The sequence below is a fragment of the Scyliorhinus torazame genome, chromosome 8 (assembly GCF_047496885.1).
Source record: "Scyliorhinus torazame isolate Kashiwa2021f chromosome 8, sScyTor2.1, whole genome shotgun sequence".
NCBI classification, from domain to species: domain Eukaryota; kingdom Metazoa; phylum Chordata; class Chondrichthyes; order Carcharhiniformes; family Scyliorhinidae; genus Scyliorhinus; species Scyliorhinus torazame.
In genome coordinates, this window is record NC_092714.1 from 246758716 (window position 1) to 246902894 (window position 144179).

The 144179-nt window shown below is 46.1% G+C and overlaps 1 protein-coding gene across 2 annotated transcripts; it reads left to right on the forward strand.

The window, feature by feature from the left end:
• Positions 1 to 16160: 16160 nt before the first annotated feature.
• LOC140428504 (dolichyl-diphosphooligosaccharide--protein glycosyltransferase subunit 2-like) lies at positions 16161 to 91656 on the forward strand. Of its 2 annotated transcripts, XM_072515057.1 has the most exons (18): positions 16161 to 16261; positions 24535 to 24722; positions 26427 to 26522; positions 27253 to 27428; positions 30742 to 30817; positions 33658 to 33792; positions 37463 to 37639; positions 40218 to 40336; positions 44668 to 44773; positions 61033 to 61124; positions 61217 to 61331; positions 63454 to 63648; positions 65419 to 65505; positions 68897 to 68992; positions 74917 to 74992; positions 80314 to 80443; positions 87392 to 87469; positions 91341 to 91656. In XM_072515057.1, exons 1-17 carry the CDS (start codon positions 16219 to 16221, stop codon positions 87441 to 87443), a joined length of 1959 nt encoding a protein of 652 aa, XP_072371158.1. In that variant the 5' UTR covers positions 16161 to 16218; the 3' UTR covers positions 87444 to 87469; positions 91341 to 91656. The 2 variants fall into 2 exon arrangements, with proteins under 2 accessions (XP_072371158.1, XP_072371159.1); XM_072515058.1 differs by lacking the exon at positions 87392 to 87469.
• Positions 91657 to 144179: the final 52523 nt, after the last annotated feature.

Here is a 144179-nt window from a genome sequence, read left to right on the forward strand (position 1 = left end):
TTATCAATTTTTAGACCTCTTATTTCTCTAGCATTTCTCCTTTGTGATGGCTACCATATTCAACTCTGCCCCCTGACTCTCCGGAATTGTTGGGATATTACTCATGTCTTCTACTGTGAAGACTGACGCAAAGTACTTAATCAGTTCCTCAGCTATTTCCTTGTCTCCCATCACAAAATTACCAGCGTCATTTTGGAGCGGCCCAATGTCAACTTTTGCCTCCCGTTTGTTTTTAATGTATTTAAAGAAACTTTTACTATCATTCCTAATGTTACTGGCTAGCCTACCTTCAAATTTGATCCTCTCTTTCCTTATTTCTCTCTTTGTTATCCTCTGTTTGTTTTTGTAGTCTTCCCAATCTTCTGACTTCCCACTACTCTTTGCCACATTATAGGCTTTCTCTTTTGCTTTGATGCATTCCCTAACTTTTTTGTCAGCCATGGCTGCCTAATCCCCCCTCTGATAACCTTTCTTTTCTTTGGGATGAACCTCTGTACTGTGTCCTCAATTACTCCCAGAAACTCCTGTCATTGCTGTTCTACTGTCTTTCCCACGAGGCTCTGCTCCCAGTTGATTTTCGTCAGTTCCTCCCTCATGCCCCTGTAGTTACCTTTATTTAACTGTAACACCTTTACATCTGATTCTACCTTCTTTCTTTCAAATTGGAGATTGATTTCGACCATATTATGATCACTGCCTCCTAAGTGCTCCCTTACTTTAAGATCTTTAATCAAGTCTGGCTCATTACATAACACTAAGTCCAGAATGGCCTGTTCCCTCGTGGGCTCCATCACAAGCTGTTCCAAAAAGCCCTCCTGTAAACATTCAATGAATTCCCTTTCCTTGGGTCCACTGGCAGCATTATTTACCCAGTCCACCTGCATATTGAAGTCCCCCATGATCACTGTGACCTTGCCTTTCTGACATGCACTTTCTATTTTGTGGTGCATTTTGTGCCCCCGGTCCTGACCACTGTTAGGAGGCCTGTACATAACTCCCATTATGGTTTTTTTGCCTTTGTGGTTCCTCAACTCTACCCACACAGACTCCACATCATCTGACCCTATGTCGTTTAGTGCTATTGATTTAATTCCTGGACAAGATAGTTCACCTATTACTCCTACTACCACTTCACCACTCGTCACTGGACTTTCCAACCTTACCTTATATAATGGAACGCTACTCCTCTCACCCTGAATTCCACACATCACCACCTTTTCTGGCAACATTCTTCCCAAACTACATAATTCCTCATCTCTTACCATTAAAGATTGACTAGCCCCTTTATCTCTTAAAATTGTAACTTCTTTACCTTCTCCTCCTGATACACATGAGTAAACTTTACCCACACAAGTAAATTCTTTAAAGACATCTGGCACCTCCTTAACAATTAGTTCTTGAACAGGCTGTACAAGCGTTTTCACCTCATTTGCTTCCCTTGGGCTTTCCTTTACCACTCTAACAAACCCCACTGTCTTATCCTGTTTTACCACATCAGCCTTCCCAGTGCTTTTCTTCAACTACCAACACTGTGACTTTACATGGCCTAGTTTATTACAGTGAAAACAGCTGAAACTTTTCATTTCTTTTCCACCCTCCTGGATTTCTTTTTTAATCTGAGGTGCACTCTCTTTATTGTCTCCCATCAGATCACCTTTACCTTTGCCACTTGAGTATTTCTCATGTCCCCAGTTTCTATCCCTCTGAATTCCTGAATGGCTGAAACTGATGTCGGAAACCAATCTTTGATTTATGAACTAATTCATAATCATCTGCCATTTCCACTGCTAATCTTGCAGTTTTAACCCTCTGTTCTTCCACATGAGTTCTCATTACATCAGGAATTGAATTTTTAAACTCCTCCAAAAGTATAATTTCTCTGAGAGCTTCATACATTTGGTCTATTTTCAAAGCCCTTATCCACCTATCAAAATTACTCTGTTTGAGCCTTTCAAACTCCATGTATGTTTGACCAAAGTCTTTCCTTAAATGTCTAAACCTTTGTCTGTAAGCTTCAGGCACTAGCTCATATGCACTTAAGATGGATATCTTCACCTCCTCATACGTTCCAGATACCTCCTCCAGTAGTGATACAAACACTTCACTAGCTCTACCTACCAGCTTTGTTTGAATCAGTAACACCCACATGTCCTGTGGCCATTTCATTTGTTTAGCTACCTTCTCAAATGAAATGAAAAAGGTTTCCACTTCTTTCTCATCAAACCTTGGCAATGCTTGGACATATTTAAATAGAACCCCACCAAGTCTTCGACTATGACGCTCTTTCTCACTATCCTCATCATTATCATCCAACTGTACGTTTCCCTTTATGTCTGACAATTGTCACCGATTGTCATGTTTCATGCCCATTTTCTGAAGTTCAAACTCCCTCTCTTTATCTTTTTTCCTGATCTGTATTTCCCTTTCTTTTTCTTTTTGTTCTGCTAGAGCTATTCTTTCTTTTCTCCTTTCTTCTCTCTCCTTTTCTTTTTCCTCTCTCTCTCTCTCTCTTTCTTTTTCCTCTCTCTCGCTTTCTCTTTCCTCTCTCTCACTCTCATATGCCAGCCGCTTTAATTCTTTCTCATGTTCCATTTGTTTAATTTGCAACTGAATTTTTGCCATTTCCAATGAGTCAAACTCTATCTCAGGCAACTTTAAATGCTTAACCACCGCCATAATTACCTCATCTTTTCGCATTTTTTCAGGTAATGTTAACTGCAATGTTCTTGCCAAATCCACAGTCTGCTTTTTGTTTCTGTCCGTAAGGTACTACGTGTAACATTCTCCACCCCCAAAAACTTCTGAGCCTCTGAAAGAGCCCATTGTTCACAACACTCTCCCCACTTAAACTAAAATACCACACCGGAAAAGCAACAATCCTTCACTGTCTTTAAGTTTACAAAAGCCAATCCAATAGATAGACTTTTATCCCCCTCGAGCCCCCAATTGTTATGGGCGAGGCGTTTTCAGAACCTCAAAATGTATCATGGAGTTCAACCAACCTCTCCCTTTAATGGATTTTTGCTTTTCCTAGCACACGGCTTGTTCCCTAGGTGTGGGATTACAATTATGGACACGTAGGTTTTTAAACACAAAACATTGTTTATTCCATGAACTCAACTTAACATCTTAAATAAACACTGGATCTCTTAACACCCCTTACTTCAAAGATAACTCAGAAAATATTGCAACAGTAAATAACTCCTTAAAATGTTCCTTCAAACTTCCAAGAGACTTAACACCTTTAAACAGTATCACATCAAGTTAAAGGATATATATATTTTCAGTAGAATGGCAGAGATATATTAGCTTGGTTGCCTTCAGCTCCAGCAAAACAGCCAGGCACTTTTAAACTGCTCTCAGCAAAAACAGCCAGGCACTTTTCAAACTGAAACTAAAAACCTGCAAAATGGCTGAACTGAGCTGAGCTCCACCCACTCTATGACATCACTGTTTTCTTAAAGGTACATTGCTTAAACATCCAGTTCTTAAAGGCACTCTCGCATGACAGTCACTGATTGTGAGATCTGGGCTATTGAAACCAATGGCTCCAGTGCAGTAATAGAAGTCAGGCCTTGTACTGAATTCAATTTAAACACAGATTTTTATTTGCCAGATTTCTAACAACGGGCCTGACCCAGTATTGTCCGTGGCCTCCGCGTTGCTCCTCCTCCGCCGGGAGGAATTACCGACAGCATGTTTCACTTGTGGTTTTAAAAATCAGGAAACAGGCACCGATCCGATGAGGGAAAGGCTTGGCCACTGGCAGGGTTGGCTGGGGGGGTGCGTTAGCCAGGCCCGGGGGGGCAGCAGGGCTTGACGGGGGGTGGCCAGTGGCTGGGTCGTGAAGTCGGGGTGACCCCCAATGGCACTGGGGCGACCAGACACGGACTGCCGCAGCCTGCAAGGCAGATGTCTTGCTGTGCACCCCACTGACCACCCTCTGTGGCCAGTGGTTGTGCAGATTGACACCGGCGTATGGGTGCACCCACCAACTCTCTCTCCCCACCCACCCCCAACCGGCCGCCACCCAAAGGCGGGGCAGCACGTTTCCCACCCAAGGGCAACAGTAACTCCTACAGTAGAGGGCCGGACGTCAACCATGGAGCGGACCACTGGCATTGGTAGTGCCAGCCAACGGTACTAGGGATGGGTGCCAGGGCCAGAGGCCCCCATGGTGCCAGCCACCGATGGGAGAATGGGTGTGGAGGGCAGAGTGCCAGGGAGAACGTCCAGGTGTGGGGAATGGGGACATGCAGTGCAGACCAGAACCACCATGTAGCCTGTTGGACCTGGTTGGCATGGGGATATGCACCATTCTAACATGTCTGCCTTTTACCCCCGACAGACAATGGACTACAGAATTCAACCAGCAATGGTGGCCTTCATCCTAGTCGCCACAGCCCTGGGGGATGCACTGAGGCTGTACAAGCTGGAGCTGCATGGGGAGGACCCTGCAGCAGCAGAGCTTTCCCCAGATGAACAGGAGGCAGCCAGTTAGGATGGAGAGCCAGCTATTCAATAGGCCGAGGAGGCGGTGGGAAGGAAGCGCCACATCAGGCCTCGTGTGTACTGGCACCGCCTGTCATTCGAGGAGCTCCCGGACTGGGCATGCTGTCCAAGATTCCGGCTGAGCTGGGGGACAGTGCAACATATCTGCCAGATCCCTGGAACCATGGGGGTATGGGGGAGGGAACGTCTCACGGTGGCCGTTGAGGTGACATTTTCACCTATGCCACGGGGTCCTTCCAGGTGCTGAGTGGGGTCCTGTCTGGAATCTCACAGACCTCGGTGCACAGGTGCATCCGTGCCGTCACGGAGGCTCTGTATACCCAGTCGGCACAATGCATCAGATTCAACGTGGACCAAGCCCACTAGGATGCCCGGGCAGCAGGGTTCGTCACCATCGGCGAAATGCCCCCAGTCCAGGGGGTGATCAATGGGTTGCATTTCACCTTTCGAGCACCGGCCCATATAGGGCTGGTCTTCACAAATCGAAAGGGGTTCCACTCGATGAACATGCAATTGGTGTGTGACCATGAGATGCACATCATGCATGCCTGCGCGTGATACCCTGGAAGCATCACAACGCCTGCACATTGTACACTCGACAGTTCCTGACCTCTTTGAGGCACACCCCCGGCTGAAGGTTTGGCTCTTGGGCGAGACGGGTTATTTGCTGCGGTCGTCGCTAATGGCGCCTATCCTGGGGCCAAAGACTGACGCGGAGACCCGCTACAATAATGCCCATGCAGCTACCTGGGGCATGATCGAGCAGTGCTTCGGCATCCTGAAGATGCTGCCATCTTGTTGGCTGGGATGAGTGTGTGTAGGGAGTGGAGTGCTAATATGTGGCTGCAGCTTGTCAGCATCTTGAGTGTCAATCCCGACTACGGCGTATCCAACACCATTTTTCATTGGAATCGATCGTGTTCCACGTGGCGCCAGTGCTAGCCCATTAACGGTTGTTGAATTGCTCTGGAGGTGGCGCCAATTTTGGTGTTGTGGAAGTCCACCAATTCTGTCTTGATGTCAACACTGAGGGCAGGATTCACCGTTCCCCGACGCTGATATTGTGATCGGCAATCGGGCAGAGAATCTCTTCCGACGCCAAAATCGGGGGCGGCGCCAGTTTTCTATCCTCCGATCCTGAGAAATGGCATCATCGCATCACGCGCCACACTCCGTTGGAATGTAGTTGACACGTCACCTGGAGGCCCTCCCCTGATGCTCCGCCCCAGATGGACCGAGTTCCCGACTGCACGGGGGTCCCTGTGGTCTCAGTGGTCGGCAACCCGGCGAGGCGGCGGCGGACTGTATCCACCTGCTGGCCCGGGGTGGGGGGGGGGGTTTCCACGAGCATGGGGGGGACTGGTGGGGGGGTGGCCAGGGGGTAGCCAGGGGTGGCCAGGGTGGCACTATTTGGCAGGGCCGGATCCGCGCACAGACGACGCTATGTTTTACGCCGCGACCGCTGTAGGTCGTCGCCATGCGCATGCGCAGCCACAGACCTGGCCATTCCCCAGCCGTTTATATTGTGGGAGCCAGGGGTTTTACTCGGCACTGCTGCTAGCCCCTCACCGGTCGCAGGATCGGTGAGGGTTCGGCGCCAATTTTGTCGTCGTAAAACACCACAGTTCCCATGCCAGCGTTGACAAGTACACTCCAAAACGGTGAATCCAGCCCTTGGTCTCTGAAGTCGAGAATCCCCCCCATAGAGCTTGGTGGGAACACACCTGTGTGTAGTGTACAATTTTGGCCCCTTTATCTGGGGAAACACATACTTACTTTAGAGGTAACAAAAAAAGCTTTACTGAGACTGTTTCCTGGGATGAGGGCTTTACTACAAGGAGAGTTTGAACAGGATGGGCCTGTGTCTCTGGAATCCAGAAGAACGATAGGTGATTTAATTGAGATATAAAATTCTTAGTGGTTTTGACCAGATAAGTGCCGAGGGGGAGTTTTCCTTGATTGGAGTGTCTAGAACTAGTCTCTGGAAAGGGGTTTATAGAACATAGAACATAGAACAATACAGCGCAGTACAGGCCCTTCGGCCCACGATGTTGCACCGAAACAAAAGCCATCTAACCTACACTATGCCATTATCATCCATATGTTTGTCCAATAAACTTTTAAATGCCCTCAATGTTGGCGAGTTCACTACTGTAGCAGGTAGGGCATTCCACGGCCTCACTACTCTTTGCGTAAAAAACCTACCTCTGACCTCTGTCCTATATCTATTACCCCTCAGTTTAAAGTTATGTCCCCTCGTGCCAGCCATTTCCATCCGCGGGAGAAGGCTCTCACTGTCCACCCTATCCAACCCCCTGATCATTTTGTATGCCTCTATTAAGTCTCCTCTCAACCTTCTTCTCTCCAACGAAAACAACCTCAAGTCCATCAGCCTTTCCTCATAAGATTTTCCCTCCATACCAGGCAACATCCTGATAAATCTCCTCTGCACCCGCTCCAAAGCCTCCACGTCCTTCCTATAATGCGGTGACCAGAAGTGTACGCAATACTCCAAATGCGGCCATACCAGAGTTCTGTACAGCTGCAACATGACCTCCTGACTCCGGAACTCAATCCCTCTACCAATAAAGGCCAATACTCCATAGGCCTTCTTCACAACCCTATCAACCTGGGTGGCAACTTTCAGGGATCTATGTACATGGACACCTAGATCCCTCTGCTCATCCACACTTTCAAGAACTTTACCATTAGCCAAATATTCCGCATTTCTGTTATTCCTTCCAAAGTGAATCACCTCACACTTCTCTTCATTAAACTCCATTTGCCACCTCTCAGCCCAGCTCTGCAGCTTATCTATATCCCTCTGTAACCTGCTACATCCTTCCACACTATCGACAACACCACCGACTTTAGTATCGTCTGCAAATTTACTCACCCACCCTTCTGCGCCTTCCTCTAGGTCATTGATAAAAATGACAAACAGCAACGGCCCCAGAACAGATCCTTGTGGTACTCCACTTGTGACTGAACTCCATTCTGAACATTTCCCATCAACCACCACCCTCTGTCTTCTTTCAGCTAGCCAATTTCTGATCCACATCTCTAAATCACCCTCAATCCCCAGCCTCCGTATTTTCTGCAATAGCCTACCTTGGGGAACCTTATCAAACGCTTTGCTGAAATCCATATACACCACATCAACTGCTCTACCCTCATCTACCTGTTCAGTCACCTTCTCAAAGAACTCAATAAGATTTGTGAGGCATGACCTACCCTTCACAAAGCCATGCTGACTATCCCTTATCATATTATTCCTATCTAGATGATTATAAATCTTGTCTCTTATAATCCCCTCCAAGACTTTACCCACTACAGACGTGAGGCTCACCGGTCTATAGTTGCCGGGGTTGTCTCTGCTCCCCTTTTTGAACAAAGGGACCACATTTGCTATCCTCCAGTCCTCTGGCACTATTCCTGTAGTCAATGATGACATAAAAATCAAAGCCAAAGGTCCAGCAATCTCTTCCCTGGCCTCCCAGAGAATCCTAGGATAAATCCCATCAGGTCCCGGGGACCTATCTATTTTCAGCCTGTCCAGAATTGCCAACACCTCTTCCCTACGTACCTCAATGCCATCTATTCTATTAGCCTGGGGCTCAGCATTCTCCTCCACAACATTATCTTTTTCCTGAGTGAATACTGAAGAAAAATATTCATTTAGTATCTCGCCTATCTCTTCAGACTCCACACACATTTTCCCATCCCTGTCCTTGACTGGTCCTACTCTTTCCCTAGTCATTCGCTTATTCCTGACATACCTATAGAAAGCTTTTGGGTTTTCCTTGATCCTTCCTGCCAAATACGTCTCATGTCCCCTCCTTGCTCGTCTTAGCTCTCTCTTTAGATCTTTCCTCGCTACCTTGTAACTATCCATCGCCCCAACTGAAACTTCACACCTCATCTTCACATAGGCCTCCTTCTTCCTCTTAACAAGAGATTCCACTTCCTTGGTAAACCACGGTTCCCTCGCTTGACGCCTTCCTCCCTGCCTGACTGGTACATACTTATCAAGAACACGCAGTAGCTGATCCTTGAACAAGCCCCACTTATCCAGTGTGCCCAACACTTGCAGCCTACTTCTCCACCTTATCCCCCCCAAGTCACGTCTAATGGCATCATAATTGCCCTTCCCCCAGCTATAACTCTTGCCCTGCGGTGTATACTTATCCCTTTCCATCATTAACGTAAACGTCACCGAATTGTGGTCACTGTCCCCAAAGTGCTCTCCTACCTCCAAATCCAACACCTGGCCTGGTTCATTACCCAAAACCAAATCCAACGTGGCGTCGCCTCTTGTTGGCCTATCAACATATTGTTTCAGGAAACCCTCCTGCACACACTGTACAAAAAACGACCCATCTATTGTACTCAAACTATATCTTTTCCAGTCAATATTTGGAAAGTTAAAGTCTCCCATAATAACTACCCTGTTACTTTCGCTCTTATCCAGAATCATCTTCGCCATCCTTTCCTCTACATCCCTAGAACTATTAGGAGGCCTATAAAAAGCTCCCAACAGGGTGACCTCTCCTTTCCTGTTTCTAACTTCAGCCCATACTACCTCGGAAGAAGAGTCCCCATCTAGCATCCTCTCCACCACCGTAATACTGCTCTTGACTAGCAGCGCCACACCTCCCCCTCTTTTTCCTCCTTCTCGGAGCTTACTAAAACACCTAAACCCCGGAACCTGCAACATCCATTCCTGTCCCTGCTCTATCCATGTCTCCGAAATGGCCACAACATCGAAGTCCCAGGTACCAACCCATGCTGCCAGTTCCCCTACCTTGTTTCGTATACTCCTGGCATTGAAGCAGACACACTTCAAACCACCTACCTGAACACTGGCCCCCTCCTGCGATGTCAAATCTGTGCTCCTGACCTCTATACTCTCATTCTCCCTTACCCTAAAACTACAATCCAGGTTCCCATGCCCCTGCTGCATTAGTTTAAACCCCCCCCAAAGAGCACTAACAAATCTCCCCCCCAGGATATTTGTGCCCCTCAGGTTCAGATGTAGACCATCCTGTCTGTAGAGGTCCCACCTTCTCCAGAAAGAGCCCCAGTTATCCAGAAATCTGAATCCCTCCCGCCTGCACCATCCCTGTAGCCACGTGTTTAAATGCTCTCTCTCCCTATTCCTCATCTCACTATCACGTGGCACGGGCAACAACCCAGAGATAACAACTCTGTTTGTTCTAGTTCTGAGCTTCCATCCTAGCTCCCTGAAAGCCTGCCTGACATCCTTGTCCCCTTTCCTACCTATGTCGTTAGTGCCAATGTGGACCACGACTTGGGGCTGCTCCCCCTCCCCCCTAAGGACCCGGAAAACACGATCCGAGACATCACGTACTCTTGCACCTGGGAGGCAACATACCAAACGTGAGTCTCTCACGCTCCCACAAAATCTCCTATCTGTGCCCCTGACTATAGAGTCCCCAATTACTAATGCTCTGCTCCTCTCCCCCCTTCCCTTCTGAGCAACAGGGACAGACTCCGTGCCAGAGGGCCGTACCCCATGGCTTACCCCTGGTAAGTCCCCCCCCCCACAAGTATCCAAAGCGGGATACTTGTTTCTCAGGGGAACGACCGCAGGGGATCCCTGCACTGACTGCTTTTTCCCAGTCCTTCTTACAGTTACCCACCTATCTCCAATCTTTGGTGTAACTAATTCCCTGAAGCTGCTATCTATGACCCCCTCTGCCTCCCGAATGATCCGAAGTTCTTCCAACTCCAGCTCCAGTTCCCTAACTCGGTCTTGGAGGAGCTGGAGATGGCAGCACTTCCTGCAGGTAAAATCAGCAGGGACACTAACTGCATCCCTCACCTCAAACATCCTGCAGGAGGAACATTGCACTCTCTTCCCTGCCATCCCTCTAACTTTCTACCAAGATCTGGCTAACAACTAAATTAAATTTTTTATATAAAAAAAAAATCAATAATAATAAAATATGGTACTTACCTCACACCAAAGGGTTTTATTGTTAGTTTAGAGGAGGAGGGCGGGTGGGAGACACTACACGTGTAGTGTCTCGGGTTTCCTCTCCACCAGAATTTATTGGTGAGGGTCTTCCCAGAAGTCCGCGGGTCGACTAAAGGACAGCCTTACCTCCCAGCAGCCACTTCCGCACAGCTCCCGCTGAAACTGACTAACCAGCCAGCTCCACTCCCGCCGAAATCGACTGGCCTGCCCCTGCAAAGACAAGTGTTTTTAAAGGACAGACTTACCTCCCAGCAGCCACTTCCGCACTGCTCCCGCTGAAACTGACTCACCAGCTGTTCTCCCGCCGAAATCGACTGATTTGTCATGTGTCAGGACATGTATCTTTAAATCAAGCAGCAGAGAGACTAAGGAATTCAAAACATAGTCCGCTGTGTTATCTTTGAGCAACAGAACTCAGACTTTGTGGTACCTGAAAGATGGAGTGGGACTCGATTCGATTGGTTGGCTGGTGGCAATGAATTGGCTAAAAGGCCGTATTCTGCCTGGTAACAGGTGGTGATTGGGTCCTTCTCGAGTGGGATGATTTTCAGAGACCCAAGAAACCCAGTTTGAACCCTGAGCGCTCAGGGGAAGGATCTCCTCTCTCCCTCTCGTGTTTTCTTCAGAAAGGCTGCTCTATTTCTGAAACTGCAGAAACCTGAATGAATCTACAGTGGAAACCATTGCAGACTGGAAAGCAGAATTCTCAACCTGAAGGCTTGGTTTGAAGAACAGTCTGCTTGCAACAACCATCTGAAATAAAGGCTCTTTTTTTCCTTTTTACTTGTTATTATTCACTCCTCTCATCCCCTCTTTTATGTGGTGTGTGTAAACGGTGAGGGGGGGGGGCATGTTAAAGTGGGGGATTAGGAATTAGTTGATAGCTAACCAGTTGCATTTGCTGCATATTTCATTATAGTTCTTGTTACAAATAAAAAGTAATTGTGTTTAAATTTACAAACCTGGTGACTGTAATTATTGGGCACCAACGACCAAAGACTTCAGGTATTTTTCTAAGAATTAAAGAATTATCGTTTTTGTCATAACCCATATGGAACTTACGAAGTGGCAATGATTAAAGTCCCCGTGAGCCTCGCTGAAGACAAGCCCCCCCCCCCCCCGTTAAAGGGGGCGGGGAACCGTAAACCATGTATAGCTACACTTCTGTATGAAGTCGGCCAATAAATACGGTTTTGCGTTTGGACTGCTACCCGATGCCCCGCTTTGAGGACATTTGCACTAAATTAGCAGCTGGACTTTCATTTACTAAAGTTGATATGAATCACGTATATTTGCAACTTGAATTGGACTAGGCATCCCGCCGTTATGTCATGATCAACAAAGTACGAGTATGCCAGGTTGCCTTTCGGTGTGTCATCGGCCTGTACTATATTCCAGCGGGTTATGGAGAACATTCCGTGTAGGTTACCGTGTGTAGCGGTAATGTAAAAGATGTGGTCACCGGAGCAACTGAACAGGAGCTGTAAATTGACACCGGTGTAAAACTAATTTTTGGCCCTCGAGTCTGCCATTGTGCCATACAGTGGGTTCGGGAAAATTCCGCCCAGTTACTTCTTGACAAAAAGATACAATGATGCATATTTCAAAATATGTCGTGGGTAATGAGAAAAAGAAAGCTCTTCCAATCAGCAGCCCACCCCCAAAAAAAAATCTGCCAAACCCTTTTTTTGTGAAGACAAAGCTCCTTTAAACTCGGCCTACTCTATAACTTGGCACAGGAGGATAAACTGTAACAGATGCTGCAGTTATACAAAGTGCACCAGATTCCTACTTTTCACCACCACCAGAGTTCTGAGTTACTAAGTAACTGGAGAAACACTTCGCTGGTGACTACATTTTCAGTGCGAGATGCAGGGTGAAAATAAGCTGTTTTTTCATCTTACATTGTTTAAAAACGATGCTCCAAAATAACAGCAGCAAGTTTCTGCTGTGACCTCCAAACATCAATATGCATGTCGGTCACTATTTTATTGTTGCTGTGAATTTAAAGCACGAGGTTGTCATGGAAACTGTGACATTGCATTTTTTTTTGTATTCCTTTACGGGATGTGAGTGTCGCTAGCTAGGCCAGCATTTATTGTCAGAAGGGGTGTTGTGGCATGCTGCCAATGTTATTAAAATGATGCAAGAGCGTTCTCTTTTAAGAGTAATATTCCCCAGAGAAATGCTGGTGGAAATTCATAATTCTGTAATACTTTCCATGTAGCTAATGTCTGCTTATGAAACCGAACTAAAATAATCTAGATTTAAACTTGCTGCGAAAAACGTATTTGTGGCTTCAGGTCAAGCAAGACGTCTGAGATATATGGAACTAAATAGACTGGTTTCCCAAATGGTTTTTGAACCCTACTCACCTTGAAATCAAAATGTGCCATTCGTTTGTAGCATTCTTTGCAAAATGTAACAGAACTCCACATAATCTGATAGGTGACATGGTAAACTAAACCAAATTAACATTTGAGTAGCTGAGCCGTACAACCTACAAAGATTCCAGGTTCAGTCCCTGTTTGGGTTGAGATGGCCTTTAAGAGTCCATCCACAGTCCAAAGATGTGCAGGTTAAGCGGATTAACCATGATAAATTGCTCTTTAGTGTCCAAAAAATAAGGTGAAGTTATGGGGATAGCGTGGAGGAGTGGGTTTTGGTAGGATGCTCTTTTGGAGGGTCGGTGCAGACTCGATGGGCCAAATGGCCTCCTTCTGCACTGTAATGATTCTATGTATCTTGGCCTAGCTGTAGGCCCGTCCTTCCCCATCTCCTCCCATTTCTGTATGCATAAATGAGAATTTCTGTGCCATTTTTCTTTCTATATGCACATCTGGTATTGTGTATGTCCTTCACACATTGCAATTCTCACTCTCATTTTCTATCAATCATTTGAATTTGCTTTGCTCTTATTTTACCTTGGTTGACAGTAGATGTCATAGAATTTACAGTGCAGAAGGAGGCCATTTGGCTCATCGAGTCTGCACCGGCTCTTGGAAAGAGCACCCTACCCAAGGTCAACACCTCCACCCTCTCCCCATAACCCAGTAACCCCACCTAACACTAAGAGCAATTTTGGACACTAAGGGCAATTTATCATGGCCATTCCACCTAACCTGCACATCTTTGGACTGTGGGAGGAAACCGGAGCACCCGGAGGAAACCCACGAACACACGGGGAGGATGTGCAGACTCCGCACAGACAGTGACCCAAGCCGGAATCGAACCTGGGACCCTGGAGCTGTGAAGCAATTGTGCTATCCACTATGCTACCGTGCTGCCCGTAGTTTCTTTCTTTTGGGGGTGCTTGGTAAAGGGTGTAGGGCTGCACTGTTGAATCAGCCAACACAAAGGGACAGAGCATGTGCAAAGCCCCACACATCACAAAACAACAACTTGTGTTTTTCTATTTTTAAGTTGGCAACAAATTTATTTTGAATGACAATGGATGAACTTTTATGAACTTTAAGCAATAAACACATGGTGCCTTTAACATAACCAATCATCCCAAGGCACTTGTTTTGTTCCCTGCAGCACTGTTGCATAGTGGTTAGCGCAATTGCTTCACAGCTCCAGGGTCCCAGGTTCGATTCCCGGCTGGGTCACTGTCTGTGCGGAGTCTGCACGTTCTCCCCGTGTCTGCGTGCGTTTCCTCCGGGTGCTCCGGTTTCCTCCCACAGTCCAAAGATGTGCAGGTTAGGTGGATTGGCCATGCTAAATTGCCCTTAGTGTCCAAAAATTGCCCTTATTGTTGGTTGAGTGGGGTTATGGGGATAGGGTGGTGTGGGCTTGGGTAGGGTGCTCTTTCCAAGAGCTGATGCAGACTTGATGGGCCGAATGGCCTCCTTCTGCACTGTAAATTCTATGATTTTATGATTCTATGATATTTTACATTAAAGGCACTATATGTATGTATAAGTTATTTTGTTGTTATAAGACCATAAGACATAGGAGCAGAATGAGGCCACTTGGTCCATCGCGTCTGCTCCACCATTCAATCATTGCAGATATTTTCTCATCCCCATTCTCCTGCCTTCTCCCCCATAACCCCTGATCCCCTTATTAATCAAGAACCTATCTATCTCTGTTTTAAAGACACTCAGTGAATTGTCCTCCACAGCCTACTGCGGCAAAGAGTTCCACAGATTCACCACCCTCTGACTGAAGAAATTCCTCCTCATCTCTGTTTTAAAGGATCGTCCCTTTAGTCTGAGATGGTGTCCTCTGGTTCTCGGTGTTGTTGATCTTTTGCACTGGTTCAGAATTCAGTTTGCTCAAACTAGAACCTGTCTGAAAAAATGGCCACATTCCCAAGTTGAAATTGCATGTTTCCACTGCCGATTGTACTGAAAGCTTTTCCATGTACAGGTGTCTCCCTCTCACTTTTTTTCCCAGAGCTTAGATCGTTGGAACTAAGCTTTGGCTGCTGATGCCTTCCATGCCTCTGTGGATGGACATCCACATTCTAACTGTACACCCTGCCTAAGAACTTCGTGCAGTTTTCCTTTGCCCCTTACTCAAATGTTCACCATGATTTCAGCGTACCTGTGAAACTATCGCAGTGCCTTCCGATTGCCAAGGGGTCAGTTAAGCATGTCAGTTAAGAAATAAGAGGAAATCAAGGATCACAGGATACACAATTGCAACTGGTTGGGAGCAGACGTCGTCAAAATGTTAAACCCACCGTTGTGGCCAACTTTGGCTGGGAGCTGGGCGCGAAACGAGTGGCAACTTGAAACATGTTGCATGAAGTGCAAGTTGTGGGTTGCACATGGCCTAGTGGTTAGCACTGCTGCCTTATGGCACCGTAGACCCGGGTTCGATCCCAGACCCGAGTCACTGTCTGTGTGGAGTTTGCATCTGCGTGGGTTTCACCTCCACATCCCAAAGATGTGGCCACACTAAATTTTATTTATTTATTAAATCGCTTATTGTCACAAGTAGGCTTCATGAAGTTACTGTGAAAAGCCCCTAGTCGCCACATTCCGGCGCCTCATAATTGAAAAAACTGAAAAATCAAAGTTCAAGTTTTTGCAATTGCAATAGAAAAATGTTGCATCTGTTAGAAAGTAAACTCTGGAGAGTTATTTCAAAGGTTCCCAGACTGAACCATAAAGAGATGGGAGTACACAAATAATTTGGTTGGATTGTACAAATGCTTCAGGGAACCCGCAAAGTGACCATGTGTGGTATGTACCACGTGGCTGCGCTGGGTGGGGACGGGCTACTACCTGTCAGGTGCTCCCCACTCCCGCGCTAAATGATTGACAGCTGGCGGCAGCCAATGGGATTCAAACACATCTACCTCGCCTCCCGCCCACCATCACAACCCCCTCGAACATATTTTAAAAGTTGTCTCCGACCACCAGCAGACGCCTGACATCGGGACTTTATTGGAATTCCACACATTTAAAAATATGAATTAAATTCATCTGGCATCTACCAACGGTGCGGAGAGGAGCGGAAAGGGGGGGGGGCGAATAATTCAGCACCGTCGGCTCATCATTAATATATTTTTGTCACACAGGTTTGAGTGGATTGATCAAAATAGATCTGTTGATAATCAGCTCAGATTGTTACTGCTGAAAGGATTGGGATGTTTAATTTCATGTCCTGTCCTGTTCCCCCTCTCCCCGCGCAGGGAGTGACATGGTTGGGTCCGCCAACCCGGAAGTGGATGTTGACCTCCCAGCGGCTGGATGACCTCTGCCCCCCGAGAGCCGGTGACAATGGGAGCTGCAGGTAAACGGGGGGCGAGTGTGAGAGGGGCCGGGGTGGAGAGGGAGAGCGGCGGTGAGGTACAGGCCACCGGCACCCTCCCGCCCAGCTGCTGGAGAGGGGTTGAGCGCTCGCTGCGGACGTGGCTGTAATCCTCCTCCGCCCCCCCCCCCCCCCCCCCAGTCACTGCTCTGCCTGTCCCGGGCTGAGGGAGAGAGTCCCGGGCTGGGGGGGGAATGGGGGAGGGAGAGAGTCCCGGGCTGGGGGGGGGGGGAATGGGGGAGGGAGAGAGTCCCGGGCTGGGGGGGGGGGAATGGGGGAGGGAGAGAGTCCCGGGCTGGGGGGGGGGGGGGAATGGGGGAGGGAGAGAGTCCCGGGCTGGGGGGGGGGGGAATGGGGGAGGGAGAGAGTCCCGGGCTGGGGGGGGGGGGGGGGGAATGGGGGAGGGAGAGAGTCCCGGGCTGGGGGGGGGAATGGGGGAGGGAGAGAGTCCCGGGCTGGGGGGGGGGGGGGGGAATGGGGGAGGGAGAGAGTCCCGGGCTGGGGGGGGGGGGGGGGGGGAATGGGGGAGGGAGAGAGTCCCGGGCTGGGGGGGGGGGGGAATGGGGGAGGGAGAGAGTCCCGGGCTGGGGGGGGGGGAATGGGGGAGGGAGAGAGTCCCGGGCTGGGGGAGGGAGAGAGTCCCGGGCTGGGGGGGGGGAATGGGGGAGGGAGAGAGTCCCGGGCTGGGGGGGGGGGGGGGGGGGGGGAATGGGGGAGGGAGAGAGTCCCGGGCTGGGGGGGGGGGGGAATGGGGGAGGGAGAGAGTCCCGGGCTGGGGGGGGGGGGGGGGGGGGGAATGGGGGAGGGAGAGAGTCCCGGGCTGGGGGGGGGGGGGGGGGAATGGGGGAGGGAGAGAGTCCCGGGCTGGGGGGGGGGGGGGGGGGGGGGAATGGGGGGGGGGGGGGGGGGGGGGAATGGGGGAGGGAGAGAGTCCCGGGCTGGGGGGGGGGGGGGGGGGGGGGAATGGGGGAGGGAGAGAGTCCCGGGCTGGGGGGGGGGGGGGAATGGGGGAGGGAGAGAGTCCCGGGCTGGGGGGGGGGGAATGGGGGAGGGAGAGAGTCCCGGGCTGGGGGAGGGAGAGAGTCCCGGGCTGGGGGGGGGGAATGGGGGAGGGAGAGAGTCCCGGGCTGGGGGGGGGGGGAATGGGGGAGGGAGAGAGTCCCGGGCTGGGGGGGGGGGGGAATGGGGGAGGGAGAGAGTCCCGGGCTGGGGGGGGGGGAATGGGGGAGGGAGAGAGTCCCGGGCTGGGGGAGGGAGAGAGTCCCGGGCTGGGGGGGGGGAATGGGGGAGGGAGAGAGTCCCGGGCTGGGGGGGGGGGAATGGGGGAGGGAGAGAGTCCCGGGCTGGGGGGGGGGAATGGGGGAGGGAGAGAGTCCCGGGCTGGGGGGGGGGGAATGGGGGAGGGAGAGAGTCCCGGGCTGGGGGGGGGGAATGGGGGAGGGAGAGAGTCCCGGGCTGGGGGGGGGGAATGGGGGAGGGAGAGAGTCCCGGGCTGGGGGGGGGGAATGGGGGAGGGAGAGAGTCCCGGGCTGGGGGGGGGGAATGGGGGAGGGAGAGAGTCCCGGGCTGGGGGGGGGGGGAATGGGGGAGGGAGAGAGTCCCGGGCTGGGGGGGGGGGAATGGGGGAGGGAGAGAGTCCCGGGCTGGGGGAGGGAGAGAGTCCCGGGCTGGGGGGGGGGAATGGGGGAGGGAGAGAGTCCCGGGCTGGGGGGGGGGGAATGGGGGAGGGAGAGAGTCCCGGGCTGGGGGAGGGAGAGAGTCCTGGGCTGGGGGGGAGGGCGGGAGAGACGGTGTGGAGAGGAGCGGAAAGGGGGGGAGGGGGGCGAATAATTCAGCACTGTCGGCTCATCATTAATATATTTTTTTCACACAGGTTTGAGTGGATTGGTCAAAATAGATCTGTTGATAATCAGCTCAGATTGTTACTGCTGAAAGTCCTGGGCTGGGGGGAATGGGGGAGGGTGAGAGTGCCGGGCTGGGGGGAATGGGGGAGGGAGAGAGTCCTGGGCTGGGGGGAATGGGGGAGGGCGGGAGAGGGTCCTGGGCTGGGGGGAATGGGGGAGGATGGGAGAGAGTCCTGGGCTGGGGGGAATGGGGGAGGGCGGGAGAGAGTCCCGGGCTGGGGGGAGGGCGGGAGAGAGTCCTGGGCTGGGGGGAATGGGGGAGGGCGGGAGAGAGTCCCGGGCTGGGGGGAATGGGGGAGGGTGGGAGAGAGTCCCGGGCTGGGGGGGAATGGGGGAGGGAGAGAGTCCCGGGCTGGGGGCAATGGGGGAGGGCGGGAGAGAGTCCCGGGCTGGGGGGAGGGCGGGAGAGAGTCCCGGGCTGGGGGGAGGGTGGGAGAGAGTCCTGGGCTGGGGGGAGGGCGGGAGAGAGTCCCGGGCTGGGGGGAATGGGGGAGGGTGGGAGAGAGTCCCGGGCTGGGGGGGAATGGGGGAGGGAGAGAGTCCCGGGCTGGGGGCAATGGGGGAGGGCGGGAGAGAGTCCCGGGCTGGGGGGAGGGCGGGAGAGAGCCCCGGGCTGGGGGGAATGGGGGAGGGCGGGAGAGAGTCCTGGTCTGGGGGGAATGGGGGAGGGCGGGAGAGAGTCTCGGGCTTGGGGGAATGGGGGAGGGCGGGAGAGAGTCTCGGGCTTGGGGAGGGCGGGAGAGTCCCGGGATGGGGGAGGGCGGGAGAGAGTCCTGTAACGGGGGGGGGGTGCATTCAGTACAATCGTTGCTGATAGCCTCAACGCCACTATCCTGCCTCCCCACTACACTTTGAGTCCCTTGTTAGACGAAAATCTATCTGCCTCTGCCGTAAACCTTTTCAATGACCCTGCCACTACCACTCCCTGGGAAGCAAATTCCACAGACTCATGGCCCTCTTGAGAGAAAAAATGTCTCATCTCTGTGTTAATTGGGAGACCACTTATTCTTTTAAACTGTCCCCTTCTGGTCTCTCCACAAGGGGGGCATCGTTTCAGAATCTACTCTGTCAGACTCTCTCAGGCCCTTCTATGTTTCAATAAGATTGCCACTCATTCTTCTTAATTTCAGTGGATACAGGCCCAACCCATCCAAACTTTCCTCATAAGAGAATCTCCTTATCCCAGGAATCAGTCAAGTGAACCTTCTCTGCACTGATTCCAATTAAATTATGCCTTTCTAAATAAGTAGACCAAAACTCTACACAGTATTCCAGATGTGGTCTCACCAATGGCCTATACAACTACTGTAAAACTTACTACTTTTATATTCCGTTGTCATTGCAATAAATAACATTTAATTTGCCTTTCTAATTACTTGCTGTACCTGTACACTAATTGTGCAAACTCCACATGGACAGTGACCCAGAGCCGGGATCGAACCTGGCACCTCGGTGCCGTGAGGCTGCAGTGCTAACCCACTGTGCCACCGTGCTGCCACGGCTGAATATATACTTGCGCAATTTGCTCATGACACAAGATGGGAGGAAAGTAAGCTGTGAAGCAGACATAATGGTTCTGCAAAGGGACTAAGTTAGATTAAGTGAGTGGGAAAAACATTTTTAGATGGAGAATAATGTAGGAAAATGTGAACTTGTCCACTTTGGTAGGACGTATACAGAATCAGTATTGAAATGAACAGAAGATTGCAAGATTCTGATATACAGAGGAATCTGGGTGTCCTGGTACATGAATCACAAAACATTCTCCCCGTGTTTGCGTGGGTTTCACCCCACAACGCTTGTGATTCCAGTGTCCCGGATGGCTTCATCTGCAGAAAGTGCACCCAACTGGAGCTCCTCACAGACCGCCTGGTTCGGTTGGAGCAGCAATTGGATGCATTTAGGAGCATGTAGGTGGCGGAAAGCGTCATCGATCGCAGTTATGTAAATGTGGTCACACCCAAGGTGCAGGCAGAGAAATGGGTGACCACCAGAAAGGGCAGGCAGTCAGTGCAGGAATCCCCTGTGGTTGTCCCCCTCTCTAACAGGTATACCCCTTTGGATACTGTCGGGGGGGGGATAGCCTGTCAGGGGAAAACAGCAGCAGCCAGAGCAGTGGCACCACGGCTGGCTCTGATGTTCAGAAGGGAGGGTCAAAGCGCAGAAGAGCAATGGTAATAGGGGACTCTATAGTCAGGGGCACAGATAGGCGCTTCTGTGGACGTGAAAGAGACTCCAGGATGGTATGTTGCCTCCCTGGTGCCAGGGTCCAGGATGTCTCCGAACGGGTAGAGGGCATCCTGAAGGGGGAGGGCAAACAGGCAGAGGTCGTTGTACATATTGGTACTAACGACATAGTCAGGAAGGGGCATGAGGTCCTGCAGCAGGAGTTCAGGGAGCTAGGCAGAAAGTTAAAAGACAGGACATCTAGGGTTGTAATCTCGGGATTACTCCCTGTGCCACGTGCCAGTGAGGCTAGAAATAGGAAGATAGAGCAGCTAAACACGTGGCTAAACAGCTGGTGTAGGAGGGAGGGTTTCCGTTATCTGGACCACTGGCAGCTCTTCCGGGGCAGGTGTGACCTATATAAGAAGGACGGGTTGCATCTAAACCGGAGAGGCATAAATATCCTGGCCGCGAGGTTTGCTAGTGTCACACGGGAGGGTTTAAACTAGTATGGCAGGGGGGTGGGCACGGGAGCAATAGGTCAGAAGGTGAGAGCATTGAGGGAGAACTAGGGAATAGGCACAGTGGGGCTCTGAGGCAGAGCAGACAGGGAGAATTTGCTGAACACAGCGGGTCTGGTGGCCTGAAGTGCATATGTTTTAATGCAAGAAGTATTACGGGTAAGGCAGATGAACTTAGAGCTTGGATTAGTACTTGGAACTATGATGTTGTTGCCATTACAGAGACCTGGTTGAGGGAAGGGCAGGATTGGCAGCTAAACGTTCCAGGATTTAGATGTTTCAGGCGGGATAGAGGAGGATGTAAAAGGGGAGGCGGAGTTGCGCTACTGGTTCGGGAGAATATCACAGCTGTACTGCGGGAGGACACCTCAGAGGGCAGTGAGGCTATATGGGTAGAGATCAGGAATAAGAAGGGTGCAGTCACAATGTTGGGGGTTTACTACAGGCCTCCCAACAGCCAGCGGGAGATAGAGGAGCAGATAGGTAGACAGATTTTGGAAAAGAGTAAAAACAACAGGGTTGTGGTGATGGGAGACTTCAACTTCCCCAATATTGACTGGGACTCACTTAGTGCCAGGGGCTTAGACGGGGCGGAGTTTGTAAGGAGCATCCAGGAGGGCTTCTTAAAACAATATGTAGACAGTCCAACTAGGGAAGGGGCGGTACTGGACCTGGTATTGGGGAATGAGCCCGGCCAGGTGGTAGAAGTTTCAGTAGGGGAGCATTTCGGTAACAGTGACCACAATTCAGTAAGTTTTAAAGTACTGGTGGACAAGGATAAGAGTGGCCCTAGGATGAATGTGCTAAATTGGGGGAAGGCTAATTATAACAATATTAGGCGGGAACTGAAGAACATAGATTGGGGGCGGATGTTTGAGGGCAAATCAACACCTGACATGTGGGAGGCTTTCAAGTGTCAGTTGAAAGGAATTCAGGCCTGGCATGTTCCTGTGAGGAAGAAGGATAAATACGGAAATTTTCGGGAACCTTGGATAACGAGAGATATTGTAGGCCTCGTCAAAAAGAAAAAGGAGGCATTTGTCAGGGCTAAAAGGCTGGGAACAGACGAAGCCTGCGTGGAATATAAGGAAAGTAGGAAGGAACTTAAGCAAGGAGTCAGGAGGGCTAGAAGGGGTCACGAAAAGCCATTGGCAAATAGGGTTAAGGAAAATCCCAAGGCTTTTTACACGTACATAAAAAGCAAGAGGGTAGCCAGGGAAAGGGTTGGCCCACTGAAGGATAGGCAATGGAATCTATGTGTGGAGCCAGAGAAAATGGGCGAGGTACTAAATGAATACTTTGCATCAGTATTCACCAAAGAGAAGAAATTGGTAGATGTTGAGTCTGGAGAAGGGTGTGTAGATAGCCTGGGTCACATTGAGATCCAAAAAGACGAGGTGTTGGGTGTCTTAAAAAATATTAAGGTAGATAAGTCCCCAGGGCCTGATGGGATCGACCCCAGAATACTGAAGGAGGCTGGAGAGGAAATTGCTGAGGCCTTGACAGAAATCTTTGGATCCTCACTGTCTTCAGGGGATGTCCCGGAGGACTGGAGAATAGCCAATGTTGTTCCTCTGTTTAAGAAGGGTAGCAAGGATAATCCAGGGAACTACAGGCCGGTGAGCCTTACTTCAGTGGTAGGGAAATTACTGGAGAGAATTCTTCGAGACAGGATCTACACCCATTTGGAAGCAAATGGACGTATTAGTGAGAGGCAGCATGGTTTTGTGAAGGGGAGGTCGTGTCTCACTAACTTGATAGAGTTTTTCAAGGAGGTCACTAAGATGATTGATGCAGGTAGGGCAGTGGATGGTGTCTATATGGACTTCAGTAAGGCCTTTGACAAGGTCCCTCATGGTAGACTAGTACAAAAGGTGAAGTCACACGGGATCAGGGGTGAGCTGGCAAGGTGGATACAGAACTGGCTAAGTCATAGAAGGCAGAGAGTAGCAATGGAAGGATGCTTTTCTAATTGGTGGGCTGTGACCCGTGGTGTTCCACAGGGATCAGTGCTGGGACCTTTGCTCTTTGTAGTATATATAAATGATTTGGAGGAAAATGTAACTGGTCTGATTAGTAAGTTTGCAGACGACACAAAGGTTGGTGGAATTGCGGATAGCGATGAGGACTGTCAGCGGATACAGCAGGATTTAGATTGTTTGGAGACTTGGGCGGAGAGATGGCAGATGGAGTTTAATCCGGACAAATGTGAGGTAATGCATTTTGGAAGGTCTAATGCAGGTAGGGAATATACAGTGAATGGTAGAACCCTCAAGAGTATTGAAAGTCAAAGAGATCTAGGAGTACAGGTCCACAGGTCATTGAAAGGGGCAACACAGGTGGAGAAGGTAGTCAAGAAGGCATACGGCATGCTTGCCTTCATTGGCCGGGGCATTGAGTATAAGAATTGGCAAGTCATGTTGCAGCTGTATAGAACCTTAGTTAGGCCATACTTGGAGTATAGTGTTCAATTCTGGTCGCCACACTACCAGAAGGATGTGGAGGCTTTACAGAGGGTGCAGAAGAGATTTACCAGAATGTTGCCTGGTATGGAGGGCATTAGCTATGAGGAGCGGTTGAATAAACTCGGTTTGTTCTCACTGGAACGAAGGAGGTTGAGGGGAGACCTGATAGAGGTCTACAAAATTATGAGGGGCATAGACAGAGTGGATAGTCAGAGGCTTTTCCCCAGAGTAGAGGGGTCAATTACTAGGGGGCATAGGTTTAAGGTGAGAGGGCAAGGTTTAGAGTAGATGTACGAGGCAAGTTTTTTACGCAGAGGGTAGTGGGTGCCTGGAACTTGCTACCGGAGGAGGTGGTGGAAGCAGGGACGATAGTGACATTTAAGGGGCATCTTGACAAATACATGAATAGGATGGGAATAGAGGGATACGGACCCAGGAAGTGTAGAAGATTGTAGTTTAGTCGGGCAGCATGGTTGGCACGGGCTTGGAGGGCCGAAGGGCCTGTTCCTGTGCTGTACATTTCTTTGTTTGTTCTTTGTTAACCCAAAGATGTGCAGGCTAGGTGAATTGGCCACTCTAAATTGCCCCTTAATTGAAAAAAATGAATTGGGTACTCTAAAAAAAAAAAAATTTTTTTTTTTAAAGTATATATTCAGCCCCTTCACCCAGATCATTGCCTAGATTGTAAATGGTTGAGGCTCCAGCACTGATCCACTCTCCACCTGTTACATCTCGCCAACCTGGAAATTGCCCATTTATGCATCGTGCCTACTTAGTTAGCCAATCCTTTAACCCTGCCAACATGTTTGTGGTGTGGGAAATCTCAAATTTAGCTTCTGAAGAATTGGCACTTCCATTTCCAAATCTCTCTTTCTGTTCAGTTTCACTATCTTTTATTTTGTTCCTATTGTCGATCGGGAAGTGATCAGAAGTGGAAGACCTTCAGTGTCATTATGGGGAGTGATGGAGTGATACATGTTTGTCTTCAATTTGTGGTACTTTACTGCTATTGAGGTGTTCACATCAGTCAATTCTGCAGACGCTTGTGATTCAAGCAAGCCCTTGCAATGTGCTGTCCTTATTGAACTCATAAACCCCAGAGTTAATATGCCTCAATTTAATGAACATTATACAAAAAAGACTTTGTGTAATCTCTCTTTATCTTTTACTTAATCTGTATTTCTCTCTTTGCGTTTCAGGTACAGGGACTCTGTTCACCTTGGCCTTGCTGGCCGTTACTCAGGCCATCACCCTTAAGCACTATTTGTCAAATTCTGATATTGAAAGATTAACACAAACTTTAAAGCAGCCTTATTCTAATTTGGAGAATGCCTATTACACCATAGTAGGCTTGCAAAAGCTTGGGAGTCAAGTACCAGATGAGCAGGTGAGCAGTTGTAAAAAGAGAATGTATAACTTAACTAGATTTCACTAATATAAGAGGTCATATTGATATAAAACCTTTAACATAATGAAATAAAACGCATTGTGTCAAGTGACCAAAGGCTTGATCAAAAAGGTATATTTTCGGGAGCGCCTGAAAGAAAGAAAGTGAGGTAGAGAGGTATACGGTGGGGATTCCAGAGCCTGTGTCAAAGCAAATGGAAACGCGGTCACCAATGGTGGAATAATTAAAATCAAGAGGCAAGAATTGGATGTAAAAATATCTCCGAGCATTGTGGGGCCGGAGGAGATTACTGCGGTATGGAGGGGCAAGGCCATGGACTAATTTTAAAATCAAGACTTTGCTTGACGGGAGGAGCCAATGTAGGTCCGCAAGCACAGGAGCGAGTCACGTCTAGAAATAACAAAGACATGAATGAGGTTTTCAGCAGCAATTGAGCAATGACGAGCAAAGTCGGGCAATGTTGCAGCAGAGATAGAAATAGGTGGTCTTAATGATGGTGTGAATGCAAGGTCAGAAGCTCCTCAGATTGTCTTCCTTATCGACTTAGTTTCATCATCAGGAGACACTGGGTCAGATGTGCAGTTGGATAGGTATTCTGGATTTAGTCAGAACTCCGCCATTGTCCACTAATTTTAGGTGTTCCTATTCTGCACCATTGCTGCTCCTGAAGTCAAAGGCCAGGAAATAGATTGTCTACCATCTTGTATTCAAAGAAATTGAGACGACAAAAAATGTCTTTATTCTGGGGCCATGTGTGTCACTGGCAAGGTCAGCATTTATTGACTACCACAAGGTGACCTTGAGAAGTTGGTGGTAAGCCCTTTTGGACCATTATAGTCCATGTGGTGAAGATACTCCAGAGATGTTCAGTGGAGAGCTTTCATGTTTTTACCAAGTGACCCTGAAGGAACAACAATATATATACAAGTCGGAGTGGAATGTATGTTGGAGGTAATGTTTTTTTCCACGTACCTGTTGTCCTACCTGTTCTAGGCACAGGCAGTCGCAGGTTTGTCGTCAAGGTGCATAACCAACATGAGTTACACAATAGTGTATTTGGTACATTATTTAGTACATTACCTGAAATTGTATCGACATTTTCCTGTACAATAGGCAGTTAGTTATTTCAGAACTTTCAGTAATGTGATGGGCGATTTGTCCAAAAGTTGGAAAATGAAATATCTCTGATTCTTTTGAAATAACCTTCGCGCCAAAGACCTTGCTTGCTTACATATTTCCCCCACCCCCTAAAATGTGGCTAGTACAGAAATGATGACAGCTTTCTGGGAAAAATAAGGGAGACTCCAAAGGTAAAGAGAGCTTTGAAAGTTTGCAGTTCAATGTTTAAGGGAAAACGGATCAGCCTGAAGAAAATGACATTTTTCTTTGGGCTGAGTTTTGCAGCTCTAGCCTCTTTTACATGTATTGACAATGCTGTTTTAACTGGTTGGTCTATTTTAATTTGTTTTCTTAACAATGTAAGGATTAGTGTTGAGAGAATGATATCTGATTCACAGAATCACACCGCAAAATTTTAGAACCATGTTGCCTGGATTTCGTTTCCATTGTTTTCTTTAAAAACATATAAGCAATTAATACTATTCTTTGTTGATTCTTAAATAGAAAGAACTATACCAGTAGTTTAAAAAGTTACTTCTGAATCTGTTTGTAATTTCCAATCAGACCGCGTGTAACTTTTTGAAATCGCAAGTGGACTCCAGAAATGTCGATTCCCTTTTTTACGCTGCTGAAGCAAGTCAAGCCCTCTCTAATTGTGAGGTAAGTTATGCAGAAAATAACTTTTAAGAAGAAATGGTTGACTTTGCTGTGTAAAGCATATGGAAAATAATTTCTGTGTGATATAGTCAGCTTTCCACTGACTCATTCACCCTATAAGTTGCAGGCCCTCAGTAGTAATTCCTATATTGAAATGAGTCTTAAGATTTTGCTAATGGACCCATGTGAAAGCACAGAAGTAGTAATAGCGGAAAACTGGTGCTCTAAACTGTACTTCCATTGTATTGTTATTCAGGGGCATGTTGGAAGCACTAATACCGATTTGACCAGCCGCATGATCATACCAGCAAGGGATAATAGTTTAGAGTTGGAGATTTCATGGCGCTTACGCTGCCAGCTTTAATTGAGAAGCCTCCATATTGTTTCCATAGCTTTGGAAAGTTAGAACAGCAGGGTTCACAGTCCAGAGAAGGCTATTTTCATGTGTGAGGCTGGAAAAACAAAATGACTGTATTAGTAGTAGTCTTCATGAGTGGGACAGCACTCCAGTTGAACAATATTATTTTTATGTCGGAGTACATCTATGGACTAATATTGCAGTCCCTTTATTCCATAGATGTATGCCTCTATCCCACTGAGACATGCAGAAATGTTGGCATCCTCAGCGTCACGACAAGGAAGAGAATATGACATTGAATGAATGACTGACTGCGTGACAAGTAGCAAGGTCAATGAGCAGACACTTATTTTTTTCTTCCAAATACATTTGCAGATTGCAGTCAGCAATGAAACTCGAGATCTCTTGTTGGCAGCAGTGAGCGATGATACCTCGATCACCCGGATTTACCATGCAGTCGGAGCTTTGAGCAATTTTGGCCTTCCTATGGTATCTCGGGATGTTCTTGGAGCCCTTGCTGCTCACATCTCTAAAGATGATGGCTCCTTGGGGTATGTCATTCCTTATATTCCTGTTCTTAGTGAACACTAGAAATTTAATAAGATCTGTTTGTATAGAACCAATATATAAATCAGGATCTTTACAAGTCAGTCGTAGATATACGTGTGAATACTCATGTAACCACAGTGTAAGTTTTCAACTACTTTGCAAAGAAACTATGAAGTTTTTTTTAACAAAAATTCTTTCAGCAATTACATAACCATCCTTTGCAGAAACAGGCCTTGCTCAGTGTGGCAATAAAGAATGTGAAATGTAGGAATTAAAAGTGTAGACGGGCAGAACTAAATAACATCTGGCCCTGATCACTGGCTATCTAATTCCTGAAACACCGCTATTTCAGCTGTATTTGTACTTTTATTTCTTATCACTGGTTTGTCCTGCTTGAATTTTGTGTGCCTGGAAGTTTAAAAGGAGCTGTTCATAGACTGACCCCCACTACTGGCCACAGTGGCAGATGGAATTTAACTCTGAAAAGTGTGAGGTGATGCACTTTGGAAGGAGTAACGTGACAAGGGAGTACTCAATGAATGTCAGGACACTAGGAAGCTTAGAGGAACAGAGGGAGCTTGGAATGCTTGTCCACAGATCCCTGAAGGCGGCAGGACTGGTTAATTGTACAGTTAAGGCATACGGGGCACTTGCCTTTATCAGTCGTGATGTAATGTTCGCATTACATTCACCCCCACCATCTGGTCTGGGCTTGCCAAATCCTACCAACTGTTCTGGCTTGAGACAATTCACATCTCTTTAACCTGTGACTCCCTCTCTCCATCTGGACCTGTAAAGACTTAATTACCTGCAAAGACTCGCATTCAAAGTGCCGTCTTGCATGTTCTTGGAGCCCTTGCTGCTCACATCTCTAAAGATGATGGCCCCTTGGGGTATGTCATTCCTTATATTCTGGAACCTACCTCTTCATTCACCTGAGGAAGGAGCAGTGCTCCGAAAGCTAGTGATTCGATACAAACCTGTTGGACTTTAACCTGGTGTTTTAAGATTTACTGTTTATCAGTCGTGGCATAGACTATAAGAGCAGGGGGGTTATGTTGGAGCTGTACAAGACTTTCGTTAGGCCACAGTGTTCGTTTGGAGTACAGTGTTCAGTTTTAGTCGCCGCACTATAGGAAGGGTGAGATTGCACTAGAGAAGGTGCAGAGGAGATTCACCAGGATGTTTCCTGGGATGGAGCATTTTAGCTATGAAGAGAGGCTGGGTAAGCTCGGGTTGTTTTCTTTGGAGCAGAGAAGGCTGAGAGGGGACCTGATTGAGGTGTATAAGATTATGAGGGGTATGGACATGGTGGATAGAAAGCACCTGTTCCCCTTAGTTGAAGGTCAATAAGAGGGGGCATAATTGTAAGGTGAAAGGCAGGAGGTTTAGAGGGGATTTGAAGAAACAATTTTTCACCCAGAGGGGGTTTGGAATCTGGAGTTCACTGCCTGGGAGAGGAGATGGGGCAGGAAACCGCAATCTATTAAATGTACTTGGATGAGCACTTGAAATGTCACAATACTCAAGGCTATAGGCCAAGTGTTGAAAAGTGGGATTACATAGAACATAGTGCAGTACAGCACAGTACATGCCCTTCAGCCAACGATGTTGTGCCGACTATTTATCCTAATCTGAGATCAACCTAACCTACACCCCTTCAATTTACTGCTGTCCATGTGCTGTGTAAGAGTCGCTAAAATGTCCCTAATGACTCTGATGCCACCTCTGCTGGCAGTGCATTCCAAACACCGACCACTCTCTGTGTAAAGAACCTACCTCTGACATCTCACCTATACCTTCCTCCAATCACCTTAAAATTATGTCCCTTCGTGACAGCCATTTCCACCCTGGGGAAAAGTCTCTGGCTATCCACTCTATCCATGCCTCTCATCACCTTGTGCACCTCTGCCTTCTTCGCTCCAGTGAGAAAAGCCCTAGCTCCCTCAACCTTTCTTCATAAGACATGCCCTCCAGTCCAGGCAGCATCCTGGTAAATCTCCTCTGTACCCTCTGCAAAGCATCCACATCCTTCCTATAATGAGGCAACCAGAACTGGACACAATATTCCAAGTGTGGTCTAAGTAGAGTTTAATAAAGCTGCAGCAAAACCTCGCGGCTCTTAAACTCAATCCCTCTGTTAATGAAAGCCAACACACCATACACCTTCTTAACAACCCTATCAACCTGGGTGGCAACTTTGAGGGATCTATGTATGCGGACCCCAAGATCCCTCTGTTCCTCCACACTTCCAAGAATCCTGCCTTTAACCCTGTATTCAGCATTCAAATTCGACCTTTCAAAATGAATCACTTCACATTTATCAAGGTTATCTGCCACTTCTCAGCCCAGCTCTGCATCCTGTCAATGTCCTGCTTAAAGACACCCATTTCTTTTTCCTTTGACTTACATTTTCATCCCTCTCCTCCCTTCTGTGTTTATCTGTCATGTACGTAGAGTGTGGGGGCAAGTTAAAGTGGGTGATTAGGAATTAGATAGCTATATTTGCGGCATATTTCATATTTTATTATAGTTCTTACAAATAAAATAATTGTTTAAATGATCAGACCTGGTGATTGTAATTATTGGGGAGCCAAGGGCCAAAGACTTTGGGTATTTTTCTAACAAATTATTGGTTAATTCAGCTGTGTTGAGGTTCCGGGTCAAGTGGGGTTGGAATTGGCCACACACTAGCCCAGGGTGTTGTGACATTAGCTCCTACGGTTTTATACCAAGTAATCCATGAAGAGAAAGTTTAGGACACTAATCTTGTCTGTAAACTACAGATGTCATTCGGGCGGAAGGAAGGAAGTTGTGCTTTACTCAGCTTTGAAACGAAGAGTACGCACAGAGACTAAATTCAGAAAATAAGAAAGTATTTGAGTCTTCTGACGTGTTTGGAGGAGGTTATCTAAGCATGATAGGAAAAGTAATTTTGACCAAATAGATAATACAAAAAGTGCAAGAGGTAATTATTTTGAAATCTCAAACTGAGTGTCTCAATAAAATGATCCCAGGTGTGGAGAAATAGTGTAAGATTACAGATCTATTACATTAATGTTTTCTTTTATCAGGACATTGCGGTGTGCGATTGCAAGGTCTAAGAGTACAGGGTCATTAAGTAGAGCTTCTTCTGACCACCTCCACAATGTACAATAAGGGAATGAGATTGCAAATTCGTAAAGGGAAATTTGCCACGGCAAAAATTGAATAAAAATCATTAAATCTGTACTGTAACTTAAATTAGCACATCATGTACAGGAGAACGGACCTCTTAAAATTAGACGTCACTAAATGAGGTGTTCTTGTTTACAGAATTATCCATGCATTGTTTGCAACTTCCTACCTATCTCAGCAGGCTGATCTAAGAAGTATCGTGGAGGAGATTGAGGTAAAAACTTTGTTTCGGAGTCGTGTATGGGATTGGGTAGGGGAAAAAAAACTATTGAAGTGAATAAGATAGAAAAGTTAATTTCTAAATTGTTAATGTATAGGTACAACTGTCACACTTGACACCAGTGTTAAGGAGATCGCATTTCGGCTTTTGAAAAATTCTTCCGTTTTTTTAGAATAAAGTAGTCACGCCTGAAGTATAGATGGGATAGACAGTTAAACTACAGATGAAAACAATAGAACAAAGATTGCTATAATAAATATACATATTTACATCACATATACATCACATTATGATAAATATTGTTTGTATGTACATGTGTGTGAATTTCAGACCAGCTGGATGAAGGTAATCCAGAACTTTGCGTTTTTGCAACTTGTGGTGCTAAGCTTTGCATTTGTTTCAAAAATAATTTTAAGTATTTCACAAATAGTTGTGTGAACCCGTCCGCTTTTGTTAACTACCTTATGTTTAATATTGCAATTATTCCGACCTTGCTTTTCCCTTTTTAATACAATTAAATTTGAAAATTTGATCAATGCTATTGGTGTACATATCGTCTAAGGCTGACTTTACAGCATACTGTCAATTATTATACCTTTGAGACATCCATAGAGTCATTTTCCCTGTCCAGTAATCATCTCCCAGGTGTTTCCAAGTCGGTTTACAATTGCAATTTGCTTGTGAGCTTAGTTTTCTTAAATATGTGTATTAACACAAGGCACATGTCAGGACTCTGGTGGAATAGTCTGCACTTGCCTGAGTACAGCTACAGCAACATGCAAGATGCTCCACACCATCCAGGACAAAGCAGCTCGCTTGATTGACACCTCATCCATCACATTCAACACCCAGTCCCCCCTCCACCGATGCGCAGTAGCAGCAGTGTGCATGATCTTCAAGATGCACTGCAGCAACTAACCAAGGCTCCTTCAACAGCACCTTCCAAGAATGTGACCTCTACCACCTAGAAGAGAGGGGCAGCACGTGCATGGGAACCACCACCACCTGCAAATACACCTCCAAACTCCACACCATCCTGACTTGAAACTCAAGTCACTTTTCCTTCATTGTCCTGGGTCAAAATCCTGGATTTCCCTCCCTAACAACACTGGGAGTACATACACTACATGGACTGCAGCAGTTCATGAAGGCAGCTCACCTTGGATATAAAATACGAAAACTCAATAAACAAATTTCCAAAAAAAAAAAGAAGGCAGCTTACCACCACCTTATCAAGTGGAATTGGGGACAGACAATAAATGCTGGCCTAGTCAGCATTTCCTGGGAAAGAATAAAAACAAACATATCCCGATAACTAGCTAAAATTAATAGTTGTCTGCGAAACTAGCCTTTAACTAGTTATGTACAGTGTCTTCATTGGATCGCCATTGTTTTCCAAAGATGGCAAAACAATGTTGCACTAGACTTTGGTAAGCATATTTGGTAAACAGTTACAAAACTAGTGACGAGTACATTTCACAGCAGTTATTCAAACTAGCTGGTTGGTTACCGTTAAAAGTTAACGAAACAATTCTGAAATTAATTTTCTTGTTGCTGATCCGTCTATGGAAGTTATCTGACCTAACTAGCTTGCTGTGCATGAGTTCCAGGCAGACTGATTTGGGTTGGAAAAGCAGCTTTGAAAAGAGTATCAGAAACTTGAGAACTTGAATGACATAGAGGCAGCTGCTAATGAATTACAAATTGCATAGCGTGTTTATAAGTTTTTAGAAAACTAAAAAGTAATTGAAATAAAATATAGCAAGAACATTCTTTCATGACGCACGACAACGCAGAATCGCCGAGCAGAAACTTAGAGCAAAGCTCCGCAGACATGAGTACAGCCTCAACCAGGACCTTGGATTCATGTCGCATTACATTCACCCCCACCATCTGGCCTGGGCTTGGGAAATCCTACCAACTGTCCTGGCTTGAGACAATTCGCACTTCTGTAACCTATGATTATCCGTCACTCCAGTTGCTCTGTCTGGACCTGTAGACTTAATTATCTGCAAAGACTCGCATTCAAAGTATCGTATTGCATCTTTGACTTTGTCTATATAAACGTTTCTGGAAACCACCTCTTCATTCACCTGAGGAAGGAGCAGTGCTCTGAAAGCTAGTGATTCGAAACAAACCCGTTGAACTTTAACCTGGTGTTGTAAGACTTCTTACTGTGCTCACCCCAGTCCAACGCCGGCATCTCCACATCATTCTTTCATGAGTCAGACTTATTTTTGATCATTAAATACCGGGATAGAACTAAAGCCAATACAATGCTAATTTTTAACACTGATACTTTTTTTGCTACAGTTAACCGTAGTAATTTTTTATAGGGTATTTCAATGATGGAGAGATATTGAATCTGTTGCATAGTTTCTCATTATGTTCTCTATACTTCTGCATACCTCCTCTTGTGAAATCAATACATGCTTGGTTAGGACAATCAGTGCTGTTCTTTGACTAAAAGGTGAAAGTCTTCCCAACTTTGGAGGAACTAGTGTTAAATCTGGTACTAATAGCAACCTCACCATCGCTAGTGAGAGCTTTTTCAAAGGCAGACATCGTGAAAACAGGGTGCGACTGTGAGGCTCCATAACCTTTTCTGAAGAAATACAGCTTTTCTTCAAGTTTAATGGTCTGTATTTGTCACTACAAATAGTTGATCTCCAACTGAAACTTTAACTTAACTTTCTTGAATTTAGACTTCATACAGATATATCAGACAAAAGCTGCTATTGGATGTAGACAGTAACATAAAACAGGTTCAAGTTTAAAAGCAATTTTCTTTAAGGAATTCTTATCAATAACTTAATACATGCATTTTGTTTTAGGATCTGGTTGCACGTCTTGATGACCTGGGAGGTATTTATCTTCAGTTTGAAGAAGGATTAGAAACAACAGCTTTATTTGTGAGTGCTGCTTATAAGCTGTCTGACCATGCTGGAATGGAGCCAGCAATCAAAGAGGTAAGCACAGGGAAGCTAAAGAAACCAGGCATATTATAGAACTGATGCTGAGTTCCCTTGAAAAATACCCTGCTTAGACTTTTTCTTGTTATGATATTTTCAAACATCCTCGGGTACATTTTGTGACGGTGCTGTATGTTTTGTTGTGCGTGCTAGCAGGAGGAATGCATTTACACATCAAGGCTTTTAGACCATTTTATTTTGTGTATTTTCCACACAGGATCTGTATGTGTGGGGAAAAATGAATCCTTGCTTTTTAATATATTCTCTCACAGCTATGCTCTGTTTCTTACCACCTCTCAGCAAATCAATGTCCATGTCCCTATAGGGCAGCATGGTAGCATAGTGGTTAGCACTATGGCTTCACAGCACCAGGGTCCCAGGTTCGATTCCTGGCTTGGGTCACTGTATAGGGCAGCACGGGAGCATAGTGGTTAGCACTATGGCTTCCACAGAGCCAGGCTCCCAAGTTCGATTCTCGGCTTGGGTTACTGTCTGCGCGGAGTCTGCACGTTCTCCCTGTGTCTCCGTGGGTTTCCTCCGGATGCTCCGGTTTCCTCCCACAAGTTCCAAAAGACGTGCTATTAAGTAATTTGGACATTCTGAATTCTCCCTCTGTGTACCCTAGCAGGAGCTGAAATGTGGCGACTAGGGGCTTTTCACAGTTACTTCATTGCAGTGTTTTTATCCTACTTGTGACAATAAGTATAATATTTTATTGTGAACGTATCATGTGACAGTTGGGGTCCTAGCGCAGATCCCTGCGGTTCCCCACTCGTCCTAGCCTGCCAATTGGAAAAAGCCCCATTTATTCCAACTTTTTGCTTCCTGTCTGCTACCCAGCTTTCTATCCATCTCAAGACACTATCCGTAATCCCATGCACTTTAACTTTACATAGTAATCTATGTGAGACCTTGTCAAAAGCCTTCTCAAAGTCTAAATAAACCACATCCACTGGTTCTCCCTGGGCAACTCTACTGGTTACATCTTCAAAGAATTCCAGTAGAATTGGCAAGCAAGATTTCCTTTTTGTAAATCCATGCTGACTTTGTCTGATTATACCACTGCTCTCCAAATGCTGTGCTATGAAATCCTTGATAATGGACTCTGGCAACTTCCCTAATAAAAAATCAGGGAGGAGGACTGTGATATACTTGAACAAATTGCCATTTAGAGGGAGGAGGTTTTAGTGGGCTTAAAAGTGGATAAATCACCAGGCTCAGATGAGATGCATCCCAGGCTGCTTTGGGAGGCAGGAGAGAAGAGGTTCTGACAATTTTCAAATCTTCCCTGGCGACAGGAGAGGTGCCAGAGGACTTGAGGACATCTTAATGTGGTACCTTTATTCAAGAAGGGTGGTAGGAATCAATCAGGAAATTACAGACCAGTGAGTCTAACATCAGTGATAGGGAAACTATTGGAAAAAATTCTGAGTGACAGAATTCATCTCCACGTGGGGAGGCAAGGATTAATCAATGAGTGTCAGCATGACTTTGTCAAAGTGAGATATGTCTTACAAATTTGATTGCATTTTTCAGAGAGGTGACTCGGTGTGTAGATGAGGGCAGTGCAGTTGATGTATTCTACAGGGACTTTAGTACGGCTTTTGACAAGGTCTTGCATAGGAGACTGGTCAAAAAGTTACGAGCCCATGGGATCCAGGGCAATTTGGTAAATTTGATCCAAAATAGGCTTCGCGGCAGGAGACAGAGGGTGATGGTCCAAGGTTGTTTTTGTGAATGGAAACTGACCAGTGATGTCCCGCAGGAATCGGTACTGGCTCCCTTGTAAACATAGAATATAAGGGCAGGGAGGTTATGCTGGAGCTGTATGAAATGCTGTTTAGGCCACAGCTTGAGTACTGTGTGCTGTTCTGGTCACCACATTATACGAAGGAAGTGATTACACGAGAGTGGGTGCGGAGGAGATTAATCAGAATGTTGCCTGGGCTGGAGCATTTGCGCTATCAAGAAAGTCTGGATAGGCTGGGGTTGTTTTCCTTGGAGCAGAGAAGGCTGTGAGGGGATCTGATTGACGTGTATAAAATGATGAGCGGCATTGATAGGTGGATATGAAATAATCTTTCCACTTAGCAGAGGGGTCAATAACGATGGGGCATAGATTTAAGATAAGGGGCAGGAGGTTTAGAGGAGATGTGAGGAAAACATTTTTACCCAGAAGATGGGTGGAATCTGGAACTTACTGGTTGAAAGGGTAGTAGAGGCAGGAACCCCCACAACATTTAAGAAGCATTTAGATGAGCATTTGAAATATTATAGCATACAAGGCTACAGGCCGTGTGTTGGAAAATGGGATTCGAATAGATAGGCTTGATGGCGGACGCAGACACGATGGGCTGAAGGGCCTCTTTACATGCTGTAAAACCTCTGACTCTAGTGAAAATATGCAGGCTGGAGGAAAAGTGTGATTCATGACCTTGAGACTGAATGTTAATGGTCATTTTTGTGATATTCTCATCCCTGTTCAATTTGCTTACACCCCATGTTATGCTACCTCCTGGATTATGATGCATTGGTCAAAATTGTAGTAAATTTGTCCTTCCTGCATAATATGATCTTGGCACTTTGGTGGTATTCTGGCCTTCAAATCATAAGGCCATAGGTTCAAGACCCAGTCTGTACCCCAGAACTGTGCAATTTGGTCAGGTTTTATGTAGAGTCACCATTTCAGCCACACATATATATTCAAAGTTCTGCCCATTTAGTGCCTATTTCCCCTTTGTACAGGGGGAAAGAGAATATACATTGGTACTTGAGCTATAGTACTGAGATTGTTTTAACTTTGTTTGGATGAACTCAGATTCTCGATAAACAAGGGCGTTCCTGATGAGCAACCGGTTGAAAGGTTATCCGGAGTAGGCAGGAGGTTACAATCAGAAATGTCATGATCTTATTGAAGAGCAGGCTGAAAGGGCTGAATGGCCTCCTGCTCCTCCTATACGAGTATCATATACCAGACAAGTATTCACTTAACCTCATAAGTCTATTGAAATTCTTGTGGCTATGTCACTTAATTAATTTTGTGGTTGAACATTATATAAAAAGTAACCTTTTCCTTCAAGCTAGAATCACTGTTGAACTATTCATTGTATTAAATATTGCTTTGGGTGATGTACATACTGTATAAGGTATTCCGAAAAGTTAATTGAATCTGATCTTCAGACTTTCAAAGTAAATAGATTGCTGGGTTCTCTCTTTCGGAGAGATGACGGATGAGAGGGGATTTGATAAAGAATTGCTCAAAATCACGAAGGGGCTGGTCAGTGTAGATAGGGAGAAACTGTTCCCACTCCGAAAAGGATCAAGAATGAGAAGGGGTAGATTTAAATTGATTTGCAAAAGCTACAAATGGGAATTGAGAAAATGCCTTTTCATACAATGAGTGGTTCTGGTGGGATGCATTACATGGAATTGTGGAGCAGGCAGGTTCAATCGAGGCATTCAAAGGTGCATTAGATGATTTACTTGAATAGAAACAATGTGTAGAGGTATAGGGAATGGCACCAAGTCATGGTGCCAGTTTGGACCCGATGGGCCAAACAGCCTCCTTTTGCGCCGTAACAATTCTGTGATATCATGTTGATCAATCAATTTGTTGGTTTTATGCATGTCAGAAAGTCTGCAAGTCTCTTGCGCTTTTTAATTTCAGGACCAAGTCATTCAGCTTGTTAATGCTGTATTCAGCAAGAAACATTTTACCACGCTGTCTGAGGCTTTCAGCATTGCCTGTGCTGCCGCGGCTTTGTCCCATAATCAGTATCACATTCCAATTATTGTGGTAGCTGAAGGAATTGCCTCTGTTTCCCACAAGAAGCCCAGCCTAAAGGTAACTTCTCTTAGATCTACAAATTTGATTTAGCTTAGTTCAACCTTTTTGTTAAGGTAACTTCATTGTTCAAACTGAGAAGCTTTTTCTCTTACTGAGGTAATAGGAATTTGCAGCTACCTTCGAAGCTTTCTCTGGATCAGTGGCTTCACCTTGCTCAAGATTTGAATCTCATTGCCCTCTACTGACTTTTGCATTCATGTACCTGAAGTGTAAGGATGCCTCAACAATATCCCCTTGTGACTTGAAATCAGATATTTATGCCTGTTGCAGATACATTTCTGGCAGGGGATGAGATATAATAAATGCTTCATTATAGGAATGTCAGGTATACGAGTATGCTATTTTATATGAACAGGAATATTATGCAGCGTAATATCAAATGTAGTAATGTCACTTTAAGATTCTGAATTGTTGAAACCGATGTTGGGATCAGTTTCCAATTCAAATCTTCGATTTCAGAGCTTGGGGAGCTGTTAAATCAGGAGAAACGGTGGATCTGGGGTGGAGTGCCTAGCACCTCTACTCCCTGTGATTGTCATTCTACCGGTTAGATGGGGAGTGCAATTCATCATGTGGCCCAGTTAAAGCTGGTGGCCTCCTGGAGGGTTCAAGGTAGTATGGACTTCTGATCACGCACCTTGTGGGCCATGGAAGGCCCCATCAGCAGCAAGATCCAGCTGGCTGAAACACCTTTGTTCCCAGCAATAAACCCCCACCTCGGGTCTATCTCTCTAGCCCGGGTGAACCCAACCTCGCTTATCTGGGTTCCAGGGCTGCTTCCATATTGCTAGTTCTTGCCAGCTGCAGTACCAATAGTAGCCACTACTCCCAGTGGCTCAGCTGGGACTACAGAGCTGTTGACTCACTGATCGGCCAGCAGCTCTTGGAAGTGAGCTGGCAGACAATTAAGTATCTTATGGGCATTTGAATCATGCCAGGGCCTCCTGAAACTGTCATAGTTGGGTTGCCTCCGGCTTTCTGGCCTGGCATCTGAGCCACCACCATAGCCATTGAGTTCAGGTGCATGCATGCTAATTGCACAATCACATATCTGCAAAAAATATGAAGTTCAATCCCAGGCTTTTGGATGAGTTCAAGGCCTTTGGGTGAACACTGTCATTAAGCCATTAAAAGGCCCAAAAGCTACCTCAGTGGGTTAGTTTAATCTTATTAAAGTAATCTTTAGGATTTGTGTTTTAAAATATATTTTGATCATCAGACTGTGTACAGTCATTAGCGAGTGAAAATTAGAAGCCACTTGTCTGAAAGGATCTGAAGTAACTTGTAGTCTTGTGATATTTGATACTTGTGATATTTCAACATTCAAATGCAAAAACCTATTGAAAGTATCGCCTTAAGCCATGGTAGGGAATAATGCCAGCTAACCTGACATTTTAATATTGGAAACCCTGTAAAAGAGTTTCTGAGGGCTGCATTGTTCCATGTATAATTTTGACATAATGGGTAGATTCTAGATAACTACATAGAGATAAAATGTTATATTCTCAAAGGATTCAAAATAAAACCACAGTGGAAATTATAATTTTAACATGACCGATGCGCTGAAGAAAATGTGCCTAATCTTGTTGCTCCATGGAATGAGAGCAATTTTGTCGAATCAATTCTGGCTCATTAAGAAATGTAATTTTGGAGCCACAGTGATGATTAGGTGGGAACTGGTATCCAGTTTTGAACCATGGGGCTTGTTTAGCACAGTGGGCTAAACAGCTGGCTTGTAATGCAGAACAATGCCAGCAGCGCGGGGTTCAATTCCCATACCGGCCTCCCCGAACAGGCGCCGGAGTGTGGCGACTAGGAGCTTTTCACAGTAATTTCATTGAAGCCTACTTTGACAATAAGCGAATGTTATCAAAGAAGAACATGTGGGATTTGTGGGTACTTGAAGGACAGGAATCACCTTTTACACTTTTTTTTAAAAAAAGGACTGAAAATAAATTATCTGAAACAAAAATGACATTTTGTCAAACAGTGTTATTATTTCGATCAATTTTAAATAGGATGTGGATCCATCTGACGACTTGATTCAATTTAAATGCTTGGTAATTTCAACACAATGCTTGCATTGTTTTGTGACTGTAGGGGAGCATTGCACGTTACGCATGTTCAGGTCACTGAACAAAATTGATGGCGCTTTTCTGGATTGAGTATTATAGGAAAAAAAATTGCATGATGTACATCTGTTTTTGGTATTTAAAAGTAAAAGATGGGAAATTTAATTGGGACCAAAAAAGAAAAGCGCAGTGGGGTGTCAGGCTGAAAGTGGTGATCATTAAGCTTTCATTTGGGTTGCAACTTAAAACAATTCTTTTTACATGATTCTGTATACTTTAGTGACAAAGGTTTAACCATAACATCAAGCGGATTGGATTGAGGACAATTCCGAGTTCACTGCACACAATGTACCACAGAGATGCATCCTCTGTCCGTAACAAGTGGCAATTTGTTCACGTGTCGAAGATATATTTCAAAATCACCTCATTTGACTTGTCTTCTTTTAAATGGCCTATCTCAAAGTCTTTTACTTTTAACTTTTCCTTGCCCAACTTGTTTCCAGTTGCGTGTGACCAATGTTTTGTCCCAGAGTCTGACTTCAGCTGATGTTCAGCTTGAATATGCCAAGTCTGCTTTGACAAAAAGCACAGTTCTTCAGCAATCATCTTTTGCTTTGAAAGGGTAAGAAAGACATTTTTGTGGCTAATACAGGTAATATTTTTCTTTGTCTCTGTAGACGGCATGAAATAGTTATTACCAAATTTCACGATGTTGGATGTAAGGGTCATGCATGTAATGATTTTGACTATAGCATGCTTCAATCCTGCTTTTGAGGCCGGCACGGAGGCACAGTGGTTAACACTGCTGTCTCACAGTGCCAGGGACCCGGGTTCAATTCTGGCCTTGGGTGGCTGTGTGGAGTTTGTACGTTCGCCCCCTGTCTGCGTGGGTTTCCTCCCACAGTCCAAAAATGTGCGGATTAGGTGAATTGGCCATGCTAAATTGCCCCTTAGTGTCCAGGGATGTGCAGGTTAGGTTATGGGGATATGGCCTGGTGGGTGGAGGAGTGGACATGGGCGGGTGCTCTTTCGAAGGGTGTGTGCAGACTCGATGGGCCGAATAGCCTCCTTCTGCACTGTAGGGATTCTATGAATATTATGGTTCCGCATTGTTGTATCAAAGCAGAGGGACCTTTCTATATCTGGCCTCTGTTGCATCTAACCTGAATGTATTCGATGCCAACATTGGTTATCTTGAATGCCACACCATAAAATCATTAACGTGTTGCCCTAAATCATTGTTTCTTTCTCTTTGTGAGGAGAATCAAACTGTCATTAGTTGTCATCATTTTGAAAGGAAAGGTACATGATTAGGATATTTAAAGTTGTTACATAGTTAGATTTGATCAGAAGCTTTATTTAATCTCTTAAATGCAAAAGTTTTTGAGGGATATAAAAGGGTTAAATTAAATTAGTCCATCTCCAAAAAACATATTTAAACAGAGAAATTCAAAATTTGCACTTTTAGCACATTGGTGCCTTGAAATATTGGGATGCAAGTTTCATATCTATAAATTCCTACCTGAACTGAAACCATGGCACTGTGGGCAGCTCCGTGTAGGATTATGCCTCGATGTTTAACTTGACTGAATTAATATCATCTGAGAGATTTTTGTTTTTATTCACTCATATCATGGGATGTGGGTGTCACTGGCTGGGCCAGAATGTATTGTCCATACCTAATGGCCTTTGAACAGAGTGGCCTGCTAAGTCTATTCAGGGAGCATTTAAAAGTCAACCACATTGCTAGAGCAACATGTAAGCCAGGTAAGGATGGCAGATTTCCTTCCCGAAAGGACATTAGTGAACCAGATAATTTTTACAGCAATTGGCAATGGTTTCATGGTCATCATTAGACTTTTAATTCCAGATGTTTATTGGATTCAAATTTCACCATCTGCTGTGGTGGGATTTGAACCCAGGCCCCCAGAGCATTACCCTGGATTGTGAGCAGTTTTGGGCCCCGTATTTAAGGAAGGATATGCTGGCCTTGGAAAGGGTCCGCAGGGGATGGGCACAATGGAAATGTGGAGCTTGTTCAAGGAATAGCTACTGTGTGTCCTTGATAAGTATGTACCTGTCGGGCAGGGAGGAAGTGGTCGAGCAAGGGAACCCGTGGTTTACTAAAGCAGTTGAAACACTTGTCAAGAGGAAGAAGGAGGCTTATGTAAAGATGAGACATGAAGGTTCAGTTAGGGTGCTCGAGAGTTACAAGTTAGCTAGGAAGGATCTAAAGAGAGAGCTAAGAAGAGCCAGGAGGGGACATGAGAAGTCTTTGGCAGGTAGGATCAAGGATAACCCTAAAGCTTTCTATAGATATGTCAGGAATAAACGAATGACTAGGGTACGAGTAGGGCCAGTCAAGGACAGTAGTGGGAAGTTGTGCTTGGAGTCCGAGGAGATGGGAGAGTTGCTAAATGAATATTTTTCATCAGTATTCACACAGGAAAAAGACAATGTTGTCGAGGAGAATACTGAGATTCAGGCTACTAGACTTGAAAGGCTTGAGGTTCATAAGGAGGAGGTGTTAGCAATTCTGGAAAGTGTGAAAATAGATAAGACCCCTGGGCCGGATGGGATTTATCCTAGGATTCTCTGGGAAGCTAGGGAGGAGATTGCTGAGCCTTTGGCTTTGATCTTTAAGTCATCTTTGTCTACAGGAATAGTGCCAGAAGACTGGAGGATAGCAAATGTTGTCCCCTTGTTCAAGAAGGGGAGTAGAGACAACCCCGGTAACTATAGACCAGGGAGCCTTACTTTTGTTGTGGGCAAAAGCTTGGAAAGGTTTATAAGAGATAGGATATATAATCATCTGGAAAGGAATAATTTGATTAGAGATAGTCAACTCGGTTTTGTGAAGAGTAGGTCGTGCCTCACAAACCTTATTGAGTTCTTTGAGAAGGTGACCAAACAGGTGGATGAGGGTAAAGCAGTTGATGTGTATATGGATTTCAGTAAAACGTTTGATAAGGTGCCCCACGGTAGGCTACTGCAGAAAATACGGAGGCATGAGATTCAGGGTGATTTAGCAGTTTGAATCAGAAATTGGCTAGCTGGAAGAAGACAAAGGGTGGTGGTTGATGGGAAATGTTCAGACACGAGTCCAGTTACTAGTGGTGTACCACAAGGATCTGTTTCGGGGCCACTGCTGTTTGTCATTTTTATAAATGACCTGGAGGAGGGCGTAGAAGGATGGGTGAGTAAATTTGCAGATGACACAAAAGTCGGTGGAGTTGTGGACAGTGCGGACGGATGTTACAAGTTACAGAGGGACATAGATAAGCTGCAACGCTGGACTGAGAGGTGGCAAATGGAGTTTAATGCAGAAAAGTGTGAGGTGATTCATTTTGGAAGGAATAACAGGAAGACAGAGCACAATAAGATTCTTGGCAGTGTGGGTGAGCAGAGAGATCTCGGTGTCCATGTACATAGATCCCTGAAAATTGCCACCCAGGTTGAGAGGGTTGTTAAGAAGGCGTACAGTGTGTTAGCTTTTATTGGTAGACGGATTGAGTTTCGGAGCCATGAGGTCACGTTGCAGCTGTACAAAACTCTGGTGCGGCCGCATTTGGAGTATTGCGTGCAATTCTGGTTGCCGCATTATAGGAAGGATGTGGAAGCATTGGAAAGGGTGCAGAGGAGATTTACCAGAATGTTGCCTGGTATGGAGGGAAGATCTTATGAGGAAAGGCTGAGGGACTTGAGGCTGTTTACGTTAGAGAGAAGGTTAAGAGGTGACTTAATTGAGGCATACAAGATGATCAGAGGATTGGATAGGGTGAACAGTGAGAGCCTTCTTCCTCGGATGGTGATGTCTAGCACGAGGGGACATAGCTTTAAATTGAGGGGAGGTAGATTTAGGACAGATGTCAGAGGTAGGTTCTTTACTCCGAGAGTAGTAAGGGCGTGGAATGCCCTGCCTGCACCAGTAGTGGACTCGCCAACACTAAGGGCATTCAAATGGTCATTGGATAGACATGGACGATAAGGGAATAGTGTAGATGGGCTTTAGAGTGGTTTCACAGGTCAGCGCAACATCGAGGGCCGAAGGGCCTGTACTGCGCTGTAATGTTCTATCGTATACACCCCTGGTGTATACGATATACGCCTTTGGTTATTGTATACACAATGACATTGGTCCCCAACCAACAACGGACCTGCAGCATCTGACATTTGAACTAATGTTTTTGTTGTCATATGAGGAACGGTTGAGGACTCTGGGCCTGTACTCATTGGAGTTTAGAAGGATATGGGGTGATCTTATTGAAACTTACAAGATACTGCGGGGCCTGGATAGAGTGCGCATGGAGAGGATGAAAAACTAGAACCAGAGGGCACAATCTCAGACTAAAGAAGCGATTCTTTAAAACCTAGATGAGGAGGAATTTTTTCAGCCAGAGGGTGGTGAATCTGTGGAACTCTTTGCCGCAGAAGGCTGTGGAGGCCAAAACACTGAGTGTCTTTAAGACAGAGATAGATAGGTTCCTGATTAATAACAGGATCAGGGGTTGTGAGCAAAAGGCAGTAGAATGAGGATGAGAAACATAGCCATGATTGAACGGCGGAACAGACTCGATGGGCCGAGTGGCCTAATTCTGCCCCTATGTCTTATGGTCTTACGATTACTAGTCCAGTGACAATACCGCTATGTAGGAACAGGCCGCCGGAATGGTCCATGCTGTCGTGAAGCTATCTGGTTGAATAGGAAGAAAAAACAGTACTTTTTTTTAATAGAAGCATGTGTGCATATGTTTCTGTTGATCTATTGGAACTAATTCTTCATTCAGATCATTGCCTGTTACAGATAGTGCAAAAAAACATTGAACTTGGCTCACACCCTAGTGCTTCTTGAATTAATGCAAGTAATCTTTGACATTTTACCTACAACAAATGGCTTTTAAATATTTGCTGAGAACTGACAAATAACAGCTATAATTTTCATTTTTTTATTAGTGATACTTTTGAATTAAATTTTATGGAGGTAAAGCCACCAAGTGGATATTACGACTTCTCTATCAATGTGGAGGGTGATAGCCGATTTATAGGAAACCACGTGGAGGTATGTGCATCATTTTAAGTGACATTGAACATTTTTTGACATTGAACATTTTTTGAAAGCTCATTCGTAAATATGAAAGGGCAGTTCTACTAACATTTTGTTTAATAAATCTAGTGGAATTTGTTCCTCTTTGTGATCCTGGGCCCAAACATTGCTTCCATGGGTGTGAATCTCAGGCCGCGTTGTGCTCTCACTTGAGTGCAACACGGCTGGAGAATGCCGGGAGAGGCTTGCAGCGAGCCTCCCAACAGGCTCCGCGCAACCTCCATAAATGACCTACCTTACGATCTACCTGCGCGAGATCCAGCGGCCTCCTCTGATTCACCGGCCTCCCCAGCGAGGCTGCAGCCGGGCGCCGATCGGTGCTGGTCCAAGCAAACGTGGACCAGGCGGAACGGCACCCGGGGGATCTCCCAGCCACTGGAGACCCCATGTGGTCAGGCTAAGCGCAGGGTGGCTCCTTGGCCCTCCCCCTGAAACATGGGCACCTCTGGCACTGCCAATGTGCCCAGATGGCATGCCAAGCCAGCAGAAGCACTGCCAGGGTGGTAGTGCAAGAGTACCAGCATGGCACTGCCTGGGGGCAATGGGGGGGACCATGCCCATAAAATGAGGGTGGGGTGCAAGGAAGGTAAGTAGGGGCCTCCGGGAGGTTAGGTGGGGGTCCTAGAAGTAAGGGGATGCTGTAAGGGGACTAGGGGGGGGGGGGGGCCTTAAGAGGGGGGGACCATGTGTGTGGAGCGGGGTGGGGGGGGGGGGGGATGACATTGCCTGTGGGTGGGAGGTATGGCGGACCCACAAGCTCACTTAGAGATCGGGGCGCCCTTTCAAAATGGCGGCCCAATCTCCGAGTTCAGCTCCCCAGTGCTAAAAAAAATTCTAAGTATGGGCTAAACCGGTGGGAAACTCCACAGGGCCTAAAAAAGTGACTAATTGTCATTGAATAGCGTTGGGGAACTCACCAGCAGAGCCGACTGGAATTTCCTTGAAAAACCCGCCACCAAATTAACTTAGAAATTTCTTGGGATAATCGGGCCTCATGTTTCTTGCTCCGGGCTGAGTACCGTCCACAGCTCACAGTCCCCTTCCTTCAACAATCCTTCGTGCCTCAGCTTTGCTTCCAGAAATTGTTCCAGAAATTGTTTCTGTGAGAACTCCTGGATATTTAACCTTGGCTTTGGCTCGCTATGCCTTTTGCCTCCCAGACATTAATCTCATCTCCCCTTGTTTATGCTTTAGTTTTCTTTACTATCCCTCTGGTCCCTGGTCTTCACTTTCTGCTTAGTGTGTTCCAGCAGTTCTTAGACCAATACTGTACCTAGTACAGGACCTTGAGGCATAAATAATAAAAGGTAGCAATTGAGAATATCAATAAATTAGCATTTGGAAGCCATGAGAGAGTTTTGAAAACATTCAGAAGAGTAAAGAGACTTGCAAATAAGGGACTTTGAAAAAGCTTCAGGCACAGTGGTTAGCACTGCTGACTCACAGCACCAGGGACCCGGGTTCAATTCTGACCTTGGGTGATTGCCTGTGTGAAGTCTGCACTTTCTCCCAGTGTTTGCGTGAGTTTCCTCGGGTGCTCTGGTTTCCTCCCACAGTCCAAAGATGTGCGGGTTGGGTGGATTGCCTCTTCATGTCCAACGGTTAGGTGGGGTTACGAGGATAGGGAGGTGGTGTGGGCTTGGGTAGGGCTCTCTTTCACAGGGTCAGTGCAGACACGATGGGCCAAATGGCCTCCTCCTGCACTCGGTATTCTGTGATTCTATGAAATGGAAGAAGGCAAAGTACAGGAGCGAGGTCAGGGAGAAGTTGAAATAGTAAGTTTTGTTTTTAAAATGCTACTAAAAAGACAGCAATTCCGTTCCAGAAAGCTCAGACATTTCAATTCTATGTACAGACATTTGTGCAAGGACAGAACAATCATTGCCTAGTAGATGTCAGGCTTAAATGGTCTGATCTAAATGTACCGCTCCAGATTGTTTGAGGGCTGAGTGTGTTTTTGATGTGCACCAGCAATTTGGAGCCGATTCTTTCACATCTGCGGGCTTGTGTGAATATAGCAAAATGTTGCTATTGCAACTTAATTTTCAGGAAACAAGCAGGATTTGTCGGGAAAGTAGTTTGAATCAAAAATTTTCAGCATTAATTCGCACTATGGCAATTCCAGGTCGTTCGTATACTAGCTGAATATAATCTTCGAACAAATCACAACTTTGTTATTCACTATATTTAGGAATAGAAAATATAGTAAATTGAGGCTATAATTTTGATAATAGATGTTAATTGACGTTGCCACAACAGATATTTTATCAGAAGATTTAATGTATGTTCTGACTGTGCAGCACAGTCCAATACTTCGAAATTCAATACAAATGACACTGGATAGAATCAAGTTTGTCAACTTGGGGAGATGGTGAGACTGAGAAGATTGTACTTGATCTTTTTGTAACTGCTGTAGGGATGCAAGAAAATCTTTTGAGGGTTTAACTTGGGAATTTTTCAGAGAGCTCACAATTCAAATTCACTGGCATACCTGTCAAATATTTGGAGCCTGGGATATCTGGAAAGTCAAAGTTTCAGGGTGTCATACTGCACTTAAATGACAAATTTACCACTATCTCCCATTCCTTTTTTAAGAAATATTTTTATTGAAAACCTTTTTATTATAAACAGAATAATATAAAACAGTTGCTTCAGGTTACAATGCAAAAAAAGAGCACCATCAACAATCAAGAACACCCCCCAAAATTACCCCTCCCCACATTGACTTTTTTTTTAAAATTTTATTCTCCTTTTTCACGTTTTCTCCCACATTTACACCCATCAACAAGATATGTCAATCCACATAATAACAACGATCCCATCCGCCCACCAAACCTCAACCCGCATGTTTACATAAACAAATGACTAAAAGGAATCAGGGATTACCCGTAGTCACCCTTAATCTACACGGCTCTCCACCCCCCCCCCCCACCCCCCACTCCCCCAACCAACGCCATCCATCCTCTAAGAGAGTACCGTACATGATACCCCAAAGTTGTTCTCTCCCCCCCCCCCCCCCCCCCCCCCCCCCCCCCGCCAAAGTCTCCAGCTCCTCCCATCCACTGCCTCTTGTAAAACTCCTCCCAACCTCGGTTCCCTCCCCCAACCTCTGTTCCCTCCCCCCAACTTTCCACCCCGGCTAGACCACTCGGACCCTGTTCTGTCAGGCTCCAATGTCCGCAGCCCCTCCCCCCACCTCACTCCCATTCACTGGCCGGCTTAAACCGGCCAGCGTGGAGGCCCCCGCCTGGGTCCCTTTCCCCCTTGCCCGGCCCTAGGAAAGCCCAAAGATCCCCATTTAGCGCACACACCCTGCATATCCACCTACACCCCAAAGAGCCCTCCTTTCGAGTGAAAGTCCTGTCCCTTCCCTTGTCCAAATATATGCAACATTGGCTCCTTTAGCCTCTACACCCGCGCGCAGTGAAACAAAAAAAAGAAGAAAATACAGTCATGAGGTTACATCGGCACATGACCATTGCTCAATTTGTCACTTCTGCCACAGTCCTTCTGCCTTCGCAAACTCCTCCGCTGCTTCCACCGTTCCAAAATAAAAGTCCCTGAGCTTGTATGTCACCCTCAGCTTCGCTGGATGTACAATGCCGCACTGCACCTTGCCAATGTACAGTGCCCTCTTCATCCGGTTGAAGGCAGCTCGCCTCCTCGCCAGCTCCACCATAAAGTCCTGGTATACACGTATACCAGCTCCAGCCCACTGCACCACCCGCTTCTGCTTGGCCCAGCTCAGGACCTTCTCCTTCACACTGTACCTACGGAAGCACAGAGTCACTGCCCTTGGCGGCTCACTCGCCTTTGGTACAGGCCTCCATGACCGATGAGCCCGATCCAGTTCATATCGTGAGGGGTCCTCCCTCTCTCTCTCTCTCCCCCCCCCCCCCCCCCCAGTAGTTTTGCCAGCATCGCGGCAAAATACTCAGTCGGCTTCGGTCCTTCAACTCCTTCGGGCAGCCCCACGACCCTCAAATTCTGTCGCCTGGATCTGTTTTCCAGATCTTCCATTTTTCCTCGCAGATTCTTGTTCGTGTCCATCACCTTCCGCATCTCCTTCCCCATCGAGGCAAGTTGATCACCGTGCTGCAATACCGTCTCCTCCACTTCCTTCAGCGCCTCCCTTTGAACATAGAACATACAACATAGAAAATACAGCACAGAACAGGCCCTTCGGCCCACGATGTTGTGCCGAACGTTTGTCCTCGATTAATCAGAGATTATCATTGAATTTACAGTGCAGAAGGAGGCCATTCGGCCCTTTGAGTCTGCACCGGCTCTTGGAAAGAGCACCCTACACAAACTCAACACCTCCACCCAACACTAAGGGCAATTTTGGACACTAAGGGCAATTTATCATGGCCAATCCACCTAACCGGCACATCTTTGGACTGTGGGAGGAAACCGGAGCACCCGGAGGAAACCCACGCAGACACGGGGAGGACGTGCAGACTCCGCACAGACAGTGACCCAAGCCGGAATCGAACCTGGGACCCTGGAGCTGTGAAGCAATTGTGCTATCCACAATGCTACCGTGCTGCCCTTAAGAACAAATAAATCTACACTATATCATTTTACCGTAATCCATGTACCTATCCAATAGCTGCTTGAAGGTCCCTAATGTTTCCGACTCAACTACCTCCACAGGCAGTGCATTCCATGCCCCCACTACACTCTGGGTAAAGAACCTACCTCTGATATCCCTCTTATATCTTCCACCTTTCACCTTAAATTTATGTCCCCTTGTAATGGTTTGTTCCACCCGAGGAAAAAGTCTGACTGTCTACTCTATCTATTCCCCTGATCATCTTATAAACCTCTATCAAGTCGCCCCTCATCCTTCTCCGTTCTAATGAGAAAAGGCCTAGCACCCTCAACCTTTCCTCGTAAGACCTACTCTCCATTCCAGGCAACATCCTGGTAAATCTCCTTTGCACCTTTTCCAAAGCTTCCACATCCTTCCTAAAATGAGGCGACCAGAACTGTACACAGTACTCCAAATGTGGCCTTACCAAAGTTTTGTACAGCTGCATCATCACCTCACGGCTCTTAAATTCAATCCCTCTGTTAATGAACGCTAGCACACCATAGGCCTTCTTCACAGCTCTATCCAAGTGAGATGGCAACTTTCAAAGATGTATGAACATAGACCCCAAGATCTCTCTGCTCCTCCACATTGCCAAGAACTCTACTGTTATCCCTGTATTCCGCATTCATATTTGTCCTTCCAAAATGGACTACCTCACACTTTTCAGGGTTAAACTCCATCTGCCACTTCTCAGCCCAGCTCTGCATCCTATCTATGTCTCTTTGCAGCCGAGAACAGCCCTCCTCACTATCCACAACTCCACCAATCTTCGTATCGTCTGCAAATTTAGTGACCCACCCTTCAACTCCCTCATCCAAGTCATTAATGAAAATCACAAACAGCAGAGGACCCAGAACTGATCCCTGCGGTACGCCACTGGTAACTGGGATCCAGGCTGAATATTTGCCATCCACCACCACTCTCTGACTTCTATCGGTTAGCCAATTCGTTATCCAACTGGCCAAATTTCCCACTATCACATGCCTCCTTACTTTCTGCATAAGCCTACCATGGGGAACCTTATCAAATGCCTTACTAAAATCCATGTACACTACATCCACTGCTTTACCTTCATCCACATGCTTGGTCACCTCCTCAAAGAATTCAATAAGACTTGTAAGGCAAGACCTACCCCTCACAAATCCGTGCTGACTATCCCTAATCAAGCAGTGTCTTTCCAGATGCTCAGAAATCCTATCCTTCAGTACCCTTTCCATTACTTTGCCTACCACCGAAGTAAGACTAACTGGCCTGTAATTCCCAGGGTTAACCCTCGTCCCTTTTTTGAACAGGGGCACGACATTCGCCACTCTCCAATCCCCTGGTACCACCCCTGTTGACAGTGAGGACGAAAAGATCATTGCCAACGGCTCTGCAATTTCATCTCTTGCTTCCCATAGAATCCTTGGATATATCCCGTCAGGCCCGGGGGACTTGTCTATCCTCAAGTTTTTCAAAATGCCCAACACATCTTCTTTCTTAACAAGTATTTCCTCGAGCTTACTAATCTGTTTCACACTGTCCTCTCCAACAATATCGCCCCTCATTTGTAAATACAGAAGAAAAGTACTCGTTCAAGACCTCTCCTATCTCTTCAGACTCTATACACAATCTCCCGCTACTGTCCTTGATCGGACCTACCCTCGCTCTCGTCATTCTCATATTTCTCACATATGTGTAAAAGGCCTTGGGGTTTTCCTTGATCCTACCTGCCAAAGATTGTTCATGCCCTCTCTTAGCTCTCCTAATCCCTTTCTTCAGTTCCCTCCTGGCTATCTTGTATCCCTCCAATGCCCTGTCTGAACCTTGTTTCCTCAGCCTTATATAAGTCTCCTTTTTCCTCTTAACAAGACATTCAACCTCTCTTGTCAACCATGGTTCCCTCACTCGACCATCTCTTCCCTGCCTGACAGGGACATACATATCAAGGACACGTAGCACCTGTTCCTTGAACAAGTTCCACATTTCACTTGTGTCCTTCCCTGCCAGCCTATGTTCCCAACTTATGCACTTCAATTCTTGTCTGACAACATCGTATTTATCCTTCTCCCAATTGTAAACCTTGCCCTGTTGCACGTACCTATCCCTCCATTACTAAAGTGAAAGTCACAGAATTGTGGTCACTATCTCCAAAATGCTCCCCCACTAACAAATCTATCACTTGCCCTGGTTCATTACCAAGTACTAAATCCAATATTGCCCCTCCTCTGGTCAGACAATCTACATACTGTGTTAGAAAAGCTTCCTGGACACACTGCACAAACACCACCCCATCCAAACTATTTGATCTAAAGAGTTTCCACTCAATATTTGGGAAGTTAAAGTCGCCCATGACTTCTGCACCTTTCCAAAATCTGTTTCCCAATCTGTTCCTCCACATCTCTGCTACTATTGGGGGGCCTATAGAAAACTCCTAACAAGGTGACTGCTCCTTTCCTATTTCTGACTTCCACCCATACTACCTCAATAGGGTGATACTCCTCGAACTGCCTTTCTGCAGCTGTTATACTATCTCTAATTAATAATGCCCCCCCCCCCCACCTCTTTTACCACCCTCCCTAATCTTATTGAAACATCTATAACCAGGGACCTCCAACAACCATTTCTGCCCCTCTTCTATCCAAGTTTCCGTGATGGCCACCACATCGTAGTCCCAAGTACCGATCCATGCCTTAAGTTCACCCACCTTATTCCTGATGCTTCTTGCGTTGAAGTATACACACTTCAACCCATCTCTGTGCCTGCAGGTACTCTCCTTTGTCAGTGTTCCCTTCCCCAATGCCTCACTACACGCTTTGGCGTCCTGAATATCGGCTACCTTAGTTGCTGGACTACAAATCCGGTTCCCATTCTCCTGCCAAATTAGTTTAAACCCTCCCAAAGAGTACTAGAAAACCTCCCTCCCAGGATATTGGTGCCCCTCTGGTTCAGATGCAACCCGTCCTGCTTGTACAGGTCCCACCTTACCCAGAATGCGCTCCAATTATCCAAATACCTGAAGCCCTCCCTCCTACACCATTCCTGCAGCCACGTGTTCAACTGCACTCTCTCCCTATTCCTAGCCTCGCTATCACGTGGCATCGGCAACAAACCAGAGATGACAACTCTGTCTGTCCTGGCTTTTAACTTCCAGCCTAACTCCCTAAACTTGTTTATTACCTCCACACCCCTTTTCCTACCTATGTCGTTGGTACCAATGTGCACCACGACTTCTGGCTGCTCACCCTCCCCCTTAAGGATCCTGAAGACATGATCCAAGACATCCCTGGCCCTGGCACCAGGGAGGCAACATACCTTCCGGGAGTCTCGCTCGCGACCACAGAATCTCCTATCTATTCCCCTAACCATTGAATCTCCTACAACTATTGCTTTTCTATTCTCCCCCCTTCCCTTCTGAGCCCCAGAGCCAGACTCAGTGCCAGAGACCTGGCCGCTAGGGCCTTCCCCCGGTAGGTCATCCCCCCAACAGCATCCAAAACGGTATACTTGTTTTGAAGGGGAACGGCCACGAGGGATTCCTGCACTGGCTGCCTGTTTTTTTGTTTTTTTTCCCCCCCTGACTGTAACCCAGCTATTCTTGTCCTGTACCTTGGGTGTGGTTACCTCCCTGTAACTCTTCTCAATCACCCCCTCTGCCTCCCGGATGATCCAAAGTTCATCCAGCTTCAGCTCCGGTTCCCTAACACGGTCTTTGAGGAGCTGAAGTTGGGTGCACTTCCCGCAGGTATAGTCAGCGGGGACACCAGTGGTATCCCTTACCACCCAGATCCTACAGGAGGAGCATGCAACTGGCCTAGCCTCCATCCCCTCTTACCTTACAGAATATAGCTGCCGTGTGGACTAACTAGATCTCCGACTCTGCTCCCAGTCAGCTACACTTTCTGTAAACTCCTGGCTCTCTTCGCACTCTTTGCGGAAATGTCAGAAACAAAATGAAAGGAGCACCTTACTCCCTCCTCACCTAACTCCCTCGGTCACCAAACTCTTACTATAGCACTCAAAAAGCACCAAATTCAGTGCAAACAAAGTCTGCACTGTAGGGGATCACTTTTATACTGTGAATCGAGCCTCTGAAAACTGGCCTAATCCAATTAACTAATTAACAAGCTCCAGCTGCAAGTGCCTACAAGTAGAAGCCTGTTTAAAGCTGATTGAAAATTCACCTTCGAAACCAAACAGCAACTTTTAAGTTATAGAATCATAGAAGTTTACAGCATGGAAACAGGCCCTTCGGCCCAACCAGTCCATGCCGCCCAGTTTTTACCATTAAGCTAGTCCCAGTTGCCCGCACTTGGCCCATAACCCTCTATACCCATCTTACCCATGTAACTATCTAAATGTTTTTTGAAAGACACAATTGTACCCGCCTCTACTACTACCTCTGGCAGCCCATTCCAGACACTCACTACCCTCTGAGTGAAGAAATTGCCCCTCTGGGCCCTTCTGAATCTCTCCCCTCTCACCTTAAACCTATGCCCTCTAGTTTTAGACTCCCCTACCTTTGGGAAAAGATGTTGACTATCTACCTTATCTATGCCCCTCATTATTTTATAGACCTCTATAAGATCACCCCTAAGCCTCCTACGCTCCAAGGAAAAAAGTCCCAGTCTATCCAGCCTCTCCTTATAACTCAAACCATCAAGTCCCGGCAACATCCTAGTAAATCTTTTCTGCACTCTTTCTAGTTTAATAATATCCTTTCTATAATAGGGTGACCAGAACTGCACACAGTATTCCAAGTGTGGCCGTACCAATGTCTTGTACAACTTCAACAAGACGTCCCAACTCCTATATTCAATGTTCTGACCAATGAAACCAAGCATGCCGAATGCCTTCTTCACCACCCTGTCCACCTGCGACTCCACCTTCAAGGAGCTATGAACCTGTACTCCTAGATCTCTTTGTTCTATAACTCTCCCCAACGCCATACCATTAACTGAGTAGGTCCTGGCCTGATTCGATCTGCCAAAATGCATCACCTCACATTTATCTAAATTAAACTCCATCTGCCATTCGTCGGCCCACTGGCCTAATTGATCAAGATCCCGTTGCAATCCTAGATAACCTTCTTCACTATCCACTGTGCCACCAATCTTGGTGTCATCTGCAAACTTACTAACCATGCCTCCTAAATTCTCATCCAAATCATTAATATAAATCACAAATAACAGTGGACCCAGCACCGATCCCTGAGGCACACCACTGGTCACAGGCCTCCAGTTTGAAAAACAACCCTCTACAACCACCCTCTGCCTTCTGTCGTCCAGCCAATTTTGAATCCAATTGGCAACCTCACCCTGGATCCCGTGAGCTTTAACCTTCTGCAACAACCTACCATGCGGTACCTTGTCAAAGGCTTTGCTAAAGTCCATGTAGACAACGTCTACTGCACTGCCCTCATCTACCTTCTTGGTCACTCCCTCAAAAAACTCAATCAAATTTGTGAGACATGATTTTCCACGCACAAAGCCATGCTGACTGCCCCGAATCAGTCCTTGCCTCTCTAAATGCTTGTAGATCCTGTCTCTCAGAATACCTTCTAGCAACTTACCTACTACAGACGTTAGGCTCACCGGTCTGTAGTTCCCAGGCTTTTCCCTGCTGCCCTTCTTAAACAAGGGCACAACATTTGCCACTCTCCAATCTTCAGGCACCTCACCTGTGGCTGCCGATGATTCAAATATCTCGGTTAGGGGACCCGCAATTTCCTCCCTAGCCTCCCACAACATCCTGGGATACATTTCATCAGGTCCCGGGGATTTATCTACCTTGATGCGCTTTAAGACTTCCAGCACCTCCTCCTCTGTAATATGCACACTTCTCAAGACATCACTATTTATTTCCCTTAGTTTCCTAACATCCATGCCTTTCTCCACCGTGAATACCGATGAGAAATATTCATTCAGGATCTCACCCAACTCTTGTGGCTCTGCACATAGATGCCCTTGTTGATCCTTAAGAGGCCCTACTCTGCCCCTAGTTACTCTTTTCCCCTTTATGTATCTGTAGAATCTCTTTGGATTCTCCCTTGCATTATTTGCCAAAGCAATTTCATGTCCCCTTTTTGCCCTCCTGATTTCCCTCTTAACTCTATTTCGACAATCTCTATACTCTTCAAGGGATCTACTTGATCCCAGTTGCTTATGTACGTCATATGCCTCCTTCTTCTTTTTGACCAGAGTCTCAATATCTCGAGTCATCCAGGGTTCCCTACTTCTACCAGCCTTGCCCTTCACTCTAAAGGGAATGTGCTTACCCTGCACCCTGGTTAACACATTTTTAAAAGCCTCCCATTTACCAGCCGTCCCTTTGTCTGCCAATAGTCTCCCCCAATCTACCTCTGCAAGTTCCTGTCTGATACCATCAAAATTGGCCTTGCCCCAATTAAGAATTTTAACTCTTGGGCCAGACCTATCATTCTCCATAGCTATCTTAAAACTAATGGAATTATGGTCACTTGTCCCAAAGTGATCCCTCACTAGCACTTCTGTCACTTGCCCTTCCTTATTTCCCAAGACGAGGTCAAGTTTTGCCCCCTCTCTAGTCGGTCCATCCACATACTGAATGAGAAATTCCTCCTGAATACACTCAACAAATTTCCCTCCATCCAAGCCCCTAATGCTATGGCTGTCCCAGTCAATGTTGGGAAAGTTAAAGTCCCCTACTACTACCACCCTATTATTCTTGCAGCTATCTGTAATCTCCTTACATATTTGCTCCTCAATTTCCCGCTGACTATTTGGGGGCCTGTAGTACAGTCCTACCAAGGTGATCTCTCCCTTCTTATTTTTCAGTTCCACCCATATAGACTCAGTGGGCGAACCCTCGGATATATCCCCTCTAAGTACTGCTGTGATGTTCTCCCTAATCAAAAACGCCAGTCCCCCTCCTCTCTTACCTCCTGTTCTATCCTTTCTATAGCATCTGTACCCTGGAACATTGAGCTGCCAGTCCTGCCCCTCCCTTAGCCATGTTTCAGTCATAGCTATAATATCCCAGTCCCATGTGCCCGTCCATGCCCAGAGTTCATCCGCTTTGCCCGTCAGGCCCCTTGCATTGAAATAAATGCAGTTTAATGTAGACCTTCCTTGCTCTCTGCCCTGCTTTCTCTGGTCATGCTTTACACACTCTCCCTTCCTGCCTTTTGTTTCTGTCCCCACTGACTTCCTACATCGGTTCCCAAGTTAATTAACTAAATAAAAGAAAGACTAAACTTTAGATAAAAATGAAGCCTTATACTCCCTCGGTCACCAAACTCTTACTATAGCACTCAAAAAGCACCAAATTCAGCACTCAGTGCACCTCCGCCGTCTTCAGCGGGGAAACTGCCTCCTCCACCAGCACATTCAAAACCTCCTTCATCACCATCTCCATACATTTCTCAATCTGCGCCAACTGCTTTTGGAATTCCGCAGCCATCACCTTAGTTAGTTCTTCAGCCGTAAGCACTGCGGCCTCCCCTGGTGCTCCAGCCTCTATTTTCTTTGTTGACCCCGCGGTGACCTTTCCCCTCTCCAACGGACTTTCAGCCGCTTTTTTCCCGGCCGTTTTTTTGGTGCTTTTCGACATCCTTCTTCTCCTTGCGCTATCTCTCGACTTTTACTGCCGTCGCTGGCCCTAGGACCGGGCGTTACTCCCCGAAAATGCCGTTCCCGAACGGGAGCCTTCCAATGTGCGGCTGCCTCCCGCCCGCCGTCACCGGAAGTCTCCCCCCCCCCCCCCCCTCCCCCCCAACATTAACAACGGACAGTGACTAATTCTTTGAAAAAGGAAATGAATAGGCAGCATGGTGGTGCAGTGGTTAGCACTGCTGCCTCATAGTGCCGAGGACCCAGGTTTGATCCCAGCCCCAGGTCCGCGTGGAGTTTGCACATTCTCCTCGTGTCGACGTGGGTCTCACCCCCACAACCCAAAGATGTACAGCGTAGGTGGATTGGCCATGCTAAATTGCCCCATAATTGGGGGGGGGGGGGGGTGGCTGCCGTCTTAGGTTAAACCCTTCTACAAACCCCCTAATGGTGTACTTGACCATCTCCAAATGTTGGAACAGCATGAGGTTGCCCAACCAGGCCAAGGCACTGGACGGAGTAGGAGACCTCCACCGAAACCGAACACGTCTATGGGCTATTAACTGAGGAAAAGGCGAGGACATCAGCCTTCAGCTCCATCTGTAGCACCGGCGAGTCCGACACCCTGAAAGTATCCACCAGTGGGCTTGCTCCAGGCCGACATTAAGTATCTTGGATATGGCTTGAAGGAAGAGATCCAAAAGCTTACTAACTTGGTACAAGACCAGAACATAGGAGTATGATTAGCTGGCCCCCTAGAATAATACTCGCATCTGTCCTCCACCCCAGAAACAAATCCACTCATCCTCCCCAATGGCAGTGGACACGCATTCGCAAAATCTTTGGTCCGCAAACAACACTACCAATCTCTATGGCGGATGTTGAGAGGGACCCGAAATCCAGAAAAATGTGGGGCACGGTCTGAAATTACAATCGCCGAATACCTTGCCCTCTCCACCAAAGGGAGGAGAGACCTACCCGCCACAAGAAAGTCAATACCTGAGTATACCTCGTGGACATGGGAGAAAAACAAATCTTTATTCCTCGGGTGCAAAAGACACCATGGATCTTCTCTCTCTCTCTCTCTCTCTCTCTCTCTCTCTCTCTCTCTCTCTCTCTCTCTCTCTCTCTCTCCTCTCTCTCTTTCCCCCCCCCCCCCCCCCCCCCCCCCAAAGGATTAGCTGCTGAGAGTCCAAATCAGTAATGGAGGCTAGCAACTTGTTAATAAAACCCATATTGTCTCAATTTGGAGCATAAACATTAACCAGGACCACCGAGGTGTCCGCCAAGGACCCACTAACAATCACATGTCTACCATTAGGATCTGCCGAGGTTTTAGCGGCAGAAAGATTGCCGCACCCCAGGCCCGACCAACAAAACCAGAATGAAAAGCTTGTCCCATTCACTCCTTCCACAATCCTGTCTGGTCTCTGTCCCACAACTGAGCCTCCTTCAGGAACACCACATCAGCATTCAAACTTTTACGGTGAGCAAATACCCTCAACATTTTCACTGGGCCATTCAACATCTGGAGTCAGCCATTTCCACCAAGAGGGATTATCCAACAGTTACCTCGAGAATCCAGGCACCATGCCCACCCAAGGTGGCTGCCAAGGCTTGACTCTCAAAGGCAAAACGGAAAAAAATCTGTAGTCACCATCAGCAAACTATCCCTGGCCCCCTCCCGTGCCCTCAAACAATTCCACACCCAAATAAACATACAAAAATAGTACGGCTAACAAAAAACACCAAAAGCTACTTCTTACCCTGACCTCAAACAGAACAAATGACGAAGCTCATTATCCAAAACAAAACTAATATAATGAGCTGGAGTCGCCCCCACCATTCTGCTCCTGCTAGCTAACTCTTCGGCTGACAGGGCAGCTCCTGCCAAGAATGAAGAAATATGCAAACAGAAAAAACACAAGGTATACAAAGGCCCCTTAAAACATTCTACTCTAACAAGAAGCTATATGTTTCTCACAACAGTTATAACAAGTAAAATTAAACCCCCACCCAAGTCCAACTTTCGAAACACTCAACTCACACAAAAACAAAGAAATGCAAACATTAACGAGGAACCCCAACAACTCCTATCTAAATGCCCACTCCCAATACCTAAAAACCTCAATCAACCAGCCCATGCTTTTTTACAAAAGAATCCACCTCCTCCGGCACATTGGAAAAACTAGTCTTTCCCTCAAAAGTCACTCTTGAGTCGCACTGGGTACACCACCCCAAACCAGACTCCACTTTTACACAGCTTTGGCCTTGTTAAACTCCGCCTGCTTCTCTGCCAGCTCCGCACCAACATCTTGATGAAACCTGATGGCGTGGCCTTCCCATTTATAGTCGCAATGCTCCTTTGGCCATCTTGCGACCCATTTTTTTTCTTGGAAGCTGTGAAACCTCTCAGTTACTGCTCATCTTCCCAAACATCTTTGCGAAGTATTCTGTAGGAATGGGCCTTCCATCCCTCCTAGCAACCTACAACTCGCATATTTTGCCTCTTGGAAAGATTCTCCAAATTATATACTTTGGCCTTCAGTGCTTCATTCACATCAGCCATCAAAGACATCTCTGCTTCCAGAGAGACAATCAGTTCACTGTGCCACAAAAGAGAGAGAGAGAGTCACCTCCAAGCCTTGTATCGCAGAGCCATGCACTTTTACTGTCTCGTTGGTCTTCTCCAATGCCAACCAAATGGGAGCCAGGGCCTCTTCCATCAACTTGCGGAGGTTCCCCTACACAACCCAACATTGCTTCTCAAATTCCGCTGCCACGGTGCTGGTAAGCATCTCAGCCATGAGCGGAGTGGCTGGAGTCACAGAAGCTGCCTCTGCCATTTTTTCCACCGATGATCCCCGACAAGCCTCTGATTCAGTCGATGAACTTCTGCTTTCAAACGTCTTCCCCTGGTCCTTCTGGACATTTTGTTTATGTGGGCACCTTATTCCATTATTCAAGTGGGTTTTTAAACAAAAATACCCCAAAAAACTGGGTGAAAGGGCTAATAGTACAGTACCCTAGCGGGAGTCATCTCGTGTACAATCCTCCCCCTTCATACCGCCACTGGAAGTCCCACTATCTCCAATTCCTGGTCATTGACTTGGAGGTCACAAAATGGTGTTGTGGCCAAGGGGGAAAATGGGCTACCTAGTAGATCTATGGAATTTATTAATTCTCAGTACCATTAGATTTGCCAGCAGAGTATTAGGCCAGTTTGCAGTTACCTACTCCCTAATTTATGGTTCCTTTACTTCCCTAATTTTACCTTTACTGATTAGTTCAAACTGTGTCCAACAAGATAACATTTATAATTGTTTGCTGATATGAAAGTATGAACTGGGTGACTTGATAATATACGGAGAAATGATTGGATTCCATTCTGTGCAACTATTGGAAATCTTGCCATGCAATGAAAGTAAAATAATTAAAATAGTGCCAAACAGGTGTCTTTATGCTGTGTTATCAAGTATGGTAACATCAGCATCTCTATTTCTGGCAAGATGCACTGTGGCGATCTGGCTGCTAAACAATATTATTTCACGTTTCTATAGAACTGTGCTCCTCCGGAGCATTTCTGTCCAATGTTTTATCAATTCAATAAGAGCACTTGCCATATTTTGACCTATTTTCTTGTAATCTTACGCTTGATAACATACACATTTTAAAAATGAATAAGATTCAGTCACATGCCATAAAAAGTGATAAGTCCTCTAACTTTTTACGGATCAGTCTTGTCACAAAACTTAAGTCATTCATTTGATGGGTCAAAACCTGAATAGATGGGGAGGGTTTATGACCTCAGTTCATTATCTTTAAAGTTGTTGAAACTGTTACCCTGGCTTGCCTCCAGTAAGAATTTGTAGATTGATACCTACAAGAATGTAGGTTTTAATAGAACTCCATTTTTTTAAAAAAGTGCTTCTATTGATGTGTCATTTAAACTACATACTTGTGCTGCTTTTTCAATCTATTGAGACCTTTGCTCATCCGACACCAATAGTGTTTTATAAGTATCTAACTCATCTAACTTTCTAATCCAGCTGAAAGTCAAGGTTGCCACTGAAGTCGATATCACTAATGTTGACCTTTCAGTAGTTGACAGGGATCAGAGCATTGCACCAAAGATCACGAGGTAAAGCAAACTGTTATATTTTTTGAACTACCTGTAATGTTATGGCTGTTGTTTCTAGATTTAATATAATTTTTCAATATTAATTCCATTAGGGTGGTTTATCCATCAAAGTCCAAAGGGATTATTGCTGCTGACAGTCACCAGAGCTTCGCTTTATCTTTCAAGTTGGCTGATGTCAACACTGGAGCCGAGCTTACGCCGCACCAAGTATGTACTGTGCAGCTTAATGCTAACTGTGACTGTTTGTGCCTGTTCAAAAATGAATGTATTGTTAGGGAGTAGTTTGTTTTTGATTTGCAGATTTCTGTTCGAGAATAATAGCAAGCAAACGGCCATGTTAACACGCAGATTAAACCAAAACATGCCCATTATTTGATGTGTTCAAATTTATTTCAAGAAATTACAGTGTTAATATCAAAATGGAAACCTAAAGTGTGGGGGCCACTCATCAGCCTGTTCCAAGACCTGTTCGAGGCCAATAGCGACTAGGGAAAGGGGGATGCGGCTGGGGGGTGGGAAGAGAGATAAGGGGGAGGGAGGTAAACAAATGAGGGGGGACACAATGGAAAAAAGCAGAAGGGGAAGGCGAGAGGGGGGAACCCATGGAAGTCACAGAACACAGCGAGGGGAAAATGGAAGAGGGGAAGGGCCAGCAGCAAAATACCATGACCGACAAGAGCGGAACACAGTATGAGTCGCCCAGGGAATGGAGCCAGAACCAAGAGGGAAAATTAAACTACCAAAGGCGGGAAGGGAAGATGGCAGACGGGGGAGGGGGGCGGACCATATGTAAAATTATCTCTAAATAAACGACTTTCTATGTAAATACCAAGTACACTAAAGATTGAACTCTTACTCTGTAAAAACTGGGAAATACCAATAATAATATTTTAAAAAGAAAAAATGACAACCTAAACAGGCTAGATTTTTCAGGGGACCTTGATGCCACTCTACAGGCACCGAAAGCAGGAGCTGACCTTGCATCGTAGGGTAATATATTGCTGGTAGCAGCCAATTAGAGGCCACTGACAGTTGAAGATGGCTTCCTGCCGTCAAGCAGCCAGCACATTGAGAGGGCCAGCATCTCAGCAGTGCTGTGCGCACTGCCCAGTGCTGATGTTGCAGCTCCAGGCAGGGGACAACTCATTGGGCGGGCACCCTTGGAGAGGGGCAAGTTTGGTTGGAGGAATAATAATCTTTATTATTGTCACAAGTAGGCTTACATTAACACTGCAATGAAGTTACTGTAAAAAAAAAAAACCTCGTCGCCACACTCCGTTGTCTGTTCGGATACACAGGGAGAATTCAGAACGTCCAATTCACCTAACAATTACCGTAAAAACCTCCTGGCAGTAATCCTCCAGCTTTGGACAGGACCAAAACATATGAATGTGGTTTTTCTCTCTACAAATGCTGTTGCCCGATCATCTGAATATTCCTACCATTTCCTGTTTTTTGTTTCTGATTTCCATCCAGAGAATGTTGCTGTGGTTATGCTGTTAAATTAAATTGCATGGCTTCCTTTCCTTTCAATTTAAGTGAGTGCAGCTACATATCTTTCCAACTTTATTGAGAATCTTATCATTTCTGAAGCTGTCCATTCGTGAATAAAGAATTCAAGATCTTTGCAGACCTGAATTTCTGAACTATCGTTTTAGTTTAAAGAAGTATTGAGGCATGAATTACTGTTTCAGCCGTGACTTATTGCCAGGTTCAAGGTTGAAGCTAGAATTTCACATAAGCTCATGGGAGATGTTCATTCACCTTCTCCCTTCACCAGTGATTGTGCACCTTGCTAGTAAAGACATAAAAGGGAGCAGAAGTAGGTCATATAGCCCCCTCAGCTCTGTCATTTGAGAAGATCATGGTCAAATATCTACATCAACTGCATTTTCCAGCTCTACCCCACCCCCTACCTGAACACCCCAGATATTGTTAGAATGGTCCTCACAATTGTCACTCGACAAATTGTATTTGAACTGTAATTTAAAGGAATAGTCTTGATCAGCAACAAATGCCTCTTTTTTTGGCAATAAAGAGAAGCTGAACGATGGGAGGGTTCAAAGGAGTGAAGCAAAGAAAATTTCAAAAGTTGGAGCGAGCAACACACTGGCGGTACTTAAAAGTTGGCAACCCAAAACGTAGCAGCAACGCCTGAAAGCTGCAGGGCTCTTAATTTGTGCAATTGTAAGTGCAGTCTGTAATAGTCAGTTGTGCGAAATGCCACATTTTTATTCTGTGATCGATTACTGTATCTCAAGTAAAACGTTGACCTTCTCAATATCTTACTCGTGCGTGTTAAATGCCAGGGTACATTGTATTTTTTTAGACTTTTGTCCGTCTCTACAATCAGAAGACTGATCAGGAAGTGATATTTGTGGCTGAACCAGACAGCAAAAAAGTGTACAAATTTGACCTGGATGTGGCGGAAAGAAAATCTGAGTTCAATTCAGTCTCTGGAACCTTTTTCCTGTCCTTGATAATTGGAGATGCAACACTTGAAAACCCAATTTTGTGGCACCTGGTAAGGCTATTTTCTGATTGAAAATGATTGACTATTTTACCATGCGTGTGCAAAGAACAGCACAGGAACAGGCCCTTCGGCCCTCCAAGCCTGTACCGGTCATGATACCACCCTTGGCCAAAACCCTCAGCACTTACTAAAGGATTGGAAAAATAGTAATACTAATGGAGGTGACTTCTATGCTGTCTTTCTAATGATGAAACTAATTTTCTTGACTTGCTGGACTGATTTGACCTGTTTGAAAAGCCTGTGGGAAAGGTCCAGCAATTCCTGTATTTTTGTTTATTCCGATACTGCGAAGTTTGCATTGAAGCCATTCCAAGTAATGGTTTCATTGTAATGGGGTAAATGTATGTCCTTGAGTCATCTGCTTGATTTACCATGTACTGACTGACATTACCAAACTGTAATGCTACATTATTACAAAAAGCTACCATTATTTTATCGACCAATACTTGTTAATTCATGTGAACAAATTTTAATTTTATTCTCCAATGCTGGTGAAATGAATGCTAAAATGTGGGAGTTAACATTTTTGGGCATGCCTCTGATCTTGTGCTCCATGCCTATTGTACTCAGCAAATCTGATTCAATAGAGCTTACATAATAATACACTGCCTTTGTTGCAGTGCCATTTTCTGTATCAATTTGGCACCAAATGACATTCCTATTTTGAACCTTTTTTTGCTGCATGACTCTCACGAGTTTGCATGTTCTCTGCTCCATGCTAATTGGTTATCAGTGAGAGGACTAAAGGTCACAGTGCAAGAGAAGAAAATGTTCCATGATTCGGGACAGTCAGAACTCCACCTGATTGAGCTGAAAGTTGTGTTGGAAGAGGAACTGCACATCAATTCCACGTAAAGTTTATGCACCTGTTTTTTTTTTTTTTTTAAAGCAGAAATTCAGAATCAATTTTTGCAGTTAGCCCCATATTAAATGGACTACGCTATTGAGTTGGTAGGAATCGTAAGGGTTTCGCCTTGGATAAAATGAACCAAAAATGATATATTTTCTTATGTTCTAATCCAAATTAGAAATCTCCATGAGAATGTGTAACACCTTCTATTTTGGCATTAAAGGCTATTATGATGATGACAAGTCCAAGGGAATCCCATTGTAATGCATTGGATTATTATTGCTTTTAATTCAATATGTCCGATAGTTTGTTGAACTCTGCACTCCAATATTAAGAAGAAACTAAAAATAAAAGTACAGCAATGGTGTAAAAGCCAATCGATTTTCCAGTACATCTGCTATGCTGCTTGGCTATTGAAATAATGGTTCCATAGAGTTCTGTGAAGAAATGTTTGTAATCATTGGCTCCTACAACTTGGATTTAATGTATTTATCACGCCTAATGACATCCTGTGCAAAAAATAATGGATTGGAGACCAGAGTTAAAATGACTAGCCACGGTTGGGAAATCTGTCACCCAAATATTATTGGAGGCACACAGTTTCTCTCCAACCTTTGGAAATATTAACCTGCAGCAATTGTTACTGTGCAAGTTGTTGTTGTCAGACATCTTTTGGATAGTTCTTTTATTATCAAGCCTTTAAGTGCTGGGTGGTTGTGGTTTTCGCTGCGCAAATTAGATTTCTAACTTGCATCTCTCTAACCCCGCTTTAAGACACTCCTTTAAAAATTACCTCCTTTGGCCAATCGTCACCGAGGCTTTTGGTGTGTGATTTATTTTTTTGAGGTACAAGCAGTGAATCTAGACTTTAAGAAGAATCTATGTTTATTTTTTTTAAATTCTCTTCATAGGCTGATGTTGCAATTAAGTTTCCTGATGAAGAGACTCCAACCCCAGTACAGTCTCAGAATATCTTTGCCCCCAAGCCTGAAATTCAGGTAGGTGCTTGAATAAAATAGCTAAGAACAGATGTTATTCTAATAAAATGTTGCCTAGCTAATCACAATATTACACTTGCCATTAGAATAGTGAGAAGTTTTATAATTCACACAACTGTTCATGTTCACTGTCTTGCATATCATGCTGTTAAAATTCTTAATGAATGGCATTGATTACATGACTCATACCACACGTGATCTTCTCCTAGATTACTTTGCACTTTACAGAGATTATATCATATTTGAGAAGGAGGACAAATTTAGTGATGTCACCAAAACCCATTGCATCAATTTAACATGCGTTTTAAAATTAATTTGTGTATAACTTTTGATGCATTTAATTACCCAAAGTCTGTCCCAAGTCAAATACATAAAGAAAACTTCATGTCCCATTTGTTGTGGCCATCCCATTTATCAAATGTAAACTCTATTCTGCATGTTGTTAGCATCTGTGTTTCAGTTTGAGTACCAGTGGATTCTCAGGCTCCAAAATAATTGCACATTAACTCAATATGACTCGCTAACCTAGGTTTAAGAAGAGAGAAAATTCAGTTTAAAGTACTGTGTAGAATGTCAGTGTGAGTAAATGTCTGTCTTATTCAAATATGTTGAGCCACATTGAATTGTAGTATCACAATGTATCCAACTCTTTCTTAAAAATTGCTGTGTTCCCTTGCATTAGCATTTTGTACTCTAACACCCATGTGCTTAATGGAGGTTTTAATAACCTCTCCTCACTCATTGAGTTAATGATCCCTCAACAGTGACTGTCCAACCTGAAGAAATAGCCTTGCTGTAATTATTTTACCAAAACTAATTTTAAAAATCTCCAAATCTCCTCATAATTATATTTTCACATTACTGGCATCATTCTCTATTGTTTGCTCTCTGTGGCTTTACTATCTTTTCAACAATTGGTGAACCCAAAACAGCAAGTTTGCCATTACTTTTTATTCTTTGTCCCTATTTAGTTCTTTGAAGAGATAACAAATAGGTTAGACCAAGGAGAGCCAATGGATGTTATCTATCTTGACTTCCAAAAGGCCTTTGATAAGGTGCCTCACGGGAGACTGCTGAGTAAAATAAGGGCCCATGGTATTCGAGGCAAGGTACTAACATGGATTGACAATTGGTTGTCGGGCAGAAGGCAGAGAGTTGGGATAAAACGTTCTTTTTCGGAATGGCAACCGGTGACGAGTCGTGTCCCGCAGGGTTCAGTGTTGGGGCCACATATATATATATATATATATATATATATATATATATTATAAACGATCTAGATGACGGGACAGGGGGCATTCTGGCTAAGTTTGCCGATGATACAAAGATAGGTGGAGGGGCAGGTACTATGGAGGAGGTGGGGAGGCTGCAGAAAGATTTAGACAGTTTAGGAGAGTGGTCCAAGAAATGGCTGATGAAATTCAACATCGGCAAGTGCGAGGTCTTGCACTTTGGAAAAAAGAATAGAGGCATGGACTATTTTCTAAACGGTGACAAAATTCATAATGCTGAAGTGCAAAGGGACTTGGGAGTCCTAGTCCAGGATTCTCTAAAGGTAAACTTGCAGGTTGAGTCTGTAATTAAGAAAGCAAATGCAATGTTGTCATTCATCTCAAGAGGCTTGGAATATAAAAGCAGGGATGTACTTCTGAAGCTTTATAAAGTATTAGTTAGGCCCCATTTAGAATACTGTGAGCAATTTTGGGCCCCATACCTCAGGAAGGACATACTGGCACTGGAGCGGGTCCAGCGGAGATTCACATGGATGATCCCAGGAATGGTAGGCCTAACATACGATGAACGTCTGAGGATCCTGGGATTATATTCATTGGAGTTTAGGAGGAGATCTAATAGAAACTTACAAGATAATGAATGGCTTAGATAGGATGGACGTAGTGAAGTTGTTTCCATTAGCAGGGGAGACTAGGACCCGGGGGCACAGCCTTAGAATAAAAGGGAGTCACGTTAGAACAGAGATGAGGAGAAATTTCTTCAGCCAGAGAGTGGTGGGTCTGTGGAATTCATTGCCACAGATGGCGGTGGAGATCGGGACGTTGAGTGTCTTTAAGACAGAAGTTGATAAATTCATGATTTCTCGAGGAATTGAGGGCTATGGAGAGAGAGCGGGTAAATGGAGTTGAAATCAACCATGATTGAATGGTGGAGTGGACTCAATGGGCCGAATGGCCTTACTTCCGCTCCTATGTCTTATGGTCTTATTTACAAAACCCAAAATGCTATTGTCCCCGTTAACCACTTTACATACATACCCTTCCACTTACAGGAAATTGCAGATTTAAATTTCTTGGTTACTCTGTCCATCGAAATCCATCAGTGACTTTCACGTTTATTTCCACATTTCTTGTTTTTCCTTCCAAAATGTATTACTTCACATTTCTGCATATTAAATTGAATCTGTCACTCCAGATAACCCACTATTTTTCTACGAGGCACTTTGCAGTTTTCTGGCCACAACATTTGAAATTAACAACATCAGACCTTAGCTACATTGTCATGATTTCATAGGTAGTAAATGGCAGTAATGCGGGTTGGGTGTGCAGGCACTTTTGGCAGGAGGGGGGAATCTCATGTTGGAACTCCACCAGCACATTGACCATCCTTTCTTCTAGCAGACTCCAGCGTGCCTTGGCAGTCTGCTTATGTCTTTTGTTTCCTCAGTTTCCCTCATTCTTCTTTGTTTTCTGCTGCTAATATTACAATCTTTTAACATCCCCGTTCTGCACAGAAGCGCACTTCACAGGTCGTCTTTTTCTGTGCTCTTTCCTCTGCCACTGCCTCCTCCACCCATTTCTCCCCTGCCTTTTTTCCCATTTGTAATATATTCAAGTCCAGAGGAAAGTCTTTAAAACTAAACCCTTGACTTCTGTTTTTCAACAGACAGTACCTGACTTCTGGAGTACTTCTAATTGTGTCCATTTTTAGTTTTTTTTTATTGTGACTGGACAAATTTCCACCATTCCAATTTCCCAACCGCCCTTTCATAATGTGTCCCATCCACTGACTGGCTCGTCTCTCAGGACATTACGCATTTTGCAAGATGCTTCAGTCCATCTTTTATATTTGTTAGACAGGGGAAACTTGTACTTTCATGTCTTGTGATTCACCTTAGAAATATGTTTTCAGCCCATTCTTTATTAATCAAATCCGTTCGTACTGGAAGTTATCAACCCATTTAATTGTTGATGTTGGCATTTTTTGAATAGCCGTGCTTTTAAGCTTTTAGCGCACAGCAGCATACATCATAAGATGTAATGCATTGATTCTTTAACTTCGGCCCATCATCTTTTGTAACATTATCTGCAATTAATTATAATTGATTTTTTAACACCTATTGCTTTTTATAATGCAATAAACATGATTCTCTTTATAGCACCTCTTTCGGGAACCTGAAAAGAAGCCGCCCATTGCAGTCTCCAATACTTTTACTGCCCTTGTTCTAGCACCCCTCTTACTGCTTGTAATTCTGGTGAGTAGGGAACTTATCAAAGTTTTTAAGATTGTGGTGCTATGAATGACTGGAATTTGATTCCAGTTCTCTGGCTTCAACCTGACTGAGGGGGAAAAAACATTTCCAAAGTTATTGCTAAAGGTTGCCTACTACACAAGTTAAAGTTGTAGTATGAAGAGATTCCTTTTGATGTGCCATTTGAAATCTCCCAAATCATAAAGTAAAAAGCATGCATTGTTTTTAGGAAAATTGGCTTTTAATTTGTTCCAGGTAACCATTGTCGGCTTTTTCACAGTTTTCATCAATTGGCCCAAGAAACCGGTGATATAGTAGGCTGTTATTTTCATTGTTGGCAGTCAAGCGGTCATTGATGAGGTTTGAGCTTGTGTAGTGAAAGGGGGTCTTTGATTTTGTGATCATCAAGTGCCGTGCAACTCAACCTGATCCTATTCTCAATAAATATTTAAATATGCACTGAGCAACGCACATCACCTCAGATGATGAACAAATGTGACTGATGTGTATTTTTCCTGGTTATCCGCCCCCCCCCCACCCACAGTACCTGAGATCTGCTAACGTAGCATAAACCAGAATTCAAAACTAACCCTCTGAGCTGACGTTGCTCCATTCACTGAACCACATGGGAGCCCTCCTTTATGTTGAAGCCATTTAATAATTTTTTTCTGTGATGTACATTTAAAAATGCATTCAAAACTCTCTGTATTTGACTACTTCTTGCTGGTGCTTGTACGAGGGATGATATTTCCCAGAGACTGTTGTGCTTTTACTGTTGGTTTCTGGATTCAAAGTCAGCCAACGCTTTGTTTTTACCTGATTGTTTAGCAACATCAGTTTATGTCACTTTTGGTGAATATAAATATGCCATTGCCAGAAAATTGCTCTCAACTTTGATGCTATGTTAACGCATTATTCAAGCCATAAGAATTAACCATGAGTGCTTTTTGCTGACGTGCTATAGATTTAGGGATAGGGTTGCATACTTCAGCATTAAAGCGAATGATTCTTAATGTTGTCACTAATTGTAATGCAAAAAATAAATCTGCCTAGAAAAATGCTCCTGCCTTTAAGAACATGGACAGGTTTTTGATTACTGCAGTTGTGGAGCCCTTTGCGAAGTGCCTTGAAAGAGTGCAAGACCAGCAGGCACTTGATCCTAACCATTTGAGTACCTGGTACTGGATATTTTAGACTCAAATGCTAATGAATTTCTGCGATCAGAAGAATATTGATATCTCCACTTCCTGTGGTACTAATATTAATGGGTCTATGAGTCAGATAATGCTGTTGAACTAACTATTTACAAGATAGACATGCACAAGGCTCTACATGTTACTATCTTTCTCTCCATGCTCTGCTATCATGTGTTCTTGCATCACTGATGATGTAGATGGACATTTTTTAAGGTCCGGTTTTGGGTGTTTCACGACAGCCGCGTTGGCAAGATTGCAGCCCGTATTCAACGGCACCTAGTGCCAAAATTGAGCCCCCACGAGATTCTCGACATTACTGCCTCCCTTGCCATCTGGTTGCCCGATTCATGCCTCAGAAGCTCTCTGCTAACGAGGGGGAGCTGTTTTTAAACCCTCTCTCACCGCTCACTCCAAGTCAACACTAAAGTATGACAGCGTAGACTAGCTCCTCGCTTTGCGGGTGCCAATCTCACTAGGCCTCTTGACACTGTGGATGAGAGGCGGGGCACCTTGTTCCCCTGAAGGGATCGGAGCACAAGCAGCAGGGTCAGCAATGCCGCTCGGGAGGCAGTGGCAACAGCTGTTAGTGCAGGCAGCATGACCCGGAGGTCTGCCGTCCAATGCAGGAAGAAGACAAACTACGTCCGGCGAGCTCCATGGCTAAGTTACCACCTCTCTCCTGGCATCAGTTCCGTGTGCTACCCCTCAAATTTCCCAATCTTCCCCCACAAATCACTGGCTGACACCTTACACCTCCCTCATATCCGATCTTTGTGCCTGGTCCTCACAACCCCTTCATGTCCAGGTGTGGCGCTCACACGTGCCACCTGTTATAGCCCCTCCCCCACGACCCATCAGCACGCCCTCTGTGTTCCCACAGAAGATAGCCTATACTAAACAGGGAAGGGTCGGAATCCCAGAAATTTGAGTCCTCGCCCCCTATGAGGAATGGGCCCTGGAAATTGCGGGGCTGCCCGAAGCGAGAGCAGTTGCCGACAGCGAGGTTGGCCAACATCAGAGAGGTGAGGATCCACTGCCCGTTCACCCAGATGACCTGTCTCAAGTGAGTTCATATCTCACTGACCACATGTCCATTGTCTTGAAGATCTCCATCTGATAAAGCTGGGCCATACAGAGTCGTCCAACTCCCTCTCTCTCTCTCTCTCCCCCTCTCCCCACCCACCTGCTCCTGCCACCCGAGATACCATCTCGGAAGAGAGCTCCAAGGAGACCAACGGTGAAGCGTCACAACTATCACCCACACTTTCAATCACCGCAGAGTCACACACCTCGGTGGGCAACATTAGTGGACAGGTGTCTGGAGCACAATCTGGTGAGCACTACAATTACTGATGCACATCAGGTGGAGGCAGGAACATCCAAGGGAGGTAGCAGTCAGAGGTCTGCTGGACCGCAGGACTCCACTGGTCTGAGCCTCGGGACACGGTTATTCCAGAGCTGATGCAACTGCGAGACCACAGGCGTGAGATTCAGGAGGGGAGTATCAGTGACATTCCAGTGACTGCAAGGTTGATTGGAGAAATCCCAAAGGCTGCAGGCGCAGGAGATGGTGCCAACAATGCATGGCATCGAGGCCTCTTGGGTGGCGTCCACAGTGGAAAACCTGGAGCACGACATCCGCGCCTTGAGTGTGGTGTCCAAGGCATGGCTCAGTCAGTGACAGCCCTGGCTGAGGGCCTCGACATCACGCCCCAGTCGCTGATCGACGTGTTCCGGATGCAGATGGACATTGCCAAGGCACGGCAGAGCGTGGCCCAGTCATTGAGGAGCATCGGTGCGGGCGACGCCGTATGGTGCAGAGAATAGGTAACCTCGTGGACTGGCAGCGTCAGATAACTCAGCAGCCTCTGGAGCTCACTCCAGCTGTCCCTTTGAGCCCACCAGGGCCCTACGGGCACTGTCAAGGGCAGCAGGCAGAATAGGGTGACACAATGATGCCAGTAACACCGGTAAGTCGGCTGGGGTCTCCAGGCCCTCTAGAGGACGTCCGCTAAGGGCTTCAAAGCCCACAGGGCGCGGAAGGCCTTCACCTCTGATGTGCATTCTGGGAACACACCTAGTCACAGCAGTAGATCACGAAAGACCAAGAAGAGTGAGGAACACCGAGTGGACACTAGTGAGATCACTATCTGTAGCTAAGGGGAATGTAAATATGTCACAATGAAATGTTACAACATGTTACATCTCATACATCTGAAGCTTCTGTCACATCTTCACAGCGTGCCTGCCCGCAACTCCACCCCCTGTTGGCCTCTCAGATCCCCCCCCCCCCCCCCCAGCTCCCCGGGCACAGTGGTCCAAGATCGAAAGCTTCTGATGCAGACCCCGTTCACAGGATGTGCGTGAATGGCTGTCAGTAGAAAGATTAAAGTCAGACTTTAGCAGAAACTGAAGAGCACCAGAGCTAACCTCACAATGAGTTATCATTACTCCTGCCTTGCATGGTGACCTGCTGACAGTGCCGACGCAGTATCCATCGCCCTGGAGTGATATTGCATAGACTCTTGGAATGGGGAACATGGTGGTCGGGGAGGGACATTGTGGTTGAGGTGGGGTGGGCGGGAGGCTGGGGAGAATAGGTGGGATGGGGTAATGGGGCGTAGGGGAATTAGGGTGTGGGAAGGGAAAAGCGGGAGGGAGAGCAGTCAAGGCATCGGAACCACATTTTCAGCAGCCCAGTGCACCGCTCAACAACAGCACGGGTGGCAACATAGGCCTCATTGTATCGCTCCTCCGTCTCGGTGTCAGGCCTCCTGTCTGTGGAGTTTTGTCTGCCGAGGGCTGGTTTAGCTCATTGGGCTAGACAGCTGGTTTGTAATGCAGAACAAGGCCAGCAGCACGGGCTCAATTCCCGTACCAGCTTACCCAAACAGGTGCCGGAATGTGGCGACTAGGGGCTTTTCACAATAACTTCATACTTGTGACAATAAAAGAAAAAGAAACTGTGGCTGGTTGTCAATTACTCTCTTTTAACTCAATATCTGTAGAGTAACAGTAAGAAGTCTTACAACACCAGTTTAAAGTCCAACAGGTTTATTTCGAATCACTAGCTTTCGGAAGCTTACTGTGCGCACCCCAGTCTAACGCCGGCATCTCCACATCATGGCTACTGTAGAGTAACATATATGCCGTTTTGAATATCTTGATGTATACTAAATTCCACAGTGATAAAATAATGACTTCATTTGGATTATCCACATCTTTATGAATTAAGAGATTCAGCAGGTTGAATAGAATACTAAAATAATTCTTTTAGATTTTGCTTTTAATGAAGATATGAATGATATACAGTACACGATGTACTTATTGTCTCTTCAAGGTGTCCATGAGATGACATGCTAATACAGCACTAGAAAAATTATATTATTGAAATAATAGTAATTATATGCATTGAGTTGCATAGCAATAGCACTAATGGAATCAAAATTTGTGAGGATACCTAAAGGCTACAATATTTATGATAGTGTCTTCAGGGTTTTACTTTGAATTCATTGGTCTTATAGTTCTTAGTGGTGTTGCCTTCTAAAGTGGCTTGGGACACATGAATAGGAGGGTCAGTATAGATTTATCTAGTGACATGCTGTGGCCAACCATAGTCTGCCTATACCTGATGGAGTCAGGAAGTAATCTCCCACAGGATTTTCCTTTTGTCAAAGGTGGTCCTCAAAGTCGCATCATCGAAAGAATGACTGATGGACTTTCTTGACCTTTCATTTCATTTGTTCCTATCGAAAGCTTTACACATTAGACACATGTGATAACATCTTTTAAAGAAGGCATAATGGGGTTTCTTTTGAAAATATTTTTATTAGGTTTTTAACTTTATACAAAATATAAATCAAACCAAATATCAATACCCTCAACAAACCCCAACTGACCAAAAGCAGAACCCGCCCCCGCCACTAACTGCTAACAGTGACCAGATCCTTAAAATGCAATATAATGGATGCCATCTCCGATAGAACTCATCAATTGCTACCCTCACCATGAAATTGGTCTGGACCTGTCTCCAACTCAGCAGGATTCGCTGCCGAGCCAGCATTAAAGTAAAACCAAGGCACTTGCCACCACCCACAATCCTCGGTTCCAGCTGGTCACCCCAAATATCACCACTCGTGAGCAGGGCTACAAATCCACAATTAAAATTGCCAGTATGGTGTTTTAAAAAACAAAGGCCCCCACTTCGGGCAGGACGAGATTGTGTGCATTTAGTTCGCAAGGTCCCCTCAAGCTCCGCTCATACATTCTGGCTTTGGTGAGATGCGCTCTGAACATCATCTAAAGTTGTATCAAACCTAAACCCGCGCATGATGATGTACCATTCACCCTACGGAGAGCCTCACTCTGCACCGCCTCCTCCAAAATGAGGCCAAATCCTCCTCCCGCCTAACCTTTACCTCCTCCACCGATATCTGCCCTTCCCCCGTGATCCGTCCATTTATCCCAGATGTGCTGCCCTCCTCCGACCCCGCACATGAAACGATTCTCTCCAGCAAAGTAGACAACTCCGCCACCGGGAATGTCAGGAACCAATCACGTACCTGAACATATCCATCCCACCAAGGCCTACCTGCTCCCTTAGCTCCTCCCAACCAGAGAAGGCATAATGTTCAATTCTAAACTGAGATATATTTTGAGGTGTACATGTGTTTTTGAAAGTTGTGCATTACCGTTGAATTTTATTCAAAGAAAATGTTTTTTTTTTTGCAGTGGATCAAACTTGGTGTCAACATTTCCAATTTCACTTTTTCTCCGAGCACCATCATCTTCCATTTGGGCCATGCTGGTGAGTTTGTTTTCCTCTAAGGAAAGTAAAAGATTGCTCAAATTATCAATCAAATTCATTACATGGGCACACATTTAATTGAAAATTCTACCCTACCTGTTACTCTTTGCACTACCTGTTCTGATGCATGATCCCATCATCGGTGTTTTCAATGTTGAAGGTGTCGCGCATGCCTGTCAAAGAGCCGCGGGTGTCATTCGGACCCAAAGGCGGCCATTCAACCCATCAGGCCCTTTCCAGCTCGCTGTAGAGCAATCCACTCATTCCCATTTTCTTGCTCGATCCCCGTGTCCCTGCAGTTTTATTTTCCTCTAGTGCCTCAATGAAATTTCTTGTTGAAATCATTGATCGTCTCTGCTTCCACCACCCTTGTAAACAGCAATTTCTAAATCCTTACCTCTTGCTACGTAAAATAAAAATTTTCCGCACATCCCCTACTGCATCCTTTTCCCAAAACCTTAACTATTTTCTATTCATTCATGGGAAGTGGGCATTGCTGGCTGGGCCAGCATTTATCATCCATCTCTAATTGCCCGTGAACTGAGTGGCTTTTCAGAGGGCATTTAAGCGTCAACCACATTGCTGTAGGTCTGGAGTCGCATGAAGGCCAGACTAAGTAAGGATGGCAGATTTCCTTCTGGTAATGTGGCAGATATGTTTTTATGACAATGGTTTCATGGTCATCATTGGACATTTAATTTATTGAATTCACATTTCATCATCTGGTGTAGTGGGATTCAAATCCAGGTCCCAAGAGCATACTCTCGTCCAGTGATCATACCACTATGCCACTGCATCCCCTTATGTTCTCAAGTCATTGTATGACGGGTTTTTCCTTGACCACCCCATCTAAACCTGTCATAATCTTGTACACTTCTATCAAATCTCCCCTCTATACCCTTTTGCTCCAAGGAGAACTAATCCAGCTTCTCTAAACTAACCTTGTTGTGAAAATCACAAATGCTTGGAAGAATTCTAGTAGATCTCCTCTACAACCTCTCAAGGACCCTCACACTCTAAATCTGGTGATCATAAATGGATGCAATACTCTGGTTGTCACACAACCAGAGCTTAATAAAGATTGAGCTTAATTTCCCACATTTGTACTCCGTTCCTCTATTTATGATCCCATATGCTTTGCTAGCTCTTCTCTCAATATGTTCTGCACCTTCAAAGGACTATGCACGTGAACCCCGCACCCCCCCCCCCCCCCCCCAAAGTCTCTGTCAATGCACATGCTTCAGAACTGTGCCAGTAAATGTGTAAAGTCGTTCCACATCCCTTCTGCCAGAATGCATCACCTCGCACTTCTCTGTATTAAATTCTATCTGCCTCGTGTTTGACCATTCTGCTAAGTTATCAGTCTTGCTGTTCATCACTGTTCCAAATTTGAGATGCTCAGCAAAATATGAAATTTTGCTCTGAATCCCAATATCCAGCTCATTGATCTATGTACACTCGTGGAAAAGTAATTCTCCTGTAAAGTCATTTATCATGTAGTCATGGATGTCAACTGCTCGAAAACATTACCTGCGTAAAAGTGACTTTGGACCTCAAATATTGGTCTCAAACATTCAACTTTTACTCGAGTATACATGGTATATGCAGAGAAACGGTAGTTGTCCTAGCACTGATCCCTTGGGGAACATCACTGTCCACCATCGACCAACCTGAAAAATAACTTTTTACCACAACTCACCATTTTCCATCCTTAAACCATTTTTTTCACCCAAGCTGACATTGACTCTCCTATTCAATTTTGCGAACCAATCTATTCTGTGGTACTTTGACAAAGGCTTTGTTAAATTAAAGATAACATCCATTGATTTTCCTTAATCAAACATCTATTTTTTCATCAAAGCAGTCAATGAAATTATTCTAAGCATGATTCACCTTTCACAAATCCTTTCCGACTGCCCTGAATGAAGTTATAATCTCTCTCGGGCCTGTTGATTTCCCCCCCCCCCTTAATTATTATCGCATCTAAAAATGTATTCACGACTGACATTGAAATGGCCAGCTATAGTTACTGGGAGTGACCTTACACTGTTTCTTGAAAGAAGTGTCACATTTGCCACACTCCAATCCTCTGACACTTCTCATGTACCCCAGGAAGATTGGACGGTTATGGCAAGATGTTTCACTCCGTGCCTGTTTTCCTTACTTGCCTGTGATCTTTTTTTAACCTGGTGGTTGGATTCTTGTAAGCTACTCCAAATGCTTTCTGAAAACTTCCAGCTGCCATTTTATTTTCTCAAACTGAAGCCTCTAGGATTCAGATAAAAGGGAGGGGGAAAAATGTTGCACGTGTCACAATAGCGCAATTACATTTCTGCACCAAATTGCCTTTTGTGTGTCTCAATTCTTTCATGAAAGTTTTTTTTTCTTGAACTGGTCTTGTGCCAGAGCGTGAACTTAAACCTGATATTATGCCTGAAGCTGTGAATCTGAACTGAAACTCTGTGGCATGTGCAGCGTGTCTAATTTCCTATCAGTAATTGTACAGATGGCATATGCTATAAATTTCTGCTCAATGGGTTTTCGAAAATCATTTGAAGAAAAGCTGGCGAACAAATTTCAAGGCCTTTTATTCAGATAAAATATGTATAGTATTTTATTCCCTAATGGGAAGTGAATTGTGTAGTCCAAAAGATGCGAGGGTTAGGTGGATTGGCCGTACTAAATTGCCCCTTAGTGTCCAAAAGGTTAGGTGGGGTTACTGGGCTACGGGAATAGGGCTTGGACCTAGATAGGGTGCTCTTTCCAAGGATCGATGCAGGCTCGATGGGCCGAATAGCCTCCTGCGCTGTAGAGTTTATCTGCGTGCACAAGGGAAAAGATGATGGGTTATTTTGTAGGTTTAGTTTAATGCTCTACAAACCCGTAAAAGAGCTTTAAGCTTGAAGAAAGCGTTTTCCTATTGTAATTGGGTTCAATTTTCAAAGAATGGTGAATTTTGAGTTTCTAACTATCTCACCTGATTATCGCATGTTACATTGGCAAATCCATTTGCAACATTCAGGTGCCCCTTGACCCCCCCTTCCCCATCCAAACAGTTAGTTGTAAGACACAGAACGAAAGCCACAGGGTGTCGTTCCTCATTGAATTCATGGGTATGTGGTTACTGGACTCGTAAATCAGAACCCTAAAATGAGTTCGCGTTTCACCATGACCATTTAAAAATATCAATTCCGTTTAAAAACAATCAAAAAATAAAATGCTGGTAACGCTATAAAAATAGTGACCATGAAGCTGTCTGATTTTTATAAAATAAAATAAAACCTGATGTACCTGACTGCATATATGGTTGATATCTGACTCCAGCCTGAGGTGGTTTATCAAGCTACTTTGTTGTATTAAACCACTGCTTCAGGGTTCAATAAGGTCGCCCAACACTCCACTTAGGGGCCATTAGGAATGGGTTTCAAATGTCAGCCTTTCCAACAGCGTTGCCATCTGAGAATTTTTTTAAAGCAATTTTCAAAAAAGTCAGTCCTGTGTTCAGTTTTAAAAGTGTTACTTGGAGGTTAAAATACTTGAACTTAATGTGCATAGTAATGCACCTCCAAGAACCAATCACAAATGACAAATTCAGTGTTACAAAGATTCTTTAGAAGGTCTCCCAAGTGGACGTCCTTAACTAGTGCTGCCCTTACCATCACTGCTGGCAAACACCTAGAATCCGAACTTCACGTTTAATCCTCAATTGTGCTATTCCACGAGTTCACTTCGCACCGTAATACCAGATCAAAGGACCCCAGATCCCCACACTGCTCGGCTCCAGTAGCCCCACTGCGATGATCGTAAACCTTAGGAACCCATTCGATTTCTCCCTATTAAGTCCCCAATGCGCAGTGTGACTGCTTCCTCAAAATGTCACAATTTTCCCTATCAATTGCTTATCACACTTGGCTTATAGGATATGTAATGTGGCCTTTGCATCGCAGTATGCAATGTGATGGGAGGACTGCTGGTTAACACTTTTGGGACCTTAGCCATTTGGCTATCACCATATGGAATAACCTTAACATCAATTGACTGAGTAATTTAATAACTTGCCATTCTACAATTGTGCAAGCTTGTATTTGTTGCAACAATACTGGATCGTCTTTTGTGATTTAATCATTTGGATTTTTATACTTTTATTGAATCATCCTGTTTCTATTGCCTTATTCCTTTATTTCATATGTCTTGTGCATCAAGGACTTGATAGTTTCAAGCCAATATAGTGAGTGTAGCACTACAACTTGATGCAAAGATGACAATGAAAAGAATGAACAAGTTGCAAGAAAACATATGCAGCATGCCCATTAGCATTAGATTATTTAATTGCCAGTTTTGTGTTTTCTTGTAAAAGTCAGCAGGGGCTCCATAATTGGCTTTTTTGTGGATAGGTATAGACCTAGAACACACAATGCCGAAGGAGGCCATTCAGCCCATCGAGTCTGCACCGCCCTCATTTCCACCCTATCCCCATATCCCAATAACCCCATCCAAATATTTTGGTCACTAAGGGCAATTTATCATGACCAATCCACCTAACCTGCACGTCTTTGGACTGTGGGAGGAAACCGGAGCACCCGGAGGAAACCCATGCAGACACTGGGAGAACGTGCAGACTCCACACAGACAGTGACCCAGCGGGGAATCGAACCTGGGACCATGGCGCTGTGAAGCCACAGTTCTATCCACTGTCCTTGCGTTCTGCCGCAATGGGGCAATTGGACCTGCAAGGCCTAGACATTAATATTGAATGCCGCTGAACTGGCATGCAATTGTTTTTCAGAACCATTGCTTTATTTTTAATTATTGGCTGGAGCCTATTGATTGGGTAACCCAAGTCAAATTATAGTTGGTTTTTGAATTTCTAGCTATCAAACAGTAGTTACTTGAGATCATGCCAGTCTATTTTTGGTGTGCTATAGGCAGGTTGTAAACAAATATTTGGTGGTCATTATGTAAAATTTGCGGTCTGGATCAGCCGGTGTGCCACAGTGAAATAGTTTACAGATCTAAAGCATTCGTGCAGAAAATGCTTTAATTGTCTTGTAACTTCAGGGAACTAGGTGCTGCATACAGATAACTGAAGTCTAAACATTGACATTGGTTAAAATAAGAGTCCACGTACAACTAGCAGTATTTGATAAATTAAAGAAACGTGATGACCGCAAACTGCATGCCCATGTTGACCGGGTCAGTCAATGAAGTGCTTAACTATGACTGGACTAAATCTAATACTTGTTCAGCATAATTGACCCCTGCACTGACAACCCTGTTATACAATTCCAACCTAAAGTTTCCTTTTGCCTTGCTTTCTTCAGGTATGTTGGGAATCATGTATATATACTGGACTCAGCTGAACATGTTTCAGACTCTGCAGTATCTTGCTATACTTGGCAGCATCACATTCTTTGCTGGGAACAGAATGTTAGCTCAGAAGGCAGTAAAGAGGTAAGGAATTCTCATCCAACCAGATATTCTGTGTGTTAGTTCTTTTGAGCTGTACGCTTGGTCTTAATCCATTTAAAGGATTGCTTTTTTAAAAAAAAATCAATGTTGACCTTAAATAGTTTGCCGACGCTTCAGAAGAAATTAACTGTTCGATACTCACCATACTAAATGGCAGGAGCTGCATTTTGCGCCAGCGAGTCCAGGTAGAGTGATTATTTTGAAAGTTCCCAATTGGTCAATATATTGAACGGTAACAATTCCCCAGGGTCTGTCTGTGCTGTGGAGCTTTCCACCTTCTGATTATAATTTCAGCATGACTGGAAAGATAGATTGTGGGGTACAACACAATCTTGATCAACGAATATGCGGAACACAAAAATTGTGCCTCAAGGAAATGATAAGTTCAAGCTAATATAAGAACTTCATAATCACTGAAAGCAAATTCCATTGTAAGCAAAAAAAAAAATAATGCATTTATTGTTTACAGTTTCTGACTATCTGTAATGGTGTTATCAACATGTATTTACTTAGTTAAAAAAAAACCAAGGTGCTTCACAGGAGCACTATGAAACAAACTTTGACACTGACCCACGTACATCGGGACAGATAGCTAAAAGCTTTGTCAAAGTGGTAAGTAGCATCTTGAAGGAATGGAGAGGGGTGGTGAAGCAGTCCGTCACTAAGTTAATGTGGACACATTCGTACTAGGCAGGATATCTGCTATTCGACCATCACATGCACATACCTGCAGAGCATTCCTATCTGGAGTAATCGTTAAAAAGTGATACCTCTGTACAATGGACTGTATCATTCTGCCTGAAGTATGTGCTCTAAAGCAGTGCTGTCGCTAAACTAGAAATTGTATCGGCTACACCTGTCGGAGACCGTTCCGGCTGAGCAGGATGGTTTAATATGGGTGGCAGGGCGATGGTACCTGGCTCCCAGTCAGGACTGACTTGAGTTCGTCATGAGGCAATTCAACTTGGGCAACTTTTGTTGGGGCGGATGGAAGGGAGATTTAGTTTGGGCTGTTTGTACCAGCGGAGGTTGGTTGATAGAGAGACAGTGATTTCCCCAAAGTGGGGAAAAAAGTGTCCCAATGTAATGCAGGAAGCAACAGAACAACTCTTTATTTAGAAAACAATGCAAAAAGTGGAATCTGTAGCACTGCATTCCTATTATTGGCAATTTGCATCTCATCCCGGATCTGCTGACAACCTATCATTATAACATGGCATTAAATCATATCAAGGAGATCAATAGGCTTGGGAAAACTATGTTTTGTTGGTTTAGTGTTGGTGACAGTCAGTTCTAAAATTGACTGTAGAAATTTGTATCCTATGGCACTTACCTTTTTTATCAGAAGGATGATTGGAAGCAGGAAGAAAAGCATTTTTTGATGGAGATTCTTTTTTATCAGATTAGTAGACAATTGGAATTAGTTTATTTTCAAATATTGATATTTTTACACTTTTCTGACTTGTCTTTATGTAGCACTCAGCGCAGAATTGCAATACAGCTTTTAAAATCCTTGTATCACGTCTTTCAGCATTCCGACACGACCCGACCCTGACCCTCTTCCCCGTGTGAAGTGATGGATAGGCTGTGCTGAGCACAACTGCTCAGTTGTGTGTTCATGTACCCAACTGTGCTAAGCAAATTAAAAATGGAGGTGCTTTCCGTGTGTCGGTTTTATATATTTGACATGCGATTTTGATTGAGTTGGCTTCAGGAGTCTAAAACTATATCTCACCGTATTGAATAATTTAAATAGCTTGTATTTTAGAGCTGTCAACTACTTTTATGGTTCGTTGGTCACTCACGCAATCTATTTCATTTTGTACCCAAATAGAAGTGATACTGATACCCTTTGCAGACTGTAGCATTTCAGTTATAAAATGCTGTGTGTGTAAGTGGTCCTTTTTATTCAGCGAAGGCCAAAAGTCATAGAGGAATGTGGTATTGTAAATAATCTGAGGTAAAGCTTCACACTATGACAAACCCATGTGCAACTTTGTGGCATTGAGAGTTACCGCTGCAGTTTAATATGCATTTCGGGAAATCCGTAGCATTTGACCGCAAGAACTTGGGTGCAATTCTAACAACACACACCCCCGCCCTCAGCCAGGCGCACTTCCTGCTCTTCCTGGAGAATAGCAGGAGAGCCCCTAAGCGGGGTTCCCGTCGGGTGCCGCAGGCCGGGAGCATCATGCTCCATTCGCACCTGGCGCAATCTGGTTCGCACCCTCACTGAAGGGGCAGTACCACGATGCCAGGGGGCACTGCCAAGCAACAGGGCTTGAAAAGGGACATGACCATGAAAGGGGAGGTGAGCCTGAACGTGGGGTACTTGCAGTGACCCCAAAGTCGGGGGGGGGGGGGGGATTACCCCATAGCAGGGTGTTGGCCAATTGGGGGAGTGGGGTCTCTGCCAGTCGGTGTGTAGGGGGGGTTACTAAATGTGGGTGGATTGCAATACGAATAGCGCCGGAGCAGCTGGCGGAATCCTCACCACTTTTCCTGCCCGATGCAGTGGCATAGTGGTATTGTCGCTGGACTAGCAATACAGAGACACGGGATATTGATCTGAGGACCCAGGTTCGAATCCCACCACATCAGGTGATGGAATTTGAAACTCAATAAAATATCTGGAATTAAAAGTCTAATGATGCCCATGAAACCATTGGTGATTGGCATGAAAACCCATCTGGTTCATTAATGTCCTATAGGGGAGGAAATCTGCCTTCCTTACCTAGTCTGGCCTACATGTGACTCCAGACCCACAGCAATGTGGTTGACTCTTAACTGCCCCCTGAAGGGCAATTAAGGACGGACAATAAATGCTGGCACAGTCTATGACGGCCACGTCCCATGAATGACTAAAAAAAAAACACTTAGGCTGGAATTCTTTCGCCATTTGCTGGAGCGGGATTCTTGGTTTCCCGGCGGCCTGGGGTAGTTTCAGTCGGAATTCCCATTAACAGCGACGGGAACAGAGCTTTCCGCCACCAAGAAACACATGGCAGGGAGGCCAGAGAATCCTGCTCCAGGTCATTATTTGGGAGAATTCCGCCCCTTATGTTTATTTAGCATGTTTTACATTGAAAAACCTTATGAGCTGTTCGCGCAGGCATAATCAGACCGAAATAGGCAGTGGGTAACAGCAGCGTTATTTGGAAGGATAACCAAAAGCACAGTCAAAGAGAGAAACATAACAGAAAATAGAATGCAATGGCAAAAACCGTCAAGAAAAGCGGCTCCAGATGAAGCTGAGCTTTGACAAAGAATCATCCAGACTCAAAACATTAGCTCCCTTCTCTTTCTCTACAGATGCAGTCAGACCTGCTGAGATTGTCCAGTATTTTCTGTTTTTGCTTCAGATTCCAGCATCTGCAGTAATTTGCTTTTAGCATGGTCAAAGAGATTGATTTTGCTTGGGGGTGGGGGGGGGGGGGGGGGTGGCTTTTGGGTTTGCAACATAGAAAAATACTGCAGATACTGGGGATCCAAAGTCAAATCAGAAAATGCTGGGAAACCCGGCAGGTCTGCGGTAACTCTGTAGAGAGAAGAACAGTTAACATTTCGAGTCAAGGCAGCACGGTGGCGCAGTGGTTAGCATTGCTGCCTCACGGCGCCGAGGTCCCAGGTTCGATCCCGGCTCTGGGTCACTGTCCGTGTGGAGTTTGCACATTCTCCCCGCGTTTGCGTGGGTTTCGCCCCCACAGCCCAAAGATGCAGGGTAGGTGGATTGACCACGCTAAATTGCCCCTTAATTGGAAAAAAATGAATTGGGTACTCTAAATCTATTTTTAAAAACATTTTGAGTCCACTGTGACTCTTCAGAATTCTCATGCTTGAAAATTTTAATTTTGAGGCAATGGGGACCCAAGAGTTAATGCAGTTCAGGCACGATAGTTATATGGAATAGGATACGGAAGACGAGGTTTGGGGTGAGATGCCATTGATAAGAGGCTTAGATCAGGATCCAACAGTCTGGTTCTGCCTGAGACTGCAGTCCGTCGGGAGAGCTTTCTTTCTTTGCTTCATTCCTCCTTTCTTTGCCTGAAGACAGTCGTTGGCTCATGCCTGCTGGTGCTTCACATTGAGCCGCTTTTCTTGGCAGTTTTTGTCAGTGGTGGTTTGCTATTACTTTCCATTCGATGAGGAGGCTATATCAGCCAAATACAAATCAAACCTGAGTTGTTGACATATTTCTGGACCACACACGGACCATTTAACTAAGTATACTAACCAAACTCCAGAAAGTATTAGAGAATGTTCTGCACAGTGGTTTGACCATCTATTCTTCATCCTACATAGTAACTCATGTTTTTGCTCGCGTGTGCCAATACATTTTATCTACAATATGCTAGCTCATAAGCTGTTAATGTATTTGATGTTGTATTTCATTGATACAAATTTTCAGCTATGAAAGTATCATGGAATAATGAGATTAAAGTGTAAAAGCATTTTTTAAAGTAAATTTCTGAGATGCCAGAGTTTTGTATTTTTACTCCTTCCGAATGACAGGACAAAAGACAATTTGTAAAGATTTTTCTTGTTTCAAAATCTTGACCATGGGGTTATTGATATTTTCTGTATTTATAAATGCAAGTTTATGATTTGAATGATAATCTTTACGTCTAGTGTTTCTACTCTCTTTTGCTCCCTTTTGAAGGCAATGTAAGTCGTTCTACACATACCCAACTGCAAGCTACCATTTTTCATACAATACAGTGAGTGTTGCCAGCCTGTTCAACCGTAGTGACCCTCACAGCTGAGCCAAGACCTGTTAACTGGCTGTCAGATCACGATGAGCAGCGTCAGTTTTTTCCGACTTTGGACGAGGGACACTAATGCAAACTATAGTGGTGTTATCATCCTGAGATTGATTGCACAAACCAAGCCTTCTCCCTGGTTCAATTGAATCATTGCGAGTTCATAGAAACATACAGCACAAGAGGGAGTAATGTGGCTCTTTGAAAGAATCTGCCAAGTTTGTCCCGTTTTTCTGCTTTATCCCCGGAACCCTGAAAATGTATTTCTTTCAGTTCCCTTTGTTAAAGTTCCTGCTGAATCTGTTTGCACCGCCCTTTGGGCAGTGCATTCCCAATTACAACACGCCATGTAAAAAGGAATCTCCATTTCCTTTCCGGTTACTGAACTTGCTGCCAGTGGAAAAGGTTTCCCTGCATTTAACAAACTCCTCTTAATTTTGAGGACCTTTTATTCAACGTCTCAATTACCTACTCTGCTCTAAGGAGAACAATCCCAGCTTCCATCAGTTCCTGCAGTCCCAGGTACCGTTCTGCTAAGTCTCTAATGTCTTGACATCTTTTCTAAAAGTGTGGTGCCTAGAATCAGACTTGATACTCCAGCTGAGACTGATTTCCAACGGTTCAGCGTAACTTCCTTACTTCCGTACTCTGCGACTCTTTCATAAAGCCACGGCTCCTCTATGCTTTTTCAACAGCCTTCTCAACTTTTCCTCCACTTCCATGTTCTCTGTTAATCTTTATAACCTAGCAGGGTAACTATTACAAGTAAATGTTTGTTTATGCTGCAGGCTGCTTTGTCTGCAGGTGACTGATCATATATTTATCTGAATTCCTGTTGATCTATAATTTTAAGAAATGCAGCTAAAGCCACTTAAAAATAGATTACCTGTATTTTCTCTTAGGAACGTGAGAGTCCTGGGGGAAATTTGTTTTAAAGTCACCCATGGCGCAGTGTTTCTCAATGAAAGGCTACAAATCATATGTCTGTCATGATATTTGACAGTTCTTTAGAATCTTGTAAAACAAATATGTCTAACAGACCTTAGTGGGTAGTTTATTCGGCGAATGTAGAGAATTTTGTTCCATACATCTTACTGGGGGGACAAGCTTGGATTCAGCTGTGATGTTCCCGAAGATCAAATGGTTTATTGAGGGTCAGTTGAGGTAGCATGAGAGCAGTAAAATTGCTGTAATTCACTACAGTGCCTTTGGCTTAGGAAAATAAATTGGAGGGATGGGACCCTGCTTGTAATTCCGATCCGGCCCTTGTGGAAGTATGTGTGTGAGATGACAAAATGGGGCCCTGCTATTCTGCCCACTAAGAAGTCTTACAACACCAGGTTAAAGTCCAACAGGTTTGTTTCAAACACTAGCTTTCGGAGCACTGCTCCTTTCTCAGGCCCACCTGAGGAAGGAGCAGTGCTCCGAAAGCTAGTGTTTGAAACAAACTTGTTGGACTTTAACCTGGTGTAAGACTTCTTACTGTGCTCACCCCAGTCCAACGCCGGCATCTCCACATCACGTTCTGCCCACTGTAATTGGAAATCTTGCCACTAGCAGCATACCTTTGGCAAAGTAACTGAGAATGGCCATTGGAACCATCTTTCAGTGAACACCTTGAGAACAACAAATGAAAAATGTTGAGACGTGAAAAAAATAGGGACTTGGTGGAAGTACCAGAAGGCTGCTGTCACCCAAGCATGGGCCCTGTGACATTAGGAGAGGAGACGATTGGGAGTGGGGTTTTCTGTATTCTTTTACATCTATTTGAAACAACAAAAGCGCAATGTAACATCTAACTGAAACAGATTTTCTGTTTAAATCTGTTCAAGCAAAGTGTGTGTATGCAGTGAAGAGGGGGGTGGAAACAATCAAATGTCAGAGATGGCAGTCTCTCCAGTAACTTGTTTTTAAAGGAATGCGTTGGAAACTTTCCAATGAAAATGCCATGACATATTGCTAGCCATTAATAAACCGCCAGGGGTCAAAAACCTCTATGTAGGCTTCAACGATTTGACCTTTTTAAGTGTGCACAGTTGTGAAATTTCAACCCATCATCAGTGGCACTTCACTGAAGAATGTCTTATTCTATGAACTTTACTTAGAATCATATTCTTCTGTCCTTAAGATCTTTGTCTTTCTAAATCTGTATTCCTCTCTCCTTTGCCAGGATTGCAGCAGAACAAAGCAGTAGATTGGCAAAATATAGGACTCTTCGGTAGAAGGGTTTCTAATCAACCGAACCCAAGTAAGGGTTTTAAGCAGATCAGCTGTGTACATAGATGTGTGTGGGGAAAGTAGCTTCTCTCATGTGCATGCGAAACATTGAACATCTCCCATTCCACTGTGCATGGCAAAAGATGTTATTGAAATTCGGAATAAAATTGTATTACCTTTACATGCTGGTTTAAAAGTAAATTTTATTGCTGTTAGGATCATCCAGTCCCCTCATCAAATGCAAATTTCTGCCAAGCCGGCTTTGGAAGTTCGCTCATTCAAAACAGAATTTATTTAAGTCTGGTACACGTCAAGATCCGGCTAGGATCTGGAAGCAAAATTATTGCAATGGGCTTGAGGCATCCGTGCAAATTCTCCTTTGACATTTTCCCATTTACAATTACTTATTGTTGCCCGTAGAATTATGTTTAAGATTTTCACTTTAAATTAAGGATTGTAGAAATTAAGGATTAGAGGCCTTCAGTATATTTAAAGAACCATTTAACACAGAAGGAGGCCAATGGGCTCAGCAAACTCATGTCAGCTCTTTGGAAGAGTTTTCTCTACTCCTTCCCCCATCGTCCTTCAACTTTATTGTTTTATGTTAATATTGTTTAACTAAAAGCTATTAAATCTAGATAGGCAAGTACTTAGGGATGAACTTGAAAAGGAGTGTCATATATATAGTTACTTGTGATGTTGCAAGACAATGTTGAAAATGCATGCTATGATTGGTACTAACTTCAAGAATAAGAACTAATAATACCATAAGGGTTAGAATTGCACAATAGCAATCTAAGAATGTGAGATAATTTAATGTGAACTTTAATGGAACCAACTATAAGCTATATTTGGGCGCTGAAGGTAATGAATTTTCGAACATTTCTTCATACTGGCTTGTGAATTGTATTAGTTTTTAATTCTGTTGAATGGGACATGTTTCTTCGGTGTGTTGATCTGTAATTAGCTGCATGTTGCCTTGCATGCTACATTTTCATGTTTAAATGCAGTGTTTGGTTATTTGTGTTTTTCAAATTGCTAATGTGTCACAATTATTCAGGAAAGTATTGTTTTATAAGCATTCTGACAGCCGTACAAATACAATTGAATTGCTTTGAATTAATAATTAAGTTCTAATAAATTAACTTTTCTGGATAAACAGAATCGTGTTCCATTACTGGGAGAAAATTTTTACGTAAAGGCAATCTTCAATAAACTCTGGCTGCAGTGTGTGGAAACTCGAGATATAGCAGAGAATAGGCCAGGGTGACTAAATTCAATATTATTAGTTTTTTAGTTGAATTTTAGCTTAACTTGTGCAGTGTCTCTTCAAGTTGCACTTTATCTAGTTTGACAGTAATTCCATTAATGTGAAATATATATATATATATATATATATATATATATGGTTTTGAGTTATGGAACAACAGTATGTTTATACTTTGTAGCCATGGTCTAATTTACCGAAGCCAAATTTGTGAATGTTTTTAAATTAATTAATCCCGGCTCAATTGTGTGTTTATTTTTACAACAGTGCAACATTCCTATATGTCAGTAAGTGAGACTTGTGGATAAGCACAAGGTTAATTTTTCTAATCACTGCCCAGCTGTTCATTAATCTTAAATTATATTTAAAGAATCTCATCGCTTTTCAGAAGTTTTGCGACAAGCAAACAAGGATGACTATTCTTTTCAGAATGGGCACTAATAGTAGAATTGTTCGGGTGGCGCAGTGGTTAGCACTGCTACCTCAAGGCACCAAGATCCTGGGTTCGATCCCAGCCCCGGGTCACTGTCCATGTGGAGTTTGCACATTCTCCCCGTGTTTGCATGGGTTTCACCCCCACAACCCAAAGATGTGCAGATTAGGTGGATTGGCCACACTAAATTGCCCCTTAATTGGGAAAAATATTTAAAGTAGAATCGTTGAAGGTTAATAACAGTTGGCTTAAAAAGGTACAATGAGTTTGCTATTGTTCTCAGATAATGTTTCTTCAGCAATAATATTGCAGCGAGTGACTTGCATGTTTCAGAGCTCTTGGTACTTCTCAATGTCGTGATCTCTTTCCATTTCCAAACAATTATTTTGCAAAATAGCACTCTTAAAATATCCTTAATTTTCTAAAACGGTGCTGCCATCCCTTTCACATTTTGCTACACACGTTGCATGTGAGGATGAGAATGCATGGATCCTAATTTACCTAATTACTATAAATCTTCACAGGTTTTTCTTTGAACCAGGCAAAGACCATCTGAAACAATAGAGCATCTAACCATTTCCCTTTGATACTCTATGGTTTCATCATTGCTGAATCCCCCACTATCAACATCCTGGGATGATCATTGACCAGAAACTAACTGGACTAGCCATATTAATACTGTGGCTACAAGAGCAGATCAGAGGCTGGAATTTCTACAACAAGCATCTCACCACCTGACTCCCCAAAGTCTGTCTGTCCATCTACAAAGCATAAATGAGACATGTGATTATCTCCACTTGCTTGGACGAGTGCAGCTTCAACAACGCTTTAGAAGCTCGATGCCATTCAGATCAAAGCATCCGGGTTGATTGGCACCCCACCCACCAACTTATAAGCACAGTGGTAGCAGTGTGTACCATGAATAAGATGCATTGCAGAGACTTGTCAAGTGTCCTTCGAGAGCACCTTCCAAATCTGTGATCTCTACCACTTGGAAGGAAAAGGGCAGTAGATGGAAGCACCACCACCTGCGAGTTCCCCTCCAAGCCACACACCATCCTGACCTGGAACTATATTGCCATTCCTTCACTGTCATTGGGTCAGAATGCTGGAACTCCCTTTTATAGCACTGTAGGTGTACGTAAACCACATGGACTGCAGTAGTCCATGAGGGTGGTTCAACAACTTTCACAAGCGTAATTAGGGATGGGCAACAAATGCTGGCCAAGCCAGTGACACCCAAACCTCATGATATTTTTTAAAATAAGCACATTGCCTTTATGTAAATGAAAGTCTAATGAATCTATTTTGTGAAGCATTGTTATGGTGGATGTACTGTTCTTCAATTGTTTTAATCCCAAATATTCAGTGCATCCCATGTTTGAACTGAATTGCTTTTTTTTTTCTCATTTACGGGATGGGGGTGTCACTAGCTGGACCAGCATTTGTTGCCCATCCCTAACTGCCCTCCATTTCAGAGGACTTTCACTTCTGAATCAATTTTCCATGCGCGCAGAAAAAGTCCGATTCGGTATGCCTCTCATACTAAAGTTAGGCCTTTGTTAAATAAAGGGTGAGTTGAATATTTTAAGCTAATCTTAATGGCTCCTCTCTAAGATCTCTGAAGAGAAACCACATTTTGACTGTCACTTTTCCACACTGCCCATCTGAAAGTGAACTCGATAGGGGCCTAGAGTATTTTTTTTAAAGTCGTGCTCTCTGGTTTGATTAGTGGAAGTTGTTGTTTTTTTTTTTTTTTTGATGAAAAGTGGCTGTTTCAAAGCTCTGACCATGGCATCCTTAAATTCCTAAGATTGTGAAGATTCGAGGTGCGTTTTGACTGGAGCGATCAGCTGTTCAAAGAAAGGCTATTCAAGGAGAAAATGTAGCAATGTGGATGTGATATTTTCCACAGGTTGCGTATGAAAGAATGAGATCAACTATACCTCTGGAAGATAGTTAAAGGTTTGCTTGGAAATTGTGAAAACTCAAGGGTCTGGGCTAGAAAAATAAATGAATTATTGATTGGCATTGCTTTATAAGGATTTGCTACATTTATGGTTTAGGAGAATGTGACCAGCAGGTGAAGGACTTTAACATGGTAGCTGTTGACATTATGTTCATTATTTTACGCAACTACATTTAAGAATCATGGCACTCTTTTTTTTTTTTCTCTAAATATATCTGGTTTTCTTCTTTCAGAACAGGGAATTGATAGACGTCAATGAAAAGGAAAATCCTGAAGGTGAAAAATATTTCCAAAGCCTGAAGATGTGCCACTGAATTTCGAAACCGGATTGTAATTTCTTTTTTGAATTGGTGAAGGTATTTTGGGGTTTTGTTTAAGTGCACTGATATTTGGTCCACATGAGGCTTGATTTTTGCAAGTGTATCTTTTGGGTACATCTCAAATGTGTGCTGGCTTCCCTTTTGGTTCCCTCTGATACGTGTTTTGTAACATCAGTTATGTTTTCTGCAATAAATCTGAGCAGGAAATAAAATATTCTCATCACCTTCATTGAAATGACCACCTTTCTTTTAAAGTTGCTCTGGAGCACATACTATGGAAATGTTTATGGTGACTTGACTACCTAACTGTTAGCTGGTACTAATGGTGTATTTCATAAATATATGATTTTAAAGTAACATAATTGATGTGAGCATACATACAGAGCAGGAGCAAGCCCCTCGAGCCTGTTCTACCAGTCAATAAGGTAATGGCTGATCTGATTGTAAGTTTGGCCCATCATTCCTGGGTACACTCAATAACCTTTCACCCGCTTGTTAGTGAAGAATTTATCGAGCTCTGCTTTAAAAATATTCAAAGATTCCACTTCCATTGCCTTTTGAGGAAGAGAGTTCCAGAGACCCACGACCCTCTTGAGAGAAAACATTTCTCATCTTTGTCTTAAATGATTTGTAAACAGTCACCCCCAGTTCAAGATTCTAAAAGAAAATATCTGTTCCATATTAACCCTGTCAATGCCTCCCTTAGAACCTTAAAGGTTTTGATCAAGTCGCCTCTTATTCTTCTGATCAATACAAACCTAACCTCTCCAATATTTCCTCACAAGCCAAACTGCAAATTCCTGGTATTAGCCTAATAAAGCTTCTCTGAACTGTTTTTAACACATTTACATATTTCTTTAAATAAGGAGACCAATATTGTACACCGTACTCCAAATGTGGTCTCACCAATGCCCTGTATAACTCGAGCATTACCTCACGCCTTCTGTAATCAATCCCCTTCACAATAACTGATAACATTCTATTAGCTTTCCTAATTACTTGCTGACACCCAGATCCGTCTGCACCTCGGGGTTCTGCATTCTCTCACCATTTAAATAATTAGCTTGTTTTTTCCTTCCTGCCAAAATACCATTTCACATTCACCCACACGGTCCTCCAGTTGCCAGATTTTTGTCCACTCATTTTGGCCTAACTGTGTCCCTTTTATAGCCTTCCACCCTCTTCGTAATTTACTTTCCTATCATTGTGTCGATAATTGGACAATATGCAACATGCGCATTAACTTAGCGTCACGCAAACAAAACTTGCATTTAGGTAGTACATTTATATTCTGAAATGTTTAAAATTGTGTGCCAATTTTGATGTATAATGAAAGCTGCATCGGGATTCTAAACGTTGATTGGTGGTTGAAGGCAAAATGCTGGTCGAGGGACAATGGGAGAACTCCCTTCTCTTGGAATATTCCGGGGATGTTTTGTGTGCAACTACAAGAACAGGACGATGGAGCTTTAGTGGGTTTCATCTGAAGATCGCGCTGCCAACAATGTAGCTTTTCCGCAGTACCTGAGTTTGGGACTAAATGAAAGACCTAAAAATGGGTTTGAATCTATGGTCTTCTGAGAAGCCAAGCTGATGCTGCAAGCTCCACACTGCTGCCAACACGTGTCATTGAAATAAATCAAAGGATACTTTGTATAAAGCCATTGTTTTGGCCTCGTGCAAAATTTAAACAGACCGTTTGTCAGTAGCTACTGCAATGGCGTGTGATAGTTGAGTGCACTTTAATGCATGGCAGCTTTTGAAAGAATACAGTGAGTGATTATTAAATATTGAGAACAGTAAAAACCAACTTTAAAGTTCCTTTTTTAAATTTACCATTGAAGTGTTCTGAAATGTAATTATGGTAGGAATGATTTTGGAATCCTGTAGCAATATAAGTCGTCAACCTATTCAGCCACTGAAATTGAGGCCATCGGATCTTGTTACCATTGAGCAAGTCTATCAAATGTTGACCCATAGTTCAAAACAACATTGATTTTGGTTTGCGTTTTTTGTTTCAGAACAGAAATATATATTTTAAATCAATTTCTCATATGATCCATGTAAAGTCATTTTACAAATGGATTGATTAATGTGGGTTCAATCACAGTTTGGTATTTTGGATGCCATTATGGATTGATGTGTCAAAAAATATAATTCAGAGCATTGCACAGGGTGCACACCTAGTTAACTGCACTTTATGGTGTCATACTTCAGGACAAAGAGAGCAAAAAAAGTTAACACTAATGATTAAATCACAATAGCAACTGACTCAATGCATGACGATCAAATTCCTCTTCCATGGTCTAGCCCTAACATGTCTCTAACCTCCAGCCTTACAAGCCATGAAAATCACTGCACCCCTCAAATTATGGCCTCATGCACATCCCAGTTTTAGTTGTACCACCAGTGGTGTCCTGCTTTTGGCTGCTTAGGCACTGAGTTTTGGAATTCCCTCCATAAACCTTCTGCCTCTCCTGTAAAATGCTCCTTAAAACCTACCTCTTTGACATATCCTAATAGCTTCTTGTGTGACTCAAATTTTATTTCCATTGTTCTTGTGAAGTGGCTTGGTATGTTTTGCCACATTAAAGATACATATTACTGTTGTATAATATTAAACACATGCCTTCAGTGCACATTTTCATTAAGTCAATTAAAAATTATTCTTCAATAAAAGTAATGGAATATTGTGCCATATCCAAATTTTCAGTTAGAATGAGCCCATGGTCCTGCTACATTTTCAGTCTAACTCCATTTGTAAATCCCATATTTTGGGGGGCTCTTTCAGTCACTGTTTTGAAGTCAATAGAAAGGAAAATTGGACGAGGTGCATAATCGGCATCCAATCTGACATCACTTGTTTTACGCTCGTTGAATTAAAAATATTCCTACTGACTTGATGGTTGCCTCAACTGCGTGCAAGTCACAAAGCCCCGAGTCCCAAATCCTTTGTGTGCGTAGTTACATAAATGATCAATTGCCCTTCGAGGTTCTCATGTATCTTAATTACAGTTGTAGCTATGTAAAATCTCTTCCTAATCATACTGATTCTATTACATCCATTATTGCCAGGCAGTGAAGCATTATCGTGATTTGACAAAAAACTATAAAGACTTTCAAATTCCGCTACCTACTGGATAGACTTGCTGAGCCTTTGGAGGAGCCAGGCTCATTAGCTTCATGATAAATTACTTCAATTTATAGATGTCGAGGAGGGCAAATACAATTCACAGAGGGGACACCAGCCACAGCTGCAGGGAAGATTTTTTCGCAGGCTTCTGAGGGAGGTAGCTAGATGTAGAGGAGGAAATTTGGTGTACATAAATGCTGAGTTGCGTATGGTGGACTAACGGGAACAGAATAAGTCCAAGGAATAGTGTGTGCAGGTAGGAACATAAGTATGGAGAAGATCTCTCAAACAAGTTGATGGTTGTTTTGGGCTCTCCACATTCAGATGCACTGAGTCAGAAGTTGAGGAAAGAGCAATGCTGCATGACCATCTCATACTACATTTTCCACAGTGCGCATTGTGGCAGGATCACGACACAGCAGCATGTCACTCACCCCAAGTCTATGGAGTTGTTCATGTCCCATGTGGACTCCACTCACCTTATCAACATTAACCGTCTGTTGCTGCTCCTTTATGTTGTTGCCTAGAATTTCTGCTGTATATGCATAAAATATACATAAAACATAGAATATACAGCACAAAAACAGACCATTTAGCCCCATAAGTCATGCTGGCTCATGCTCCATTTGAGGCTCCGTCCTTTTTCATCTAATTATTTTGGCACAGTCCTTTCTTTATTTCTCCCCTATCTGCATATCGGCCCTCTCAATTGAATCCCCTCCACAGTGGCCGACCAATATCCGTTTCATTTTCCACTCCTGTCTGACCTTTTCCTCACCCAGCGTTCTGCTAATGAAACTCGATCGAAGGTCAAGAAGCAGCATTTTATCTTCCACTTCAGCACTTCCAAGCCTTCTGGACTCCATGTTGAATTCAACGATTTTGGATCGTAATCACGGCTGCCATGTTTCCAGGCAGCAGCTGTCGGTAACGTTTCTGCTGTTGCCACTCGCACTCCTTCAACCTATTTATTTGTGTTTCCTTGTCCCATTATCATTCCCGTTTGCATTGCGTCATCAGCATCCCTTTTTGGCATTTAATTCACCCATCCACCCCTCTCTCCTACCCAAATCACAGAACTTCTTTCTCCCCCTTGGCAATTTTGAATAAAAGATCATTCCAGAAAAATACACACTGAATGCAGTGCATGTTTAAAGATATGAATAGGACGTGCCATCACTGGGCATTACCATCGCATTTTCATTGAAGTGTTTCTCTGGTTGCACACAATTTCAAAGCCAATTCCTACTTAAGTTATATTCTATATAATATTTTATCCAGAGTTGGGGCGGGATTCTCCGAAAACTGGTGTGATGTCCGGGAACCGGCGCCAAAAACGGCGTGGATCACTCCGGCGTCGGGGCCCCCCCCCCCCCACCCAAAACAACACAAATTCTCCAGCCCTGAATGGGCTAGCAGCGGCGTGACGCCATTCACGATGGCGTCACCCCACGTGGACGGTGACGCCATGCGGTGTCATTGACGCTGCATGGCGCGAAGGCTCAAAAGACGCGCCCCCACCCCCACCCCGGATGACCCGACAAGATGGCCACCCGCCGAGCCCCCGAGGTTCCAGGACCATGACATTGAGGCGCTCCTGGACGCAGTGGCGGGGCAGAGGCAGTCCCTGTACCACTGACACGGCCGCAGGGTCGCCCCACGCCTCAGTCGGCGTCTGTGGAGGGAGGTGGCAGAGGCAGTCAGCGCTGTGGCTCTGACACCATGGACAGGCACCCAGTGCCACAAGAAGGTGAACGACCTCATCAGGGCAGCCAGGGTGAGTCCGTCTTTCCCCCCCCCCCCCCCACGCCCGATGTGCGGCACCCCCCCAGGTGAAAACAACCATTCCCTAACCACTGTACTATACGCGCAACCGATGGCATGCATTCATATACCTGACTAACACAGTTGCCTTTTACCCCTGCCACCCACCCGCCCCCCACAGGAGAAGGGCGCACACAACAATAGGGAGCATGAGAGGACTGGAGGGGGCCCAGCTGATGAGAAGCCACTCACCGTACATGAGGAAAGGGCCCTGGAACTGGCTGGCGGACCTGAGGACCGGGAGGTTGCCGACGCAAAGGTCAGGGGCCCACCAGCAAGTGAGCCACCGACAGCTCGTCCCCTCTTCCCCCATATCCCCTCTTTCCCCATATCCCCTCTTCCCCCATATCCCCCCCTCCCCCATATCACCTGATCACCGCCTGCGTGTCTAACCATGCATGCTTCATTGTGTATCGCAGGAGCAAACGTCGAGGCATCCATCCCCGCAGATGCCAACTGCCCGCAGGATGCCCCAGGGCGACCATGGGATACGGAGAGACCCGGACCCTCTGGCAGGCGACGGCCGCAGGATGCCCCAGGGCGACCACTGGATACGGAGAGACCTGGACCCTCTGGCACACGACGCCCGCAGGATGCCCCAGGGCGACCACTGGAGACTGAGAGACCTGGAGCAATAGGGAGATGACGCCCCGTCTCGTGCGGGTGCAGCGACGCAGGCGTGTGCCACCCAGCGACAAGGGGGGCAGCCACAGGCCCCCGTCGCAGCCGAGCCACAAAACCACTACCCAGGACAGCCCTACCCAGGAAACCGAAATACAGGACAGTGACACAGAGTGAATGGGTGGAGACGTACCGCCACATCAAAGTACCATGGACTCAGAGTCGGGCGATGCGCACGACACAACGCTACTGCTGTCTCCAACACCCTCGACCATCGCAGAGACACTCACCTCGGTTGGGCACTTTAGTGATGAGGCGTCTGGTACACTCACTGGTGTGCACAACACAGCCGTCCCGGTACAGCAGGTGGAGAGCAGAGGGGCCGGGAGGTCGGAGGGCATCCTGGCGCAAGCGAACATCTGCCGCCCAGATGGATCCCGGGTTCCTGGAGTTACCACACCCACCCACAGCCCCGATGCAACCACCGAACCTGGGACGAGCGAAGAGGGTGACGGTCGGCTTGCAGCGGCTGCAGTCGCAGGTGGAGGAGTGCAGCCGCGTCCAGGAGCTGGGAGTGGTGCCGGTCATGAGTGCCACCCAGGCTGACACCGCACAGGTGGTGTCCGCGGTGGAGGCAATGGGTGCGACGGTGTCAGACATGGGGAACGGTTTGCGAGGCCTGGGGCTTTCCGTGCAGGCGGGGTCTGTGGCCCAGGACATGGCTGCCCTCTCACAGGAGGCCATGAGCCAGCGGCAGATGGCAGAGGCGCTCAACGCCGTGGCCCTGTCTGAGCAGGCCATAGCCCAGTCTCAGCAGGCAATGGCCCAATCCCTGCAGGCCATGGCCCAGTCTCAGCAGGCCATCGCTGAGGGCATCGGCGCCATTGCCCATGTGCTAGCCGCCGTTGCACAGTCACAGACAGGGATGGCCAACTCCCTGAGCTCCATGGCTGCAAACCTGCAGACTCTTGTCGATACAGCACGAGCCTCCAGGACTGGCAGCGCCAGGCGTCGGATGGCCGATCTGTTCGCACCCCCGACCCATGTAGAGGCCTGGGGCCCAATGGGCACCCCGAGGGAGGAGGAGTTGCTGGCGCCCGTCCCTGGTCCCCCTGTAGGGGAGGTCCAGGAACACTGCAGCACCTCGGACTCCCCCCCCCCCCCCCCCCCCACCCCCCACCCCCCCTTTCCGTCCCAGGTGCATCGGGTGAGCAACGGGCAGGACAGGCTGGCAGCTCGCCATCCCAGTTGCCCGGGCTGCAGCCTGGCCCATCTAGGCCAGGACGCCACAGGAAATGACTGCCAAAGGGATCCCGAGTCAGAGGGCAGGAATCGCAGGAGTCCAGCTCCAGTTCTGCTGTACCGTCTGGGGAGCCACCTAGGCGTAGTCAAAGGTCCCGTAAGGCCAAACAATTAGACACTGAGTAAGTTGGCACGGGTGCAAGGCACAGACGAGTTTTAAGGGCTGGGGCACGTGTATGTACTGTTTGTTATTAAAATCCCTTTAAAACTTACAGAAGCTGCCTTTGTGCTCTGTCCGAAGCGTGCGGGGGGTGTCATGCACGTTGAGCGCCAGTGTGTGTGTGAGGGGTGGTCTTACGTCGGCCTCAGGTGAGTCTGCCCCCTTCCCCCTGGGCCGCCCTCACCATCCCCCCGGGCAGAGGACGGGACCGTGCGCTGCAGTGTCACAGCTGCATGCAGGGATGGTCCGGGTGGATGGTGGTACTGTGGCCATGGGTCAGGCATCATCCAATGATGTGGAGCCAGGAGCTCATCGCAGAGTGGGTTGTCATCCTCCATGGCCTGCAATAGACACGCTTCCACCAGAGCCCGGCCGTCGTGCCGCAGGTGGATCTGCAATGGAGGGGTGGTGTGCATGTGGGTGGGTGTGGTTGGGGGGGGAGGGGGGTGAGGGTGCTGGATGGGTGGGGGGGGTGGGTGTGGTTGGGGGGGAGGGGGGTGAGGGTGCTGGATGGGTGGGGGGGGTGAGGGTGTTTGGGTATTGCTATGGTGTGCGGTATGTGGCCATACTCGCCGATTCCCACGCCCCCTAGTCAGTGAAGCGGGCGGCTATCAGCCTGTCCCGTGCCTGCTGGCCCAGCCGGTAACGGTGGACAGCCACCCGCCCATGTCTAGCCCGTCTGCCCTGACCATTGCCCCCATCCCCCTCATCTGGGGAGGACTGCACCTCTTCCTACTGCTCCTCCACTCCGCCCTCCTCTGCCTGCGGAACATCGCCTCTCTGCTGGGCTATGTTATGCAGGACGCAGCACACCACAATGATGCGGCCGACCCTATCTGACGGATACTGGAGGGTGCCCCCAGAGAGGTCCAGGCACCTGAAACGCATTTTGAGCACGCCGAAGCACCTCTTTATCACACCCCTGGTCGCTGCATGGGCATCATTGTAGCTGTTCTCCGCGTCATTCTGTGGCCTCCGTATAAGCGTCATCATCCACAACCGCAACGGGTAACCCCTGTCGCCCAGCAACCAGCCCCTCAGTCGGGGGTGGCGTCCCTCGTACATGCCGGGGATATAAGACCGTGACAACAAGTATGAGTCATGTACACTTCCCGGGTACCGGACACTTCCCGGGTACCGGGCGCAGACGTGCAGGATAATCATGCGGTGATTGCAGACCACCTGAATGTTCATGGAATAGGTCCCCTTCCTATTGGTGAACACAGCCTTGTTATCTGCAGGTGGCTGCACGGCGACGTGCATCCCATCGATCGCGCCCTGGACCATGGGAAACCCAGCCACGACAGAGAAGCCCACAGCCCAGACAACCTGGCTGGCCCGGTCCACAGGGAAGCGGATGTAGCGATCAGCAATGGCATATAAGGCGTCTGTCACTGCCCGGATGCACCGGTGCACCGATGCCTGCGAGATGCCGGACTGGTCCCCACCTGGCGTCTGGAATGACCCCGTGGCATAAAGGTTCAGGGCCACAGTAACCTTGACGGACACGGGGAGAGGGTGTGTGTGTGTCCCCGCTCCCCCCTGGTGCCAGGGGACACAACGACGTGTCATCATTGCCCGTACCCCCCCTCCCCCCAGCCAGGTGGCATGGGCTGCATGGGCGCGACTGTTGGAGGATGGCACCCCTGACCAGGTGGACAAACACCCTTGCCCTCGCACCTCCTCCCCCCCCCCCCCCCCCCCACGTACCCGGCACTCACCCCCCTCCCCCTGGTACTCGACACTCATCCCCCCCTCCCCAGCACTCATCCCCCCCCTCCCCGGCACTCATCTCCCCCCCCCCCCCCGTACCCGGCACTCATTTCCCCCCCCCCCCTCGCCAGCACTCACCCACTCACCCCCCCCTTCCCCGGCACTCCCCTGAAACCCCCCCCCCCCCCCCGGCCACACGCACACCCACACACACCTCTCCCCCACACACCCAGACTGCGGCCACGCCATCACCTCTCCTGCGGCCACCCCCCAGGCCGTGACCTACCTCCACGCTGGTTGACGCCGATAAAAAGGTGTTTTGATTTACGTCGACGGGACCCGTGGTCCCGTCGGCGGGACTTCGGCCCATCCGGCCGGGAGAACATGGGCAGCCCCGGAGTCCATTGTCTCGCGCCCGCCTCTGCCATTCTCCGAGGCGGGCGGCGCGATTGACGCCCCGCCGACTTTTCACCCTTCGGAGAATTCGGCCGGGGGCGGGATTTACGCCGCCCCCCCCCAGCGATTCTCCGACCCGGCGGGGGGGTCGGAGAATCCCACCCCTGACCTCTGCATACTCATTGTAATGATAAACATTCTGTTTCAATCTTCCTGTTCTAACCTGCGCACTGTGCTTACTTATTATTGCTTAAGTAAATTTCATGACGGTTATTTTAAACCATTCGTACTGATGATCTACATTACGCAGCACTGCTTTCTAATCTTAAAACTGATTTCACAAGGCGAAAAAGCAAAATTATCACACAATAACCACAAACAGTACCCCCATGGGTAATATTGATTTTTGACTGCTCAGTGGGATTTAATGGCCTACAGGATGATTGTTGTTTCTTGACATGAGCAATATATTAAGATAACAAGTCGGAGGGCAACACGGTAGCGCAGTGGTTGCACTGCAGCCTCACGGCGCTGAGGTCCCAGGTTCGATCCCGGCTCTGGGTCACTGTCCGTGTGGAGTTTGCACATTCTCCCCGTGTCTGTGTGGGTTTCGTCCCCACAACCCAAAGATGTGCAGGGTAGGTGGATTGACCACGCTAAATTGCCCCTTAATTGGAAAAATGAATTGGGTACTCTAAAAAATTTTTTTTAAAAGATAACAAGTCGGTAGGCAAAACAAGATAACCCATTCTGCACATAAGAGCAGAGAAAGACTTTGTTACGTGAAACAACGGGCGCGATTTTTCCAAAGGGGAACAACAACCCCTAGCGAACATGTTTAGCTGCGTGTTTCCTCGCACTTGCAGTGCCGAGAATAACATGGCGAGTCAACGTGACTCGTTTTGAATAAGGGGTCTGAACTGGGCTAGCCCCGTTTTGAACAGTTGGGAACTCTGCTCGCTGGAAGTCCCCATTGTAGAGAGAGATCGGAGCGCCATTTTTAAATGCGTCCCAATCCCCCAGCCCGAACAATATATACCCCATACTGGACACCCGGACTGATCACGCATGTGCAAAAATTGCCAGCTTGGCACCTTGGCTGTGCCAGGCTTACACCCAGGTGGTACTGCCTTGCCCAAAGAGCATGCAGCTGGGGTGGGCCTCCGATCCCCTTGGATACCCCCACGAGTGCCATTCCATCTGGTTCCCGTTTGTGGGGCAAGTACCAAACAGCGCTCGCCAGAGGTCTCTGAGGGAAAGGGGTTAAATCCCAAAGCCTCGGGTACCTCGGGAACCTGCACATTAGAGTGACGCTAGCTGTCTCACTCTAATATGCAGATTTGCCAAAATGTGATCCCACCCATTGTGGGTGGGATTCACCTTCCAACGTCTCGTGAGATTGTGTTGAATCTCATGAGGCATTGCGAGCCAGGTAGATCCCGGGACCACGGTCTCCCGCTTTCAAAGGGCACGCTGCACCGCGACAACCTGCTTTTCCGGCGCAGCGTGCCCATTGGATTGCGCCCAACATTTCTCCAGCACTCGTGTCATACCGAGAGAAGTCTGAGGGTGTGATTCTCTGGAAAGATTTCTGACTCATTTGTTTTCTTGTTAAATACATTTAGAGTACCCAATTATTTGGTGGCAGAGCCAAGGTGCCATCTGGGCAATGTCAAGATGCCCACATTCTATGAGGAAGGGCTAGGAGACCATCCTGCACTATCCCTGACCACCCAGGGTTCTCTGATGGCCCGAGAGACCTCCCCGGGTGCAATCCCACCTGATCCATGGACTTGTGGACCAGCACTGATCGGCGCCCGGCTGCAGCCTCTCTGCGGAAGCTGGAGAATTGAGGGAGGCCGGTATATTCTGGGTAGGTAGGCCCTAAGTAGGCTTACGACCTACTTCCACAAGCACGTTTGGTGCCGCCCCTTTTGGGCAGAGTTCTGATTCCGACGCCTCGCAGGATTTGGGTGAATCCCGCGATGCACCGAGGCTGCCGGGAAGCTCGCCGGAGGCATCACCCAGGATTATCCGGCTGCGTTGTACTCTCGCTCGAGCGCAACACGGCAAGAGAATCGCGCCCCGAGTTAAAATTTGCAGGGCACTGGTCATTCAGTGGACTCTGAGACAGGCGAGGTGCAATGAGAGAAAAGTGCTATAATTGCACTAAACCTCTGGTATAACAGAAATACTACACTAGGCAATTCAAAAATGCATTAATTTGATAGACAGAAATCTAATTCACTTGCAAAACTCTTGGGGACCTTCACAAAGGAAACCCGAGTTGTCATATTTCAAATTGTTAAGCAAGTCTTTTATCAATGCCTATTAATGATGTGTGACTGGCAGCTTTAAATTTGTGTTGCTGTCACGTAGGCTCTGCATGAGATTAAATCTACATCTCAGAAGATGCTGATTCTGAAGGATCTTTTACGGTCCATTGGTATTTTAAAATATGTTGAAACAGAGTTAGATATTCCAAAGTGCTTTACAACCAAAAGAAAGTATTTTTTTGTGAAAAGTTTGTTACTGGATTTTCTTTTAGCCAGGTTAGCTTGAATTCTGCGGATTTCCTTAACTAAAGGAACAAATGTTTCCTATCTATGAATTCCCTTCATTATGCTACACCACTCAATCAAATGTCCTGTTAAGAACATACAGCATAGAACATCCAGTGCAGAAGGAGGCCATTTGGCCCATCGAGTCTGCAGCAATCCACTTAAGCCCTCACCCACCCTATCCCGGTAACCCACTAACCCCTCCTTACCTTCACTAAGGGCAATTTATCATGGCCAATCCACCCAACCTGCACATCTTTGGACTGTGGGAGGAAACCAGAGCACCCGGAGGAAACCCACACAGACACTGAGAGAACGTGCAGACTCCGCACAGACAGTGACCCAGCAGGGAATAGAACCTGGGACCCTGGTGCTGTGAAGCCACAGCGCTGATCACTTGTGCTACCGTGCTGTTAAGTTCCTCATCTGCAGGGGAAATCATTCTGTTTTCCCAATCTCTCATCAGTCCTTTTGTTCCTCGCATCATTATTGCTGAACTTTCTCGAAGGCCTGTGTGTCTTCTCAAAGTTTAAAACTGAATATGATATAACAAATTAGGTATGACCTGTCCGAATTGTAGGCACTTTCCTTGACTTTTAAATTCTATGCCTTTTGTGATAAAACAAAGCATCCCATTAATATTTTTGAAGACGAGCCTCATAAGATTCTATTTTTGTTTGCAATCATTGGCAATTACAAAATGCAGACAGTTTTACTTGATCTTTAGTGTGAGCACATGTATAAATTGGCCATTCATTTGTGTGCCACTTTATAATGTGATAACATAGAAACAGAAAATAGGAGCAGGAGGAGGCCATTCGGCCCTTCAATACTGCTCCACCATTCATTATGATCATGGTTGATCATCCAACTCAATAACCTAATCCCACTTTCCCCCCCATATCCTTTGATCCCCTTCACCCTGAGTGCTCTATCTAACTGCTTCTTGAACACATGCAATGTTTTGGCCTCAACTACTTCCTGTGGTAACGAATTGCACAGGCCGACCACTCTCTGGGTGAAGAAATTTCTCCTTATCTCAGTCGTAAATGGTCTACGCCGTATCCTCAGACTGTGACCCCTGGTTCTGGACACTTCCACCATCGAGAACATCCTTCCTGCATCCACCCTGTCTAACCCTGTTAGAATTATATAGGTTTCCATGAGATCCCCCCCACCCATCCCCACTCTTCCGAACTCCAGTAAATACAATCCTAACCGATTAAATCTCTCCTCATACGTCAGTCCTGCCATCCCAGGAATCAGTCTGGTAATTTTCACTGCACTCCCTCTAGAGCAAGAACATCCTTCATCAGATGAGGAGACCAAAACTGCACTCAATATTCCAGGTGTTAAGCTATTGAGTTACTTCTGATTTTGAGTTCAAAAACTTTAATTCTGCAACATCAAGGCAGTTTATGCTTCTTCAGTTTCTTCAGGTGGTCACATTTAATATAGTGAAGTTCTATATTTCTCAAAGCTCTTACAATCTGTTTTTATAGAGTTTGGAGGGCAGGTTGATTGATGGATAGGCAATTTGTTCATTCTTATAGGCAATAGATTATCATTAACCAGAATGATAATCTGGTATTATCCAATTCAGCTGGCATGCTGAACCAGCAATCCGGCACAGCGGGATGGAGAATCCAGCTCTCTCTCGCGCACACACACACACACTCTCTCTCTGGTTTGAAAATATTTATGCGTTTCCTATTCTAACATTTGTAGCTCAGTGGGCTGGACAGCTGGTTTGTGATACAGAATAAGGCCAGCAGCACAGGTTCAATTCCTGTACCAGCTTTCCCGAACAGGTGCCGGAATGTGGCGACTCGGGGATTTTCACAGTAACTTCATACTTGTGACAATAAAAGGTTGTCATTATTATTATTTTGTCTGTACTAAACTCTGTCTGTCACTATCTTTACCAAGGAAGAATAGGCTAAACTCTGATGTAGAGGCATTAATAGAAAGACTGGCTATGCTGAAAAATTGTTACATTTCCAGATTGGGTAAGAGGCATTTGAGGATGCTGAGGGAAGCAAGGATGGAAATTGTAACCAAGGCACCCATAATCTCTAAATCCTTTTTAGATACGTGGGGATGATGCCAGAGGTGCGATTTATACATTGTTCTTCAAAAAAAGGGTGAATCTAGCAACTACAAGTCGGTCAAGCTAATCTTGAGGTTGGGAAATCTTTGAGAAACAATAACCTGGAACAAAATTAACTGTTACTTAGACAAAGGTGAATTAATGAAGGAAAGCCGAGACAGATCTTTTTGTTTGCTTGTTTTTTAAAATATATTTTTATTAAGAATTTTTCAATAACAATATTTTCCACCTTACAAACAACCCCCCCCCCCCCCCCGACCCCGCCCCGTAACAAAGAAAAGAAAAAGAACTCGCGTGGCAAGACATGAACATGGCAAGTCAATAAAATACAGAACTTGTACAGTGCATTCTTCCCGTACATGTCAGTTTCCGGATTATTCATGTGCTTTCTTGCTCACATGCCCCCCCACAGGAACCCCCCTTCCTCCCTCCCTCCCCTCCCCCCCCCCCCCCTCCCCCACGAACAATGTCTCCCCCCCCCCCCCCCCCCCCCGGGTTGCTGCTGCTGCTGTCCGACCTTCATCTACCGCTCCGCGAGATGGTCTAGGAACGGTTGCCACCGCCTGTAGAACCCCTGCGCAGACCTTCTCAAGGCAAACTTTATCCTCTCCAACTTGATAAACCCTGCCATATCATTTATCCAGGCCTCCACGCTGGGGGGCTTCGCCTCCTTCCACATTAGCAAGATCCTTCGCCGGGCTACTAGGGACGCAAAGGCCAGAATGCCGGCCTCTTTCGCCTCCTGCACTCCCGGCTCGTCCACTACTCCAAACAGTGCTAGCTCGAGACAGATTTGTTAAAGATAAATTGTGCTGAACTAGTTTGGGTATTGCTGAAAACAGACATATGCTGTTGAAGCACTTCATAAGGACAGATGCAAGAATGCCCTATTTCAAAGTGAGTTGAATCTGGTCGAAGATCTGCTATGGAGAATGCAACACCTCGGCCAATCAAGGATATCGGCAGAAGAAGGCTACTTGAGCTTCACATCTTCAATGATGGGAAAGCCCAGCAGATGAGTCCAAAAGTCAAGCTTGAAGCATTTGCAACTACCTACAGTCAGAATTACCAGTCAGATAATCCATCGTGACTTCCTCCTAAGACTCCCGTCATTTTAGATGCCAATCTTCAGCCGATTAGGTTCACTCCACATGATATCAAGAAATGTCTGAGTGCACTGAATATGTGAAAGGCTATGCACCGTGACAACATTCTAGCTGTTGTGCTGAAGACCTGAGTTCCACAACTAGCCAGACCTTGGTCAGCTTCTTCCAGTATACTGGGGGGAGGGGGGGGCGTCATTCGGGGCTGGCAGCCCTGTTGGGCGGCAGTCCGGGGGGGGGCGCGAGAAGCCGAAGGAGGGTACTATTTTTGTGGTCCGGGTCCGCGGGCTGAGTCCGCCATGAGCACGGCGCGGCCGCTGCAGGCCACCGCCGTGCACATGTGCAGCCATAGACCCGGCAATGCTCCTGGCCGTATTGCTAGAGCTGGGAGCTCCACGCTGCCTGGCTGCTAGCCCCCCCCCCCCATGCCCGGAGCAGGGAATCGGTGGTTGTTTGCGCCAGTTTTCCTGGCGTAAAACACCACCGTTTTCACGCCAACGTGGGGACTTAGTCTCCCAAATGGAGAATCCAGCCTAGTCAGAACATAACTAATCACACCCGCCAACTCGAGTACCTGCCCATTATCCATGCTGTTCGTCATCTTTCATTCAGCTCATTTTGAAACCTGTCACTTTTTAAAAATTCATTTTTATAGGATGTGGGCTTCACTGGATATGCCAACAATAGTTGTCAGTATCTAATCGCCCTTGAAAAGGTGGTAGTGAACTGCCTTCTTGAACCGCGGCAGTCCATGTGGTGAAGGTACTCCCACAGTACTGCTGGGGACGAAGTTCCAGGATCTTGACCCAGTGACAGTGAAGAAACGCAGATATATTTCCAAACCTTGGAAGGGAACTTCCAAGTGGTGGTGTCCCCATGTATCTGCTGCCATTGTCCTTCTAGATGGTAGTGGTCGTGGGTTTGGAAGGAGCCGCCGAAGGAGCCTTGGTGGTTCCTGCAGTGCAGCTTGTAGATGGTAGGAACTGCTGCTACTGTGCGTCAGTGCTGGAGGGAGTGAGTGAAGGGATGCAAATCAAGTGGGTTTCTGTCCTGGATGGTGTTGAGCTTCTTGAGTGTTGTTGGAGCTGCACTCACCCAGGCAAATGGGGAGTATTCCATCATATTCCTGGCTCGTGCCTTGTAGATGGCGGACAGGCTTTGGGGAGTCAGGCGGTGAATTACTTACCACAGGATTTCTAGCCCCTGACAAGCTCTTGTAGCCGCAGTATTTATATGGCTAGTCCAGCTCAGTTCCTGATCAATGGTAACCCGCAGGATGTTGATAGTGGTGGATTCAGTGATGGTAATGCCATTAAATGACAAGCAGTGATGCTTTGATTCTCTCTTATTGGAGATAGTCATTGACTGGCATTTGTGTGGCACAAATGTAACTTGCCACTTGTCAGCCCAAGCCTGGATATTGCCCAGGTTTTGCTGCATTTGCATGTGGACTGCTTTAGTGTCTGAGGAGTTACGAGTGGTGCTAAGCATTGTGCAATCATCAACGAACATTCCCACACCTGACCTTATAGAATCATAGAATCACTACAGTGCAGAAGGAGGCCATTCAGCCCATTGAGTCTGCCCCAATCCTGTTAAAGAACACCCTACCCCGTAACCCAATCTAACCTTTTAGACACAAACGGGAAACTTTAGCATGGCCAATCCACCTCACCTGCACATCTTTGGACTGTGGGAGGAAACCAGAGCACCCGGAGGAAACCCACACAGACATGGGGTGAACGTGCAAACTCCACATAGACAGTGACCCAAGATTGGAATCAAACCCGGGTCCCTGAGGCTGTGAAGCAGCCACTGTTGGCCAGAAGGTCATTGATGAAACAGCTGAAGGTTGTTGGGCCTAGGACACTACCCTGAGGAACTCCTGCAGTGATGTCTTGGGACTGAGAATACTGGCCTCCAACAACCACAACCATCTTCCTTTGTGCCAGGTAAGATTCCAACCAGTGGAGAGTTTTCTCCCTGATTCCCATTGATTTCAGATTTGCTAGGGCGCGTTAATGCCATAGTGGGTCAAATGCTGCCTTGACGTCAAGGGCAGTCACTCTCACCTCAGCTCTGGAGTTCAGCACTTTTGTCCATGTTTAGCCAAGGCTAAAATGAGGTCAGGAGCTGAGTAACTCTGGAGGAACCCAAACTGAGCGTCATTGAGCAGGTTATTACAAAGTAAGTGCCGCTTGATAGCACTGTTGATGACCCCTTCCTCACTTTACTGATGATGGAGAGTAGACTGATAGGGTGGTAATTGGCTGGGTTGGATTTGTCCTGTTTTCTGTGTACAGGACATACTTGGGCACCTTTCCACATTGTCGGGTAGACGCCAGTGTTATAGCTATATAGGAACGGCTTAGTTAGGGGCGTGGCAAGATCTGGAGCACAAGTCTTCAGTAGTATTGCTGGAATATTGCAGAGCCCATAGCCTTTGCAGTATCCAGTGGCTTCAGTTGTTTCTTGATATCACGTGGATTGAATCAAATTGGCTGAAGACCAGGCATCCATGATGCTGGGGACCTCCGGAGGAGACTGAGATGGATCATCCACTCGGCACTTCTGGCTGAAGATTATTGCAAATTATAGAATTACCACAGTGCAGAATGAGGTCATTCGGCCCATCGAGTCTGCACCAACCCACTCAAAGAACACCCTACCTAGGCCCACGACCCATCCTATCCCCATAACCCAATAACTCCACCTAATCTTTTGGACACTAGGGGGCAATTTAGCATGGTCAATCCACCTACCCTGCATTGGCTGTGTGAGGAAACCGGAGCACCCGGAGGAAATTCACGCAGACAAGGTGAGAACATGCGAACGCCACACAGAAAGTGACCCAAGGCGGGAATCGAACCCGGATACCTGGCGCTGTGAAGCAGCAGTGCGAACCATTGTGCCACCATGCCACCCCAATGCTTCAGCCTTGTCTTTTGCACAGATGTGCTGGGCTCCTGCATCATTGAGGATGGGAATACTTGTGGAACCTTCTCCTCCAGTGAGTTGTTTAATTGTCCACTGCCATTCACAGCTGGATGTGGCAGGACTGCAGAGCTTACATCTGATCCGATGATTGTGGGATCGCTTAGCTCTATCAGTCGCTGCTAATGTTGTTCGGCATGCATGCAAGTAAATTTCTATTCCAAAACTTTCGCCAAATATCTTTTTGAAGGGCTTTATCACATGCTTTCTGGAAGTCCATACAAACAACATCCATAGACATTCACTTGTCCACTAATTCAGTCATCCTCTTCAAAAATCAGTTTCATCAGGCATGATCTACCCCTTATAAATCCACACAATGTTCTGTCTGTGAGCAGCTGAAAACATTCAACAACTATCCTTAATTATAGACTCCAGCAATTTCCCCTCCATCTCCTTTCTTGGTATTACAGAATAAAGTTTGGAACACAGAAATCGGTACACATAATAATAGCCTATGAATGGGAGTGTGTGTGCCACTTGTCTCACTGAATAATACTATTTGAAAATCACAGGCGTTATTATTTTTCTCTCAGTTAAATGGTGTGCGCTGTCTAAAGGAGTTGTGAAAACAGATTGAGGATTAACTTTCAAAGGGGAATTGGACATATGCCTGAAAAGGAATAGCTTGCAGGACACTGGGCAAAGAGTGGGGCTGTTAGAACTAATCAGATAGTTCTTTGAAATAGCTGGTACAGGCACAAATGATTTGAAGGATCTTGGGCAAGATTCTCCGACCCCCTGCCGGGTCGGAGAATCGCCGGGGGCTGGCGTGAATTCCGCCCCCGCCGGTTGCCGAATTCTCCACCACCGGATATTCGGCGGGGGCGGGAATCGCATCGCGCCGGTTGGTGGGCCCACCCCCCCCCCCCCGCGATTCTCCAGCCCGGATGGGCCGAAGTCCAGCCGCTAAAATGCCTGTCCCGCCGGCGTAGGTTAAACCACCTACCTTACCGGCGGGACAAGGCGGCGCGGGCGGGCTCCGGGGTCCTGGGGGGGCGCGGGGCGATCTGGCCCCGGGGGGTGCCCCCACGGTGGCCGGGCCCGCGATCGGGGCCCACTGATCCGCGGGCGGGCCTATGCCGTGGGGGCACTCTTTCCCTTCCGCCTTCGCCACGGTCTCCACCATGGCGGAGGCGGAAGAGACTCTCCCCACTGCGCATGCGCGGGAATGCCGTCAGCGGCCGCTGATGGTCACGCGCATGCGCCGCCCGGAGATGTCGGGTGCGATTCTCCACTCCCACGCCGGTTGGGAGAATCGCCTGGGCCGCCAAAATTTCTGGGGACGCCGGTCCGACGCCCTCCCGCGATTCTCCCAAGCGGCGGGAACGGCCCGGTCGAGTTTCGCGGGCCGCAGGCCGGAGAATCGCCGGAGACACCTAAAATGGCGATTCTCCGGCATCCCCGCTATTCTGAGGCCCGGATAGGCCGAGCGGCCAGGGCAAAACGGCGGCTTCCCCCCCAGCGCCGTCCACACCTGGGGCGGAATTCTCCGGAAACGGCGCGATGTCCGCCGACTGGCGCCCAAAACGGCGCCAATCAGACGGGCATCGCGCTGCCCCAAAGGTGCGGAATGCTCCGCATCTTTGGGGGCCGGGCCCCAACCTTGAGGGGCTAGGTCGGCGCCAGACGAATTTCCGCCCTGCCAGCTGGCGGAAAAGGCCTTTGGTGCCCCGGCAGCTGGCGTGGAAATGACATCTCGGGGCGGCGCATGCGCGGGAGCGTCAGCGGCCGCTAACAGCATTCCCACGCATGCGCAGTGGAGGGAGTCTCTTCTGCCTCCGCCATGGTGGAGACCGTGGTGGAGGCGGAAGGGAAAGAGTGCCCCCACGGCACAGGCCCGCCCGCGGATCGGTGGGCCCCGATCGTGGGCAAGGCCACCGTGGGGCCACCCCCCAGGGCCAGATCGACCCCCGCCCCCCCCCCCCCCCCCCAGGACTCCGGAGCCTGCCCGCGCCGCCTTGTCCCGCCGGTAAGGTAGGTGGTTTAATTTACGCCGGCGGGACAGGCATTTTAGCGGCGGGACATCGGCCCATCCGGGCCGGAGAATCGAGCGGGTGGGGGCCCGCCAACCGGCGCGGCGCGATTCCCGCCCCCGCCAAATCTCTGGTGCCGGAGACTTCGCCAACCAGCAGGGGCGGGATTCACGCCAGCCCCCGGCGATTCTCCGACCCGGCGGAGGGTCGGAGAATCTCACCCCTGGTCACTGCAGTCGTGGGCGGTGCATGAACGCTGGGGGGGGCGGCCTGTGGGGGGGCGAGGGGGGATCCTGCACCGGGCTTCACCTGGAATGTGGGGTGGCCCGCGATCGTGCCCATCGATCGTCAGGCCGTCCTCTCTGAAGGAGGACCTCCTTCCTTCCGCGGCCCCGCAAGATCCGTCCCCCATCTTCTTGCGGGGCGGATTTAGAGAGGACGGCAACCACGCATGCGCGGATGATGCCCGTTATGCGCCGCCGCTTTTACGCGGGCGACAAGGCCTGGCACGTGTAGAAGACGCGGCCCCGATCCTGGCCCATTGTCAGGGCCTGAATCGGTCGGGACCGGGGCCATTCCGCGCCATCGTGAACCTCAACGGCGTTCATGACGGCGCGGCCACTTCGGTGTGGGAGTGGAGAATCCCGCCAGTCATTTCCGCGCCAGCTGGCGGGGCATCAAAGGTCTTTTCCGCCAGCTGGCGGGGCGGGAATTCGTCCGGCGCCGGCCTAGCCCCTTAAGGTTGGGGCTCAGCCCCCCAAGATGCGAAGCATTCCGCACCTTTGGGGCGGCGCGATGCCCGACTGATTTGTGCCGTTTTGGGCGCCAGTCGGTGGACATCGCGCCGTTTCCGGAGAATTTTGCCCGTTATTTGGTGTTGCAACAAATGTTCAATGTTCAAATATTCATTATTTATTCAATTGTTCACTGCCATTCATGACTGTGTATGGCAGGACTGGGAGCTCTGATCTGATCCATGGTCTTCTACACAGGGGGAGGTCAAGGGATGCGGAGAGCAGGCAGTAAAGTGTGGTTGAGGCAGAAGAACAGTCAGGATCATACTGAATCATAGAGTAGACCTGAGGAGTCCAATAGCCTCCTCTTACAACCATTTCTTATGCCTTTATTTCACGTCTTTGAATGAGGGCTGGCTGCCTGGCTTGGTCGTACAGGCCGAGTATCCTTTATCCATAAATCCGAAAACCGAACATATCCATAAACTGCGCTTGTTTTGACCCTCATCAACATAGCGCAGGAGGGTTTCATTGTTTGCCTGCACTGTTCACCTTGCTAATTGTGTGGTGATCATTGGCAGGACCCTCCGTCCTTTCACAGCAGCGGGATTCTCTGTCCGTTCACGGCAGCGGGATTCTCCGTCTGTTCACGGCAGCGGGATTCTCCGTCCGTTCCCGGCAGCGGGATTCTCCGTCCATTCCCGGCAGCGGGATTCTCCGTCCGTTCACGGCAGCGGGATTCTCCGTCCGTTCACAGCAGCGGGATTCTCCGTCCGTTCACAGCAGCGGGATTCTCCGTCCGTTCAAGGCAGCGGGATTCTCCGTCCGTTCACAGCAGCGGGATTCTCCGTCCGTTCACAGCAGCGGGATTCTCCGTCCGTTCCCGGCAGCGGGATTCTCCGTCGGTTCACGGCAGCGGGATTCTCCGTCCTTTCACGGCAGCGGGATTCTCCGTCCGTTCACAGCAGCGGGATTCTCCGTCCGTTCACAGCAGCGGGATTCTCCGTCCGTTCACGGCAGCGGGATTCTCCGTCCGTTCACGGCAGCAGGATTCTCCGTCCGTTCACGGCAGCGGGATTCTCCGTCCGTTCACAGCAGCGGGATTCTCCGTCCGTTCACGGCAGCAGGATTCTCCGTCCGTTCACAGCAGCGGGATTCTCCGTCCGTTCACGGCAGCGGGATTCTCCGTCCGTTCACGGCAGCAGGATTCTCCGTCCGTTCATGGCAGTGGGATTCTCCATCCGTTCCCGGCAGCGGGATTCTCCGTCCATTCACGGCAGCGGGATTCTCCGTCCGTTCACGGCAGCGGGATTCTCCGTCCGTTCACGGCAGCGGGATTCTCCATCTGTTCGCGGCAGCGGGATTCTCCGTCCGTTCACGGCAGCGGGATTCTCCGTCCGTTCCCGGCAGCGGGATTCTCTGTCCATTCACGGCAGCGGGATTCTCCATCTGTTCGCGGCAGCGGAATTCTCCGTCCGTTCACGGCAGCGGGATTCTCTGTCCATTCACGGCAGCGGAATTCTCCGTCCATTCACGGCAGCGGGATTCTCCGTCCATTCACGGCAGCGGAATTCTCCGTCCATTCACGGCAGCGGGATTCTCCCTCCGTTCACGGCTGCGGGATTCTCCGTCCGTTCACAGCTGCGGGATTCTCCGTCCATTCACAGCAGCGGGATTCTCCCTTCGTTCACGGCAGCGGGATTTTCCGTCTGTTCACGGCAGCGGGATTCTCCGTCCGTTCACAGCAGCGGGATTCTCCGTCCATTCACAGCAGCGGGATTCTCCATCTGTTCACGGCAGCGGGATTCTCCGTCCGTTCACAGCAGCGGGATTCTCCGTCCGTTCCCGGCAGCGGGATTCTCCGTCCGTTCACCGCAGCGGGATTCTCCATCCGTTCCCGGCCGCGGGATTCTCCGTCCGTTCACGGCAGCGGGGTTCTCCGTCCGTTCACGGCAGCGGGATTCTCCCTCCGTTCACGGCAGCGGGATTCTCCGTCCGTTTAAGGCAGCGGGATTCTCCGTCTGTTCGTGGAAGAGAGATTCTCCAGTCCCGTTGCAGTGATTGGGAGATTTGGCGTGAGCAGCGATAGCGGGGCGGAGTCGCAATGGGGAATTCCGGAGCATGTCAAAAAGAAACGCATTACAATTCTGTATTTATTATTTAGGGATACATCTTACTTTTCCAGCCATTTTATTTACTTTAGGTTATAGATAGCCTAGACTATTGTAATGAAAGTTCTTATGCGGTATCCGAAAACCATAATGATCTGGGGCGAAATTCTCCGGAAACGGCGCGATGTCCGCCGACTGGCGCCCAAAACGGCGCAAATCAGTCGGGCATCGCGCCGCCCCAAGAATCTCTCCCCTGAACGCTGAAATGCAATAGGCCACAAGGGTTTCAGAGAAAGGATACTTGAGCTGTAATTGTTGAGTCAGAGATAACTGGATCAAAAGGTTACAATTGTGGTGGAGTGCAATTCTGCTGCTGCTGATGGACCTCATGGATGCCAACTTTGATCTTTTATGTCTGTTCTAAATGTATTCCACTTAGCATGTGGGATTGCCACACCACACAATGAAGGAGTGTGTCCTCAGTGTAAAGATGGGATTTCATCTGAACAGTGATGTCTCCTAGCATCACTGTCATGGAGAGGCAGCACGGTGGCACATGGTTAGCATTGCTGCCTACGGTGCTGAGGACTCGGGGTTCGAATCCCGGCCCTGGGTCACTGCCCGTGGGGATTTTGCACGTTCTCCCCATGTCTGCGTGGGTTTCACCCCCACAACCCAGAGATGTGCAGGGTAGGTAGATTGGCCACGCTAAGTTGCCCCTTAATTGGAAAAAATAATTGGGTCCTCTAAATTTTTTTTTTAATCACTATCATGGAGTGATGCATCTGTGATAGGTAGATTGGTGAGGATGAGGTCAAGGGGGTAATATGGCCTCCTCCTGCTCCTATTTTTTCTATGTTTCTACTGGAAAGGGGGATTAGGCTATTGAGTTGGATGATCTGCCATAATCATAATGAATGGTGGAGCAGTATTGAAGGGCCGAATGGCCTCCTCCTGCTCCTATTTTTTTGAAGTTATCTATGTTTCTATCTCATGTTGGGTCTCTCACCTATTGGTGTAAGCCCAGTTTGGTAGCCTAGGTTCTGAATGACTCAGCCGGCTCAGCTAGTAGTGGTTCTACTGAGTCACTCTTTGTGATGTACACTGACGTTACCCACCTAGAGTATATCTTGTACCCTTGTTACCCTCAGTATTTCTTCCAAGTGGTGTTCAACGTTGATTTGATTGATCAGATGAGTCAAGGCAGCAGGTGTTAATCAACAGGAGGTTGCTTCCCCCAAATCAGACATGATGCCATGAGACTTCATTGCGGCTCAAAGGCATGCCCTCCCGACTGTATTCCATATTAGGGCAGCACGGTAGCATAGTGGTTAGCATAATTGTTTCTCAGCACCAGGGTCCCAGGTTTGATTCCCGGCTTGGGTCACTGTCTGTGCGGAGTCTGCACGTTCTCCCCGTGCCTGTGTGGGTTTCACCCGGGTGCTCCGGTTTCCTCCCACAGTCCAAAGATGTGCAGGTTAGGTGGATTGGCCATACTAAATTGCCATTAGTGTCCAAAATTGCTCTTAGTGTTGGGTGGGGTTACTGGGTTATGGGGATAGGGTGGAGGTGTGGACTTGGGTAGGGTGCTCTTTCCAAGAGCTGGTGCAGACTCGATGGGTTGAATGGCCTCCTTCTACACTGTAAATTCTATGTTAGCTAATGGATATGATTATGAGTATGACTAAAACCGGCCTTTGTCATCTCTATGTCCTGAAATTGAATCAATGCAGGATCGCCCACTTTTGTTTTTAACATCCTTTTTGTGGTGATTTAATGCACTTGAGTGGTTCACTAGGTCATTTTAGAGGGTAGTCTTTGTGGTAGTAACCACTGATGTATATATTGTATATAGAGGATGTCGATGTAGGTGCTTTATGGTAAGGCCCTGTACTACAGGTATGGGGGTAGTTCCCTGCCTGCTGGCTCCGCCCAGTAGGCGGAGTATAAATATGTGTGCTCCCAGTACAGCAGCCATTTCGCCAGCTGCTGTCGGATGCCACACATCTTAGTGCAATAAAGCCTCGATTGCATCCAACTCTCGTCTTTGTGTAATTGATCGTGCATCAGTCTTTCCTATGGGTCTGAGGTCACATATTAGCCAGCTCTGATACAGATGCCAAATCTCTGATCCAAAAGGACATCAGTCAGCCAGCTAGGTGTTATAGGACATGCTCATTATTACAAACACTAACTTTTGTTTGCCAGAGATATTTAATGAACTGGATTCCTAGTCTAGTAGTAGCAGGACTACTATGGAACATATCATATATTATCACACATGCTGATACATTTGCTATTCCATTGTCATCATCCCTGCTCTTTCAACTCACTCATTCCTGCCAGATCTTTGATAACCTTTCAACTGTCATGAGAATGTCACTTTAAGAAATGGTAGTCTGCTAAAGTTACTGCAGTGATGTCGGAGTGTGGGTGGAGCTGAGCTCTGGCTCTGCTTTTTAGTTTCACTTTGAGAAAAGCTTGGGTGTGTCTGTGTTTTTTTGGTTTCGTTTCCGTGTTGGAGCCGCAGTCAGCCAGAGAAGGTGTAATGTTGTTCTCTCTGCCATGTAAAGACTATCTCTTGATCATTTGGTGAATTCAGAGCTCTAACTGTTCTCAGTAGTGAATTTAAACCTGATGTGCTTCTGTTAAAAGTTTTTTTTTAAAGTCTTATGGATGTTAAAAGGAAAGTAAGGATTACTTAGTGTTGTAGTCTTTGGGGGTTGTATTTGAATTAATGGTTGCTAAGATGTTCACTGTATGTTTTAAAAAGGTTAACTTGGGTTCATAGAATAAACATTGTTTTGCTTTAAAAAAATACTTTTCGATTTCTGCTGTACCACACCTGTAGAGTGGGCCGTGTGCTCCCCATACCACAATCTAGTAAAAATTGTTCGTCAGGTGAACTCCATGATACACTTTGGGGTTCTCTAAACCCTGGCCCTGCTCACTATTCAGCAGAGACATTAAATCTGTGGCTTATATGCTTCAGCAAACGTGATACCCAATTGTTTATTCATTGACCACCTCAAGCAAAATCACCTTTCTCTTTTCCTTCTGCAGTTTTTGCTGCTCCAGGAAGATCCTGACTTCTCCAAAGTCTTTGCTACAAATCTCCTCTGCATACCTGATCACTATATCTTCCATCCTTCGTTCCATCAGATACAAAGAGATTATGGGCCATTCACCTCCAAACCCAAAGCACTGCAAATGCTAGAAATCTGAAATAAAACCAAAGCAGCTGGAAATGCTCAGCATGTCTGTTGTAGAATCTCTAGAGAGAGAAATGCTCCAATAGGCAGTTCATCTGTCTGCCATAGCCTCCTGCTCAAACAGACTGTTCTACCATACTCTTTGCCCACATCTCTCACTTGTTCTTGTTTATCTTCTATCCGGCTTCGATGGTCATCGCATCATTAAATCACCTTGGTTAACTCATCAATGAAGCTTGGCAATGTAATTCCTCTTCATCTTCTCTGCAGCCTTTGATACAGTCAGCAATTCCGGCTCTTTCGCATTTAAGACTTCCATGGCCTGGTGCTTTAATTGTTTTACTGTTTTATGTTCTAATAGCTAGCACGTGGAATGCAATGGCCTCTCCTCCCCCTGTGCTCAATCAGCTCTTGTACGCCCAAATGTTCCGTTCTGAGCCTACATTACATATGCACCCAGCTGCTTGGCAACATTATCTGTAATCTTTGGTTGAGCTTCCAAAATGTATTCCGAGGACTTTTAACTCTCCACCAACCATTTGCTCTGTGGCGATTGCTATTCTGTCCGACCACCTAGTAAGCCAACGTTTTCATCCATTAAGTATTGGAAATACTGTTCAATTTTCATCAGTGAATCAATGCCGAATCATTGATCCCATCTCATTGCCCATTGGGTCATTCAGTCTGGACCCAGCATTGTGCATCCTGCCACTCTGCTGGACACTCCATCACAAAGAATGCTCTCCCCACCACAAAAATCTGAATTTCTTCCTATCCTTCCGCGAAGAAACTTGGCACATTTCATGATGTTGTAGGAGTGTTCAGTCAACTTATTGTTGCCTCTTCTTTCCACAATACAAATGCTTCTGAAACCAAAGCTTTGTCTGTTATGTGTGTTTTTCTTACCTTATTGACTATCCGTTTTTTCCAAAAAGCAAAAACACCAGAATTCTTGCTTAATGGAAAATATAAAAACACCTGATATGTTTTCTAAATTTTTGCACCTCAGGGAATTGATTTCTATTATTGTTCAACAAGTTTTTTTAAAACCCTCATGAGCCACAAGTAGAACAGAGTTGAGAATACATTGATGCTATTATTTTCATTCTGCTGATGTTTTTGAGGTCAGTGTTAACGCATTGATATTGAAAAACAAAGCTGATTACAGTGCTCTGTAATTTTTCTAATTTTCTCTGATTGAACTATTATAGGGGATACAAATCTTTAATACAGAGAATAAGTAAACCAACCTTTATGCCATCTACACTTTCCTAATTAAACAAAGAACAAAGAAAAGTACAGCACAGGAACAGGTCCTTCGGCCCTCCAAGCCTGTGCCGAAGGTAAGGAATGTTAGTTGTCAGGAAAACAAAGTTTTAAGGAAATTAGATTCGTATTGGCAAACATTCGAAATACGGTATAGTTTTAAGTGTGTTTAATTTAATGTTTTTGTGCCTGGAAGGGTAAAACCTATGGTTAGATTAATGCTGGACAAAAGTGTTTGTATGTGTGGGGGTTGGTTAAGTTCCAACTGTATTTCTATTGCATCTGGAGGGTGTTACATAGAATCACAGAATTTACCATGCAGAAGGGGGCCATTCGGCCCATCGAGTCACCACTGGCCCTTGGAAAGAGCACCCCACTTAAGGCCACGCCTCCACCCTACATTACATTCGTTACTGATTATTGTTTATTGTTGGGTGTACATTTGGGAGAAAATGTGAAAAAAGAGAATAAAAAAATATTTTTTAAAAACCTAATTGGCAGTCCTGTGATTCTGTTCCTCCATGTCATACATAACAAAAAGTAAAGGTTACGGTCTTTTGTGCCAAGGTTGCATTCTGCGATCTTCCCGTCCAGTTATAATATCAATTGGGATAGTCTTGCGGATGAAACATTTTTCTACTTGGTGTTCAGAGATAGTATCAAGCATGTAAACGTTAAATCCACTACAGGTGAGGTGCCCTCAACTATCTGCAGTTACCTCCAAGTTTAACCTTGTAGGACCAATGTGGCATTTAAATTTTGCATATCATAACTGTAGCTATTCTGAACAGAAGTGCAATTTAATGTAAGCTATTGGTAGTCTTGTGATTTGCATTATCAGCTTTACTTTAGATTTACTTTAGGACCTACAGCTAACAGAGCGAGATTTATATTCCATCAAGTTACATTAAGTTCTGGGGAAACTGAAAGGTCTGAAGGTGGATAAGCCACCTGGACCGGGTGGACTACACCCCAGGGTCCTAAAGGAGATAGCTGTGGAAATTGTGGAGGCATTAGTGATGATCTTTCAGGAATCACTGGAGGCAGCAAGGGCCCCAGAGGACTGGAAAGTGGCTAATGTAACACCGCTGTTTAAGAAGGGAGGGAGGCAGAAGACGGGAAATTATAGGCCGGTTAGCCTGACTTCTGTCATTGGTAGGATTTTAGAGTCTGTTATTAAAGATGAGATCGCGAAGCGCTTGGAAATGCATGGTAAAATAGGACTGAGTCAGCACGGCCTTGTCAAAGGGAGGTAGTGTCTGACAAATCTGTTGGTACATTATGGTCAGTGGGAAGCTGCAGGGGTGCAGGTGGTATTATTAAATGTGTATGCACCAAATTGGGGTGATGTGGAGTTTATAAAGAGGATGCTGGGGAAGATACCGGACCAGGACTCACACAGGTTGGACATGGGAGGGGACTTCAACACAGTTATTAACCCTGGCTTGGACCAGTCAAGCTCAAAAACGGGCAGGGTGCCAGCAATGGCAAGGGAACTAAAAGGGTTCATGGAGCAGATGGGGGGGGGGGGGGGGGATTCATGGAGATTTGGGCAGTCGAGGGTGAAGGAGTTCTCCTTCTACTCACACGTGTATACATGCATACTCTCGGATTGATTTCTTTATTTTGAGCAGGGCCTTACTGGCAGGGGTGGTGGACATGGGGTACTCGGCGATTGCAATCTCAGACCATGCTCCGCACTTGGTTGACCTGCAGGTTAGTAAAGACAGTAACCAGCACCCGCACTGGAGGTTAGATGTGGGACTTTTGGCTGACAAAGGGGTGTGCGAACGGCTGAGGAAATATATTCAGAACTACCTGCAGGTCAACAACACGGGGGAAATTTCATCAGCGGTGGTCTGGGAAGCACTGAAGGCGGTGGTCAGAGGGGAGCTGATCTCCCTACGAGCCCATAGGGAGAAGGTGGACAAGGCAGAGATGGACCGACTGGTAAAGGAGGTACTACAGATCGATAGGAGGTATGCAGAGACCCCAGAGGCAGGGCTTTTAAGGGAACGACGGAGGCTACAGGCGGAGCTTGGCTTGTTAACTACAGGGAGGGCAGTGGAGCAGCTGAGAAAGGTGAGGGGGCGATCTATGAGCATGGAGAGAAGGCCAGCAGAATGCTTGCACAGCAGCGTAGAAAGAGGGAGGCAGCCAGGGAGATACAGAAAGTAAATGACGGAGATGGGAACTTGGTTGGAGATTCAGCAGGGGTGAATAAGGCGTTTAGAGATTTTTACAGCAGGCTGTACAGTTCGGAACCCCCTACGGGGCCAGAGGGGATGAGGCATTTCTTGGAGGGGCTGAATTTCCCAAAGGTGGACGGGGAGCTGGTAGAAGGGCTGGGACCCCGATCGGGTTGGAAGAGATAGTGGAGGGTCTGAAGGCCATGCAGTCGGGTAAAGCCCCGGGGACGGACGGGTACCCAGTGGAAATTTATAAAAAGTTCTCTGGGATATTGGGGCCGGTGGTGATGAGGATGTTCATTGAGGCACGGGAAAGAGGGGTGCTGCCCCCAACGATGTCACAGGCCACGATTTCGCTGATTCTGAAGCGGGACAAGAACCCGGAGCTGTGTGGGTCCTACAGGCCGTTATCCCTGTTGAATGTGGATGCTAAATTGTTGGCCAAAATTTTGTCCTCCAGGATTGAGGATTGTGTTCCGGACGTTATTGGGGAGAACCAGATGGGGTTTGTTAAGGGCAGACAGTTGGTGACCAATGTAAGAAGGTTGTTAAACGTGATCATGATGCACCTGGAAGGTAGGGAGGTGGACGTAGTGATCGCAATGGATGCAGAAAAGGATTTGATCGGCTAGAATGGGATTATCTGTGGGAAGTACTTGGACTGTTCGGATTTGGGCAGGGCTTTATTGACTGTGTCAGGTTGCTGTATCAGACTCCTGTGGCAAGCATACGGATGAATAGAATAACATCGGACTAGACTACACTGCACCGGGGGACGAGACAGGGATGCCCCCTCTCCCCACTGTTGTTCACGCTAGTTATAGAGACGTTGGCAATTGCTCTGAGAGCCTCAAGGGGCTGGATGGGGCTGGTCCGGGGGTGGGGGGAGGGGTGGGGGGGGGGGGGGGGAGGAGGGGAGGGGTGGAGCACAGAGTCTTGCTCTAAGCAGACAACCTGCTTTTGTATGTATCCGACCCAATAGAGGGGATGGAAGAAATCACGAGGATTCTAGGGGAATTTGGCCGGTTTTCGGGGTATAAGCTAAATATGGGGAAAAGTGAGATGTTTGCGGTCCAGGCGAGGGGACAGGAGAGGCGATTGGGGGAGCTGCCATTTGGATTAGTAGGGGGAAGCTTTAGGTACCGAGGCATTCCAGTGGTGCGGGAATGGGACCGGCTGCATAAATTAAATCTGGCCCGACGAGTAGACCAAATGAAGGATGATTTTCGAAGATGGGACACGCTTCCGTTGTCACTGGCTGGGAGGGTGCAGATGGTGAAGATGACGGTCCTCCCAAGATTCCTGTTTGTATTTCAGTGTATCCCCATCTTTATTCCGCGTTCCTTTTTTAAACAGGTCAACAAAGTGATCACTGGCTTCGTTTGGGCGGGCAAGACCCCGCGAGTAAGGAAGGTAATGCTTGAGCGGAGTCGGGGAGAGCGCAGGCTGGCGCTGCCAAATTTTAGTAACTATTACTGGGCAGCGAATATAGCCATGATCAGGAAGTGGGTGGTGGGGGAGGGGTCGGCATGGGTGCGGCTTCATGCAAGGGCACCAGTCTGGGGGCGTTGGTAACCGCGCCTCTGCCGTTCCCGCCGGCACGGTACTCCACCAGCCCCATGGTGGAGGCAGCCCTGAGAGTCTGGGGGCAATGGAGGAGACATGTGGGAGCAGAGGGAGCATCGGTCTGGTCCCCAATCTGTAACAATCACCGGTTTGCCCCGTGAAGTATGGATGGGGGGTTCCGGATATGGCGGAGAGCAGGGATTGAGAGGATGGGGGATATATTTATAGAGGGGAGCTTTCTGAGTAGGAGGGCGCTGGAGGAGAAGTTTGGGTTGGCGAGGGGAAACAAATTCAGGTATCTGAATTCAGGGACTCCTTCCCGGTCCTACCACTAAGGGGGATTCAGGACAGGGTAGTTTCCAAAGGGTGGGTAGGAGAAGGGAGCGTCTCTGACATTTACAAGGAACTTATGGGGTCAGAGGAGACGCAGACCGAGGAGCTGAAGTGCAAGTGGGAGGAGGAGCTGGGGGGAGAGATAGAGGATGGTCTATGGGCGGACGCGTTGAGTAGAGTCAACGCGTCCGCAACATGTGCCAGGCTCAGCCTGATACAATTCAAGATCGTTCATCGGGCTCACATGGCAGTGGCCCAGATGAGCAGATTCTTTGGGGTGGAAGACAAGTGTGCAAAATGTGCAGGAGGACCAGCAAACCATGTCCACATGTACTGGATAAGTCCGAAGCTTAGGGGATTTTGGCATGGGTTTGCAGATGTCATGTCCACGGTGTTAAAAACAAGGGTGGCACTGAGTCCAGAGTTGGCGATTTTCGGGGTGTCGGAAGATCCGGGAATCCAGGAGGAGAAAGAGGCAGACGTTCTGCATGGTAGCATTGTGGATAACACAATTGCTTCACAGCTCCAGGGTCCCAGGTTCGATTTCTGGCTTGGGTCACTGTCTGTGCGGAGTCTGCACATTCTCCCGTGTGTGTGTGGGTTTCCTCCGGGTGCTCCGGTTTCCTCCCACAGTCCAAAGATTAGGTGGTTAGGTGGATTAGCCATGCTAAATTGCCCATAGTATCCAAAATTGCCCTAAGTGTTGGGTGGAGTTACTGGGTTTTGGGGATAGGTGTGGACCTTGGGTGGGGTGCTCTTTACAAGAGCCGGTGCAGACTCGATGGGCTGAATGGCCTCCTTCTGCACTGTAAATTCTATAAAGTTTTCGCCTTTGCTTCCCTGGTAGCCCGGAGACGAGACTATTAGCTTGGAGGGACTCAAAGCCCCCGAAGTCGGAGACTAGGCTATCGGACATGGCTAGCTTTCTCTGTTTGGAAAAAATCAAGTTCGCCTTGAGAGGGTCACTGTTAGGGTTCGCCCAGAGTTGGCAACCGTTCGTCGACTTCTTCGCGGAAAATTAATCGTCAGCAGAGGGCGGGGGGGGGGGGGGGGGTAGTTTAGCTTAGAGTAGGGAGTTAATAAAGGTGGGACCTGTAAGGATGGGAGACGGCTTTTGCACTATGTTTATAGCTTCATGAACATTGTTTATTTTATTGTTGTTACAATACCAAAAAATACCTTAATAAAATGTTTATTTAAAAAAATAAAGAAATACAATGTGGAAAAGTGTGAGGTTATGCACTTTGGAAGGAGGAATCTAGGCATAGATTATTTTCGAAATGGGGAAATGCTTCGGAAAGCAGAAGCACAAAGGGACTTGGGAGTCCTTGTTCATGATTCTCTTAAGGTTAATGTGTAGGTTCAGTCGGCAGTTAAAAAGGCAAATGCAATGTTAGCATTCCTGTCGCGAGGGCTAGAATACAAGACTAGGGGTGTACTTCTGAGGCTGTATAAGGCTCTGGTCAGACCCCGTTTGGCGTATTGTGAGCAGTTTTGGGCCCCATATCTAAGGAAGGATGTGCTGGCCTTGGAAAGGGTCCAGAGGAGGTTCACAAGAATGATCCCTGGAATGAAGAACTTGTCGTATGAGAAACATTTGAGGACTCTGGGTCTGTACTCGTTGGAGTTTAGAAGGATGGGAGGGGATCATATTGAAATGTACAAGATACTGCGAGGCCTGGTTAGAGTGGACATGGAGAGGATGTTTCCACTTGTAGAAAAAACTAGATCCACAGAACACCATCTCAGATTAAAGGGACGATCCTTTAAAACAAAGATGAGGAGGAATTTTTTCAGCCAGAGGATGGTGAATCTGTGGATCTCTGCTGCAGAAGGCTGTGGAGGCCAATTCACTGGGTGTCTTTAAGACAGAGATAGATAGGTTCTTGATTAATAAGGGGATCAGGGGTTATGGGGAGAAGGCAGGAGAATGGGGATGAGAAAATATCAGCCATGATTGAATGGCGGAGCAGACTCGATGGGCCAAGTGGCCTAATTCTGCTCCTATGTCTTATGGTCTTATAGTCTATTGTCTGAAACCAGTTAATTCCTGGGTAAACATACATAGCCAATTAGCAGTACAAGGAAACCTGCCCACTGGATTTGGCCTTGAAAGCAGCCAAGAAGAAGAAGGTAACTACAATGGTGGTAACTGCACTGTTCTTCATGAGTGTAGGTGACAGAATTTTATCAAGAGCAAAAATGAATGAAAGAGAAAGTATGATCTGACCAATCATGCGGATGTAGCTTTAATATGACATCACAATACAAATTTCTATACCAAAATAATGTTTACTGTTAACTCTATCAATAAATTTAGTGCATAATACTGTGCGTCAAAAAATAATTTAATGAAGAATTCATCTCGGAAAGGAAATTTATGAACCATTAGGGTGGAGAATTGTCCCTTCTTCCATTAGATACCTGTAAAAAAAAGAAAGAATTTTGTCAACTTTCATTTCCATCCCATTAATAGTGTATTTATATTCGGACAAGACTTGAGATTTAGATTAAACATTTTTGTTTTTGCTAGCTGGGTGTCTGACATACAGAAGATCACCATACTTGATCATTTCAAAATTGGGTTACTAAGAAATCCACATAGATGGAATTTTCATTCCTTTGACATAGAATCATAGAATCCGACAGTGCAGAAGGAGGCCATTCGGCCCATCAAGTCTACACCAACCCTCGGAAACAGTGCCCTACCGAGGCCCACTCCTCCACCCTATCCCCATAACCACACCTAACCTTTTGGACATTAAGGAGCAATTTATCATGTCCAAACCACCTAACCTGCACATCTTTGGACTGTGGGAGGAAACCGGAGAACCCGGAGGAAACCCATACAGGCACGGTAAGAACATGCAAACTCCACACAGACAGTCACCCAAGGCCAGAATTGAACCCGGGTCCCTGGAAATGTGATGCAGCAGTGCTAACCACTGTACCACTGTTCCGCCGTGGTGTATGCACTCTCTCCCTGCAGGGGATACACCCGAAATACTTAAATCACAAGTACTTAGGTCCAAGTTTGCAAAAGCAAATTCCAAGGAACCAGAGGTCTAGACAGAGGTACTGCTGAGAATTAAGCAGCTAACACTGCACAATTCACCAATGCAGATCAGTGGGACCATTAGTGCCTCTTGACTGGAATCAGGTGGGATAAATTCTCCCCTCCATATCAGGGCTACCTCTCCGGGCTCCATTTATGAACCAAACTGACTGATGAATCTTCAGCGGTGATCTGGGATTACTGTGGACCTGCATAGCTGAGGTATTGGATTAATGAGTCTGGTGCAGAGGGTTGCCTTGGTTCCAATCATCTATTGCCACCTTGGAGCCAATATAAAACCGTGGAGGTCATACTCATCCTTCACCCACTAACCAAGATTTGTTGCCAGATGCTAGCCACTTGGAAAATGAGGTACCAGGGTTTGAACACTTGCTAGGTGCGACTGTCTGAAGGCTGTCAGCCGCCCAGTGTCGGGAGCGCAGGGTGCACGAGACGCTTTGTAGTGCCTGACACTGTGTCGCCCCTCACCCACTCTGGTGGACTCCCGGAATCTAGCACATCATAATTGAAGGTTCTTTTATTTTTCTGCCTCCGTAGATAGTTCAGGCAGTGCCCTATTGGCCCCCCCCCCCTCCATCAACATCCCAACTCCCTCCCACCCCACCACCCTCCTTTCCCCTCTCTCCCCACCACCCCCCTTCCATTCCCTTCTGTTGGTGCAGAGGCGAGGGTATCTGGTCTCTCCAGCGTAAAGTTTAGTGCTTGTACCATTTGTTTTTTGTAGAAATGTGTTGTGAACTGTTTTAATAATCAGAGTATCCACCCCTCATCCCCGTACATTGGTACTGAGGGGAGGGTGCCCTGTTTCTCCAACACAAAATTAGTGTTTGCACCGTTTGGCCTTGTATATATTTTTTACTGTTTTAATAAAAAGATATGGACACCAGATAACGGGTGAGGAACATTCAGGTGGACGTCATAGCAATAATATGTGTGCGTCCTCCTGGCCATAGTTTGTATCAGATGTAGCAATTGTTAACTCAGTGGACAAGTATACCCATGTAATATGTCACACAGACCATAGAACATAGAACATAGACAAATACAGCACAGAACAGGCCCTTCGGCCCACAATGTTGTGCCGAACCTTTGTCCTAGATTAATCATAGATTATCATTGAATTTACATTGCAAAGGAGGCCATTTGGCCCATTGCGTCTGCACCGGCTCTTGGAAAGAGCACCCTACCCAAAGTCAACACCTCCATCCAACACTAAGGGCAATTTTGGACACTAAGGGCAATTTATCATGGCCAATCCACCTAACCTACACATCTTTGGACTGTGGGAGGAAGCCGGAGCACCCGGAGGAAACCCACGCTGACACGGGGAGGATGTGCAGACTCCGCACAGACAGTGACCCAAGCCGGAATCGAACCTGGGACCCTGGAGCTGTGAAGCAATTGTGCTATCCACAATGCTACCGTGCTGCCCTTAAGAACAAATAAATCTACACTATTTAATTTTACCGTATTCCATGTACCTATCCAATAGCTGCTTGAAGGGCCCTAATGTTTCCGACTCAACTACTTCCACAGGCAGTGCATTCCATGCCCCCACTACTCTCTGGGTAAAGAACCTACCTCTGACATCCCCCCTATATCTTCCACCATTCACCTTCAATTTATGTCCCCTTATAATGGTTTGTTCCACCCGGGGAAAAAGTCTCCGACTGTACTCTATCTATTCCCCTGATCATCTTATAAACCTCTATCAAGTCGCCCCTCATCCTTCTCAGTTCTAATGAGAAAAGGCCTAGCACCCTCAACCTTTCCTCGTAAGACCTACTCTCCATTCCAGGCAACATCCTGGTAAATCTCCTTTGCACCTTTTCCAAAGCTTCCACATTCTTCCTAAAATAAGGCGATCAGAACTGTTCACAGTACTCCAAATGCGGCCTTGCCAAAGTTTTGTACAGCTGCATCATCACCTCACGGCTCTTAAATTCAATCCCTCTGTTAATGAACGCTAGCACACCATAGGCCTTCTTCACAGCTCTATCCAAGTGAGATGGCAACTTTCAAAGATGTATGAACATAGACCCCAAGATCTCTCTGCTCCTCCACATTGCCAAGAACTCTACCGTTAACCCTGTATTCCGCATTCATATTTGTCCTTCCAAAATGGACAACCTCACACTTTTCAGGGTTAAACTCCATCTGCCACTTCTCAGCCCAGCTCTGCATCCTATCTATGTCTCTTTGCAGTCGACAACAGCCCTCCTCACTATCCACAACTCCACCAATCTTCGTATCGTCTGCAAATTTACTGACCCACCGTTCAACTCCCTCATCCAAGTCATTAATGAAAATCACAAACAGCAGAGAACCCAGAACTGATCCCTGAGGTACGCCACTGGTAACTGGGATCCAGGCTGAATATTTGCCATCCACCACCACTCTCTGACTTCTATCGGTTAGCCAGTTCGTTATCCAACTGGCCAAATTTCCCACTATCCCATGCCTTCTTACTTTCTGCAGAAGCCTACCATGGGGAACCTTATCAAATGCCTTACTAAAATCCATGTACACTACATCCACTGCTTTACCTTCATCCACATGCTTGGTCACCTCCTCAAAGAATTCAATAAGACTTGTAAGGCAAGACCTACCCCTCACAAATCCGTGCTGACTATCCCTAATCAAGCAGTGTCTTTCCAGATGCTCAGAAATCCTATCCTTCAGTACCCTTTCCATGACTTTGCCTACCACCGAAGTAAGACTAACTGGCCTGTAATTCCCAGGGTTATCCCTATTCCCTTTTTTGAACAGGGGCACGACATTCGCCACTCTCCAATCCCCTGGTACCACCCCTGTTGACAGTGAGGATGAAAAGATCATTGCCAACGGCTCTGCAAATTCATCTCTTTCTTCCCATAGAATCCTTGGATATATCCCGTCAGGCCCGGGGGACTTGTCTATCCTCAAGTTTTTCAAAATGCCCAACACATCTTCTTTCTTAACAAGTAGGGGCATGGGAACCTGGATTGTAGTTTTAGGGTAAGGGAGAATGAGAGTATAGAGGTCAGGAGCTCAGATTTGACGTCGGAGGAGGGGGCCAGTGTTCAGGTAGGTGGTTTGAAGTGTGTCTACTTCAATGCCAGGAGTATACGAAATAAGGTAGGGGAACTGGCAGCATGGGTTGGTACCTGGGACTTCGATGTTGTGGCCATTTCGGAGACGTGGATAGAGCAGGGACAGGAATGGATGTTGCAGGTTCCGGGGTTTAGGTGTTTTAGTAAGCTCAGGGAAGGAGGCAAAAGAGGGGGAGGTGTGGCGCTGCTAGTCAAGAGCAGTATTACGGTGGCGGAGAGGATGCTAGATGGGGACTCATCTTCCGAGGTAGTATGGGCTGAGGTTAGAAACAGGAAAGGAGAGGTCACCCTGTTGGGAGTTTTCTATAGGCCTCCAAATAGTTCTAGGGATGTAGAGGAAAGGATGGCGAAGATGATCCTGGATATGAGCGAAAGTAACAGGGTAGTTATTATGGGAGACTTTAACTTTCCAAATATTGACTGGAAAAGATATAGTTCGAGTACATTAGATGGGTCGTTTTTTGTTCAGTGTGTGCAGGAGGGTTTCCTGACACAGTTTGTTGACAGGCCAACAAGAGGTGAGGCCACATTGGATTTGGTTTTGGGTAATGAACCAGGCCAGGTGTTGGATTTGGAGGTAGGTGAGCACTTTGGGGACAGTGACCACAATTCGGTGACGTTTACGTTAAGGATGGAAAGGGATAAGTATACACCGCAGGGCAAGAGTTATAGCTGGGGGAAGGGAAATTATGATGCCATTAGACGTGACTTGGGGGGGATAAGGTGGAGAAGTAGGCTGCAAGTTTTGGACACACTGGATAAGTGGAGCTTGTTCAAGGATCAGCTATTGCGTGTTCTTGATAAGTATGTACCGGTCAGGCAGGGAGGAAGGTGCCGAGCGAGGGAACCGTGGTTTACCAAAGAAGTGGAATCTCTTGTTAAGAGGAAGAAGGAGGCCTATGTGAAGATGAGGTGTGAAGTTTCAGTTGGGGCGATGGATAGTTACAAGGTAGCGAGGAAGGATCTAAAGAGAGAGCTAAGACGAGCAAGGAGGGGACATGAGAAGTATTTGGCAGGAAGGATCAAGGAAAACCCAAAAGCTTTCTATAGGTATGTCAGGAATAAGCAAATGACTAGGGACAGAGTAGGACCAGTCAAGGACAGGGATGGGAAGTTGTGTGTAGAGTCTGAAGAGATAGGCGAGATACTAAATGAATATTTTTCGTCAGTATTCACTCAGGAAAAAGATAATGTTGTGGAGGAGAATGCTGAGCTCCAGGTAAATAGATTAGATGGCATTGAGGTAAGTAGGGAAGAGGTGTTGGCAATTCTGGACAGGCTGAAAATAGATAAGTCCCCGGGGCCTGATGGGATTTATCCTAGGATTCTCTGGGAGGCCAGGGAAGAGATTGCTGGACCATTGGCTTTGATTTTTATGTCATCATTGGATACAGGAATAGTGCCAGAGGACTGGAGGATAGCAAATGTGGTCCCTTTGTTCAAAAAGGGGAGCAGAGACAACCCCGGCAACTATAGACCGGTGAGCCTCACGTCTGTAGTGGGTAAAGTCTTGGAGGGCATTATAAGAGACAAGATTTATAATCATCTAGATAGGAATAATATGATCAGGGATAGTCAGCATGGCTTTGTGAAGGGTAGGTCATGCCTCACAAACCTTATCGAGTTCTTTGAGAAGGTGACTGAACAGGTAGACGAGGGTAGAGCAGTTGATGTGGTGTATATGGATTTCAGCAAAGCGTTTGATAAGGTTCTCCACGGTAGGCTATTGCAGAAAATACGGAGGCTGGGGATTGAGGGTGATTTAGAGATGTGGATCAGAAATTGGCTAGCTGAAAGAAGACAGAGGGTGGTGGTTGATGGGAAATGTTCAGAATGGAGTTCTGTCACAAGTGGAGTACCACAAGGATCTGTTCTGGGGCCGTTGCTGTTTGTCATTTTTATCAATGACCTAGAGGAAGGCGCAGAAGGGTGGGTGAGTAAATTTGCAGACGATACTAAAGTCGGTGGTGTTGTCGATAGTGAGGAAGGAAGTAGCAGGTTACAGAGGGATATAGATAAGCTGCAGTGCTGGGCTGAGAGGTGGCAAATGGAGTTTAATGTAGAGAAGTGTGAGGTGATTCACTTTGGAAGGAAAAACAGGAATGTGGAATATGTGGCTAATGGAAAAGTTCTTGAAAGTGTGGATGAGCAGAGGGATCTAGGTGTCCATGTACATAGATCCCTGAAAGTTGCCACCCAGGTTGATAGGGTGGTGAAGAAGGCCTATGGAGTGTTGGCCTTTATTGGTAGAGGGATTGAGTTCCGGAGTCAGGAGGTCATGTTGCAGCTGTACAGAACTCTGGTACGGCCGCATTTGGAGTATTGCGTACAGTTCTGGTCACCGCATTATAGGAAGGATGTGGAGGCTTTGGAACGGGTGCAGAGGAGATTTACCAGGATGTTGCCTGGTATGGAGGGAAAATCTTATGAGGAAAGGCTGATGGACTTGAGGTTGTTTTCGTTAGAGAGAAGAAGGTTAAGAGGAGACTTAATAGAGGCATACAAAATGATCAGAGGGTTAGATAGGGTGGACAGTGAGAGCCTTCTCCCGCGGATGGAAATGGCTAGCACGAGGGGACATAGCCTTAAACTGAGGGGTAATAGATATAGGACAGAGGTCAGGGGTAGGTTCTTTACGCAAAGAGTAGTGAGGCCGTGGAATGCCCTACCTGCTACAGTAGTGAACTCGCCAACATTAAGGGCATTTAAAAGTTTATTGGATAAACATATGGATGATAATGGTATAGTGTAGGTTAGATGGCTTTTGTTTCGGTGCAACATCGTGGGCCGAAGGGCCTGTACTGCGCTGTATTGTTCTATTCTATAAGTATTTCCTCGAGCTTACCAGTCTGTTTCGCACTGTCCGCTCCAACAATATGGCCCCTTTCATTTGTAAATACAGAAGAAAAGTACTCGTTCAAGACCTCTCCTATCTCTTCAGACTCAATACACAATCTCCCGCTACTGTCCTTGATCGGACCTACCCTCGCTCTCGTCATTCTCATATTTCTCACATATGTGTAAAAGGCCTTGGGGTTTTCCTTGATCCTACCCGCCAAAGATTGTTCATGCCCTCTCTTAGCTCTCCTAATCCCTTTCTTCAGTTCCCTCCTGGCTATCTTGTATCCCTCCAACGCCCTCTCTGAACCTTGTTTCCTCAGCCTTGCATAAGTCTCCTTTTTCCTCTTAACAAGACATTCAACCTCTCTTGTCAACCATGGTTCCCTCACTCGACCATCTCTTCCCTGCCTGACAGGGACATACATATCAAGGACACGTAGCACCTGTTCCTTGAACAAGTTCCACATTTCACTTGTGTCCTTCCCTGACAACCTATGTTCCCAACTTATGCACTTCAATTCTTGTCTAACAACATCGTATTTACCCTTCCCCCAATTGTAAACCTTGCCCTGTTGCACGCACCTATCCCTCTCCATTACTAAAGTGAAAGTCACAGAATTGTGGTCACTATCTCCAAAATGCTCCCCCACTAACAAATCTATCACTTGCCCTGGTTCACTACCAAGTACTAAATCCAATATTGCCCCTCCTCTGGTCGGACAATCTACATACTGTGTTAGAAAAGCTTCCTGGAAACACTGCACAAACACCACCCCATCCAAACTATTTGATCTAAAGAGTTTCCACTCAATGTTTGGGAAGTTAAAGTCACCCATGACTACTACCCTGTGACTTCTGCACCTTTCCAAAATCTGTTTCCCAATCTGTTCCTCCACATCTCTGCTACTATTGGGGGCCTATAGAAAACTCCTAACAAGGTGACTGCTCCTTTCCTATTTCTGACTTCAACCCATACTACCTCAGTAGGCTGATACTCCTCGAACTGCCTTTCTGCAGCTGTTATACTATCTCTAATTAACAATGCCACCCCCCCCCCCACCTCTTTTACCACCCTCCCTAATCTTATTGAAACATCTATAACCAGGGACCACCAACATCCATTTCTGCCCATTTCTATCCAAGTTTACATGATGGCCACCACATCGTAGTCCCAAGTACCGATCCATGCCTTAAGTTCACCCACCTTATTCCTGATGCTTCTTGCGTTGAAGTATACACACTTCAACCCATCTCCGTGCCTGCAAGTACTCTCCTTTGTCAGTGTTCCCTTCCCCACTGCCTCACTACACGCTTTGGCGTCCTGAATATCGGCTACCTTAGTTGCTGGACTACAAATCCGGTTCCCATTCTCCTGCCAAATTAGTTTAAACCCTCCCGAAGAGTACTAGAAAACCTCCCTCCCAGGATATTGGTGCCCCTCTGGTTCAGATGCAACCCGTCCTGCTTGTACAGGTCCCACCTTCCCCAGAATGCGCTCCAATTATCCAAATACCTGAAGCCCTCCCCCATACACCATTCCTGCAGCCACATGTTCAGCTGCACTCTCTCCCTATTCAGAAAATGTTCAGGCTCAATCTTTCACCAATATTGAGTTAGCTGATTGTGTTTAATCAGCAATGGATGCTTCATTTATCATTGCTGGTTTTCAAAAGTCTAGAGAGAAAGAAACAGAGTCCCACTACTATTTCGAGACAGTTATTTGTGTTATATGCACGATAGAAGCAAATTACTGTGGATGCTGGAATCTGAAGCAAAAACAGAAAATACTGAATAATCTCAGCAGGTCTCAAAACTTTGACAAAGAGTCATCCAGATTCGAAACGCTCGCTCCGTTCTCTATCCACATATATATGTAGAGCTCCTATGTGATTTAGAATGGAAACATTCATTTGAATAAACTCCTGATAGTTACTGTTTAAGGTCACCCATGCCAAATAAGCACTTGGCTGAGGTATTGGAGGATTGTGACAGTACTCGAGTATTGTTTTGCAAAAGGCAGGTGAGGAAATTTAAGGAGAAAAGGAAGTGCAACTTAATAACAGCAAAAACTCACTTAAGTGTGATTGGTTCCATAAGCTGCTTCCAGAGCTGCAGAAATATCTTCAGGCAGCTGCCGCATATTTATATTTTCAATTCTGCAGGAGATCACAAACACTTTTCAGTTTATTGCCTCTGTTACTATTAAGTAGCAATGTCTTGTAACACTTTTTCAACTTGAGGATGGTGGTTTGAAGTTATTTTATTATGTCCCATATTTTTAGTTCTGTGATGGTTTCAGAGAACAGGATGAAAATGTTGTGCAGTTGGGAGTAGATGTTTACTCTTTAGGCTAATGTTATCTTTACCCTTAGTCGGCACGGGCTTGGAGGGCCGAAGGGCCTGTTCCTGTGCTGTACTTTTCTTTGTTCTTTGTTCCTTTTGTGAATGTGTTGGTCACTTTGCTGGGTACATTGCTACAAGGGCTCCAATGGTTTCTCTTCATGCACGAGACTAGATTTTTATTTTTATTTATTCTTTCATGGGATGTGGATTTCACAGGCAGGGACAGCATTTGTTGCCCAACCCTAATTTCCCTTGAACTAAGTGAATGGCCTTGTTAGGTCACTTAAGATTCAACTACGTTGATGTGGGTCTGGTGTCACATACAGGCCAGACAAAGGTGGCAGATTTCCCTCCTGGAAGGACATCAATGAACCTTATAGGTTTTTGCAACATTGGTTTCATTGGTCACCTTTGCTGTGGCTAGCTTTCAATTTCAGATTTCAGTCATCAAATTTCACCAGCTGCTGTGGTAGGATGTGAACACAATACTCAAAATATTAGCCTGGCCTCTGAATTACTAGTCCTGTGATATTTCCGATACACCACCTCCTCCCCACAGTTATAGCATTGTGAGCTTCAGCCATCTTATCTTGAAGGACGCTGCAGCTGCTCTTGTTGGACACACATCCCACCCCCACTCCTTATCATTATCCTGGCTGAAAGCAATAACTGAGTACAGACCATGGACTGAACCTAGAATATTCCTATGTAATTGAGGAGATTAACCTTTAGGGAAGTGGAAATCAGACAGATCAGACAATTAATTAACACCTAATCTGACAGATGGCACCTCTAGTAGTGAACACTCCCTCAATGCTGTACAGGAGTGTCTGTCTTGATTCCGTGCTCCAAGCTCTGGAGTGAAGTTTTGCCTCTCACACAGAGGCAAGACTGCAACCTTCTCAGCAGCTAAAACCTGAACATCCACCCCGGCCACTAAGCGTTGGTGGGCTATTTTATCAATGCGGAAACCCAACTGAATCCAATTTTATTGTCAGCTACAGCTGCACAAAAATGCACTTTTCCAGAAAGGGGGTCAATGAATTTCATAATGAGGAACAGCCCTGGCTGACTTTCCTCTTCTTTATCCCAAGTACGTTGAGACTAATTGTAGTGTCCCAATTGCCATCCCAGCAAACACTACATACTGAACCTTTCTGTTCTATATAGATCTATATAGATCAGTTCCATATCGGATGGGAAAGTTGCCACTTGGCTACAATAGAGCTATATGATTTTTAATTTGCATTTTATTTTTAGTACACGAGACTCTTATTATTCTATGTATCAAAATCAATAACCTTTATGTAACAAAATTAGAGTTTGTGCACAGTGTGTTAGTAATGAAACATGCCACTTATTAATGCCAATTAACAGATTGAGGAGGGTCTGTGGGCTGAAGCCTTAAGTAGGGTTAATTCCTCTTCCTCGTGTGCCAGGCTTAGCCTGATACAATTTAAGGTTGTTCACAGAGCGCATATGACGGGGACGAAGCTGAGCAGATTCTTTGGGGTGGAGGACAGATGTGGGAGGTGCTCAAGAAGCCCGGCGAACCATGCCCATATGTTTTGGTCGTGCCCGGCACTGGATGGGCTCTGGAGGGGAGTTGCGAGAACTATATCCAAGGTGGTGAAAGTCCAGGTCAAGCCAAGTTGGGGGCTAGCATTATTTGGAGTAGCGGACGAACCGGGAGTGCAGGAGGCGAAAGAGGCCGGCATTCTGGCCTTTGCATCCCTGGTAGCCTGGCGGAGGATCTTGTTAGTGTGGAAAGATGCGAAGCCCCCCAGTGTGGAAGCCTGGATAAATGACATGGCAGGGTTTATCAAGTTGGAGAGGATAAAGTTTGCCTTGAGGGGGTCTGCGCAGGGGTTCTACAGGCGGTGGCAACCGTTCCTAGACTATCTCGCAGAGCGTTAGATGGAGTTCGGTCAGCAGCAGCAACCCAGGGGGGGAAGTGGGGGGGGGGGGTATCTTTCTTGGGGGGGGGGGGGGGGAGGGGGGGGGGTTTCTGGGGCGTATCTGAGCAAGAGAATACATGAATGATCCGGAAAACTGATATGTACGGGAGGAATCCAATGTACAAAGTTCTGTATCATATTGAATTGCCATGTTTATGTCTTGCTATGCGAGCTTTCTTTTCTTTTTGTTACCGGGGGGGGGGGGGTTTGTTTGTATGGTTGAAAATTTTGTTTTAAAATTCTTAATAAACATATTTTTTAAAAAAAATTAATGCCAATTAACTCAAAATATTAATTATACCTTTGATTGCCCAGAATTGCAGCCAAGTATTTTCTAATTGCCATCTGCCTCTGGTAACGAGCATAGGTATCTGTAAAGATGTCATCAGAATGTCTCTTGGCTAAGAATTCAGACTCTTCCTGAAGGCTGCTATCACTATTTTAAAAAGACAAAATTATTCCCAGATGTCATAATGGTTTGAGGATGGTAGTTTGAAGCTATGTTACTTAACATAACTTCAATCACATCATTGTATTTTAACAGTTCATAATCTTTTAGCAGGAAAGGGCCTAAACGCTATTGTCAACAATTTGTTATTGTTTTTTATAATCTTTATTATTGTCACAAGTAGGCTTACAATAACACTGCAATGAAGTGACTGTGAAAATCCCCTAGTCGCCACATTCTGGCACCTGTTCGGGTACACAGAGGGAGAATTCAGAATGTCCAATTCATCTAACAAGCAAGTCTTTTGGGACTTGTGGGAGGAAACCGGAGCACCCGGAGGAAACCCACACAGACACGGGGAGAACGTGCAGACTCCGCACAGACAGTGACCCAAGCCGGAAATCAAACTTGGGTGCCTGATCCTCTGAAGCAACAGTGCTAACCACTGCGCTACTGTGTTGCCCATGATTTTACCCACAGATACAAGGGGCAAAATTCTCCTACCCACCCCGCCACATTTCTGCCCCGACCGGCAGGCGGGAGTCTCCGTAACACCAGCCGGTCAATGGGGTTTCCCATTGTGGGGCAGCCCCACGCCGTCGGGAAACCCCCGGGCGCCGGCAGAACGGAGACTCCCGCCGGCGGAGAATGACGCCCCAGGTAACCAAACAATATATCCTTTTGTAAAGCACAGGTATTATGAATGCATGATGCTGAATAACACATTCACTTCACAATGACTTCACCAAAGCAAAGCTACTCTACATAAAAACTATGTACATTATATACTCAAATAAGCTGTGTACTGAAAATGCAGTGAATTACATACACATATACAGAGATGAACTGTTATTATTCTGCCAGTGCAGGTATTTAGGTTACATTTTACGCTGAAAGGAATATGCTATTCAGCCATACAATGTAGGAACACTGAAGACTGGAGGAATGCAATAGATATCCCTTATTATTTTTCAAAGCCTATGTGCCTTATTTTTCCTCCTGCCAAATTGCACCCTTTACACTTATTTCTATTGAAAAAGGGACTCAAACAAGCACCTGAAGACAAGAAATACAAGAGGAAAGTACAGCAGAGTGGAGCTAATTAAATTGTTCTTGCAGTGAGCGGGCTTAGGCTCATAGGGCCAATTAGCCTCCTTCTGTGCTGCACCCATTTTAATTTATGATTCTAATTTTCCATTTACATGACCATGGTTGTTAATATGTCCTTTGTATTTTGCCTTTTTCAATTTTATAAATACAGCCCCCAACCACAATTTGGTGCTGTCTGCAAATTTTCATATTGTATTTCCAATACCCTGGTCCAAATACTTTAAAGAAATGGTGAACAGTAGTCACAGCACTGATCCTTGTGGAACATAACTTCTGCCAGTCTGAGAAACTACCTTTTACCAATTACTTTTTCTTTTCTATTTGTAGTCAGTTTACAATACATTCTATTCCTAGTCCCCTGACTCCACATGCCCACCTTAATGGGGGGGGGGGTTACTTATCGGAGGCCTTTTGGATTCCGTGTGTATCACCTCCACTGTATTACCCTCATCAATGTTTCCTATTATTTCCTCAAATAATCAATGAGGTTGGTGAATCTGAGAATACCATTCATTTTTTACATTTTCAGCTTTCTAGTTATTTTTGTATTGCACATTTGAGTAAAGATTCTAATATATTTCCTATCACCAACATTAAGCTAGCGAATACATAGCTCATTGGATTTATTCTACCTCCCTTTTTTTGAATATAGATATCTCTTCCCTAACTTCTTTGAGAATACATGGCCACAATCCATTAGAACCTGCTCCTCTCTAAATTTCTCTAGTTTGTCAATAGCTTGGAGGGCCGAAGGGCCTGTTCCTGTGCTGTACATTTCTTTGTTCTTTGTTCTTTAAGCCCCACTCCTTCCTATCCAAAAATGATCTACGGAAGAATAACATGTCCACCTTGTTATGCTCCCTGGTAAAAACCTGAGGCAAAATAACCCCTTAGTAGCCCCATCCCTATCTTAAGCTTTATTTTGTTACTTATCTATCCATGGAATATGTAACTGTTTCTTTTTGTGTCCTTTGATCATTTCCTTTTGGCACCTGAGTGTTCCAAGGGCACTTTAACTAAGTTACCATCCTATGTTTATATTTTAAGTTAACATGAATGAGGGTTTAATAAAACATATTAGATGTCAAAGTAAAATGTGGATGTAATTCCATTTAAAGGGATTTGTTTAATAAAAATTTAGAGTACCCAATTATTTTCTTCCAATTAAGGGGCAATTTAGCTTGGCCAATCCACCAACCAGCACATCTTTTGAGTTGTGGGGGTGAAACCCACGCAGACACGGGGAGAATGTGCAAACTCCACACGGACAGTGACCCAGGGCCGGGATTCGAACCCGGGTCCTCAGCACCATAGTCCCAGTGCTAATCACTGTGTCACCGTGCTGACCTTAAAGAGATTTTTTTGATCAAATATTCTCTCTAATATAATTTAAGGCAACTAACACCACATTATTAGAAAGTAGGAGAGAGGCATTTAAACTGATACAGCCGCCACAAAATAAACAGTCGCAAATCAGAGGAGTGTTGGCTCACCTCAGTCTTTTGCCCATAATTGTCTGCAGAAGCTTCCTTGCAGACATCTGACCCAGGACTTTCCTGTAGGTGTTGGTGAATATTGCGTCTGCGTGCCTTTCAGTTCTGAATGAATAAATAAACAGCACGAGTTCTTAAAGTCACAATGATGTGGAGATGCCGGCGTTGGACTGGGGTGAGCACAGTACGAAGTCTTACAACACCAGGTTAAAGTCCAACAGGTTTGTTTCGATGTCACTAGCTTTCGGAGCGCTGCTCCTTCCTCAGGTGAATGAAGAGGTATGTTCCAGAAACACATATAGACAAATTCATTTAATTTGTCTATATATGTGTTTCTGGAACATACCTCTTCATTCACCTGAGGAAGGAGCAGTGCTCCGAAAGCTAGTGACATCGAAACAAACCTGTTGGACTTTAACCTGGTGTTGTAAGACTTCGTACTAAAGTCACAATGGAATGGATCAACCTTTAATAAAGTGGACTTAAGTTTTTTAAAATAAAACTTCATCAAAGAGAGAGGCCACAACCTGAGAAGCATTTTAATCCTTGTGTTCACAATAAACATTTTAATCATTACCCATCAGAACCAAAATGGGGGTGAACACATCAACGTTACAATTCTGCAGATCAGATAGCATAATACTCACACAGTAATCGTGCTAATGTTGAAACAGTGAATGACAAGTGCAGTTAATGAAAGATTCATGGTAGAAATGTAAGATTAAATGATACATGCAAATTCAGTAAGCACAACCAGGTAAGTTGGAAAGACAATTTAGTAATGACATAAGTTTGTATCCTACACCTGGCAATACCTCTGACCTCCCAACAATTTATACTGCTCTGGTACACAGATGCATAAACATTGATGTTGTTGAGAAAGTTGGACCGCAGAAATTAGAAAATGCCATTCTGCCAGTGATGGGTTAATTTGATTATTAAAACAAACGCAACTGGACACACATTGCAAAAAAAAAACAACATGCCTCACAATGTGTGAGGAATATAATGAATTGGGAAACCCATTTATAAATATGTTTACAACTTGATTACACACAGCATACAGGAAACATACCTTGAATGGATAGAGGGTGAAATGATAAATGAGGAACGAGGCAGCATAGATGTTAAATACACGGATGATTATATAAGTGTGACGAATAAAATGTATCTTTTGGACTGACAATGTCTGGACTCACCGTTCTCCAGTGGAGTCCAAGGCAGACTCTTTGGTCTCAGGGACCCCTCCAGCTTCAGCAATGTTGCTCTCCTCCACTGGAGAGGTGAACAATCTCCCCAGGGTTGACCGATTTTCAAATCTACAGTCAGAGACAACAAAGAGTCCTTTTTAGCCTTTGATGTGACATAGCATTGATTCGTTACAAGAAGAAGGCTGTGATTAGCAATCTGTAACTGTCTGAATAGACTTTAAGAATCATAAATTAAATCACCACACAACCAATTATGTAACATGTGTCTGTTAATCTCTAAGCGATTAATCAGGTCTTAATACAGCATGGATTCAAAATGTGCTTCCCTTATCAATTAGAATTGGGTAGTCATGTCTGGGGAGTGGATTTGAACATTTCAGTTTTGTAATCTTAAATTGTCATATCATTTCTTTTTCATTTTTGTATTATCCACTCACAAATATTAGACTGTATTCCAGATGGGACGACACGGTACCACAGTGGTTAGCACTGTTGCTTCACAGTGCCAGGGACCTGGGTCCGATTCCCAACTTGGGTCACTGTCTGTGCGGAGTCTGCACGTTCTCCCCCCGTGTCTGTGTGGGTTTCTTCCGGGGGCTCCGGTTTCCCCCATTAGGTTTGTTGGACATTCTGAATTCTCCCTCAGTGTATCTGAACAGGCGCCGGAATGTGGCGACTAGGGGATTTTCACAGTAACTTCATTGCAGTGTTAATGTAGGTCTACTTGTGACACTAATGAAGATTATTATTGACTTGCTTACATTTTGCATAAGAGTTGCTCGTTACCACTGACTGAGGGTAGCAGAGTTTTCTCCCCGCACACGTGTTGGTCTGACAACGTTTAATTCACGTTCGTCGCTTCAGATCGTGTGAATCTCACAGCAAAAGCAAGAAAACACAGGGGAGTCCTTATCCAGAGGCTACCCTAAAACGGAACTATATTCCTTATGGAGGGAAAATATGTTTGGTGATCTGAGAAGCAAACTGTTTTTTGGAATGTGACATTATTTAGTGCAGAATGGATATTTCCAATCCAAAATGTAAACACATTTCATTCAGGAAACTTTGTGGGTAGTTCAGCTCCAACTCAAATGTAGTCGGGTTTATATTGACTAGACGTCCTCCCTCATAGCTTTTAGGTTATCATACAGAGAAACAGGGTTGTCGTTTGTGTACAATTTTGTGACACTGACTTACGCGATCCTCCAACTCACCTCAAGTCTGGATACACCGGTGAACATACTGTGTGCACAGTCAGGCAGCAAAACATCAGGAGGGAAGCTCTGCTCAGCATCGTCTGTTAAGGCAGAAGAAGAAAAAAAGAGTAAGCATCAATCAACAGAGCTGAGGGATGGCTCAAAATGACCCAAGAGTTGCGAAAACCTGTGCTTGAAAAACTTGAGTCCAATGCCGAACGTCGTGGGAGAGAACTTACCCTGGGTGGTGTTCGCTCGTGCTGGAGTGCTGGACTGTGGCACGGTGCTTTGATCTCGCTCCCTTACCCAGCTCATTTATAGTGCCTGCTCAGCCCTTGTGAGGGAGGGGGGCAGAGCTTCATTGCTGACATCAAGTGCGGTACCTACCCCTCCTACACACCACAGGCGTCAGCGGTCCGGGCTCGAAATTAAAACACCACCTTCGATTTCTGAATCAGAAAAATACTTCACGCAGGCAGCTTATTAACAGATCTTTCTCCCTCCATAGTCAAGTATCCAGAACACCGGCGCACGCCTGTTGTTTAGCGCATCTTATTGATAGGTTCAAGCAATTTCGAGCTGATTTATTTTGCTTTCTTGACATATTATTAAACATCATTGGTTATACAACGCCCGCACCAAATACAACAAGAAGCACATTTCCAATTTTTTTTTGGTGGGGGGCGGGGGGGGGGGGGGTTGCTGGATGTGGTTGGTATACATAATCTTTGCACTTAAAAAAAGTTATACTAAAATCTGCAGTGTTCCATAGTGAAAGAAACAACGTATATTTTTTTTAAAGCAGAGCTAGGAATTCTGGAAACTTGAAAGAAAATCAAGAAAAACAATTGGAAACGGGCAGGGCGGTTACAAATTGGAAAGAGGAAGCGAACAGCCCAAATTTCAAACTTAAATAAAAAAGATTCCACGGTAGAAAAGTGAAGGGAAAATGGTTACTATGCAATGTAGAGAACACCTGTGTGGGAAGGCGGGGGGGGGTGACTTTCTTTAAATGTATTCTAATCATGATGTTCTGAAACTGAAAAGACAGTGTGCAATTAACATTATCCGCATAACAGTAATTTCTTCATCACACAGCAAGCATGTGCAACAAGGTAACGGCTGAAACATTTCTTTGACTTTAAGTGTGCCCCAAGTACAATACGATGGTCGTTTTTTTTTGTGGGGAATTACCAGAGGACAAGAGTGTACCCCGAAATCTAAACGCTTGCTTTGCTGTGTCATCTCAAATTTACCCAAAAGTGGGTGTACTTGGAGGAGTGAAATCATCGATATTCTGAATGTTCGCAGTGTTGATGAAGTGAAGTGTCGCCTCAACCTACAACGTTTTTCGAGTGGAAATATAGTGCTTCTAAATTATTATTTCATTTACTGTTAAACTAGCTATTTAAGGGCATATTCGTAATACGAATTGGAGTCTCAGTTGACGGAGGGAATGCTGATATGCTGTAGCAATATTTACAGCAGGAATTAGGCATTGCGCCTGCGATTTCCTCTAAAACCCACAAAGCACCATATTTAGAAAGCCCCCTGCAGGCGGGGAAACGGTCTTTGAGCACCGACTATTTGGTACATATACATCGGACGTCCGACGAGCAGGTAATCTCACTGCAAGTATTCAACAAGTATTTGCTTTTAGGAAATTGGTTGTTCACTGATGTTCAGGTTGGGTTCTGTCAAGGCAACTGGGCTCCAGACCTCATTGCAGCCTTGGTTCAAACATGGGCAAAAGAGCTAAATTCAAGAGGCGAGGTGAGAGTGACTGCCCTTGACACCAAGGTAGCTTTTAATTCAGTATAGTTTATGGGTGAGCCAATTAAAATCGATGGCAATCTCTCCACTGGTTGGAGTCGTACCTGGCACAAAGGAAGATGGTTGAGTTGGCTGGAGGCCAATCATCTCAGCCTCATGACATCTCTGCAGGCGTCCCTCGGGGTAATGTCCTAGGCACAACCATCTTCAGCGACACCAATGACTTCCCTCCATCACAAGGTCAGAATGTGGGATGTTCGCTGACGATTGCTCAGTACCATTTACACCCCCTCCGATATAGAAGCAGTCTGTGCCTACATGCAGCAAGATCTGGATAGCATTCAGACTTGGGCTGATAAGTGGCAAGTAACATTTGCACCACATAAGCAAGTGTCGGGTGATGATAATCTCTGATGAAAGATAATCTAAGCATCTTCTTTTGATATTCAATGACATTGCCATCGCTGAAATCTTCACCGTCAACATCTTGGAGGTCATCATTGACCAGAAACGTAACTGAACCAAACATGTAAATGGTGCAACTACAAGGATGGGTTAGAGCTGAGATTTATGTGGTGATTAACTCACCAGCCGACTCCCCAAACTTATCGACCATCTCCAATTCGAAGTCAACAGTATGATACCCAGATGAGTGCAGCTCCAATAACAGTCATGAAGCTTCACACCATCTAAGCAACCCACTTGATCAGCACCCTATCCACTATAAATATTCATTTTCTCTACCACCAGTGGCAGTAGTGTGGCAGTGGATATGCTGTGGCAACTCACCAAGTCCTGTTCAAAAACACTTTCCAAAGCTGAGGCCTATACCACCCAGAACAGGAAGAGGTCTTACAACATCAGGTTAAAGTCCAACAGGTTTATTTGGAATCACTAGTTTTCAGAG

Excerpts from the sequence above, each read along its gene's own strand:
- LOC140428504 (XM_072515057.1), top strand. The coding sequence starts at position 16,219 with ATGACCTCTGCCCCCCGAGAGCCGGTGACAATGGGAGCTGCAG. Across the intron at positions 37,640-40,217 it reads ACAAGAAGCCCAGCCTAAAG|TTGCGTGTGACCAATGTTTT; the intron begins GTAACTTCTCTT and ends ACTTGTTTCCAG. Across the intron at positions 40,337-44,667 it reads TCATCTTTTGCTTTGAAAGG|TGATACTTTTGAATTAAATT; the intron begins GTAAGAAAGACA and ends TTTTTTTATTAG.